This window comes from Gobio gobio, assembly GCF_949357685.1.
Source record: "Gobio gobio genome assembly, chromosome: 19".
In the NCBI taxonomy this organism is placed as follows: Eukaryota; Metazoa; Chordata; class Actinopteri; order Cypriniformes; family Gobionidae; genus Gobio; species Gobio gobio.
Window position 1 is genome coordinate 21,268,361 of NC_137112.1, and position 144,179 is coordinate 21,412,539.

Here is a 144,179-nt window from a genome sequence, read left to right on the forward strand (position 1 = left end):
GCACATATGTTTGTGCATTAAACTGATCCAAGGGTGGTCCGTTGCATTTCAGTAAGATCAGATTTGAAAGCCTTTTGATGTCGAGAGAGTTTCTTTTATCTGTCAAAGTATCATTCATTGAGCTGAAAGCTCGCTCGCATTCACTTGTTGATACTGCAATGGTGTGGACAGCTTTAAGAAGAGGCTTCAGGGCTGCTGGTGTCTTGGAAGCTTTAAGGTCTTTATACTCCCTAAATCCTAGGACACTTTCCCTCTCCCCAACTCTGAATCTCTGACATAAACGTCTGACCGCTGCATCCCCATATTGAATATCTAGAGATGCAGGCCAGGAGTCAGACTGGAGGACCTTGATGTCTGAGAGGAGGTCACTATCTGTCTTTTCAGATGAGGTTCTACTGACATGTGAGGAAGTTATTGGAGTCATCCTGCACTTAACATTTTCAGCCAGGCTACGGAAAAATTGCTCAGGGTTGATTTTTATAACCCTCTGATTTTCATGCAGGGATACATTTCTGAAGATTTTCTTCTTCTCAGCTTCAATGGCAGTTTGTGTGTAGGGACCAGGTGTGGATACCATTGACTCAAACACCCGGATTTGTTGGTCCAGCTGCCTGTCGGCTTGATCCAAAGTCATGTCCCGTCTCTGGAGCATTCTTGAGAGGTCACTGAGTTCTGTGAGAGCGTCATACATGATGCCAAGATTGACCACAAAAGAAACAGCAGTGAGAACATCATTGAGTCCTTTGTATTTTGCTCTCTCTCTTGAGTCCCTGCTGGTATCAGCAGCAGCACTTGTAAAGTGAACCTGCAGAGCTTGGTAGTTCTCCCACATTGCTTTCACTGTTCTCTCACTTGAAGCAACCCAACGCACTGACAAAACACGGCCTATCACAAGGAGACGCTGTCCAACATTGTGAGCACTCTCGGTTAACTCCCTTTGGTTTTTTGGGGATGCATGGTAGAGGGAGTAAAGCTGATCTAAAATATTTTGAAGTGGTTGATTCCTCCTACCTCCTTCAAAACATCACAAACTGCCAGTTCCAGTCTGTGATTGGAACAATGCCAGACAAACAGGTAAGGGAATTTGGAACAAAGCTGCGCAGCAACTCCTGCTTTCCTCCCAAGCATCACTGAGGCTCCATCACAAGGAAATGCCAACAAATGTTCCTGTAGGTAGTGAGGGTCAAAGCCATTATTATGAAGACATCCTAACAGTGCTTCAGTGATGTCCTTTGCTGTGGTCCCCTGCAGCTCAATCAGTTCAAAAAATATTGTGTCTGGCTTTTCACTGGAAATAGCTGACCGCAGGCACACGACAAGCACAGACTTTCCACTTATTGTAGTGGATTCATCAATGAGCACACACAATTTTCTTTCATTCATCACTATGCCATTGACTACCTTCTTTTTCATTTCAGCTGTAATGTGATCCAGTATATTTGCATATGAGTTATTAGAGTGCAAAACTCTGCCCATCTTGACACCATTTAAGACTTGCAACTGGACATCTATTGGCATGTCTGTAAAGGGACGCCCATGCTTGCCAATCTTATAAGCTGTTCTAAACACATTGCAAGTTGAAGCGTAGTCAGCCTCTCTCATATCTTCAATGTGTTTTTGCATTGTATTTTGTGTTGCCTTCTCTTTTATTTCAACTGCTTTCTTGTGATAAATTGAGTCTCTGTGCTCTTTTATTTTCTTTCGTAGTGAGTTTTGTTGTGCAGCCTTGTCCCTTCCAAAAGACAAAATTAAGCACCCACTCCACTCCTGCGACACTCTCTGCCCTTCCTGCATGTCCACGCGAGCACAAACTTGACTACACACACTACAACCCAACTTTTGATTTCTGCTTATCAGCCACTTGTAATTTGTGGAGAAACACCGGACTTGTGCTTGGGAACAACATTCTGGCCACTCATGCTCGCTAACGCGGCTGTTGTCATCAGGAGAAGTGGTGTCAATCTCTTCCTCGTCACCACTTGTGGCCGCGATCGCGACCGCGGCACAAGTGCTGCTTTCAGTAACTTGCGTCTGACCTGCAGCGATATCATTCTGGCTTGGTGGGGTGTCAGCCAGCGAGTCCTGTGATTCTGACCTTGATCTTTTACTACTCAGAGTCTGAAGCCAGGAGAGCATATTAAGTGTTCATTGTATTTTTATTTTAACAGAGCAGCTATTGTTGCGTTTCATACACCCTCTCCGGACCACGTTGAGTTGTTTACACTGACTGCGGCAAAAGCGACGCATGCGCTTTTCACTTGTAAAACTCAAGAGTTTATGGGTAATGTAGTCTATGCTCTCGAAGCGTGCATTGTGAAGGGCGCTCTGAAAAGCGGCAGCGCAGCCAAAGGATTAAAACAGATGTGCAAATGAGCGTACCGGTACGCTAAAAGCAAGTTCTGGGCGCACGGAGAGGTGGCGGTACGCTCAAGAGCTATATTTGGAAGTGGCGGTACTGAGTACCGGCGCGTACCGGCCCACTTAAAGCACTGAATAAAAACAAACCATTTCACCTTTTGTACGCATGACTGAACTATTTTCAGCGGGCGGGTTTAACACATTCTGGCGTGGAACCATCTTTTTATTTTTAACAGAGAGACTCATCTTAGACCTACTCAAATCACTCACGTGACCAACAGAAGTTTGATGAGTAAGAACAAATTCATCTGCCATAAGGGCAGCATCTGACATTTTAGTCACTTTATGTTCATTAAGATACATAGCGACAGCACTTGGAACACAGTTTTTAAATTCTTCCAGAAGAATAAGCTCTCTAAGCTGTTCCTTAGTTGTAACTTTTAAAGAGGAACACCAATGGTCAAACAGGTTCTCTTTCTCTCTAGCAAACTCAAGATACGTGCACTTCTCAGCCTTAAAATTACTCCTAAATTTCTGGCGATATGCCTCAGGTGCCAACTCATAAGCATGTAAAACAGCAGACTTAACAACATCATAGTCACCACTTTGTTCCATAGTCAATGCTGAATACACTTCTTGTGCTCTCCCTACTAATACACATTGCAAGAGTAATGTCCAAAACTCTTTTGGCCATCTCAAAGACTGCAACACGTTCAAAATGTTGGAAATACTTCTCTACTTCCTTCTCTAAAAACGGCGGCACTAATCTAATGTTTTTAAAAACATCAAAAACGGGTGCAGCAAACCGAGCCTCAACAGGTGACGCATGGATTGGAGTTTCAGGTTGATTTGCATTCAGCTCTAGCTCAAGTTTTTTTTAACTGAAATTCTCTTTCCTCCTTTTCTTTTTCAAACTCTAACTCCATTCTTCGCATCTCAAACTGCTGTTGTAACGTTAACTTCTTTAATTCTAAATCATTTTCTAACTCTAACTCTTTCTCTTTAAGTGCACACGAATCGCGCTCAGCACGAAATCTTTCTGCATCAACACACAACTGTTTCTCTTGAAACGACATCTCACTAAACTTCACGTTTCGATCGGGACCACAAAGAGGAGAGGTTAAAGATACATCAGGATCAATAACATGAGCTCTTAACTCTAAAACACCCCGCTCAAACAACGCAGTTTTCACAACTTTCATCAGCGTCTCTTTAAGTTTCTTATCATTAGATGTTACCTCCACATCAAAAGGTTCGGCAATCTGCAACAGCTCTTCCTTCGTACACCGCTCCAACAGTATTTCCGAAGGAAATGCAAAGAAATCCTCGACTACCGACGCCATTTCTGCAAAAAGAAGCAGGAGAGCAACAACAACAACAATACAAACACCTGCGAGATGCCGCTAAGCTAACACGTGAGATTCCACTAGAAAACACTAGAGCGTGAGAAAAACAAATCCCATCAGCCACTTCGTCAGGAATCGTCATAAATACACGCGTCTAAGTCTAAACCACTGTAGTTATAAGATAAATAAAGACTTACCACAAGTCGTTTCCCACATTATCTATAACATCCGTAGGCATCACAAACAGAAACAGAAAAAGACAACAACAGTGCCATCTTATATGAAAATGAGAGACTCCAGCTAACTATAAACCGAAAGCTAACTAACCTACCTGATCTTCAAAGGTGTACCGGACTCGAGGTAGCTTTAAACGCTGAACTCACGGACAATTGGTAATGAAACCAAAAGCCTGAAGCGTACCCCCGACAGAGATTTAAAACCTCCGCCCAGAATAACCTTCAAAAATATGAAAGGCAAAATAACAAACGAAAACAACAAATAGTGCCTTGATGGAAGGATTATAAAACCCAACTGAGAACACTAACTACCTGAAATATGCTCATTTACATAGATGACACACTAAAACATAATGCATTTACTTAAGCATGTAGCATCCCGGACGAGCCCCCAATTTTATGTTACGACCCGCTCGTTTCGAGTCACAACATAAAAGGGGGAATCGGACAACAAGGTCTAATCAAAGAAAAGTGTTTTATTAAACTGTGCATAAAGACACCACAAACAGAGAACAACAACAAACAAAAGTCTAGGGGTAAACAATGAATGAATGAACTTATACAAAATATACATATATGCTACATGACTTAAGAAATACAGTGCTTACATCCAGCATGGAGACGCCTCTGGGAATGTCTATCCCACAGAGAGCGTAACCTCTAATGATACACACACACACTTATATACACACACTCAAGTTAATTGTCAATTAGCAGGAGACCCAATCGGAAGCTCTCCCATTCTGCCCAATAGGAAGACTCAGGGTCGTCACACACACACACACATTTATATATATATATATATATATATATATATATATATATATATATATATATATATATATATATATATATATATATATATATATATATATATATATATATATATATATATATATATGTGTGTGTGTATATTAGGGATGCAACAATACAGTTAGTCCACGGTTCAATACATACCTCGGTTTTTAACCACGGTTTTCGGTTCGGTTCGGTTCTGATGGCTTGTCACATCAGTTTTTTGCTATTCTATTCTTAAGCGACAGGAACAGCAAGAGGTTAAGGAGAAAAAAGACTATTTTTTAATTGCAATACTCTTTCTTCATTTTACTTAAAAGAATTGAAAAACCTTACTTAAACTTAAAACTTTACTTAAAAAAAAACCTTGTACACATTCCTAGTGTATTGTATAATATAAAATATATATATATATAAAGATTTACACTGGCAGCTCTGTACAGCAGCATTTAAAGGTCCTGTTCTTCGTGATCCCATTTTTCAAACTTTAGTTAGTGTGTAATGTTGCTGTTAGAGCATAAATAATACCTGTAAAATTATAAAGCTCAAAGTTCAATGCCAAGCGAGATATTTTATTTGACAGAAGTTCCCTTTCAAAGCCTACAGCGAACGGCTGGTTTGGACTACATCCATGTACATCCTGCTTTAATTACGTCAGTAGAACAGTTTGTCGACTAACCTCCACCCACAAGAATACACGAAAAAGGGGGCGTGGTCTTGTTGCTCCCTCTTGGAGAAGAGGAAGTGTTGCGTTCGGTTCGGTTCGGTTGCGTTTGTCGCCATGTCGTTCAGACGCTGTTATTTTCATCCCGGAGTCAAATCACCTTTGTTTGGCCTTCAGGGGCTGTAGTTTGAGCGCGTTCATCTTCCCGTTATGGTGAGAGGCGTGACCTGTCCGGGCAACGTGTGTAAGCTGCTGTCGAATCACAACATGGGAACCGCTGGCACAATCAGAACTCCTTACGTATTTCTGAAGGAGGGACTTCATAGAACGAGGAAATTCTCGGGCCGTTTTGAGGACAGTGAAAACAGCGGTATACAGATAAGTAAATTGTGTGAAAAATACTGTGTTTTTTTACACATGAAACATGAACACATGTTATATTGCACACTGTAAACACAATCAAAGCTTCAAAAAAACACGAAAAACGGGACCTTTAAGTATGAAATTGAATGAATCAATGTAAAAATAAAACACTACATAGACTTCACTATAAAATATACACTGATTCTTATTAAAGCTACTGTATTAAAGTTCCTTCACTCAAGAGCGGTGAGTCTTTTGTTGTTGTATTAACATTAAATGGATAGTTCACTCAAAAATGAGAAATGAATACAGGTTTGGAACAATATTAGAGTGAGTAAATAATGACAATTTTAGAGGTGAACTGTCCCTTTAAGGACGGCGTGTTCAATAGGCTGCCTGCTGTCAATGTAAGACCTGCGTGCATATACAGACGCGTGCCGATTTTACTTTCACTTTAGACATAACCGACTGTGTTTATGTAAACCTTGTGCGTATTTGACAGTATTAGTGCGGTTATGCTGCGTTCACACCAAACGCGAATTGAGCGTCTGGCGCGAGTGATTTCAATGTTAAGTCAATGAAAAGGCGCGTTGACGCGCGTCTGGAGGTCCCGCGGCGCAGAAGGCGCGTTACGCGCGGCGCGAACGACGCGAATCCGCCTCATTCGCGCTTCCAGTTCGCGCGAATGCCGCGAATTGAGCGTCTTGCGCGGTACGCGCGTTACACGCGAATGGTGCTTTTGTGCATTCACGCGTTTGAAGCGTATTCGCGTCTGACGCCCGAGTTGAAAAATTTGAACTTTGGCGTCAATTCGCGCCGCGTTAACCAATCAGGAGCCTGCTTGCTGCTGTCACGTGGTAAAGTGACGTGTATGAGAAACCCTGCATAAATTAAAAATAGTACTATTGTGTCACAAAATGTAGTTTTAAGACTTTTTCAGGTGGGAATGTAGTTGTTTAAAGCTCAATCTGTGGTTTATTTATAAAGAGAGCGCCTATTGAAAAAAAAAATTCTTGTGTTTTTGGAGTTGTGAGATCCAGGCGATCACCGGGCAATCACTGCTCATAACCCCGGCGAAGGCAGCCTTTCCTCGGCCAGTCCTTCTGCCGTCTGCCACTGGCTCTGATGTCCTGTAGTGGTTCATTTTGTGTAGATCTAACGGCCGATCTTTGCTCTCATGAATCTATAATTTGTTGTCTGCCAAATCGTTTTGACTGAGGGCAAAGATAAGTTTCATAACTTTATATTTTAAGGATATTTAAACATACATGCAGTGAAGATGATGTAGGAGTTGCCTGGACCACATTTGTGTGGCTATTAATGCTTAATATATATATTTAATGAAAATGAAAAGAGGCAGAGTGGTGTTTTATGACATATTTCTCCTGGAGTGCCTTGAACGCGCGTCAATTTCGCTTCAAACGCTCGATTTCTACGCGCGTCCAATTCTCTGCAGACGCGCGAATGCATTCAAAATGTTCGCGCGTGAAACTAGATGCGGTAGACGCGATTTTGACGCTCAATTCGCGTTTGGTGTGAACGCAGCATAAGACGACATAGTCCAGTAATCACGTGTTTGTGCGCGCTCGGAAAAGCGCATGTTAAAACCGCGCACACGCCGGCAAGGCTTTAAAACGCATGCAAATAATGAACTTTCGTGATTGTGAATAACTATAGTGTTCCGTGAGTATAACTCCACCACTAACGTGTGATGTGAATGTATGTCGCGTTGTTCAGTATATTGGGATGGAGGCAAATGATAGAATTTGTAGAAAAATACTTAATTAAATGCAAAACCGAAAAACCGCAATTCACAGGCGCGTATTGAACCGTGAAGGCCGTACCAAACGGTTCAATATTATATTGAGAATTGTGGCATCCCTAGTGTATATATGTATGATTGTGTACACAGGGTTAGGAAAGTACTCTATAACCCTCATGCTATCCCAGATGTATATGACTTTTATTTCTTCAGATAAACAAATTTTTTAGGAAACTAATCTATCTCTGAGTCCATATAATGCAAGTTAATGAGGATTGAAAGTTGACAGTTAAAAAAAAAAAAAAAAAAATCACACAGTGAATATGACAGTAATCTATGCGACACAAATGGACGAATCAATGCCACCTGACACTAAACAATAGGTGTGTCCAAGTAAATGTTAATAACTTAAACAAAAAAAAATACTGTAATAATAACTAAATAATAACTATAAACCATCACTTCTGGCCAACTGTCATATGCACATTCATGAGATAGATGTTGTGAAGCGTGACGTAACCAATTCTGTGTGTGGTTCTTAAATCATAAACTATCTAATTGCCTTTCACTTGCATTACATGGACTCAGTTGGACTATTTCCCTAAAAATCTAGGATGACACGAGGGTGAGTAAAGAACTAGAGATTTTTTTTTATTATTTGGGGTGGACTATCCCTGTAATAACCAGGGTATAAATATTTTTGGACAGGTTATGTTGTGCATGTTTAGATTATTTTGTACAATATAACCATGCAATCCCTCTGAATTTTGTGTCAAAATTGTTAGCAAAGCAGATTTTACAAGGGATCTATATTATCAACTGTAGCAAGAATTTTTACTTATTGTTAGATATGTCACATATAATTTTATAGAAAGACTGTTTTTGCATGTGTGGTAATTGGAGCTTTTTCACTTGTTTAGATTTGAAACCGAGAAAAGTGAAGTACTGGAAAGCCTTCAAGAAGTGGAGTTGGAGGTCAAGAATGCTGCAGCACTCATAACTGAGAAGGTTGATGAACAATGCAGTGAACTGAACATTGTTGTTAACCAGATAAAGGCCAGTGTTGCACAAGTGTTTGAAAAACTTGATGTTCTAGATGCAGTCAGCCAGAAAGTCACTGATTTATCCAACTCATTTCAGATAATTTCCTCTCTGAGAGAAGCACTGGGCTGCAGAATGTGTACCAACATTCCTAGTACTATCATTGTAGTTGCTGCATGCTGTGGCCAAGTGGCTGGGTGTGGGGAGTGTGTTCAGACCTATCTCAATGGCAATGAAGCCTGCCTTTTGTGTAAGACTGCAGGGTTCTCCAGCAAACGTGTGTTTCTCAGGGGTCTGAGTGAGGTGCTGAAAAAATTGAGATAATCATCTTCAAAACTGAAGATCATCCAATGTAGTTCATGCAATTACAATGCCAGCACTTGATTTTGTTTTAGATAAAAGTTCAGGGAAGGTTCTGTCAGTTTAGGGTTTTCCTAATATACCAAACTTTTTGGGCATCATGCACCTTATTTTGTTTGTTTGTGGCATTATGTCAGTTTAGGGTTTTCCTAATACCAAACTTTTTGGGCATCATGCACCTTTCTTTTTTTTTGTGGCAGTTATATAAGTGAATTTGGTCATAGCATAAACATGTGATCATCACATGAGTTTTTTATTTGAATATTTTATTTTGAGAGAATGCTTTTACTTCCAACCTTTCTTGGGCATAGTTTACTGTAGGAAGTATTTCACATTACTTTAATTTTACTTTATTGATATTGTCATTGTCATTTCTGGATACTTGATTATGGTTTTCAGTATTTTTATTCATTAAAAATAAACAATTTGAGCGGGGCGCTCACGTCAGCTGAACACTGGGACAGACACAGCACAGTTTCGACGGTTCAACAATATGTGAAGCTTTTCAACTGATATACCTTCTCTCCTTTCAAACGGGGTCAAGACTTCCAATAGGGGCGTGTGGAGACCACCAGGCGGGGAGGACACTTTGGGCAGAACGCTCCACTTCAGCTGAGCACTGGAACAGTACAGCAAGGTCTCAACGGTTCAACAGTATGTGAAGCTTTTCAACTGATATACCTTCTCTCCTTTCGAACAGGGTCAAGGCTTCCAATAGGGCGTGTGGAGACCACCAGGCGGGGAGGACACTTAGAGCGGGGCGCTCGCGTCGGCTGAACACTGGGATAGACACAGCACAGTTTCAACGGTTCAACAGTACATGAAGCTTGCAACTGATATACCTTTTCTTCTTCTGAACAGGGTCAAGGCTTCCAATAGGGGCGTGTGGAGACCACCAGGCGGGGAGGGCACTTTGAGCGGGACGCTCACTTCGGCTGAGCACTAGAACAGACACAGCACAGTTTCAAAAGTATATGATATATGAAGCACTCAGCACTAGCGGGGCCGGGTCTTTTCAAGCCGGAAGTTGGGCAGTTGCTTTATCAAGACCCTTCGTTAGAGACAGCGGGTGGAAGACCACCGGTCTTTTCTCCCACCAGATCGGATCTCGTCCTCGAGCAGGGCTTGACTTTGCTCCGGGAAAGCAGAAGAATGATGCAGCGATCACCACATTCGGCAAGGAGAGGACAGAAGTTGGAGACAGATCATTAATTCACTCGGTGTAATGTTCACTCGTGCCAAACGTTTTCCAAACTCTCCACACCACTTCAGTGTTAGTGCATATAAACAACGGATCAAATACTCATCACTTGCGTCTTTCTCACTACGGACGATATTCCTCAAGTCTTCGCTGCCAAATACTTCACTCCTTCCTTCCTCTTCCACAACTCCAATCTTCCCCACTCCACAGCCCAGCCTCAATAAAAAGAGCAACCCGCTGACAAACACAGCATCATACGGGAGGAGAACCACACAACAGTCTGTTTTCTCTCTGTTTTTAAAGCCTCATCTCAATAGGTGTCCCTCTCACAGCGTTCTCTATAATTGCCCCACACCTGCTGTCACTCAGGCAATCAGCCCCGCTGCCATGGCAACAGATTCACAGGGCATAGACCGGAGGTTCACTGGAAAATCCTGCAACAGTATTCACCAGGATCTTAGTCCCGTTCGGTTTGTTTTGTCACCCCGTGACACACCCCCCTGCCAAACCGTTCTAGTCCCTAGAACGGGATCCGGACACCCAGTCTCCGTACCTGGCTGGGGGTTGCCCCCGGTTCTCCCGTTGGGATCGCCTTGGCGGGGAGTTAGGTTCCTCGGGCCTTGGTGGGGAGTAGGGTTCCTCTGGCCTTGGCGGGGAGTTAGGTTCCTCTGGCCTTGGCCCTATTTCCAGCCTCCGGGGGGCCACAGCCCATCCCACCACGGGAGGCATCCACGCTGGTTCAGTCGGAGGTCTCTCTACAGTTGGTTCGGGGTAATTCGGACAAGGGCGCATCAGGTTTCGGTGGAGCACCCGCTCTGGACCTTCTCTCCCTTCGGGACGGAGGGCATACACCGGTTGATCGAGACGCGGCTGTCGTTGGACCACGTACGGCTGGGGCTCCCACCGATCACTGAGTTTGCCCTTCCCTTGTCGCCGGCTATCTCGCACCAGAACTCTTTCACCAGGCAGTAGCGGCGCACTTCTAGCCGTACGGTCATACAACCTTTTGTTCTTGGCTGCGGCTTGCTTAATTCGGTCCGAGACCCGTTCGTAGGCCAGTTGAAGGCGTTGATGGTGTCTGGCCACCCACTCCGTTACACCGCCTCCCTCTTCAGCGGCCGCAGTTCCCAGCAGTAGGTCAACTGGTAGTCTCACATGCCTTCCGAACATCAGGTAGGTTGGTGCATACCCGGTCGTGCTGTGTATGCTGTTGTTATACGCCTGGACCATTGCCGGAAGGTTGTCAGCCCAATGCCCCTGTTGTTCGTTTTCCAAGGTCCCCAAGAGACCGAGCAGCGTCTGGTTAAACCTCTCGCACCCTCCGTTCCCCTGAGGATGATAGGGCGTTGTATGGGTCTTCTTACATCCGTACAGTTGGCACAGCTCGTGTACTACCCTGGATTCAAAATTTGGCCCTTGATCTGAATGGAACACTTCGGGACACCCGAAGGGCTGGATGACATGCCTCCACAGGGCATTAGCGGTGGTAATGGCGGTCTGGTCCAGAGTTGGGATGGCCCAGGCATATTTGGTGAACAGGTCAGTGACCACTAGGAGGTTTTGAATGCGATCGACCGGCCGACCCAGCGTCAGATAGTCCATAGCGAGGATATGCATCGGTGCTTTAGCTCGAATTGGGACCAATGGAGCTCGTGTCTCTTTCCTGGCTTTGAACAGGGTGCAGCGCGGGCAGCCCTGTAGGTAAGTCCTCACGGTCCCCTCCATCCCAGGCCAGTAAAAGTGGCGTCGCAAAAGGGCCGTCGTCCTCTCCCGCCCTTGATGACCAAGCTTGGTGTGATAAGCCTCCAGCAGAGCGTGACAGCTTCCCTCGGGGACCACCACTTGCCAGACCGGGTCACCCGAGCGTGAGTCCTGGAGGGACCGACAAATCACCCCTTCCTTCAGATGGAGCCTCTCCTTCTGGCCCATTAGGCCCCTCACGATTCGGGTTTGAGCCCGGCGTCCCGCACCCTCCGGCCACTTGTCCTGTTCCAGCCAGACCCGGACCAGTGACAGGTCCTCATCTTCACCCTGCAACATCCTCCAGCGCTGTGGGTCCCATCCCCAACTTGCGGGCGGTTCCTCCAACGGTGGTCCCGGTGCCTCCACAATGCCCACCATCATTCCCTCGTCGCGGTCCACCTCCCGCATGGGTCTCGGACCCTCCGGCCCTCCTTCTGGCCACCTAGATAGTACGTCAGCGTTGGTATGTTCCCTTCCTGGCCGGTATTGAAGCTGGTACTCAAAGTTGGCCAATTGTGCCACCCACCTCTGTTCCACCGCCCCCAACTTGGCGGTTTGTAGGTGTACCAGTGGGTTGTTATCGGTCACTACGGTCACCTTTGCTCCCCATAGGTAGTCCTTGAACTTCTCACTGAGCGCCCACTTCATGGCCAGTAACTCAAGCTTAAAGGAGCTGTAGTTGGCATCGTTCCTCTCCGCGGGGTGTAGACTCCGGCTCGCATAAGCAATGACTCTTTCTTCCTCCTGCTGTTTCTGCGCTAAGACAGCCCCCAAGCCCAAGTGGCTGGCGTCAGTGTAGAGGATAAAGGGCTGGGTGAAGTCTGCGTATGCCAGGATGGGTGCTTGTAACAGCTCCTGCTTGAGCCTCTGGAAGGCGGTCTCGCATGCCGGATCCCACTGAATCGCTGGGGACCCTCGGCCCTTGGTGTGTCCCGTTCCACCCAGCAACTGGTTCAGGGGTTTGGCGATCTTAGAGAAATCCTTAATAAATCGCCTGTAGTACCCGACAAAGCCGAGGAAGGATCGAACCTGACGCACGGTCTTCGGGGCAGTCCACCCCTGTACAGCCGACACCTTCTCTGGGTCCACAGCGATTCCTGCAGCGCTCACGATATGGCCCAGGAACTTCACCTCCTTCCGGAAAAGCTGACATTTATCCGGTTGGAGCTTCAGCCCGTACTTCTCCAGGGAGCGGAACACCTGCTCAAGATGCTGAAGGTGAGTCTCAAAGTCAGGGGAATAGATAATCACGTCATCCAGATACACAAGAGCGGTATCCACTAGCTGGCTCCCCAGGCAGCGCTGCATTAGCCGTTGGAACGTGGCGGGGGCGTTGCAGAGGCCGAACGGCATCCGGTCCCACTCATAACCCAAAAGGAGTCGTGAAGGCTGTCTTCTCCCGGTCCCGCTCGTCCACCTGTACTTGCCAGTATCCGCTCGCCAGGTCTAGTGTGGAATACCAGGCCGCCCGGGTGAGACTCGTGAGGGAATCCTCGACTCGAGGCAATGGGAAAGCATCCCGCTTCGTCACTTGGTTCAACCTCCGATAATCCACACAGAATCTCCATGCGCCTGTTTTCTTCCTCACCAGAACAATCGGGGCCGCCCAAGGGCTACTGCTCTCGCGGATGATCCCTTTATCCAGCATCCCCCGCAGAAGAGCCCGAATCTCAGAATATAATGTTGGAGGTACCGGCCGGTAGCGTTCCCTACTAGGCGGGGCTTCTCCAGTGGGAATCTGATGCTGAACGATGTTAGTACACCCATAGTCCTCGTCATGGGTGGAGAACAACTGTGGCCATTTTGATAGGAAAGCCTTGAGCCGTCTTGTTTGATCCTCCTCCAACCCTTCTCCCCGTAGGGACTCACCTCCGAGATGGGCCGGCAGTCCTCCTTCAGCCTCTCTTCTGTGCGTCCCCGTCTGTGCCAACGCAACCTCCACTACGGTCGGGCCGACTTGACTGAACTTGACTCCTCCTGGATCTTGCACTTGCTGGGGCAACACTGAGGTAACTCGGGCTAGACACTGATGACGATGCAGTTGGATCGGGAAAGGGTTCGTGTTCCGGACTCTCACCCGGACTCGGCTGCCTCGGGCGGATGCCGGTCCTCTGGCCACTTCCACCTTAGGACCGTCGTTGTGCGGTTCTACCAACACCCACTCCTCCGGGTGGTAAAGTCTAGGGGGCACCCGGACCCAAACCATCGCCTCGCTTCGAGCCGGGATGGACAACGCATAGCGGCAAGCCACTCTTCCAGTGCTCTCCCGGTCCCCCTGCTGTTCGGCCAGGCAAACTCGGCGACAGTCAGCTCTAATGCGATCCCATTCTCTGCCCTCAGGCGTCGCAGTTGCTCGGGCCGGCCCACTCTGGAACAGCCCCTCCCAGCATTCGGAGATGACATTCATGCCCAACAGGGCGCGATGAGACCCCAAGCAGGCGTCGCGAACCACCACCACCCCCTTCTGGGGTACGACCATGCCATGGATCTCTAGGTCTGTCACTACGTATCCCACGTATGGGATGTCGAGACCGTTGGCCCCTCGCAGAGTCAGCTAGGGGGCTTCGGTCGTCGGCCGGCCCTGGGTACCGAATAGTTCCTGGACTAGGCTCTCCGCGAACAGAGTGACTTGCGACCCCGTGTCCAGCAGACACTGCACCTTCTGGCCATTGACTTGAACCACGATGACCGGACAACGGCCCACCAGGCGTTCCTTCGACAGTTTGGAAGACGAGGGGTCTGAAAAGGGGGTCCCGACCACTTGACCCACAGTGGCCGGAGACTCTAAAAACCCCCCTGCGAAGCGCGTCTGGCGGAGCACTGACGAACGTAATGTCCGGCTTCCCCACAGCCGTTGCAGATAGGACGCCCCTGTTCGTCCCACTGGAATCGGGGACCCGTGGGTCGAGTGAAGTGACGCTCTGGAGGGTGATTCCCGTCGGAGTAGGCTCGCTCCCGCGGTGAGGGTAATGAATGGAGGCGTTCTCGGCGGAGTTCCTCGACGACAGACTTAGACAATTCAGACATTTGCTCACGGATATCCCTCTTTAGTTCCTCCCGGAGGGCATGCTTCCAATCGGAAGTAACAGGGGCCGAAGGCCCACTGACAGCGTTCGCAGCCAGACAGCTGGGGGGATCCATACCTTCGTTGTGGTCACGCTCGAGGGCTAGAGCCTCCTGCCGCAGCTCTTCGAACGTGAGGTCCGGCGTCCGTCTCAGTTGCACCCGCAGACTCTGACGCACGGGGCCCTCCCGTAATCCCAACAGAAACTGATCTCGCAATAGGGTCTCCTCGTCCCCCAGGCCGTGATCCTGTCTTCCCCTTAGCCTGGTAAACTGTTCCCTCAGTTGCAACGCGAATGGCCGAACAGTTTGTCGAGGCCCTTGCCTACAATTAAAGAATTAAATTCTGACCCTGGACCTCCGTACTTCTGGGCCCACGGGGCCCCCATAAAGAAAGGCATAACGGGCTGCCGGGCCACTGGCTCTTCTTCTTCTGCCATCTAGGTCCTTGATCGCTCCACTCGAGGTGGTAACCCTGCCGCACTACGCCAAGTTCTGTCACAGGTCGGGGCGGGCCAAACCAGACTGCACCCACCCCTGGAAACCCGGGAACCACCCCGAGGAACGTGTCAAGGACCAGACAGACAAGGGAATAAAATAATACAGTTTATTTATTATTGTTAAAAGGTCGATGAATTGGATAAGTCCTAATTAAAATCTTCTTCTTGCCACCAGGACAGTTCAAGAGTCTACCGACCTCCCGGGACGGGAGGGGAGGGACGTTCGTGGCGGACCGGAGGCTCGTCGGAGGGGAATCGGGGGGGAATCCCCGCGCCGTCCAGGTAGGTCACAGGGTAAGTATTCCTCCACGGGACTCAAGAGGGGAGGCCGTGGTCAGACGAACCCCATTCAGACTGGAACCAGGTAAGTATGCCGATGCGAGGGCGAAGCGAGTCACTGGGGTTACTCCGGAGGGAGGTACTCAGAGGTGGGGGCGGGCGAGCCACTCTCTTCTTCTTCTGAGCAGGGGAAAGGCTTCCAAATAGGGCGTGTGGGGACCACCAGGCGGGGGGGGGGGGACACTTTGAGCGGGGCGCTCACGTCAGCTGAACACTGGGACAGACACAGCACAGTTTCGACGGTTCAACAATATGTGAAGCTTTTCAACTGATATACCTTCTCTCCTTTCAAACGGGGTCAAGACTTCCAATAGGGGCGTGTGGAGACCACCAGGCGGGGAGGACACTTTGGGCAGAACGCTCCACTTCAGCTGAGCACTGGAACAGTACAGCAAGGTCTCAACGGTTCAACAGTATGTGAAGCTTTTCAACTGATATACCTTCTCTCCTTTCGAACAGGGTCAAGGCTTCCAATAGGGCGTGTGGAGACCACCAGGCGGGGAGGACACTTAGAGCGGGGCGCTCGCGTCGGCTGAACACTGGGATAGACACAGCACAGTTTCAACGGTTCAACAGTACATGAAGCTTGCAACTGATATACCTTTTCTTCTCCTGAACAGGGTCAAGGCTTCCAATAGGGGCGTGTGGAGACCACCAGGCGGGGAGGGCACTTTGAGCGGGACGCTCACTTCGGCTGAGCACTAGAACAGACACAGCACAGTTTCAACAGTACATGATATATGAAGCACTCAGCACTAGCGGGGCCGGGTCTTTTCAAGCCGGAAGTTGGGCAGTTGCTTTATCAAGACCCTTCGTTAGAGACAGCGGGTGGAAGACCACCGGTCTTTTCTCCCACCAGATCGGATCTCGTCCTCGAGCAGGGCTTGACTTTGCTCCGGGAAAGCAGAAGAATGATGCAGCGATCACCACATTCGGCAAGGAGAGGACAGAAGTTGGAGACAGATCATTAATTCACTCGGTGTAATGTTCACTCGTGCCAAACGTTTTCCAAACTCTCCACACCACTTCAGTGTTAGTGCATATAAACAACGGATCAAATACTCATCACTTGCGTCTTTCTCACTACGGACGATATTCCTCAAGTCTTCGCTGCCAAATACTTCACTCCTTCCTTCCTCTTCCACAACTCCAATCTTCCCCACTCCACAGCCCAGCCTCAATAAAAAGAGCAACCCGCTGACAAACACAGCATCATACGGGAGGAGAACCACACAACAGTCTGTTTTCTCTCTGTTTTTAAAGCCTCATCTCAATAGGTGTCCCTCTCACAGCGTTCTCTATAATTGCCCCACACCTGCTGTCACTCAGGCAATCAGCCCCGCTGCCATGGCAACAGATTCACAGGGCATAGACCGGAGGTTCACTGGAAAATCCTGCAACAGTATTCACCAGGATCTTAGTCCCGTTCGGTTTGTTTTGTCACCCCGTGACAAACACGTTTAATTAACATTAGCTACATGTTAAGCATTTTCCTCCCATAGAAAACCATTATAAGAACACTCTTACCGTGGCTTAATGTAGTAAGACAGTATTATTAACAGACCAAAATCAGTATAGTATAGTGAGTTTGGTCTGGTTATAACACTGTCTTTAAGCCATGTTAAGCGTTTTAGAATGTCCCATGGTGCGCTGATTTTCGCGTGCATATGATACGCACTTTATGGCGTTTAAATGACACGCTCTTGGGTAGGATGGGGGTGGGGGGTTCGTGCGTATAATAGCTACGCTATAAAGTGTGTATGCACGCAAAAAAACTGCATACCATAGCCTATACGGTTTATTACTGTCGGTTTCTGTAAAACAATTGTCTTTTTTTACATCTAGATGTAGCCTATCTTTCCACGAACTCTTGTTGCGTTGTGACCGTAAGACCCTTTGATTTGATTGCCAATCTCTGTAATTTGGCATTACTTTTAAAACAAACAGCTATAGCCTACTCATACTACACTAAAGACAAATAAAATTGAGAAAAAAATAATTATATACTATAATATTACTAACACCCCCTCCCCCCAACCACAAAATCGGCCATCCCTACTTGATGTAGCTTGTCCGCTAAAAATGTCTGCCTGGAGTTTACTGGATAGTTATGAAACTGTGATCCGTAGATTAGTAGAGGAGTTTGGATACACTTGTGCAGAGGTGCAAAATCACTTGAAGACACAATATGGAATAGAAAGAGGTGCAAGCATGTCGTCTATTTATCAGTTTTGCGCATCAAAAAACATTCATCGCTTTGATTATGCACGGCTTGGCAGAAGTGGCGTGGATGCGGTTGTTGGATCAGCGGTCACCGCATGCGGCCCGGTGTGTGGGAGAAAGGTAATGACAGGAATGTTAAGAGCCTCGGGATTCAGGTTGGGAGAAAGGAGCGTCAGGCGCGCATTGGCTCAAATTACTCCAGACTACACTCGGATGCGAAGAGAGGGCACCGCTCGTCAAACAAACCCTCATGTTTACTACGCCGAATACACCGGACACAAACTTCACATGGATCAAAATGAGAAGCTTGTTGATTTTGGTGTGACCGAAGTAGTTGCAAGTGATGGGTTTAGTGGTAAAATATTGGGATACTCTGTCATGCCAATTAAGAACAATCTGACAATATATGATGAGGTTTATAGAGAAATTAGCTTGAACCATGGACTGTTTGACCAGTTAAGAGTAGACCACGGTCGTGAATTTTATTTGTGTCTTTATCAGCAGGACAATCTCGAAGCCCTTCGAAACAATACCCACCGCCTTCCTTTCATTCAAAGTCAGTCCAGGCAAAACCATGCCGCCGAAAGAAAGTGGGTAGAAATAAATGCTCGCATTAACTATCCTATCAAGCATGCTTTGTGTAATCTTACGAACAATGGTTTCTTGGACATGGATGATCCATATGTCAAGCACTGTGTATCTTACATTGCTTCCAAATGCTGCTTGGTGGGATTACAGAACTTTGTTCCTGCGTGGAACGCACACACGATTCCACAAGGGCATTCCTGATGTTCTGTTCGCAGCCCATCTGAGGACCGCACGAATCCCGTCTCACCTTATACCACCCGCCAAGGTTGTGGCTGCGGACTATATTAGCAATGGAGGGAGTTTAACATATCCATCTCCCTATGGACAAGACCCCCTTGATGGCTACCCTGAGCGCCAACTGTAGAGGGAAAATTTGTGGTCGTCAACATACCAGTGTGACCATATTTTTTATGCCACTCTCATTGGTAACAGTGGTGTCTTTTGGGATGCTCTGGACATGTACATGAACATTACACACCGCTTGGAGCCATAAGTAGGCTATAACAATGATATAAGTGATATTTCAGTTAAAAAAATATTCCAAAAGGTATCATCATGTTTAGTCTTGTTATTTAGTGTGGTATTTTCTAAGGTTTCTATTTTTATCAATAAAGCAGTTTTTTGGGGCTAGTAGTCTTATTGAAGGTTCCAAGTCTACTAAAAAAAATAATGAAATGTAATAAAATTAAATAAAAAAAATTATAATAAATAGCAATTGTAATTAAATGAAAAAAAGTAACAAATAGCAGTCTATATTTACATAAGGCAAAATGTTTAAAATCTATCTGAATTGGTAGCCTATGTCTGTGACCTCTTTTCACTTTTTCTTTCTTTATAATTTTGTTAAAGTTATAAAGTTCAGCAAATTTTTTGTTAGCTTTTATTCACATCTTAGCCTACATGCAAACATACACAATATTTGGGCCTAAATAAACTCCTTTGCCGATGTATTCACTTAGTGATCATCATTCTTCGTTTCCACGGCAACATTGAACTTTTCATTGAATAGGCCTATACTGCTTCTCACATCTTCTCGTGCCCTTAAATTTAGCAGTCATTAACTCGGTTCATTACAAGCCGTTGGCCGAGAATGATAGGCTTTGATATGCCTATGTATATGTAGGCTATAATGATATGCTGCAAGTCAAGAGTAGAGGATTCATAATTTGTATCGGTTAATTATCAAATGGCGAGTTCTTAAACCATTCGGGTACATCGAGGCATGCATCAATATAATAAAGTAAGTGTGTGTGTGTGCGCACATGTGTATGTGTGTGTGTGTGTGTGTGTGTGTGTATGTGTGTGCGTGCACTAATAACAAATAAGTATAGATAAATACAAACCAGCGGGCGAAATAAGTAGCCAGGCCACCGTTTTGCCCGCTGCTCCCGATGGCCAGACCTGAATTCTACATTTAGCACAGTATTATTATTATATATTTATTAACAATAAAAACTATGGTGTCCTCTGTGTTAGCCTTTTAAACTATATAAGTTACTTCTCAGCGTGCACACAGGCTATACATAAACAAAGTAAAACAGTCCGGGACCCTCCCCCGCTATATGGCACAGTCCACGTAAATTGGGAAAAAAATAGAAGGAAAATAAAATCGGTTAGATTTCAATTTATTCAAAAGATAATTTCTTAAGTCATAATTTAGCAAAAGGAAATTTGAAAAAAGGAGAAAATGGCAAAAATCCACTGATGAAGTAACAGAGAAAAAGGAAAAATGGACGTTTGTTTCAATATTTTATTTTTTGCATTTGCACTATAAGGTCTGAAAATTGAATTGTGACGCGTTACACGGACCGTGATTGCTTCAGTCCATAGATGCTGCAATTTAGTTTGCAAACTAGATTTTCCTTTCCTTTTACAACAAAACCTTCAGGTTGTTGCATGTGTAACACGGTAACAGTTGTCAGTATAACACTAAGTGTGTTATATTACTCTGAAGATAGGGCTAGGTTCGACTCTTGGGAGGATAAAAATTAACCTTGGGCCAAATGGTATGAAACGGCTAACAGCCAGCACATTTATTGCACATATAACAAAAAAATAAAAGAAAGAAATACCAGAATCCAATGGGTTAATACTTTGAAGTATCGTCCCAACACAACACTTCCGAAATGGAAAAAAATCAATATTTAGTCCAGGTTGTGCACAACAGGTCCAAGAAAACAAAATAAAACAAAATAAAGTGTCCAAAAGTCCTCCTGGTTCCTTCACAAATTGGTGTGTAGTGTGAAATGTATGTATATGTAAAAGGCCTTTTTTTTTCTACTACCCGGGTAGTGTGTATATAAAGTGGCAGCTTAGCTGAAGTGCAATGAATCCCGCGATGCAAACATATGAAGGTATTTTTGGTGCAAAACAACTGAACACGCGTGCGAGTGGAATTTGTATCTGTAGAGCATATCCACATATGTGTATCAATAAATTTGAAGTCACAGAGAAAAATATTTTAGGAGTTGCAAACTTGTAGATTTTTTTTCTCACCTACAAACACAACACAACAGTTACACCTTCACACATTCTTCACTGCAGGTGCACAAATCCTATTCTACGAATCACACATGAAAAAACTCATACGCTCACATTTTTGCTACAGTTGCTGCAGTGAATATGGTGCAAAACGCATTCACACACCCGTATCAAAAATGTGAAGTCACAGACGAATTTTGCACATCCGCAAATTAATATGTGAATCCATGCAATGAGAGTTGCACACTTGTAGAACATTTGGTCACAAATGCATTTATTTTCTTGGATATTTTTCTAACACAATCACAAGTTCAATCACTACAACTGCTTGAATCTGCTGCTGCGAGTCTCAAATGCAGTTTTTTCGCCTTCAAATGACAAGTTCCGCGCGCTCACTTTTGCACCATATACTACGCGAAATGTGGAGCAAAAGTGATTTGTGCATCTGTGAGGCAGCGGTTCAGAGAGCAGAGAATTTCAGCCAATCAGAAGAGCTCTTTTAAACCGGTGGCGCGCGACCGTGAAAAATACATGAGCAATCTCTCCATAGCAGGCGAAGGCAAGTCACGTTACTAATAAAGGTATGTTTCTTTTCTCCCTCCCCATGCAATCACTTACCGTTATACATTTGTTTAAGTAGTTTTAATATGTGCACTGGTCGGCTAAATTGGTGATCATTGTTTCTTAGTTGAGCTAGCCTTTCTTGTTTCACGAAATGTAATCTATTGTTAAGTTTGCCATCCAATCGTCTCATAATTAAAGATACTCTCATATTAAACAATGTATTCCTTATATTCTCTTCAGCTTTACCTTCTAGAAAAATTACAGAACAGGGTGGGTCATCACAGGTCAAGTAACTCATGCACCTATTGTAACACTACCATGTTGTTCTTTTCTTTTCTTTTTTCGTTTTTGGTTTGGTTTTTTTTTGGTGGATGATAACATTTATAGAAATACCATATAGGCTTTATAAAATGTTAATAAACCTGCTCTGTGACTCACTGCAGCTTCCAAATAGGCCTACTGGGCAAAAAATATCCCTTTACTTTACTATGGTATTTCTATAAATGTTTAGCCTGGATGCCAGCCGAATTTAGCCCCGCCCACAAAAAAATTTGCTCGGGCAATTCGGTCTGGACTCGCTCCATAGAGGAGGAATTATGCCCGAACAGAAACTGTTCGGACCAATGAAATTGTCAGGGCGGGCTTTAGACGATGATGGACAGATGATCAACAGTAACGTAATCATCCACGTCATCGAAGGCTCTTGGGTTGAATTTGCTCTTATCCTAAACGGAGAACTTGTTCGTATATGCATTCACCTTCACTATTTCTCTCAGAAACGATGATCGTGTTGGTAAGTACTCTGTGTATCCTTAAATTATTTTATTACTGGCAAAGATCGTTTACACTCATCTTTTTCTTGTAACGTTACTTAATCCAGCGTGCGTGCAGACAGGGTTTCCAAGTGTTTTTGCAATGTTGCGCACAATTGCTACTCAAAACGATAGCCCAAAACAATAACTTTCCGGGGGGTTCTCCGGAAAAAAATGGCGTTTGGTTGGCAAAATATGTTATTTTGGCAAGGTTGCCTGCTAAAATTCGCATTCCTGGGTTTATATAATCACATAATTGGGGTCGCTTCAACCCGCGGACATGGAGAAAAACACAGACTTGGTAACACAGTGCAGTTGAGTTCTGTTGACATTTGACAACTAACGTTACGTGTCGCTCCGTTGCTCTGATTGGTTGTGGGTCTATCCAATTGAGGTCTTTCCTGGCTCGGTTGAAACACGCCCCATAATCAAAGCTCAATGGAGCGGTACCAGACTCATATTCTGACTAGAATTGAGTATGGCCACGCCAGGCTAATAAATTTTATCATCCACCAAAAAATACAAAAAAGAAAAGAAAAACATGGTTCACATGCTAGTCTTACAATGGGTGCATAAGTTAATTGATATGATGCTGACTTGTGAAGACCCACCCCATTCTGTCATTTCTCTAGAAGGTAAAGCTGAAGAGAAAATAAGGAATACACTACTTCTTATGAGAGAATATTTAATTATGAGACGATTGGATAGCAAACTTAACCTTACAGATAGGCTAGTGTTGGCGTAACTTACATTTTGTGAAACAGGAAAGGCTAACCCAACTAAGAAACAATGATTACCATCTTAGTCGACCAGTGCGCATATTAAAACTACTTAGATAAATGTATAAAGGTGTGTGATTGCAGGGGGAGAGAGAAAAAAAAAAACATACCTTTCCAGGACTCAATTTTTATCAAAAGTTTGGAGTGAGATTGTGTCTGTTAGGGGAGGAGCCACTCAGATGTTTATTAGCAGCGGCCCCTCTGCCCCAATTTTACTTATTGTTCATAAATGACCAGCACAAATAGAAGTTATGCCGCTCGTTGCCTGTTCTTTGGCCTGATGCCCTTTACTGTTTACTTGCCTGTTCATATCTGTCACACCTTGATGGGCACATGAGCTCTCCTGTCAGCAGTAGTAGGAGCTGGTGGTGCCTATGGTGATGAATGGCCATGTGGTTGACCACTCACTTTTAAAAGTACACCTATAGGTGGCTGCTCCACTTAATGCTTCTTCCCTGTTTTGTCATTACCTCTTCCACTGTCTCCTCCTCTGATCTGGCACTCTTTTTAAGGGACTGACCCTTTGGAGCCCAGGATTAAATAATACTCTTGCTTTTTCCCTGATATCTTTAATCAGACAAATGCAGTGATTAAATGTATGCATTACCAGGATATAAAACATTACTGAAACGTGGCAATCTGCTTTAAGTCTTAACACAGCTGAAAAGAGTATTAGTTCATGAGAATTTGAAATAAAAGAAAACATCTCCAGTTATTTCCTTATTTTCTGGTTGCCAAAGCTAAGCTCTAGCTTAAGCAGTTGGAGAGTTTTTGACTACATCAATAATAATTGTGTGAACCGTTTAGGGTTTATTTTTGCAAAATCCACATTCAAAGTAATTACAATTAATAAGTAACAAGTAATTAAAAACAATTACAGGTGAGACCACTGATGTCTCCTCATTAGCATAATGCCAACATTCACGTTTTTTTTATCTATAGCATTAGTTATGAAAAATAGCATCCTACACATAGAAACTATAGCCACCACAACATGCCACAGATGTATTATAAATCTTAGTGAAAAACCTATTCCCTTATCTTATATTCTATTATAAATGTATATATTATAAATCTATTATAAAGTTAATCAACATTTAACATAATAAACAGGCTACAGTAGAATGTGAGATCTACTAAAGGTGGTCATGAGTAGTTTATTAAAACGCTTATTTATGTTGGTGCAGGAGGTTTTCTCAGACTCAGTGCTGCAATAGGATCGGCTCACATCTTATCACACTTTTGGAGCTTTTATGGAGTTTATGGTTATTCGCGCGCCATGCATGCACAATTAAATGAACCGGGCTTCAGTCATGTTGCGCATGTTGGTCCGTTCCATTCGTACGGGAACTTGGTGCTAATAAAAGCTCACAATGCGCGATGTATATAATTCATATCCTGCTTCATGTTTCCATTAAACATGTTAATGTAGGTGTTTGTAGGCTACTTGCTTGAATTGTATATTTATTGGACAATTGTGCATTAATTATACTATATACATCCATTAATTATATTCTACCCTACTATGTTTTACTATAAGGAGGAACAAGTTGACTTCGCCTGCTATGGAGAGATTGTTCATGTATTTTTCCCGTTCACGGTCGCGCGCCGCCGGTTTAAAAGAGCTCTTCTGATTGGCTGAAATTCGCTGCTCTCTGAACTGCTGCCTCACAGATGCACAAATCACTTTTGCTCCACATTTCGCGTAGTATATGGTGCAAAAGTGAGAGTGCGCGGAACTTGTCATTTGAAGGCGAAAAAACTGCGTTTGAGACTCGCAGCAGCAGATTCAAGCAGTTGTAGTGATTGAACTTGTGATTGTGTTAGAAAAATATCCAAGAAAATAAATGCATTTGTGACCAAATGTTCTACAAGTGTGCAACTCTCATTGCATGGATTCACATATTAATTTGCGGATGTGCAAAATTCGTCTGTGACTTCACATTTTTGATACGGGTGTGTGAATGCGTTTTGCACCATATTCACTGCAGCAACTGTAGCAAAAATGTGAGCGTATGAGTTTTCATGTGTGATTCGTAGAATAGGATTTGTGCACCTGCAGTGAAGAATGTGTGAAGGTGTAACTGTTGTGTTGTGTTTGTAGGTGAGAAAAAAAATCTACAAGTTTGCAACTCCTAAAATATTTTTCTCTGTGACTTCAAATTTATTGATACACATGTGGATATGCTCTACAGATTCAAATTCCACTCGCACGCGTGTTCAGTTGTTTTGCACCAAAAATACCTTCATACAAACAGGTCCGTGTTGAACGTCAGCTGTGGGTCCTTCAACGATCACAGGGTCTGGCTCGCCATAGCTTGCATAAGCTCACAGTTGATCATGTCACAACGGTGGAATCAGGCAATAAAAAAAACAGTCTACACAAAACAACACAATTCACAGTTAACATCTCTCAAGGCTTCAAACATCAACAGGTCACACAATAAACTCCTTACGAGTAATTAAAATCACAGAAGCATCACCCACACATGCTTCACTCACACGTGTCAGCGTAGCAAGTTAACATCAATACACGTGAGCATACTACACGGACCAATACATCTGTTTAAAACACAGGTTAACCATCCGCATTTCAAAACACTCACTCAAATGTATAGATAGCTTTTTTTCCTCCAAATATATACAGAAAACATCATAAAATAAATGTAGCAATAATTAAATCTATCAATCTGTTTGTAAAACGTATTAAAAACTACAAAAATACTTCAAGGAACATCCTTTAACTCTGACAGTTTTTTCTTCTTTCATTTACTATGACATATGTATATTTTCTGATCATTAATCAGCACATCCACTAAACATTTCGTTTAACACAGAAACTCACCAGAGTTCGCAGAAACAAGGTCTCTCAATCAACATCAATTGGAATTCCTTTTGAAACCCATGAACATACTGCAACAGTTATATGAAAATTTCAAAATCTCATATTAGAAAGTACTAGGGATGGCAGACGCGAAACAGACGTTTCGGGGCTTTGCCGAGATCCCGAAGCGCAGATGTTTCGAAACACTAGGCTTGTTTGAGATGAGCGAAATCTGCGCAGAACCGATCACCGGTGATCAGCGCGAGATGCATTCCGGTTAGAAAAGTGTCCGAGGGCGGTCCGCCTTGCTCTGATGTCATGCCGACGTATGTCAAAAAACTCTCGCGAGCGAAAGGCGGATGTGTCGGATTTTGCAGTCGAGCGCAGCTGCTCTCCGTCTCCACCGACTGCGCGGAGCAAAAGCATGATGGGAAACGACTTGCTGACGACACAGCTTAATGCTTATTGGTTTAAACAACCGTGATGTATGGTTCTTTTTTTAAATGTTTGATTTTAAAACTCTGATATCATGTTTTTATGTGTGAATATTCCCAAACTCTCTAACAAAGGCGATCTCTCTGTGGGTTATGTGATTGTTGTCATATTTATAACAAAATATATATATATATAAAAACATGTATGTAGGCCTAATTAAAGTAAAAATTATTGATAAACACGTCTTTCGAATGGAAATAAATAACAAAAACTTTGGGTGTCTTGTTCATAATATTTATTTTCATATAAAAGTAACAGAACGTAAATTACATCCAGTTTATCAGCAACAAAGCGCACGAGTGTGAATCCCGCGATATCCGCCTTTGATCTCGCAGGTGTCTGATCCACTACGAGAAGAGAGAACTGTCCGGCTTGCCTGCACTTTTTTCACTCCTCCCCTCACTGCAGCCGCCTAGTCTCGGCTGAATTTCAGGCGAGCCGAGGCGCATCTCAAACAAGCCTACTGCTCCGAGCTGTGATTCGAGACACCCATGTCACGTGACTATGGCTAAATTAAAGGCTTGTTCGACTTCACCCAGCGATGCGCAGACCGATCGGCGGCTGACTTGAAGCAGTGCATGCCGGTTAGAAATTTTGTCCGACTTGAGGCAGCGCCGACGCCACGTGACAGTGACGTATGTCAACAAAGTGCCGCGAGAGCGATTCGAGAGCAGCCGGCGATTACAGCCGGTGCAGTTTCTCGAGAGCGACTGCATGAGGCTGCACGGGCTCTGATGACGACACAGCCGTTCCACGATTGGCCAGATTCACCGCATGACAGCGATCACGTGTGTTTCGTCTTTATTCTAAAACCTTCAGCTCCACTAATGCGCACAAATCTGTTTTTTATAACAGTAAAACCTCCTTTCATGTAGTCGCGATGTTATATTGTCATGTTTATCAAAATATAACTGATTAAAAACATAGACCCCACTTCATTGATAGTGTAGGCTTATATGTTGAACTTTATTCTTGTAAAAACACACGCTCTATTAAGCAGTGCATAAAGTATTACATGACAATAATGTCTCTGAAACATCTGTGTATTGCCAAATATTGCATTTATTTCACTTCAGCTGATAAAGTGTGCAAACACAGCGCGAGCGTCACCGCGGGAAGCAGAAAGTGTCCGACTTCACGTCTGTTTGCAGCTCCTCCCCGCCTGCACGCGGCTACTCTCGCCGATCAGTTGCATCCAGCCGCAGCCGATGTCGAACACACCTTAAGCTTCAAAGTGTTTCATCAGGTGGCGCCTTCCGAAACTGCGTTGATTAAAGGGGGCGGGAACAAGCCACACAGTCACACATCTATGGAAGGCCGTTTCAGCATAAAAACGTTCCAGCGTTACTCGTCGTAATTATATTTTTACTAGTAACAATTAAATTAAAGAGCTCTACAATTCAATTATTACTAGTAACAATTACAATTACAGAGCTCTATAATTCAATTATTACTAGTAACAATTATGATTAGATAGCTCTCTAATTCAGTTTTTACTAGTAACAATTCCAATACAGAGCTCTCTAATTCAATTCTTACTAGTAACAATTCCAATTACAGAGCTCTCTAATTCAATTCTTACTAGTAACAATTCTAATTAGAGAGCTCTACAAATGAATTTTTACTAGTAGTATGTCTCCATTGACTTCCATTCATTTTTAATTAGAGAGCTCTACAATTGAATTGTTACTAGTAAGAATTCCAATTAGAGAGCTCTACAATTCAATTCTTACTAGTAACTATTACAATTAGAGAGCTCTGCAATTGCATTGTTACTAGTAAGAATTGAATTAGAGAGCTCTCTAATTCAATTGTTACTAGTAAGAATTCCAATTAGAGAGCTCTCTAATCAAATTATTACTAGTAACTATTACAATTGTAGAGCTCTCTAATTCAATTCTTACTAGTAAAAATGCAATTACAGAGCTCTCTAATTGAATTTTTACTAGTAAAAAAACGAATTAAAGATATGTATAATTGCAGAGCTCTGTAATTGAATTAGAGAGCTCTGCAATTGAATTCTTACTAGTAACAATTGAATTAGAGAGCTCTCTAATTGTAATTGTTACTAGTAATAATTTGATTAGAGAGCTCTCTAATTGTAATTCTTACTAGTAACAATTCAATTAGAGAGCTCTGTAATTGATTTAGAGAGCTCTCTAATTCAATTATTACTAGTAAGAATTCAATTGCAGAGCTCTCTAATTGTAATTCTTACTAGTAAGAATAGAAATAGAGAGCTCTGTAATTTAATTGTTACTAGTAAGAATGTAATTGCAGAGCTCTCTAATTTAATTGTTACTAGTAAGAACTGAATTAGAGAGCTCTTTAATTGGAATTCTTAGTAACAATTCAATAACAGAGCTCTCTAATTCTATTCTTACTAGTAAATATGTAATTGTAGAGCTCTACAATGGCATTTCTTACTAGTAAGAATTGAATTGTAGAGCTCTCTATTTAGTACTACCTCATTATGATAATTAGGGTACGCCTCACGCATATTCACAAAATGGCCGACTGCACTGCAGGTTGTTCAGTCAAGGCATTTTTAATGATGAATAGAAATGCAGAGGTCTGCAACACAAAGTTGATTTGGCGCTAATTTGATGTAATATTTAACGTTATATTAAATAGGTGTTTTTTTAATGTTGTAGTTTATGTGGCAAATGAGAATTTATAAAATTATTGAATAAATTTAGATACAAAGGTCTTGTTAATGTTTTTCAGTTTTGTTCAAGGTAATGAAAAAGCACAAGTAATGGAAGAATGTGTAAAAGTAAGGTATTTTGGGTAAAATATAAGTAATCATATAGTTTCTGTATTTTTAAAATGAACATATTTATTGAACAAAAATGAATTATTTTATGTATCAAACATTTTACAAACTTTATTAAAGTGATTGTTTTGAACAAATTTAGACATTATTAAAAACATTATTTTCTTAAATCATACAGTGTAATATGGGAATAATGAAAAGCAAATTTTTCATTTGAATTAATGATTCAATGAATCAGTCATTAAGACAGACTTGGGCTGCCACCTAGTGGTGGTTTTAGACGAGCCTAAAACCAAAAAAAGCCCCAAAATTAGCAAGATATCTTCTTATCCTTGTCAAGAAAAATCCCTAAAAATATATGTAGCCTATATTTTTTTGTCAATATTGCATACCCCTAATTTGGCCTTCTATTTGTTTGTTTGGTCATGAAAATAAAAAATAAAAAAAACATTTTAGGCTACAAGAAATTTGTAACGATTTAAAGCCAGAATAGGTTTAGTCTATTTAAATATATCTCCTTCCAACCTACAGTAGGCTATTCCACAGTCAACACTTTTTGGGTGTATATAATATTTTTTTAAAAATGTCTTATTATATATAATATTAAAAAAATTGTAATCATTATTTTTCTCTCATACTTATATTCCATATATAGTAGTTATTGGGTAATTAAAACAAACATGATGACTAAAAAAAGAGAGAAATACATTTTAAATCTCATGTCGGAGTGACGGCTAGCCTAATACTTAGCCTATATGTAGCTCAATACAGTGCATAATAAACACAAAAATTAGATTATATTTTGTCTGGTAAACTATATCGTTACCAGGACCAGCAGCAAAGAGACACATGTTTTCTTTGAGCTTTAATAATTTTTAGAGTATAAAGCTATGAATTAATGTAGTTTAAGTTTCAATTGCAAAATCTAAGTTGTCTAATGGGACTTTTATTTTGAAGTGTAGCACCGCAGGCGGGATTTGCTGAGGGAAATGGGTGTAATCGCAAATATGTTTTGCATCTAATGAATACAAGTTCTTACTAGTAATAATACAATTGTAGAGCTCTATAACTGGAATTCTTACTAGTAAGAATTGAATTGTAGAGCTCTCTAATTCAGTTATTACTAGTAAGAATTGCATTAAAGAGCTCTCTAATTGTAATTTGTACTAGTAAGAACTGATTTAGAGAGCTCTCTAATTCAATTGCAGAGCTCTGTAATTGAATTAGAGAGCTCTGCAATTGAATTCTTACTAGTAATAATTGAATTGTAGAGCTCTCTAATTGGAATTGTTACTAGTAAAAACTGAATTATAGAGCTCTACAATTCATTTGTTACTAGTAAGAATACAATTGCAGAGCTCTATAATTCAATTAGAGAGCTCTACAATCATAATTGTTACTAGTAATAATTGAATTATAGAGCTCTCTAATTGTAATTGTTACTAGTAATAATTGAATTGTAGAGCTCTTTAATTTAATTGTTACTAGTAAAAATATAATTACGACGAGTAACGCTGGAACGTTTTTATGCTGAAACGGCCTTCCATACACATCTGTATAAAACTAATTCACCACAGTTTAAAAGTGAAGTAAATCCATCTTCACCTCGTGGGTTTTTGTGAGAGGAGAGTGATTTTGTGATAGCAGTGATTTTGTGATAGCAGTGAGATTTATAGTGCGCTTTGGTTAGTTATATTTAGGCTAGATTTAAATAAGATATATTGACTGATAGGTATAGACAGTGACATTTAGTTAGGATAGATATAGTGACACATTCATATAGGCTAAGTTAGATAGTGACAGATAGATAGGACAGCATAAGTTAGATATATAGAATTATATAGATATAGATTCATAGGTGATATATAGATAGATATATTAATAGAATATATAAAAATGGAGGCCGTACATCTGTGGTGTGGGAGCATTTCCATTTGGAAGCACCAAATAAAGTGAGATGTGTGTATTGTGATAGGCAGCTAGCCTTCTGCAACAATACATCATCCATGTATTTACATCATCCAAAAATATTTGTGCATGCCAGCAACAAGTGTCCCTTGCGATAGGATTTTTTCAAAGGCTGGAGAAATTATATGTAAAAAAAAAAGAAGTCAGCTGAGTCCTTCAACAGCTGAGCAATTCATATTTTTGAATAAAAATGTTTTGTGACAAATGTGACACATTGTGGCTTTATTTATTTTATTAATGTTCATTTTGTATAACAAACAAAATATATAAAGTTCTTTACAATGACGAGGCTACAGGTTACAAAACCAAGATTATGTAGTTGTCAGACAGATGTTAAAAACAATTTTTTTTACATGGATCATTGTCAAGGTATTTCAGATCAACACATGGAAATGACCACTAGATGGCGCCGTAGATTGAATCGAAGCTTCGAAACAATGACACATTTGCTTCAACTGCTTCAGTGCTTCACGAAGCCTCGGTCTGCCCATCACTAGAAAGTACTTTTATACAATTATGTAAAATTTACAAATATAATGAATTTTTTCTATAAAAATATGCTTACCTTTTTTGACTCTCCTTGCTATAGTTATGGACTTGTTTGTATGTCACCAAAAAAAAAACTACTTAAAAAAAATGAAAGAGTTAAAATGGCCAACTCCTTGATCAGTGCCCTGACTACTGAACTAGGAAGCTGATTGAGACAGTGCGTGTTAATAGGACTGATAAGTTGACCTTTGTGTGTCAGATTGTGGCTTTGTGACACTTAAAAAGGATCAGACTGGTTACATGGTGATCTCTAGTAAATAAGAGAATCAAAAAATAGTTCTGATTTAGAATAATTATTTTATTTAATCAAAAATTAAAAAGATAAAATTCTTTATGCATTTCAAAAAGGACTGCAAATATCACTGAACACTGAAATATCATAATTGATCCTTGTAAAAGAGCACAGAAAGGGAAATGCTACAGACTTAACTTTGTTTCTTTTCTTTTTTACTTAATGTTGTATCTCAGTTATGCAACAGATGTATATGTTGCTTGACTTGTGGAAACTGCTTTTGAACATTGAATAGCTATTTAGAATTCCTGATATGAAACAATCAAACAATATATCTGTAAAGATTCATATAGCTGTAAAAGGACATGTCTGAAAAGTAAAATAAAGATATACAGTACAAAAAAAAAACAAAAAAACATTGTTCAAACACAAAAAAGTTTGCGAGTTTTAAATGTTCTTAGGCTCACACTGGGCAATGTCAAAACCCAATGCACAACATAAGCTTATAAAAAGGAATTCAACAATTCTCTGCATTTACGTGTGAAGCTTAGCATGACTGTTAGGCAAAGAAATTCTGAGGATAGTTAAAATATAGCCTTAATGAAACAATGAACCAATGGAATTAATCCTATAACCATAAAATTAAAAGAGTACATTACACCAAATGGTGACCCACCAATCACAGGCCGCTCAAATACATTCACCTTAAAAGTTCCCTAAGAATCTACTTTAAAAAAAAACATCTGTCTACAGTCCCTGCAGTCAGCTCACAACTTAAGTCTCTGCTTTGATCATGAGTGTTTTTCCCCAGTAAAGCTGCTCTGTCAAGTAACTCAGACTTTTGGCAGTTTGACTGTATTATGTGCACTCAACTACACTGAATTTATAGTAAACAAATCTGACCAACTTCAACACAACGTTCTTACTAAAACATTGAACTCTCAGTTAAAAATAACTGGCTTCCAGTCTCTTCGCTGTCATTGTGAACATCCATTTACATTTGTATTCAGCTAAAAGTATCTGAAAGCAAATCATTCTACAAAACAAAACAGTAATATTCATCCATTCATTGTAATATTGGTAAATATTAAATGAACAAAACATACAATATGATATTTATTTAAAGGATGGGTAAAAACTAAATGAGTGGCACCACTGTGTATTGTCTCTTGACTCTTAAATATTTAAATATTAAAATGATTTACAGTAGTCATTCAGAATCAACATGCACAAATTCCATTAAATAATAGGATGTTCATCAAATGTGACCATGGATCACAAAACCAATCATATGGGTCGACTTTAAAAAAAAAAACTGAGATTTATACATCATCTCAAAACTGAATAAATAAGCTGTCTGTTGATGTATGGTTTGTTAGGATAGGACAATATTTGGTAGAGATACAAAATCTGGAATCTGATGGTGCAAAAAAGCCACCGTTAAAGCTGTCCTTAGCAATGCATATTACTAATAACAATAAATGTTTTATATATTTATGGTAGGACATTAAAATATCTTCATGGAACATGATCTTTACTCAATATCCTAATGATTTTTGGCATAAAAGAAAATCTAATAATTTTGACCCATGCAATGTATTGTTGGCTATTGCTACAAATATACCCGTGCAACTTATGACTGGTTTTGTGGTCCTGGGTCACAAATAGGTTTTAGTGGAAAAAAAAAGTAATAAAAAAAAAAGTTGACATGTTAATGTAAGCATATTTACCAATATTATGATTTACTTTTGCTATCAATGGAATTTATGAGCAGTGTTGGGGAAAGTTACTTTGAAAAGTAATGCATTACAATATTGCGTTACTCCCTTAAAAAGTAACTAAATTTTGTGTTACTTTTTCTCACCTGGGCTGGGCTTGTTTTTGTTTATAACAAAAAAAGTTATATTTTTGTGCAACGGTAAAGACCTCTTCATACCAAAATTGAAATAATAAATAATGCAGTAAAAATGCAAATTCACGCATGAACAGTAGAGGGCGCAGCTCTGCTGTGCTGCCATTCTGGATAATGATAGAATAGGATGCAGGAGAAAAAAGTTTTACCAATAAAAACAAAACATCTAGTAATTTTCATCATCAAAGGTCAGCAGCAAGACATTGGTAAATTAAATATAAAAGGTAGATTATGCATAAAAAGTAGTTGTTTTATTTAACATTTAATTATTGGAGGTTTGCATAGTACTCTGATTTTGCATTTGACTGATTTTATTCATTTTGAGGAATACAGAATCTTTATTGTGCAAGTGAGATAAATAAATGCTCACATTTAGTCTAGAACTACAATAACCATCATGTTTACACACAACCCCTCTGCACTTATTTTTCTCAACATGGGGGCAGGAGAGCTGTCAGTCAAATTAATGTGATAAAGTAACTTGCGTTACTTTTTTGAAAAAGTAACTCAGATATTTTGTTGTAAATTTGAAAAGTAATGCGTTACTTTACTATTTACTTGGAAAAATATTACGTTATTACGTAACTCAAGTTACTTGTAATAAGTTACCCCCAACACTGTTTATGAGATTAATCAATTATTCTTTTTCTATTGGCAGTTGTTTAAGAATTAAGAAATAAACAATAAATCTTGTTTTTATTTGAAAGGTTTATACGTCTAACAAAAGGCATGATGTCAACTTACAAATTAGATACAAAGTAAATATTCTCCAGATAATATTTCAATTTATTTTGGCCTTAGTGACAATATTAAAGCAAATTATTAAATTCTTGAAAATAACATATATACATATATGATACTTAATATTTTATTACAAATTAAATATAGCAGCTATTATAGGTACCTTTATATGTTAGAAAAGGGGTCCCTAACAATGGAATCATCCTATTTTGGTGTCGTTGGCATCAACAATTTTGAAAACTCTTGATCTATAGAATATACATTTTTTTTACAGTAGATTTCAAAAACTATTGTTTAACAGTGCTCAAGAAGAGCAGTTCACAACTTTTGAAAATTGTAAACTTTTTGAACTCCTTTACCATTTGATAAAGACAAGTCCTGCTAGTACACCATAGCCCAATGCAAGAAACAGAACTTTCAGTAGCCTGTCGTGTTTATCCGCCAGCTCTTGTGAGAGTATCTCAAAGAACGTAATGAAGAGGAATGTGCCGGCTGCTAGGCCCTGGAGCACTACAGATATAATACTTTCTGCTAAGTGCTGGACCGTCTCAATACCCATGCCAATCCCGATGCCCAGAGGAATCATTAGGCTTACTGTTATGGCCAGTTTACAGGCATCTCGTAAGGGGACTCCTGCCTTGGCAACATTAACCCCCAGTGCCACAGATGCTAGCGTCTCGTGGATGGCCACTCCAATGAAGAGGCTTCCAAGCTTAGCCCCATCTTCCTGAAGACCTAAAGCAAGACCCTCAAAGATAGAGTGAGCAGACAGTGCTAGCACCAGGCTAGCTAATCTCAATGGCCCAGCACGCTTCAGCTCAGAAGGGTTGAAGTGTCCGTGGTGATGGGAAGGGTGCAGCTGGGCTCTGGCCGCACCCCGAGCGGGAGCAATGAATGGAACATCATACTCTGAGTCGCTCCCCACTTCCGAGCCACCAGCATTAAATGTCTCCAGGTCGATAAACGAGGGCTTCTCCTTGTGGAAGGTAAGCACAGTCTGTTCCACAAATACTGTAAGGAGAAATCCAAGCATCATTATGGTCTCTGCCAGTGGGTACTGATTGGTGTACTTCAGCTCTTCCAAAATGTCCTTAACCTAAAAGAAAAAAGCCAAGGCAACATGAACAAACAGTTACTTGATTCCTTAAAGGTGCACTATGTAACTTTTCCGTCCACTAGAGGTCGCCTATTCAAAACAAAGGCGTAGTTTGATGACACCAAGTTTGAGTGCAGAATCTTGGGGCATGTGGTCTTCACCTCACAGCCGGTGGAAAAGACTCGGGATAGGAATCGGGCAGAAATCATGTTCATGGATGAGATTATTAACGTTACTGTAGTATGAAGCAGAGCAGGACCGAGTGTTGTGGGAGCTGAGTAAGGCCGCAGGAGCGATTTTGTTAATAAGAAGAGCGCAACACACGCCTCACGAGCATGGCATAATCGCCGGCTGGACTTTTATTATGCCACAGTCACCGGCGCCATTTACGCTTTCCCAGTCATGAGTATGAGGTAACGCAGCTCTGTTTATCATATTAGATACATCTGAGTGTGTTGAAAATTGTTATGTTACTCTGTGCGTTTGCTCTGACTGCTAACACTTGTTGCACACTGCAGTAAGAGTAAAGTGTTTCTGCAAAATAAAACCGGAAACTGAGGATAATACAGATATGACGCAATTGACAGGCGACTGTCCCAGTTCCTTGGTTAAATGCTATTTTCTCACAATTTACAAATAGTTGGAAACATTTGGGATATTCTAAGTACTCAACTGAACAAAATATGATAGTGCACCTTTAAATCCCAGTGAACTTCCTGATAATTCTGATTTTATAACGAACTTTGGTTACACAACAGAAAAATACAATACTTAAGGGTCTTGAAGAGTTAGTTTTCCCAAATAAAATTCACTCACCCTCATGTTGTTTCAAACACATATGATTTAATTTCTTCTGTTGAACATGAAAGGAAAATTGCTAAAGAATGTATCTGCTAATTTCCCCCCATTAAATGGGACTGAATCTTACAATCTTTAAAAAATATGCAAAGGTACCATAGAAGTGTTGTTTCTCACACGTTATATAAACCGGTTTTACGGCACTTCTGCATCCTTTTTGAAACTTCAAATTCAAACATTAATTGTAATTACATGGAAATGAGCGACCAGTACATTCTTTAAAATGTCTCCTTTAGTATTCCACTGGGGAAAAAAAAACGTCTTTGGAACAACCTGAGGGTGATCAATTGTATTGTTTGAGTTAACTGTTTAACTTAAATCATGATCGATTACATACCTTTTCTCTAACTGCTGGTAAAAGGGCATTGAAACAGGTGGCCAGAAATACACCTCCTCCAAAAGAATTGCTTAAAGCAACTACTCTTCTGTACCTTGTGATTTTATCATACTCCATCTGCATCACCCTCACAGGAATAAGGGTGCCCCCCAACATGAGGACAAACACCCCCAGCAGGCAGAGGATTTTAACTACAGCTATCTCCATGCTGAGGAGAAGGGCTGCGATCCCACTTCAGCAAACTTTGTGCACCTGAAATAAACAACGAATAACCCAAATCCACACTTCTTTCTAGGCAGCCTGGGGTCAGGTTATGGTCAACATCCCTAAAAGAAATTTTACAAACGTCAGTCCAGTTTCACAAACATCGTAATTAATATATGAGAAATAAAATAATTTAAGCAACTTCAAACCAGTATTTGTGCGACAACAGTTAACAGGAATAATTTACTCTGATAATGTATTAATTCACACCCGACGACCAATTTTCTGTTCATGTGACCGACGAGGTCAGCGTACAGCCGTACACATTAGCATGCTAACTCTGATGAGCTGCTAGCTATCGAAGTAGAAAAACAAGCCCTTGGTGCATGTATTGCGAAAACATGTAACTTAAACGACCAAATACATTATATTAAGATGTGCAAGTAAGTTGTTTTACGAATTTCTATTAATAACCTGGCGTCGTTTACAGCAGTTTCTTAGATCAAATGGTTAGTCCAAGTTAAACACTTCAAGCACATTAATCCAGTAATATAGAATAAATAAATGTAAAGGCGCCTTCACCGAACAGCAAGCAGATAATACTTAATATACGTATGCATGAAATAAAACGTTTTACCCGTATTTTCTCAGATACTTCCTGCGGCTGAAGCGACTGTTCCGACTCAGAGGCTGCGTCTCAAAACCGATTTTGAACTGCCTAGCTAGTACGCGTTGCAAGGCAACATAAGCGCGTTTAAAACGTCACCCATTTAAAAATAAAAATAAAGTGCAAATATTTTGCTTCCGCTAAGGGTGCAAAGAATGCTTGAATTAATATTCCAAACGTTTCCACAAAAGGCTGTCTATATAAGCAGCTAGGTTTTGAGAAAGTGATCTTACAAATGGCAAGTTCTTAAATACACCACCACACATAGCAGTTCTCCAAAATGGACAAAACATTTTTTTTTCTTTAATTCAAAAGAGACCAGGACACGTAATGTATGTTAAGTAACAATGGTAATTTTGACAAATCTCATTGGTTGCAAAAATGAAAAGCAGTTATGAAATCCAAAGTTTCAGCAGCAAAAACACAAGTCTTGTTTGAAATCTGACATTTAATTGTCCATGTTGAGATTGTCTAAACTGAAAGGAGTTGGCAAGGATCATGTGCAGAGACTTGTCATAGGACAGATGAATCACTGAGGTGTTAACACAACAAAACTGCATAATGTCCAAGTAGCAGCAATTCATTACAATCACAAAATTATTACTTGGGAATATAGTGTTAACCCAGTGTGATATTTAATTTGATCAGACATTTCTTTAGAGTTCAGTGCCCAAATACGATGTGCAGATTGTGCACTGATGACTGCTTCCAACAGGTAGGGCAATGGGGGGGGGATCAGTGGGAACACATGCAGTTTTTATAGATGAATAAACGTGGTCTTGTCCCTGGAGCTGTAGGTACAAGGTATATCTTAAAAAATAAAAAAGTAGCCCATCTTCCACAGGTCCACCAGGTCAAGAGTTAAATTCTGTGCAAAATAAGAGATGTGATGTTAAGTTCTGAACAGATATACTGTATATAATAAGCTGTTGTTTGAATATTTGTAAAGCTAAACCACAAAAACATTGTTGTGTGTGTGTGTGTGTGTGTGTGTATATATATATATATATATATATATACACACACACACAGTGAGGAAAATAAGTATTTGAACACACACACATACATATATACATACATATACATACACACACATATACATTTATATATATATATATATATATACATACATATATATATATATATATATATATATACATACATACATACATACATATACAGTGAGGAAAATAAGTATTTGAACACACACACACATACATACATATACATATATATATACATATACATACATATATATATATATATATATATACACACACACACATATACACAGTGAGTAAAATAAGTATTTGAACACACACACATACATACATACATACATATACAGTGAGGAAAATAAGTATTTGAACACACACACACATACATACATATACATATATATACATACATATATACATATACATACATATATATATATATATATACACACACACACATATACACAGTGAGTAAAATAAGTATTTGAACACCCTGCTATTTTGCAAGTTCTCCCACTCAGAAATCATGGAGGGGTCTGAAATTGTCATCGTAGGTGCATGTCCACTGTGAGACAATCTAAAAAAAAAAAATCCAGAAATCACAATGTATGATTTTTTCAACTATTTATTTGTATGATACAGCTGCAAATAAGTATTTGAACACCGGAGAAAATCAATGTTAATATTTGATACAGTAGCCTTTGTTTGCAATTACAGAGGTCAAACGTTTCCTGTAGTTTTTCACCAGGTTTGCACACACTGCAGGAGGGATTTTGGCCCACTCCTCCACACAGATCTTCTCTAGATCAGTCAGGTTTCTGGCCTGTCGCTGAGAAACACAGAGTTTGAGCTCCCTCCAAAGATTCTCTATTGGGTTTAGGCCTGGAAACTGTCTAGGCCACGCCAGAACCTTGATATGCTTCTTACAGAGCCACTCCTTGGTTATCCTGGCTGTGTGCTTCGGGTCATTGTTATGTTGGAAGACCCAGCCTCGACCCATTTTCAATGCTCTAACTGAGGGAAGGAGGTTGTTCCCCAAAATCTCGCAATACATGAGGTCATCCTCTCCTTAATACAGTGCAGTCGCCCTGTCCCATGTGCAGAAAAACACCCCCAAAGCATGATGCTACCACCCCCATGCTTCGCAGTAGGGATTGTGTTATTGGGATGGTACTCATCATTCTTCTTCCTCCAAACACGTTTAGTGGAATTATGAACAAAACGTTCTATTTTGGTCTCATCTGACCACATGACTTTCTCCCATGACTCCTCTGGATCATCCAAATGGTCATTGGCAAACTTAAAACGGGCCTGGATATGTGCTGGTTTCAGCAGGGGAACGTTCAGTGCCATGCATGATTTCAAACCATGACGTCTTAGTGCATTACCAACAGTAACCTTGGAAACGGTGGTCCCAGCTCTTTTCAGGTCATTGACCAGCTCCTCTCGTGTAGTTCTGGGCTGATTTCTCACCACGAGGTGAGATCATGCATGGAGGCCCAGTCCGAGGGAGATTGACAGTCATGTTTAGCTTCTTCCATTTTCTAATGATTGCTCCAACAGTGGACCTTTTTTCACCAAGCTGCTTGGCAATTTCCCTGTAGCCCTTTCCAGCCTTGTGGAGGTGTACAACTTTGTCTCTAGTGTCTTTGGACAGCTCTTTGGTCTTGGCCATGTTAGTAGTTGGATTCTTACTGATTGTATGGGGTGGACAGGTGTCTATGCAGCTAACGACCTCAAACAGGTGCATCTAATTAAGGATAATAAATGGAGTGGAGGTGGACATTTTAAAGACAGACTAACAGGTCTTTGAGGGTCAGAATTCTAGCTGATAGACAGGTGTTTAAATACTTATTTGCAGCTGTATCATGCAAATAAATAGTTTTAAAAAAATCCTACATTGTGATTTCTGGATTTTTTTTTTTGGATTATGTCTCTCACAGTGGACATGCACCTACGATGACAATTTCAGACCCCTCCATGATTTCTAAGTGGGAGAACTTGCAAAATAGCAGGGTGTTCAAATACTTATTTTCCTCACTGTGTAATATGTAATATATATATATATATAAAAACATCTTATTAAAGTCTAGAACATATTAAAGAGATGGTTCACCCTGAAATGAAAACAAAGCCATCTTTTACTCACCCTTCTGTTATTCTAATGCCCTATGTACCTTCTATCTTTTTTGGCCCTCAAATTTTTAAAATAGTCCTGCACGCGCTCCTTCCTAAAATGGCACTGAATAGCAACCAGGCTAAAACATTACAAAAAATATACAAAAGTATCAAGCAATGATACAGTGAGATGTGTGCCATATATGGAAAGTGTTCAGGAGGCATACTATAAGGTTTTACGAGAAAGAAACAGTATTATTTAGCCAAAACACTGAGCTCGGCCGTAACTCTGCGTACGTTCCTGTGAGTGCGTGCGAGCCGGTGCTCATGCTTACTACAACTCGCACTGTTGTCATGGTATCCAGGATAAGCACACACACCATTTTGAGAAATCAGGCTCAATAGAAACAAACGCGACTCTCGTCTTTTCTATAAGGTATATGATAAGAAATAATACAATAATACTAATAATAAATACTCCTGAAGTGAATATTGTGTACCGGTTGTGATGTCAACATTGGGTGAGGGGTTGCTGAGTCAGTGCTGACGGCTCTCTCGCTCTCACAGCGTGCGCAGAGTAACGGCCGAGCTCAGTATTTTGACTGAATAAAGTCACGGTTTCTTTCTCGCAAAACCTCATAGCATGCCTCCTGAACACTTTCCATATATGGTGCACGTCTCACTGTATCATTGCGTGACACTTTTGTATATTTTTTGTAATGTTTTAGCCAGGTCGCTTTTCACTGCCATTATAGGAAGGAGCGTGTGCAGGACTATTTTTTACATTTCTGCTTTTGAGGTCCGAAAAAGAAAGGGGGAACTATCCCTTTAAAGCTAGGTTCAAAACTTTTAAATGTCAATTTATTCACACTAATAATTGTACTGAGTGATGTGTGGTACCATGGAGAGTGTCAGGGTTCATCATTGCCAGCACTACTGGGAGGTCGACTGCGCATTTGACTCCTCAGCTGCTCGATAAGCTCAGGGTTCTGCTGCTGCATTTGCTGTGCAAATTGCTGACCCCTGTCAAGCAACAGGAAAACACTAGGTCAGCCCCACTGAATACAACCATGATATTTCAGTTAGAAAGTAGAATGGTAATCTATGAAATAGAGCTGTACAATTCTGGATAATTTTTATTTTTTTAATAGAGATCACTATTCTCTTATTGTAACAGAGAAACAATGATACTATGTGATTGAAAATACTTTTGTGAAGCCGTTTCATACCTTTACATGACAACTACTCTCTTTGGGTCTACAGCAGCCTCAAAGCAGATTTGAATGTTCCCTGTGATCATACTTGTCAAAGGTTTAATGGACATAGCCGAATCACTGTTATTTAGGAATACGATTGTGTTTGAATCGAGACGGTGATCTTTTAACGATTATCGTGCAGCTCTACTAGGGGTAGGGATGCACCGATCAGATACTCAGTATCGGTAGAACCATTATTTGCCGGATCGGGTATCTGTTTGACAGGACCGATCCAAATCTTCTACTGTGTGTATACTAGTGTTGTAGTACTCGAGACAAGTCTTGGGCTGCGTCCCAATTCGCCTACTTATACTACGTCCTAAAAGTATGTACTCTTTTTATGAAGAAAAAGTACATACTTTTGAGTGTGTAGCAGAAGAGTATGCAAGCTTTGGGACATACTACTTCGTCATCTTTAACGGACTCTGTTACGTGCGTCCCGTCACCGTTTAAAATGTCAATCATCGTCACAGTTCAAATCCCCCACTTTAAATTTAATTTCCTACCGTATCGGAGAGAAATGTAGTCGCTCGTTGATCTGCCTTTCGTGGGTCTTTAGACTCCTCTCATGTGTTTGCAAAGTTAATGGCCAAACGTATCATTACAAAAGTTCTCAATGCTGCTGCAGGTGAAATATAATGTGGATAATATTGAATAAATATCTTTTCGTCCGGTTAAATACTGATAATTGCTCACTCAAACCACTTTATCTAATCCTCTCCACTTAACCGTCAGACTCGCGTAACCGTCATGTTTGTAGTTTTTTTAAACACTTTTTATCCGCGTTTGTAGTTCTAATCGAATCCTCGTCCATCTCGCAATGGGTTGTGGGCAATATCAGCCGTTAGAGTGCGCATCGATCTGCACTTCGGATTCTGACCGGAAATAGTAAACCATCCGGGAATCTTTGGAATACTTTTTTCAACATACTAAGATTTGGGACATACTAATTCTTTTTTCGAATACTATTTAGCACGGATAGTATGCGAATTGGGACGCAGCATTGGTCTCGAGACAGGTCTTAAGACCATTTTATGAAGGTCTTGTTCTGGTCTCGGTCTCGACTGCATTTCTCCTGGGTCTTGTCTTGATCTCAGACTTGGAGGACTCGGGATTTTATCTCAAGACCACAACTGCAAGGATATCACTAAATTGCTGGTGCATTGTCTGATTTAACGTCATTAATGTGATTTGATGTAAAACTTACTGCTTAAAATGCAATCAATAACTTATTTGTAATGTGATTTTCTTTTTTTACTGTGCTGCCGGGTTCAAAATCCATGCAGCATAGTTTAAAAAAATGCTCAAAATGAATATAAATGCCCAAAAAATTCTGAGATTTCATTTTTATATTACATAATTAAGTAATGTCACAAGAGCAAGAGAACTGTTTTCATGAATATAACCGTGATGCGGTTGTTAAGTCTGACGTCACGCAGCAGCGCTTCCGGGTCTCATACCACAAGAAAAACAACAAACGGCTAATATACACACACAATGTGGTGTAATACTACAAAAAAAAATTATAATCATAACCTTTATCTCCATACCAAAATTCCAGATGGCCAGAAAGTGATTAATCTTTTATAAATTGTTAAAATATTAATGTCTGTGACGCTGTGAGCCCAGAGACTGTTGTGTAGACTTTAAATTAGGGATGCTCCGATCGATCGGCAACCGATCTCGATCGGTCGATAATCGCTTTGGGATGATTGATCGGCGGTCTCCAAAAAGGCCGATCTCATGAACCGATCGCATGCTGACGACACATAAAACCCGTGCCTGCCGTGAGAGCTAGGGCATGATATGCAGCAACACAGTCTTATTCTCTTTCCAGCGCTGGTAAAATAATTATAATGCTGAAGGTGAGGTACAATTCATATTTCTATATTAAATAACTTACGCAGTCATTTGAAAACGTTCTGTGGGACGTATGTTCACAAACAGCGCGCGTGAATCACCGCGTGTCCGCTCTCTCTCTCCCTTTCAAAATGCTCAAATGGCTTCACATCAGCGCATCGCATGTGCACTAAAATCGAGCTGCTCAGTTGACACAGGATTTGCCACTTTGCACAATCGAGGCAGTGTCGCATCGTCACTAAAGTTTATCATTTGCATTTATTTTTAAGTCTTGCCAGTGTTCACACACACACACACACACACACACACAAATGCATGTACTACATTACCGTCTTGAGGAGTATGCACAAACTCTGTCGTGATTCGCGAGTGAACATTTTGTGCAACTGCATGTAACTGTATCCGTGTTCGCTCTTAAAGTGACAGCTGTCAAATAAACTGCTGCTGTCTGAGTTTCTCTTTCTTGTGTTGTTTGATGAACCTTTATGACACTCACTGCTCTTGAATGACTACCTTTTGCAACCTTAAGTGTAAGGATTAATCTAATTTAATTTATTCAGGGAAGACCAATATTAATTTACATTTGATTTCTTATTAAATGTCTTTAGTATTTCTTACCTCAATACTAATGTTAGACATACCTGAAAAATTGTTTTTAAAAACAAAAATGCACTACATGATCAAATATTTAGGTGAGATAATTATATACATTTATTTGGGAAAGATGGCCTACAGTAGCCTTAAGTTATCTCATTTTCTAAAATAAACACTTGGTGGTTCTTCAAGATCTTGACTCAGTTCATTTAGAGTTAGTTTCATTTCTACAAATGGTGCAAACTCTGCAAGATTATAGATAAAAGATTGCCATTCCCCTGCCATTCTGTGATCGGCAATCGGCAGATCATGATCTTGGTGATCGGTAATCGGTGATCGGCCCCAAAAATGCTGATCGGAGCATCTCTACTTTAAATATTTAAAATGTTTAACTTTTTTAAATGTTTGATGTTTAATATGAATAAATAGCACTCATAAACGGCCGTCGATGGCATTCTCAAGTGAAACGAGTTGAGGCTTGGACCCAGAAACGGCATTCCTTACATCACGACTTAAAGGGTAACTAAACCCTAAACCAACTTTTTTTAGTTAATGATCTGTAATACTGGGGCTTTATTAATGCTGTTCATTGATTCGAGTAAATGTTTTGACATTTGAGCAAAAGTGTTTTAATTCTATAAAATATGGTGTAAAACCGCCAAAGTGCTGCCCTCTTAAGGTTGAACGGTGGCTACTGCAGTTGAATTTTCCTATTGGACGTTGTGGTACATCGTGACGTAGGATGGCACTTCCAACAGCTCACTATCCGCACCCCTGGCACAAGCTCCCCACGCCCTCAGAAATGTTTTCCCCAATCACATGATGAGAACGGCTTCACTCCAGTATGAACTGTCATGTTACATGAAGTAGAAACATTATGAATGAAACTGACTTGACACTTGCTTTAACATTGTAATGAAGAAAATACGGTTAAATAATGCAGTTGTCAGTACACGTCAGGCTTTTCTTGCGATATTATTGCCGCCCCTCAAGTGTACAGATAGTTTTCATACATGAGACGCGCTTTCAAACCCTGACACGCAAGTGGTTGCCACGGTAACAGACTAACAATACCGTAACGTGCTGGCGTATATAGTCTAACTTATTTGAGAAAATCCGTCTATAATAGGCTTTTAGGTCTGAACTTATTGGTCCTGCGCTGCTTATTGATTCAGTTAATTTGAATAAAAATACATTGTATGTATATCAGATATCTGATCTATTTTTAGTGCCATTCAGTGTAAGGATTTGACTGTTCATAGATTAGGTCAGTTCTCTAGCGCTACTGCTTCGCTAGCATCGTTGGCATCGGGAGTTAACGCAGTTTGAGCCAGCGGCTCGCATTGATAAGGCTCTGGGTCTGTGTCTACAGACAATTCACCCTCGTCCACTTCATGTGAAGGTAGGAGAATGATTGCTCTGTTGCAAAGCTGGCGTCACTCCAGTGATATAAATTTTTCTTCATACCGCCCAGCACTATCCACACGTCACCACTGCAAATTGAGTTTCTAAAAAGGAGTTTTCAAAAAAGTGTGGTTTCAGTGACCGGATACTGCGTTTGCGTGTGGAAGAACGGCCAAACCGCATACAAAAAGATGTGGTTTCAAAAATACCCGTGTTCATGTGGACAGGGCCAAAATTGTGTTACTTTCTACTAGGGCTGCAGCTATCGATTCTGTTTGTAATCGATTAATCTAGCACTTAAAATGTAGGGTAGGTAGGATTTGGTTAAAAAACTTTTTCCAAATTTGTTTAAACTTTCTTTATATATCAATACATAATTAAAATGTAAGTACTCAGAAAAAGAAAGTATAAAAATTGAGTGTCTGTAGACCTCTCACGACTGTTTTAAAGACAGCTAATTAATTCCATTCACTCCACCTTATCCCTTCTGGGCTCTTTCCAAAGCCACGCCCCCAAAACACATGAACAAAACACGCCGACCGCGATCAGCTCAGCTGAAAGACGCATTATTTACCTGAGGCGAGCGGAGAAGTGCATGTAGTGACATGTCAGAATCACATGTAATAAAAAATCTAACTTTATCATTATGAATATAAACAAATAAGATGTCTTTTAGTACTCACTATCAAGCTAGAATAACGATACTGGTAAAGTTTAAAATACACACACAACACAGTGTCTACGACACACACAGATACAAGATAAAAACATCAACATAAACATTGGTAGAGTATATAAAAACAAACCAAGGGCCGAAATAAACGTGCAGGTAAAGTTACCGGTGAACATGGTAAAAGAGTTTAGACAGAGGGTAGTAGCTAGGGGTGGGACAAAAAAATCGATATGCCGATTTATCGCGATATTTCCGGCCGCGAGACGTTATCGATAATCTGGCTCCAAGTATCGATATTTTTAAAAACTGAATATTTAAATTAATGTCTACATTGTGGCTGGTTACCGCTTTGGCTTACCGGAGTGGCAGTACCCCCAGACTTCCTGTGGTGGTGGCGTGGCGCTTCCCAGATTGCAGATGATCAGATGAACGGAACAGTGAAGAAGAAATACGAGCGCAATGGCTGGCCGACAAAAAAAATAAATCACAAATGCACCCGCATCAAAAGTTTGGGTCCATTTTGGATTTTGTAGTGACGATACAAAAAAAGCTCACTAAAGACTATGTAATCGGCAAGAACTGTCTCGGAAAAATAAAGTACAATGGCAACACAACCAACATGCATTCCCACCTCGTGCGCCATCAGTGAATCAGCCTACGCTGGATGACATTTGTATGGCAAAGCTACCTTTTTTGATAGAACTGCTCGTGCTTGGTTTGTTACCACAGTTATCTGTGTACTATGGTGTGCTTCCTCAGCGATGAAGTTTAACATTCGCGGCTATCTTTTCTTCAACTCCTCGGGATCCATCTCGACGACTGCAGTGCAGGCAGATCGCTCGCGCGGTTGTCATTCTCCTGGGAGAGCGCGCGTCGCGCGGCCACAAATAAACTGATATGGATTTGAAATTATTTTATCAACTTGAAATACAGGCATATTTTTGTAGATCTGTTCATAAAAATATGCATATATGTTTTAGGAACACATCTACAATATACATGCGCATATGCATATATATGCATATATATATATATATATATATATATATATATATATATATATATATGTATATGTTTGCACGTGACTGTTTAAAACCCGTGTTTAGACCCGTGTTTCTCCCTTGTCCTACCCGACCTGCACCCGTATCTGACACAGTAGGATGTTTTTCACCCGTGCAGGACTCTGACAGTGTACATGTTTAAAAGACAAGTTTATTATTGTACCACTTGGTACTCAAATGTGACCATATTTTATTATATAAGGTTTTATACTGGGTGTGTTTTTGTAAATTTTTAGTAATGTGTGCATTTTGCAATTTCTAAATATGAAATGTTGCTGCTATAAATAAGTTAGTGATGTGACCTTTCTTTATTATAAATCATTTAGTCACAGAAACTGTTCTTTCATGGCTGTTTGATAGCTTTATATGCACTTACTGTACTTTAAAGAGCACCTATCATGGCATTTAAAATGTTCCAAATATTGTTTTAGAAGTCCCCAACAACAGTTTTGCATGCATGCAATGACAAAAAAGACTTTAGTTTTCTTATAATATGCATTTATTTTTACCTGTTTTGACAGCGATTCTCAAATGATTCCTTTAGTGATTCACTTTTCAAAACCCCGCCTTTACGTGACGCTAATCTGCGGTGATTGGTCCGATGACCCAGTCAGTTGTGATTGGTTTAGTCTGTGCAGATATTTTCGGAAACGGAACGCCCATCAAAGTCTTATAGTGACAGTAATTTGTTAATATGTGTCAGGAGTTATGAATATGAAAACCGCGTCGATACTGTTTGATTGTAATATGAGCCTCAGCTGATCTCATTCATAAAAAAACTCCTCTATTCTCCTCACGAAGACTCGCGACAAATCAACATCCCTCAGGGCTTTTAGTTCAAAAGTGTGCAGATGAGGAGACATATTGATAGATTCTCATATGTCTGTGTCAAATTTCTAAACAGAGGAGTATTTTTTATTCAATACTTCCTCAAAATGGGCAGTTATAGCCTAATCATGAGCGACTGAGTCTCTTATGTGTTGTTTTCAATTCATACTGGCAGCCGGAGGGCGCTCTGTGCACATGTAGTCCATGTATGGTACAGACAGACGAAGAAGAACCATGTGCCATAATAGAAGTCCATAATAAAAGCTTCCTGAGATCGCGAAACATACATTTGACGACTAATAAACACACAATCGCAACGATGTATGGTTTGTCTTCAAGCCACTTAGTCTTCAAATGCTCATCCTTGGGCAGATGAAAGAAGTTTGCTTTTGAGTGCCACTTCAGAACACAGCGTCTCGTCGCCATGATGTTTTCTAGTTTTCACTGGCGTCTTGGAGCGCAATAAGTGGGCGTATCGTATTCAAATAACTTGACAAGTTGACGTCATCTAGTCAGAGAAAAAGCTTCGGTCTTCTAACGATTCTTAAAAATGACTCCGAGTCGACTCTTACTTTTGAAAGAAAATAACTATATATACGGTGCACTGTCATATTTCAAGCTATCACAGGATGTTTTTGTTCACTTAGATCTATGTTACACACTACATGAAAGGTAAATTTCAAAATTCCATGATAGGTGCTCTTTAATGCTATTTCAAAAAAGATGAAGTTTTAATAAATTAAATACATGATCATATGACTTTTTTGATGCTTTTTTTTTCCATTTACAAAATGATATCGTGATATATCGTGGGTGATTTTCTTGCAATATATTGTCTGTCACAGAATCGCTGGTATCGTGATATATCGTTATCGTGGGCAAAATATTGTGATATTATCGTATCGTGTGTTGACCTGTGATTCCCACCCCTAGTAGTAGCTAAAGCTAACTTAGTTCTAAAAAAAGTTCCTGGATGCGGTGTACTAGCTTTTACACATGCATTTTGTTATCTAAAGTTACATTTTGCGAAATTCGACACGACAGCGATCAACTTGAGCTAAGCATATTGAGTATTTATCATCTCTACTAAAGGCCAATTTATACTTCTGCGTCGAGTGCACGCAGAGGGTACGGCGTACCCTACGCATAGACGCGTTGGATACGCCGTACCCTACGCCGTAGCCTGACGCGCACCTCTCCAAAAATGTAACAACGCGTCAATTCTACGCGGACCGCAAGCGCTGTGATTGGTCTGCCAGAACCCTTCCCTCAGGTTAATAAATAAATAAAAAATCTGCGATAGGAGTGTGTGTGCGCGTGTGTGTCAAGAAATGGGATGATAGTTCCTTACGACTGCTATAACACAATATTTTGCAGTCCAGCGATTCTTTATGGTAGTAAATAAATACATAGATCCGCTGAGTATAGTTTATTTATTTTCTCATTAAAACCAAAGATGTTAATCAGTAATTGTATACCATGAACAGGGACACATTAGGGTATATTTCGTGAATGAAGTCTCCGCAACAGCAATCGATTGCTCGAGCCACCGCTGCTGAAAACAGCGGCCACGAGCTCTGCATGATTTCACAAACACATTCCAGCGCCAGATCGCCTTATTTATCTTTACTAATCAACTAGAGATGCTTAATTTGTATTAGATACAACAACTCGAGCTGCAAGAAAAATATGTGTCTTTTTGGTAGGGCTGCCTGCTAAAATTCGCAAATCTCGGGGCAAAATATCACATAATTGGGGTCGCTTCAACCCGCGGACATGAAAAACCGCCCGCGGCAAGAGTGTTTGAAGTAGCCCGACTTGGCAACACTGGGACGCGCGCATGTGGGCAGATCCTGGAGCAAAAGTGGCGGTAGCCATGATAGCGAGAGAGAGTGACAATCACTTGTTTCGGCCCGAAAGAAAATAATGAGCGGTGTTTATTGCAGATTAAAAAGTCTAGAGTCACTTGATTTTTATACTCTCTTTTTCAGAGTACTTAAATTTTAATTATGTATTGACATATAAAGTTTAAACAAATTTGGACAAAAGTGTTTTAGATCATTCTTACCTACCTACCCTACCTTTAATCGATCGATTAGTCGATGAAAAAATTTTTGCGCGTTTTTAAACAACCAAAACAAATAATGCATAACGAAAATGAAGAGGAAAAGCAATTAAATTTATTAATATGCACAACAGGTTTCATGCTGTAATCTAGCCCTAACTAGGGATGGGTCGCGATTTTCGAATATTCGATTAGTTATTTAATTATAGAATATCGAATAGTATGTGCGATTATCGTCCAAAAAAAATCCCCATGTTGTCGGTGCTGATGTGGTGCTGACGCGTTCATGTAACCAGAGGCGCTGCCAATAACACACCTAAAGCTGCCAGTCCGCTCTCAGAGTGTTTTATACTGGACACGTTTGCTGCGGTCCGAGTCTGATTGTTCCCTCCGCCTCCGCAGTGTTGGTCTGGTTTCACACTCAACTTGAACCCTGGTGCGTTTGCGTTCATCTTACGTCATCACAAACGTGCACGGGCGTGATAGAAAACAGAACGCGGGTCAATATGGGCTTTTTTCAATTAATTTGGTGCTATTATGTGCAGCTGAGTAAACGACACTTGGGTTTACCGTATGTGTGTCGCTTGAATGCGGCTTTGCTGCTTGCAAACAGACTCTTTTGAGGAGACGGTGAATTGCCATTAATTTGCTGACCTGATTGCACTCTATGCGCGAATACACTGCAGGCTCGCTCTCGCGATCGTATCCAGGGTAAATCATCAACACTATCATCTCTTACGTGTATGTTATTGAACTAATGACATTGTAATCGGCTAAAACGCATGCGCTGGTTACTTTCTTCCAGAACAAGTGCGCACCCGTTTGCACATTCACGTGAATCGTGGCACAGCTCCGAGAGCAACCGAACTCCGGTTGTGTGTTCTCGGGTTCGGTACCTCAGTGCACACCAAGCTCTGTAGGTAAGCTTTCACATTAGCAATTTTTCATGCTAACCGTGCCCCATTCCGAACAAAAATGCCAGAGTTAAAACGCCCTGAGACAACAGAAGAATAACACATCGTCTCACGCGCACGCTGTAGACTTGTGGTATTTATCAGGTAACTTGGGGCGATGTCACATTACAGTCATATGTTTCAGCATGTTACAATAAATATATGGCTTGAGTTGATATAGCCTATTCCCTAATGAATTAAACAGTTTGTTATCCTACAGATTGAGAGCGTGAATGGTCTCTCTCCCTCTCTCTCTGTTTATACGCGTGTAGCCTTTACATGCGTGCATGCGGGGGAGGAGTTGCGATTTTCGAATAAAAATCGAATAATTCCCAGCGATCGTCGAATATAATTTTTGCTTGAAATGCCCATCCCTAGCCCTGACATCAAAGTAAATATCTTTTATGTAGATTTCTACACCTGCAGCATTTACCATTAGGCCACTAACAAATAATATATTTCTGGGGTGAGCCTATTTGCTATGGTAATCTAGCAACCTGTGTGTGTGTGTGTGTGTGTGTGTGTGTGTGTGTGTGTGTGTGTGTGTGTGTGCGTGCACTGCGTGACGCCGGTTTCACACTGCACGCGTTAGCAGGGCGTAAGCAGCGCAGGAGCGGAGCGTATGGAATGCGGGAGCCGCGCGCACCCTTTGTGCTTTCACACTGGCAGCGTTTGTCGCAGCTGAACTGCAGCTTGTATATTGCAAATACAGACGAATATCGTCCATTGTCACCTTTCCCGGTGTTCTCCCCCGACCCCTGTCTAACTCGTGCTTTGATTTATGATAGGCAGCATGCTTCCTCCACGTCTAAAATAAATAAATAAATAAATAAATAAATAAATAAATAAATAAATAAATAAATAAATAAATAAATATATATAAGCATGCTTCCTCCACGTCTAAAATAAATAAATAAATAAATAAATATATCAGGGACGTCGTTAGGCCTATTTTAGGGGGGCTGAAGCTACCCCAAAATGTTCCTAAGCCCCCCTAAATGATAATAAGAACAACAATAACAATTAGATTTATCAATAACCGCATCCTCATTCATATTTAGATGCAACAATTATATATATCCAGCTACAAAAAATAGCCGAAAAGTCGGAAGTTGGACAGTAGTACAAAGAGTGTTGTGCTATGAAGATGATGCACCGCGTCTCGTTGCATATTGGTGTGAACTGTGGCAGCTTTCAGAGTGTTGCAGACCGGAGCGCTACTGCAATTAACTGTAAAATAAAAAGGCATTACAAAAAAAAAAACGATAACTAACCAAATCTGTAATGTGTTTGGCAAAACTAACTAAAATAAAATGATAGATTAAATGTCCTTAGTTTTCGTCTTTATCAATGTCTTTCATAGAGCAAATAACACACACACACACACACACACACACACATATATATATATACATATACATACATATATATGTAGTTTACATGATAAAAGTAACCTTTAAAATTAAGATAAGCCTCTAGTTTTAATCATTTAAATGGACCTTTCAAGTTTGGGCATAAACTTCTGGCAGTGTTGTGTTTTCGTGTATTTTATAAATTTTTTCACAGCGCTGGATGTCATATGGTGATCGTGAAACACACGGGACACTTCACTACATGATTTCATGGTGAAATGTGTTATTTTCCATGTTAATCAGGTCAGTTTTGATCAAGAACAATCCACTGTGGCTTTAATTCAGCGTGAGCAGCGCGGCAAAAATAGACTTGGCGCCGAAACGATCGCGGCACTGCTGCTTATGCTCCTGCTACGCGCTGCCGCGCCGCCTCTGCGTGCGGTGTGAATGCTCTAATCTGTTAACATGGGCGCCGAAAAAAACACACGCTGCTTACGCCCTGCTAACGCGTGCAGTGTGAAACCGGCGTGAGGCTTCATTGTAGTTTGGTATGGCAGAAATACATACATTCATTTTCAATAGAAAGCTGCATTTGGCTTGCATCACGATGCATTTTAGGTGAAGCATTCGTTCGAAAAATCACGTCACAACATCACGTCCTGGTGTATACAGTGAACGCATGCTGAAATTATTGTTGCGTGGCTACATAAAAGTTTAAGCATATGTGATGCATTGCCGTGATTGGTCTGACTGGCGCGTGAGAGACGAGGGTGCATACGTGTGTGTGTGTGTGTGTGTGTGTGTGTGTGTGTGTGTGTGTGTGTGTGTGTGTGTGTGTGTGTGTGAGAGAAGGGGTTCTTTTTTTTTAGGCTATACTCTCTTGCAATTGAACGTGAATACGTTTACTACTTAAAAACATCAAAGCTAAACATCATATCTAGTCAAACCGCATCAGACATCGCTACAAATACAGTATGGATTAAAATCAGCGAATATCAATGTATAGGCTTAGGTAGGGCTGTAACGATTTGACCAAAAATAAAAACCTTGATTAATGGAACATTTTACCTCTATTACGATTAATGAACGATTATTTTGCTCTTTTTTTTTTTGCTTTCCATTTTTTGCCCTCATAAGGTTTTAGAGTAAGTTCCTGATAAGGTTTTTACTGTAAATATTTTCTACTATTAAAGTTGGAATTTTTCCAACAAATGCAAAAAGTACATTTTAAAATACTTGAAGGAAACGGTTCACTTTCAGCAGTTATTGTCTATGGGGCAGATTTATGTTTGTTTTACGTCAGATAGGCTACAGATAAATTAACACAGTAGGCCTACATTACATTTGAATGCATTAATGAGAGAGAGAGATTGTGTGTGTGAATTACTCATACAGTCTCTATTCATTATGAAGCTGTGGTTTGTACTTACTTCAAAAGGTATTCAAATTATGCCTATAACGGTTGAGTTGAGTTAAGCTACTTTAGTGACTTAACTTTACTCACAGGACAGCGTTGACACTGCGTTTCTGTGCTGCTCTCTGCGCGTGATCTTCACGTGAAAAGAGGTCTGCCTTCAGGGCGTGCGCGCGTTGTCACAGACGCGACACGGCGCGGCTCTCTGTGTCACAGAAAAAAGCTGAGCACTGAACGGATAAGTTTTCGCATTGTTGTTTTTGAATAGTGCACAATCGCTTCAATGTTCAAACTGGCAAGGCTTTGAACGCATTTACTTGACAAACTTTATGAGGACGAAAGTGAAAGCGATCTGGCTTCGGGGCTTGTGCGCGCCGTGTGTGTGTGTGTGTGTGTGGGGCAGCTATAAGAACGGCAATCAACTTACCTGTATAAACTGTGAAAAACATGCAGTTACTATAGTGATTCTGGGCATCTAGAATCTAAACTAAATTCAAAATGTATCACGCGCTATGGTGTGCTTCCTGAACATTGAACAGGTCCGTGTGAATCAGATCCCTGCACGTATAGTGCGCGTCATAAGAATTTAACGAGGCTTTGAGGCAGAATTTTTCCTCAAGGAATTTTTGTAACCGAGTAACTCGATGAATCGTTTCAGCCCTACTTTCTACCGGTGTCTGTTAGGTCACAACACTGGACTAGAGATTGTATTGTTCTTCACACGCACGGTAACTGAAATGGCTCAATAAAATAATAGAACGATAAACTATGCATCGATATATCTTCCCTTTGTATTTTGAACTTTTCAATGTAGACAGAGCGATGCACGCTGTGACTCCATGTTGCTTCAAGCGCATCATCCTTGGCACGGGATGCGCATATGCACTGGAGCCTTTCGTATTATAATACTTTTGTACAATGAAAGATTATTAATAGCCTATCTATAATATGTTGCTGCCTCATAAATGTATAGTACAGCTTTTTAATGTCTTTTAATTTCTTAGTATATAGGCCCTATTTTCATAAATATATTTACTTGTTTTTCAAAGAATGTACTTTACTACAATGTGTAAAATTTTACCAGATTTAGTGCTACACTTATTCACTTTTATTTGTTCCCCACTAAATATTTAATTTTTTTACAAAATGTTTAGATTTCATACAATTATTGTGCACTCGTGATTTTTCTAGAGTAACTTTTGCTGCTGAATTATCCACTAATCTAGTTTATCCGCTAGTGATCGACTGATATATCGGGCCGATATTTGCGTTTTTTACGTGTATCGGCCGATACAAGGCTGCTGCGTTCGCCGATAGTTTTTTCCCTTCATTATTTACAGACAGGCATCCACAGGCAGCTCTGTGCTGCTGGAGACGCTGCAGTTCATGTGCAGACCATGCACTGCCCCTCCTCCACGGGCAGAGTGCTGGAATCTTCTCTTCAAGACAACGATACGTTTTAAACTTTCAAAGCATCTTTTAACTGTTTGACTTTATTGCCATACACTTTGAAAGTGGAAACACGCTGCTCTATATGTGCTTGCAACTATAGCAAAGCAAGTTTGTTTTGGAAAAGGCAAATGCTGAATGCCTCGTCTATAAAACTGCTTGCCATTGTATTTAGGGAGCTGCAAATTGCGGCGGTACGACACAGAATCAACACCGGCCGCCACATATTGCGTTTTTTTGGCAGCTGCCAAAGCTTTTTTTTTTATCCCGCTAAAGCCTTATTTGATCGGTGAGTGATGTAGAGACTGATTGCTGCGCTTGTGACAGTTACTGAAGAACGAGCAGAGAGAGCCCCTCTTCCGGCAGCACGTGCGCACTCTCACCGTCTTCAAACGGTCTTGCTCTCGCTCACATTAATCAAAATCAATTGAGAATTGACACGATGGTAAAAGGTCAGAAGACAGAAGTTTCACGTGGAGCATTGGGAGACTGTTTTCCTGAATTACCGCTGGTGTTGCTCTACAAGAGATTAAGTAAAGTGCACCTAAGCATTAAATGACTAGGTTGTAAATAGTTGGTTACTTTTAAAATTAAATATAGTACAGTCAGTGTGCACTTTATTATGCTGCTTGCTTGTTGCTACTGTGTGCAATAGTGTCATTATTTTATTTATGATTATATATATTTATTTTCAGAATTTGAATTATGCTTAAATATTTATTTTCAGAATTTAAGTGATTATCAGTTCAACACACTAAGGTATAGAAATTCTAATTAGATTTTTTTATTTAATACATTTAATTTTTAATCTAAACTGCGCTGGTATCGGTAGATACTCTGAATTTTTGGTATTGGATCGGTTCTGAAAAAATGGTATCGGTGCATCCCTAACTAGGGGTGGGCAATATGACCAAAATCTTATTTCATGATATGAGTAATTGTATTTCACAATAACTATATAAATCACACAATATTGATATGTTTTTTTAAATAGATTATGATATCAAAATTATTGATGCCTTTGAAATTTCATCATTCGTATCACCATTTTCAATATTATTAAAAAAAAACTAATACAAGCCTAAAAAAACTTATTGCACTTAAGAAATAAATTACTGTTTACTAGCAAATAAATGGTCACTTTGACACATAGGTATGTGTAATTAACAGTTCAAGCTGAATTAGGTGGCAAAAAGCACTCAAAAAGTTAATTTCTCACACTATCTATGAGCAGCGGCTTGTCTCTTTAGAGAGCGCGTGCGCATATATTGAAATGAGCTGTCTTTCGCTTCTTATTGCCTTCAATGGTTTAAAATAATCTGTTTTTAAAACTGCAATACATAAAAACGCATACAAACAATAAGCTTTCGTGACTGCATAGTACAGCAACGTCACATGAGTGCAACCGTGATAGAGACGATAGTCCAAATTCGGTAATGGTCTTGAAACTTACGCCTGTATGAGGCTGGAGAGGTCACCACCACCACCACCACCACCACCCCCTCCTGCTCCAGCTGTTGCTGTTGCTGCTGTTGCTGCTGCCGTTGCTGCTGCTGCTCCTGGCAAAGTGGCACTCCCCATAGGACTGTAAGCCCCAGACATCATCCCTGACATCCTACATGGGCAAAGAAACAGTTGATAAATTGCTGTCAATGTTAGGTTGATATAACAGTCCAGATATCATGAATAAAAAGGCATTCTTAAAAAGAAAAGCTTGTTAAATTGTTTGACATAAACGCTCAAAGTCATTAAAAAGCTGAAAAAAATATCAATATGCAGGAAATAAAAATATATTATTTAAAAAACACAAAATAATGATTAAGATACACAATCACATTTATTCAAAGGGTAAAGAGCCATTCACACCAAGGACAATAACTATAACTATCAAGTTTTAATAATCATTCTAATTAGGGCTGGATGATATGGCCAAAGAAAAAATCTTTAAAAAATATAAATAATTATCACAATAAAATGTCAAACGCTTATTTCTATCAAGTTTAAAGGCAGATTTTTTGTTCCTAAGTGAAAGATGTAGAAACCAAACCCGCTTTTAAATTCTTTATACTCTGTCATTTTTCCTTAAAAATAAATATCTTAATAGAAAAATTTACTTCTTAGTTTCTGCATGTTCTACCGGGTGATATTGTTTCAAATCATGAAACAATTTTGCTTTGCACAGTTCTTCAGCACAGTTAGCAGTACAGGCTGCAATATTAAATATAGCTGCAAGCAGCAATACTGGGGCCAAGCGCAAAGAAGACAAGACATGCCAAAATATGTTGGCAATGTCAGATCAACTGCAGCAATGAGCAATTAAAGACCTATTAAGGTGATTTTAGGCAAAATAGCTGTAAAATGATAAATACAGTCAAAAATAATGATTTAATGATTTATCACTTTCAACCAAAAACTTTCGACTGTTACGAAATTGATGTGGTGTGGTCAGAATAAGGGAACAATGACACATGCAAAGATTGGTGTCGATATATCAAAGCAGGGTGTCAATATGTCATTGCAGATAATGAAAAGGCCTCTTGAGGCTATATCTAAGTATGGACCACGTGGCGGTGCTGTTTTGAAACCTTTTAAGTAGCTTAAAGGCATGGTGCTGATGGCACATACCAAGTTACGTAATGATACACCAATTCATTTGTAAAGCATAGCATTTTATATCATAATACTGCATTGTAGTCAATGGGAATTTCATGTTTTGTTCTATTATTGCCGAAATCTGGCAAATCTGGTATTGTTGGACTCGGCAAGGATTCAGGACACAAAAAGTGACTCCCATGAAAAGTTATAAGCATTTTTTTTAAAAAATGTATCCACTAGGTGGCGCTGTTTCGAAACTTCTCAGGCTCCTTCAGGGCATCGTGCTGAGGACCCATACCGAGTTTTGTAACAATCCGTTCATGCGTTGATAAAATACAGCATTTTAGCACATAATTCAAAATGGCCGACAGCCAAAATGGCCGATATGGTAAAATTGGATATCAGACGACCCGACATGACGTCCTGAATCTAACGAGACCGCTTTTATGAATTTTGGACAAACGGTTCAAAAGTTATAAGCAAAAATAGGCATTTTTTGTATCTCCGGACCAGTAGGTGATGCTGCGCCGAAACGCTGCATGTTGCCTCATGTCATTAGGGTGACCACCATCAAACAAACCAAATGTGGGACGATTACTAAGTTTGTGTGGGACAATGTGGGACATGTTACCAACACTAAAACATAACCTAAAACTGTTGTATAATCTTAAATTCAACATCACTGAGCCCAAAGGCAGCAGGCATCATGCAGATAACTACTTTTGAAACAGTTCTGACCAAGTGCAACTAAAATCCAACTAAATAAATAATGAAACAAATAAAACAACATTAAATTAGTTAATCATATATATATATATATATATATTGGAGGGGGGTTGTAGTTTTTATATATATATATATATATATATATATATATATATATATATATATATATATATATATATATATATATATATATATATATATATATATATATATATATATATATATATATATATATATATATATATATATATATATATATATATATATATATATATTCATTCATTTATATAGGCTACAGAGCTATCTATTCGTTTTCTGACAGGGAACACATGGAACGAATCACCGCTCCACATTTTGATTGACAGCCGTCACAACCTACTAGTGACCGTGTTTACTCCTTTCTTTTCAACCATTGGATATGGTTTAAAAGACGGCTTTTGTATTTGTGTAAGGCGGGATGTTATTTCTGACGAAGCGCTGTTAAATATAGGTGAAAAACGATGCCGCAAAAATAATAAATAAAATGCTTTCTTAAAAAGGCAAAAGAACGCATGCATGATTTCTCAATATGATCATTAAAAATCAACAGACTAGTGAAAATGCGGGACATTTTCTCAATATGCGACATGCGTGACAAGGGGTGAAAATGCTGTGCGGTACAACGCAAAGCGGGACAGGTGGTCACCCTACATGTCATGGTTGTGATGACATGTACCTAGTTTGGTTTGAATACGATAAAGCGTTGCGGAGATATTGCCTTACATTTTTTTTACACTTTCCCATCCATTTTCAATGTGGGGTCAATCTGACCCCGAGGGACTTAAACGGTAATTTATTTTTTACACACCTTTAGAACAACCATATCAAGCCCAGATTTTTTGTGCATGTTTATATAGATTGTTTAGGAAAAGTCACAGAGTCTCATGGCCCTGAGATGAAGGGAACACTTTTTAAAAATGGAGGAAAAGTCCAGTGGGGTCAGCTGGACCCCAAGGGCCGATTAAGGATTAAACATATATATAGCCTACTGATACAGCAAAGACCACGGGTGCGTCTCAATCAGCTCCTGGTTCAATAGTCAGGGCACTGATCAGGACATAAGTCAATGGGCTGACTCCCTGATCAGTGCCCTGACTACTGAACTAGGGAGCTGATTGAGACGCACCCGTTGTCGGCAGTATTGACGGCAAAATAGGCTATAGAATATTTAGTTCTGTATTGACAAGGGCGATATTTGAAAAAAGATTTTTTTCTTCTTAATTACAATTATATCTGTTTTTTTGCATTTATGTCAAATTATTGACATAATACATAAAAATTATTTATTAAAGGGTAAACCCCTGCTCAGAGCTTAACTCCACCCACTGGCAAATTTTGAAAAATGCTGGAAAAGTGGGAAGAGCCCAGCGGAGACAGAGGGGCTGAGCGGAGGGCGGGGCTAAGCGGAGGGCGTGCACCTGAGACCCGCAGTGACGGATTGATTGACAGCTGTCTGACTCGCAAGTCGCAGAGATGGAGAATGACTGGAGTGACGCCAGCTTTGCAACAGAGCGGTCATTTCTCCTACCTTCACCTGAATTGGAGGAGGGTGACACAGACCCAGAGCCTTATCAATGCGAGCCGCTGGCTCAAACTGCATTAACTCCCGATGCCGATGATGCTAGTGAAGCAGCAGCGCAAGAGAACTGACCTAATCTATGAACAGTCAAATCCTTACACTGAATGCCACTAAAAATAGATCCGATATCTGATATACATACGATGTATTTTCATTCAAATTAACTGAATCAGTGCAGCAGCGCAGGACCAATAAGTTCAGACCTAAAAGCCTATTATAAACAGATTTCCTCAAATAAGTAAGACTATATACGCCAGCACGTTACAGTATTGTTGTTCGTTACCGCGTCCGCGGCAACCACTTTAAAACCAGTCAGGGTTTTCAGGGTTTTAAAGTGCGTCTCATGTATGAAAATTATCTGTACACATGACGGGCGGCAATAATATTGCAAGAAAAGCCTGACGTGTACTGGCACGCAACATGACAGTTCATACTGGAGTGAAGCCGTTCTCATCATGTGATTGGAGGAAACATTTCTGAGGGCGTGGTGAGCTCGTGCCAGGGGCGCGGATAGTGAGCCGTTGGAAGTACCATCCTACGTCATGATGTACCACAACGTCCAATAGGAAAATTCAACTGCAGTAGCCACTGTTCAACCTTAAGAGGGCAGCACTTTGGCGGTTTTACACCATATTTTATAGAATTAAAACACTTTATACTCAAATGTCAAAACATTTACTCGAATCAATGAACAGCATTAATAAAGCCCCAGTATTACAGATCATTAAACCCTAAACCAACTTTTTTTAGTTAGTTACCCTTTAATATGTATTCGTGTCAAAATGACAAACAGCTTTTCCTATTCCATTTTGCCTGGAAATGCTTCCAACACACTTGCGTGTCGCGTCGGTTCTATTTCTAGCATGCGCTTTCGGCGCTGCTCGAGCCGCGCGTGTCACGCAGCGTGTAGCTTGCCTTAAGGATGATATAAAATGAATAAACATCCACACGTGATGCTTCTTTGCCGTCGTGTTTACATTGATGAATACAAAGTATGAACATTAACACAAATGAATACAGTCTCACACTTTTTCGAAAAAAAAGTTTGGAATTATGTGCTGGTAATGTAAATATTTTAATTATGAACTTCTGTGCAAGCATAGCAAATCTGGTGGAGAACTGTAATGAGAGCATTGTTCATTTAGATTATTTCCCTGACTGAACCTGAAGCTCACTAATGGATCATTAACCGTTAAGATTAGAATATCAAATTAAAATTAAAGCTGCGAGCAGCGATGACGGGCCCAAGCCGGTGGCACCGCCACGCCGGTGGCATCAGCTTAACTGTGCACGGCAGGCAATATGCATTTAAACAGGAGAATATTTTAGAATCGCTCGAATATGCCACATTTACCGCAGCAACTGGTGCCACTATCACCACAAGCCACACCCATGATGTAATTTAAATCTAGATTCATTTTAATGTCATAGGATAAAATAAATAAAAGTTATATTTTCCTGCTCAAAATTTTGTAAGTCCAGAAGGCCAGTATTTAATTCAAGGTGTTTGTAGTTCTTTTTTACCACTAAAGTGATAGTTTTTTGTAATAGTCTATGATACGAAAGGGGTAAATTATCATTCCGAGAGAGAAAGGCACACACACAAACTCACAGGGTGAGAGAGACACCCCCCCCCCCACACACACACACACACACCACACGTGCGCGCACACACTCAAACACACACACACACATCCAGGGTGAGCCTGAGAGTGAGGGGGGAGGGGAAGGACTGAGAGAGATGCACTCTGCACATTGAACAATGTTCACAAGATTTTAACAACAAAAATAAATAAGATCTAAATGGTGGGAGAAAGTTTTTTTTATTTCACTCTCTGAAAAAAATATGTTGAATATATTTGAAATCAATATGTGTGGTCCAATATAAAAAATAAATAGAAAGTCACACACACACACACACACACACACACACACACACACACACACACACACACACACACACACACACACACACACACACACACACACACACACACACACACACACACACACACACACACACACACACACACACACACACACATACACACACATACACACACACACACAATGATAGAGGGAGAGTGAGGGGGGAGGGGAAGGACTGAGAGAAAGGCACACACACATACTCACAGGGTGAGAGAGAGACCCCCCCCCTCCACACACACACACACACACACACACACACACACACACACACACACACACACACACACACACACACACACACACACACACACACAGAGAGAGTGATAGAGAGGGGGAAGGGGAAAGACAGGCAGAGGGCATTCCATAGACTTAATGGTTTTTATACTGTACAAACTGTAAATTCTATCCCCCTACACTACCCCTAAGCCTACATATCGCACACACACACACACACACACACAACCCCTAAACCTACCATCACAGAAAACATTCTGCATTTTTACATTTTTATTAAAACATTGTTTAGTATGCTTTTAAAGCTATTTTGATTTACGGGGACACATGAAATGTCTTCATAAACCATGATTATGTTGTAATAAACACCCCTCCAACACACCCATTTCTGAGGCTTTGCCCATTTCCACTGACTGACATCTCTGATGTGTGTGTTGAGTTTCAAGCAATTTCAAGCATGCTAAGAGCCTCAAAAACAGCCAACAGATGATTAGACTTTGACACACTGCCATGGCAACAGTATGTAAAATTTCAGGAACCCTTTCGTATGTCTACATCTGCCATGTTTTGTCATTTATACTGACGAAGTTTGAAGTAAATCGGGTGAAAACAAGACAGTGATTTAGCATTTTTGAAAGTGACACACTTCCTGCTGCCAGCTGGTGGACACACAAACACACACACACACACACGTTTGTTTTTGTGAAATGTGAGGACATTCCATAGGCGTAATGGTTTTTATACCGTACAAACCGTATTTTCTATCCCCTTACACTGCCCCTGCCCCTAAACCTACCCATCACACACACACACACACACACACACACACACACACACACTGCCCCTGCCCCTAAACCTAGCCCTCACAGGAGACTGTGCAGTTCACTTTCTGTGAAAAAAAAACTTGTTCTGTATGATTTATAAGCATTTTGAAAAGTGAGGACATGGGGAACGTCCTCATATTTCACCCTCTTTTTGTAATACCTATGTCATACCCATGTCATTATACACATTTGTGTCCTGATATTTAACAAAAACATGCCCACACACACACACACACACACACACACACACACACACACACACACACACGGAGAGAGAGAGTTTCAAAAATAACAACACTGCTACCTTTTAGTGAGGGGAGGGCAGACAGAGAATAAATATTCAGAAGAAATATATTAAATAAAATAAATATATTGATCTGAAAAATAGTATGATTATTTTAAAGCTATTTGATTACATTTGAATAAAACATTGTTTTAGTATGTTTTTAAACACACACACATACACGTTGTAATACCAGTTTAATACCCATGTCATTATACAAATTTGTGTCCTCATAAATCACAAACAAGAGAGAGAGAGAGAGAGAGAAACAAGTTTTTTTTTATCCTGCTTCAAAACTAATACAATGCTGCCATCTTGTGTTCATTGAGGGGAGAGCAGCAGACACAGAGAATTTCTGTTCCCCTTTTTTGTCCTTATTTAATTCCTTGCCATGGAAACACCGTTTGAGATATCCAATATCCGTTCACATTTTAGCATCTTCAGTATCTTTGTTTCATGTTGACCGAGTTTGGTGGAGATTGAATAAATCGCCTACGAGGAGAACGTAAAAACTCAGACCCCGATTTAATCAAAAATTCACCTTCAAACCAAAATATCTGACTTCCTGTTGGTCGGAGCTAATGACTGTAAATTAGAAAGTTGTCCGGCTCGATGAGGTCAATATATATTCTGAGTTTGGTGATTGTAGATGAAACGAAGCCCTTCACTTTTGTCAAAAGGTGGCGCTAGAGAGCCCCTCATCCCCACCCGTTTCTGAGGCTTTGCCATTGTGTACTGACTGATATCTCTGATGTGTGTGTTGAGTTTCAAGCAGTTTCAAGCAATTTCAAGCATGCTAAGAGCCTCAGAACAGCCAAAAGATTATTAAACTTTGACACGTTGCCATGGCAACAGTATTTGAAATTTCAGGAATCCATTTCATAAGTCTCTATCTGTCATGTTTTCACATTATACTGATGAAGTTTAAAAATAAATCGGGTCAAAATAAGATGGTGATTCAAAGCATTTTTGAAAGTGACACACTTCCTGCTGCCAGTTGGTGGCGCTATAACTTTGACTCACAAAAGTCATATCCATGTGATCGGCTTCTTACAACGAACACACAGCTGAAGTTTCATCCAAATCAGTCAATGTTTGCACAAGTTATAACACACTTCCTGTTTCCCTTTTCTCGCCATAAATTCGTTGCTTCGCCACGGCCAAACCATTTGAGATATCAAAAATCCGCTCGCAATTTAGAATCCTGAATATGTTCACTTGATGCTGACCGAGTTTGGCAATGATCGAAACAATGGCCTCGGAGGAGTATATTAAATTCCAGAGCATGCGTTTTCCGAACAACCCATAATAGCTCACTTCCTGTAGGGCTGACGCATAACTTAGAGCACGAAAGTTGTTTGGCCCAATGAGGTCTATATGTGTACCGAGTTTCATACATGTACGTGCAAGTGTGTTTGATAGATGGACCAAGTTTTCAGACCCCACTTTAGGGGGCGCTGTCGAGCCCCCCTGCCACGCCCGGGTACCAGCTTCAGCCCGGCTCTGATGGCCGCGCATTCCGACGCCTGTGCGAAGTTTCAAGAGTTTTCGAGCATGTTAAGTGCCCCAAAAGTACCCGAGAAGTCGAAAAAAAAAATAAAAAAAAAAACAAAGAATAATCTGAGGAAGAACAATAGGGCTCTGCGCCCTTTGGGCTTGGGCCCTAATTAAATTAGAATAAATGGGTGCCTGTGACCCATAAAAATACAACAATTGTTTTTTTTCAGTGCTTTAGTATTATATGCACAAATAGCAGCACAAACAACAGAACATGAGGAATCAAACATCGTCACATAACGCACCTGTGAGCCGAGAAAAACAGAAATTAAGTATATAATAGGAATAAAATAAATAGGACTATACAAAATATATTTCACTTAAATTAACAGATTAACAAAAGAAAAATGCGACAAGTAACCTAGTATAAGCTACGCTCGTTTTTGTGACACTAAAACATTGTATTGGTTTTCTTTATATCCTTATTTGGTAACACAATACAATAAAGGTCTTATTTGTTAACATTAGTTAACTTATTAGCTAACATGAACTAACAATGAGCAATACATTTGTTACAATATTTATTAATCGTTGTTAATGTTAGTTTATAAAAATCCAGCTGTTCATTGTTTACGTTAGTTCGCAGTGGCATTAACTAATGTTAACTAATACAACTTTTGACTTTAATAATGTATTAGTAAATGTTTAAATTTACATTAAATAAGGTTAATAAAAGCTGTAGAAATATTGTTAATTCTTAGTTAATGTTTACTAAAGTAATGAAACCTTATTGTAAAGTGTAAACCTTTTATTTTATAAAATCCAAATGATTGCGCAGGCAACTCACATGCGCGCACACAACATATCAGTTCTAGTGTTGCTAACTTGACATATCAGCCATTCATCAAACTAAAATGCAGTCAACCAAACATAAAAATGTACACTGCTCAAATTAAATGGTCGCTGTAAAATCAGCGTGCCCAGCATCCAACCAAACACATTTTTGTGCTTGTGAAGGATGCCGTTTTACATGGAACACGAGAAGTACAAAGCTTTGTTTACATAATGAATAATAGTTTAGCAACCAAATGTTACATGGCAAATATGGAAAAATATAGATTCTTGACGAATGAGAGAGGTGAGTCCATTGCCGTTTCAGTTTCACTTTAAATAAATTCAATTTGGATTGACGTTTGTATGTTGTTTATAATAAATGCCACTATAGTCTAATTTGTGCATTATTTTATAGTTTAATATATCATTTTATAGTTACTTATTTTTTATTCTTGTTCTGTACCGTAAAAAATAGCCTAGACTATAGCATTTATAATGTTTGTAAATGTTTAATTTTATTTACCGGTATTTAATATACATATGAATGAATGTAATTAATTGCAATTACAAGGTTAACGGTTGTTTTTGGAGTAAGATCAATTTCTCTTTTATGAGATTACTTCCTCTTCTTGGCATGTCGTAAATCCCAAGGCTTCTAAACGTTGAATTTTTAGGGGCATGATATTTAAAATGACGATTGTTTTCACCCGCCACATTTATCAACGTACGATCATTCATATGATGGGATTGGAGGCATGCAAATGTTTCATGAATCACACGTGAACCCTGTCGTAAGATGATTTCTATGCTCGGATCTGCGCTCGTTTCTGTTAGATTGATAAATGATAGGGATGCAGGATATATCGGCATTCCCATCTGTATGTAGTCTTTGACAAAATCTGTGATTTCTTCAGCTTTTTTCTCAAAATGTTGCTTTTTTGATGAAACTGACCTCACATTCAAAAAAATAAATGAAGCACGTTGACTTAAGACATAACCGACTATATTTACAATGATGCTTGACAAGACATAATGGTGTGTGAATATTTGTACGCTGTGAGATGCGCATTCATATCAGTTGTATATCTGTGGCATATATGCCAATGCCGATTTATCTGCGACAGGCTTATATCGGCCAATAAAATTGGCAGACCGAAAAATCGGTTGTCCTCTAGTGCAGATATAAGTCGTAATATTAAGTTTATGTGGTATAAATATCAGATTAATCTCATTTAGGATGAGTGCAAAACATTGCACCCGTGATCATCTTTAGCTTCAGCGTGCACGCTCAAACAACAATGCAAAACATTAATTACACTGATTGGTATGATACACTATTGTAATGAGTTGTAAATTCTTTGAGTTTAGTTGCCGTGTTTCACGGGAAGAGCGCATCCACAACAGGAGTTATACATTCTAACTATGTAACTTAGTTCAAGTTTATCTGTGCAAATATAAATTGTAATATGTTTTTTTTGTATACATATCTGATTTCATCTCATATAGGATGCGATCCATTGAGAATTAACCTTCTAGCAAAGCACTTCAGTTCATTCTCTTCAGCGTTCGCTCAAACAGCAATGTTGTTATTTAAAACAGTTATTTAAAACAGTCATATTAAAGAGGTTTACTATTACTGTAGTATTAAAAATGTTTAGGCCTGACGCGATTGGTCAATATAATCGCCTGTGTCGACGCTGATAATTAGTTGACATCAATATTTTTAATTGACTGGGTAAGTTGGGTGACGATATGAAATTTTATTAGTACTGGTACTTTAAAAATGACAGCACTCTTAGAGCAATATTTCTTAACGTGCGTAGATGTGTGACAGCAGGAGTGAGGACGCGTATGTGAGCTCTGCTTCCACCGTTCACTAAACATTGGAAATACCTGTAGCTCAGGAAAAAGAAAGCATCAGAAACACATAGTGCGGCGCGGCCAGTTTTGCAGATTATTGGGTTTGAATGGTCAAAATGCACATCCTGGCGAGTATTCAGGTAAACACAGTTGGATATGTCTTTAGTGAACGTATACAGAGTTGAATGAGAAATAGGATGTGTTACAATGAATTTGGTTCGTGCAGTTCTTAAAGGGCATATTGCAGGTTAGAGACTCCAGTGAGTCAATGTTTAGAAAAATAATGTAGGAACTAGATTTTCTTTAAAATATACTTTAAAATACGCTATTAAGGCTTTTGGAGTCGTTTTTGTGAGAAAATGTTACTTCCGCATCTAAAAATGCCAAAACCGGACGTGACATAACGAGAGGGAGTGCGGTGAATTTCAACGATAGGAAAACAATGGATCGCAATGACAGCTCGGACGCTGATTATAAATGTTTATTAATACTCATATGGCAGACCACAGCCATACAATTATGACACGTCACATGACACATTCTTTTAATGAGAACTCTGTGCTGCAGGTCGTCCGAAAACAGTCTAACTTAACTGTACAAAACAATGCAATTTATCTACATTTCAGGGGGAGGGATTATACAGCAGGGGAGGAGACATAGGAAAATAGGGACACACCCCAAACATTCCTGTCTCATCAGCCGTAATTCAATCAGCATAACAGTGTCATTCAAATGCATAGATGCTAATACAATCCCTCAAGCAGTATTGCGCTAAGCTTGTCATGGTACATAGTCAGGAAGTACATAAAGACAAAATACTTAATGTCTCAAACTAGGGCTGAAACGATACATCGAGTTACTCGATTAACTCGATTACAAAAATTCCGAGGCAAAAATTCTGCCTCGAAGCCTCGTTAAATACCTATGATGCGCACTATACACGCAGGGATCTGATTCACACGGACCGCTGTTCAATGTTCAGGAAGCACACCATAGCGCGTGATACATTTTGAATTTAGTTGGCGCGATGGCGGAGAGTAAAGATGTCAATAAACGGAAGAGAATGTCTAAAGTTTGGGATCATTACATTCTTAAAAAAGAAGAGAACAAGGTGCAATGTGTCTGTTGCAAAGTATACCTGGCATTTCACAGCGGTAGGACTTCAATGGTAACGTAGCCTAAGCCTATACATTGATGTTCGCTGATTTTAATCCCATACTATATTTGTAGCGATGTCGTGATGCGGTTTGACTAGATATGGTGTTTAGCTTTGATGATTTTAAGTAGTAAACGTATTCACGTTCAATTGCAAGAGAGTATTGCCTAAAAAAAGAACCCCTTCACACACACATATGCACGCTTGTCTCTCTCTCACGCGCCAGTCAGACCAATCGCGGCAATGAATCACATATGCTTAAACTTTTATGTAGCCACGCAACAATAATTTCAGCATGCATTCATTGTATACACCGGGACGTGATGTTGTGACGCGATTTTTCGAACGGATGCTTCACCTAAAATGCAGCGCAATGCAAGTGATGCAAGCCAAATGCAGCTTTCTACTGAAAATTAATGTATGTATTTCTGCCGTACCAAACTGCAATGAAGCAACTGGTCTGACTGGGGCGTCACTCTTCCACACATCTACATAAAACAGATAGTTACTTTGATGTCAGGGCTAGATTACAGCATGAAACCTGTTGTGCATATGAATAAATTAAATAGCTTTTCCTCTTAATTTTCGTTCTATTTTTAAAACATTTTAAATCCTGCATTACCTTTTCATATGGTATTTTCATACAAGGTTATATATTAATCTCGAAAAAAATTTAACCTGCAATATCCCCTTTAAAGGGCCGGACCTAATATTCTGTGTGATTATTGTTAATCAAACTATAAGCATATTTGTTTTTGATGATTTAATTTCTTTATTGAATGTTACTGTTAATCAGAGGTGTCAAAAGTATTCACATTCATTACTCAAGTAGAAGTATAGATACTAGGGTTTAAAAAGACTTCTGTAGAAGTTGAAGTATCAACTCAAGCTTTTTACTCAAGTAAAAGTGTAAAAGTACTGGTTTCAAAACTACTTAAAGTATAAAAGTAAAAGTAATGTAAGGGGAAACAATGCCATTAAAGGGGTAGTTCACCCAAAAATGAAAATTCTGTCATCATTTACTCACCCTCAAGTTGTTCCAAACCTGTATGAGTTTCTTTGTTCTGAAGATATTTTGAAGAATGTTTGTAACCAAGCAGATTATATGCAACCATTGACTGCCATAGTAGGGGCAAAATGCTATGCCAGTCAATGGTTGCATATAATCTGCTTGGTTACAAACATTCTTCAAAATATCTTCAGAACAAAGAAACTCATACAGGTTTGGAACAACTTGAGGGTGTGTAAATGATGACAGAATTTTCATTTTGGATGAAGTATCCCTTTAAGGACAAAAGATTAGGCCGCGCCACAGTGCATACCCCACCTCCTCAAAAAAAAAAATTTCTAAAGGCCATAATGACTATAATGTTATATTAAAAAGTTAATGTTTAAATGTTTTAGATGCATAGGCTACCCGTTTCAGCTGCATATATTCCCATTGAAAATCAACGCACTTTAGGACAATGCAAATACATTAAAGAACCACATGTGTACTGAGCAAACAGTCAAAATTCAGAGGCATGTTATCAATAACCATTTTTTGAATGTGTGATCAGTGTGGCCAGATTGGGTTGACGATTTCCAGCCCAAAAACTCACCAAATGTACATTTATATTCAAAAAATGGTTATTGATAACATGCCACTGAATTTTGACTTTTTGCATCTTTACAATACTTATAGGCAACTAGTCACTCCAAGAAAAATCCCAAAACTTTAACTGCCAAAATAATGTGATATTATTTTATTGCCATACCAATCAATGTTGATAAGTAAGTTATCATTTTATCTCCTTAAAACATAACATTGATGATTAAAGGGTAACTAAACCCTAAACCAACTTTTTTTAGTTAATGATCTGTAATACTGGGGCTTTATTAATGCTGTTCATTGATTTGAGTAAATGTTTTGACATTTGAGTATAAAGTGTTTTAATTCTATAAAATATGGTGTAAAACCGCCAAAGTGCTGCCCTCTTAAGGTTGAACGGTGGCTACTGCAGTTGAATTTTCCTATTGGACGTTGTGGTACATCGTGACGTAGGATGGTACCTCCAACGGCTCACTATCCGCGCCCCTGGCACGAGCTCACCACGCCCTCAGAAATGTTTCCCCCAATCACACGATGAGAACGGCTTCACTCCAGTATGAACTGTCATGTTACATGAAGTAAACATTATGAATGAAACTCACTTGACACTTGCTTTAACATTGTATTGAAGAAAATACGGTTAAATAATGCAGTTGTCAGTACACGTCAGGCTTTTCTTGCGATATTATTGCCGCCCGTCATGTGTACAGATCATTTTCATACATGAGACGCGCTTTCAAACCCTGACACGTAAGTGGTTGCCGCGGACGCAGATAGATTAGGTCAGTTCTCTTGCGCGGCTGCTTCACTAGCATCGTCGGCATCGGGATTTAACGCAGTTTGAGCAGCGGCTCGCATTGATAAGGCTCCGGGTTTGTGTCTGTTACAGACAATCCACCCTCCTCCACTTCAGGTGAAGGTAAGAGAAATGACCGCTCTGTTGCAAAGCTGGCGTCACTCCAGTCATTCTCCATCTTTGCGACTCGCGATCTGACAGCTGTCAGTCAATCTGTCACTGCGGGTCTCAGGTGCACGCCCTCCGCTCAGCCCCGCCCTCGGTTCGTCCCCTCTGTGTCCGCCGGGCTCTGCCCACTTTTCCAGCATTTTTTGAAAATTGCCAGTGGGTGGAGTTAAGCTCTGAGCAGGGGTTTAGTTACCCTTTAAAAAAAAATCTATTTCCCAGTAAAACGGATCAAATATGACTATATTATGTCCAGGTAGAAACTGTCTAAACGGCAATCCCTCAGAAAAACACAATGTCAACAATAAGCCAGAAGAAGAAGCCAATTTACGTGCAAAAAGTGCCCAATATAGAGATTGGAAAAAGCAATGTAATTAACAGGCATTTCACACGTTAATGCACACACCACTGTCAAAATGCGTAATTCATTGAACATAAATCCGCCAACAAAAAATAACAACAAAGCGTTTACCATTGTGTTGCACTGCTTTGACAAAACTACAGTACGTCTTTCGTGAAGTACATGGCACATGCACTTAGCACAGTCCAAACGGATTAATCGTTGATTTAAACCTTTCAGCATCTGTCAGGGTTGCAAGTTGCAGATGTCCAGAGTGTGTATATGACGATGGACAGGAGTCATGGTTATATTTATAAAGAGTCTTCGAGTCCAGTGTTGTGCGTGAACGAGTTCAAAAGAACGCGTTCATTGAACACGCTCATTTTTTCGTGAACGTTGAACTGAACGCAACACATTTTTTTAATAAAGAACTTGAACGTGAATTAGTTCACATTATGTGTCATGAACGGCAGACATCACTGTAAATGAACGTTGGAATTTGTTTTCCATTGAAAACTGAGTGACATCTGTTTTCTCTTTTGAAACGCAACGAGAGAAAGTTCCTCCCTCCTGTATTCTCGCTGGTGCCGCTTAAATCATGTATCACCAGACAGAAATAGTTTTGACATTGTGTGCGCAATGCATTGCGGGCAACGTAGTGTCCGGCTGGGAATAGTTGAAAAGCATACTGGCTTCCGCACAACGTTACCCGTGATGAATTGCAGCAGAGCGGGGTAGGCATAGCAACGCCGCGTAGCAGGCAACGACGAGAGCGCGGAGGGCTAGAGGAGCGAGAGAGAGAGAGAGACAGACCAAAGACGAGAGTGAGAGAAAGCGCTGCAATTTAAAAAAAATGGCTAGTGGAAGTGATGGCACGGAGACGGACACCGATTCTCCTTATGAACATTTAAAACAATTTTACACTCTTGCAAACCAAGACAAAATAAAGTTTTTTGTGCCTTTGAGTTTTGCCTTCATTACCTTCATTCAAGAGTTTTGCTAATTTCATACACACACATATGTATATATAATATCATATATATCAAATAATATATAGGCTACATATTTCATATTATATATTCTTTTTTTAATTAAATGCTGGTAGATTTCATTGCACTAAGTATAGAACTGGTCTACCTTGTCTGTACTGCTGCAAGTTTCATCACCTGGTAAGAAACCCACAATTGCAGTGTCATGAGCAAATGTCTACAATGAGCAGCTTCAAAGAACGTATAGTGATTTCTAGCTCGTAGTGTGAAAAAAAGTATTTATTTGAATATCTCACGAAAAAAGTAAAATGAACTGAACTTTGAACTAGTTCAGAATTAAAATTGTGAACTTTGAACGTGAACTGTTCACTTTGAGCATGTATGAACTGAACTTGAACTAGTTCAGAAAAGCTGTGAACTGGCACAACACTGTTCGAGTCACAGGTGTAATTCACGTTTGAGAGTTGAGTCACTTTCCCACTCTTTACTGTAGATACAACTTACTGTATATTTATGCCCCTGTCATAGCGATCACTGGAATATACAGCTACGAGTTATTGCGCTAAAAACCCGGCTAAAGTCATGAATGAGGCTGAGCACGTCTGCCTGCTGATCGCTGATTGGCTGAAAGTGCGTGCTCCTCGGCGAGAACCCGCCCTATCTGGCAGCATGGTGTGTGATTTGTGCAGGTGCAGGCGTGATTGATCGCCTACAACCCAATAGGGTGTCGGAATGGTTTGTGTTTATCCTTCTCATCCAACCACAATCAAATTCACTCTATCCGGATGGCGCGATTTTATCTGGATAGTTTTTTTTTTTTTTGACGACAAGCCGGAATGAAAACATGCCGAAATAACGAGGCTATTATTAAAATAGGAGTAGAAAGTACAGATAATTGCTTGAAAATGTAAGGAGTAGAAGTAAAAAGTAGGCTGAAAAATAATTACTCCAGTAAAGTATAGATACCCAAAATTTCTACTTAAGTAAGGTAACGAAGTATTTGTACTTAGTTACTTGACACCTCTGCTGTTAATTAGAGCTACTGTAGCTGAAAATAAAGCACTGTTTTTGTCATGTTATTTGTAATTTACATTTTGGCTTATTTAAAAAAAAATATATACAATTAAATGAAATATCTATATTGTTATTATGAAATTACATTTTATAAAATATTAAATTACTCGTATCATGAAATAAGATTTCGGTCATCCCAACCTGTTCAGAATAGTGGTTAGTGTTAACATGATTGATAATAAGGTGATAGTTGCCAACATCTCTGTAAGGATGTTCACACTGGCATGTATAGTTATTATTATATTATTATTTTTAAATAAAGATGGGGGAATGGTCAAAAAGCAGGGCAGGAACCTGCTGGGCAAGTGAGTTTTAGGGGTTTTAAAAAATTGCTCAAACAATGAATAGTAAGTTCGATCATATTATGATTAAATTACTTTTACTGTTTTTTGCCATGGTATTGATTCAGTATCGGTATCAAGGTATTTTAGTCTGGTATCGTATCGAAGTCATAATTTTGATATTGTGACAACACTTCTATATAATAAGTATTTGCTGATGTTCTCTTTTTTTTTGTTATGCTGCTTTACAAATTTGTACCTTTTTACATTTTTTGTTTTAAATTTTGTCAAGGGCTTGTTTACATTTATACTTTTTTATAGTACACCACTAAATGTTAACAAAGTTTTTAAGTAAAATTGTGATAAATTAGTCTATAGATTAATCGATAAATTAGTCGATAGATTAATCAATATAAAAATAGTCGTTAGCCCTTTTTTTCAAAAACATTTGATGCATTATAAATAACGAGCACTTTTATTGTTCCCGTATTATTTTCTTTAACAATATATTTTGATTAAGATAATTTCCTTATTGTCTGTGCAGAGGCTATTTTATTTAACCATGGCACATGCATTTTGTTTCTTTATATGATTAAGTATATGTTGTCCAACAACCTGTTTGCATTACCTTATAAGTATTTTATTTTTTGTTAGGCGATAACAAATTAGCAATTAGGGATGGAACTATTACCGGTTTCACAATAAACCACGATAAAATGTACTGACGGTTAGTAATATCGTTTAAAAATTAATTATCATTAAAACCGCGCATGATTATCACGATTTTGAAAACTCGCGGTAACGTGCAACGTTGTTTTTTGAATGAGAAGAAATGTCAGACAGCAGTGACAGCACTGAGGGGATTGTTCAGCCTTCTAAAAGGACCAAATCCGAGGTGTGGTCATATTTTGGCTTTTACAAAAGTCCTAAGGAAAATTTATCGAAGATGGTCACCCTGTCTGCAGAACATGCTGTAAGTCGCTGTAATAGGGGGAAACGTGTCAAATCTGCGAACGCAAGGCAAACTTGGACTTTGACCTCAATACCAAAACTACCACTCACACTAGCCACTTTGGCGGTTGAACTTATTCTTCTCAAAAGCCATCTGTTATAATCACATTGCGCATTATAACCAAACACACGTGTATAGGGATGAAACGGTATGGAAATTTCACATTACGATTATAGTGACCCAAATTATCACGGTTAACAATATTATCACGGTTTTGTTCAAATTAGATGAAAGTGTTCAAAAAGAACAGATGCACACACTTAAAACATTTCAACAAATTTTATATTTGAAAATCAACAAACAACAAATAACTAAAGCAGCTCTATGCACTTTAAGCTAGATTCTATTCTGTGGGATTTCCTTCCTTTTAATGGCCTTCGTCAATAGCAACGCATAAATTTGTCGTAAATATAATCTCTAATATTATCTCTGTAAATATATTCTCATCAGTGTTCAGTAGGGATGCACCGAATATTCGGCCACCGAAAATTTTCGGCCAAAAATGGCCCAAAAGTGCATTTTCGGTTTTCGGCCGAAAGACTTTTATCACCGAAACAATATGGCCGAAATGTTGTGATGACGCAAACAGAAACCGCGACCTGCACGTGCTTGTCTGAAGCAACATGTCAGCGGTGTGGACGTGTTTCAGTATATCTGAGAAACACCCACGTCTGCTCCATGCACAATCACTGACAGCGAAAGTAACTGAGAGTGAGAGCTAGTGAAAGAGCTACTCTTTAGTGAGAGCTGTTCAGTGCAACAGCTCATGTTCTCGATGAGAAGAGGACCAGACTTCACTGTGAATGCAATCTTTAACAGTGGGCATGTTTTAAGCGCGGAACACACTTCAATCCGAGTTCCCACACCAACATCGATCAACATGGATCACGAAATTCAAACGATAAAAGCCGTTTTGGCGCTCTTTAATGTGGCATCACTGATCACATCACAGTTCAAGCGGCGGCGCGCGCGCGCGTGTGAACGTGATCATCTGTGAACGCGATCGATCATCTCTTCCTTAAGAATAATGAATGAACATTGAGGACACAACTTACTGTCATGTATCATATGTGGTGTAATCGCTCAGTCAGTGTTTCAACGGCGGAAAGACCTCACTATAACTGCGGCTAAACTAAACACACAGTCATGTAAGAGCATCACATTTACCTCAGGCAGTCATTTAGTGTCCACAGCTGTTAGTTCACTTGAGAAATCAACTCTTTCACTAAATATATTACCTATATTAGCCGTTATATTCATTATATTCTACTTAACCTGTTAATGATATCTTGATTATTTCATGTATGTTTAAATAAACCTGTCATGAAAATGACAGACACAAATTATTATATTTCAACAACGAATTGGATAAAAAAATATTTTATAATTAAATTTAGAAGTTAAACATTTTAGTTTGAATTTTATTTTATACTGTGCATTGTTGCAATGTGCTAAATAAATATTGGCATACTTTGTAATTGATTTATTCTTTGAAACTTTAATATTAATTTAGGCATTTGCAATGCCTTGATTTTAGTAAAGTTAGTACACAGTCATAGCCATAAATGCAATGGTACTAATAATTGGCATAATTTATTTCGGTGTTTCGGTTTTCGGCCTTGGTTTCCTCTTTTTCTGTTTTCGGTTTCGGCCAAGAATTTTAATTTCGGTGCATCCCTAGTGTTCAGCAATGATGCATTTAAATCTAGCATTTTGTGTAAGAGCCCAAACAGTATCCTAGTGAAATAATGCATATCCATATTTCCATATGATTTGACAGTTTATTTCATTAAATATCAAAATTAGGGATGCACCGAATCCAGATTTTTGGGGTTCGGCCGAATACCGAATCCACTGGTCAAGATTCGGCCGAATCCGAATCCGAATACCGAATCCTACTCCCATCCGCAGTCCATTATCAAAGTAAACACATTAATGAAGTTAACAACGTCCACAGCAGTAGGGATGCCATTAACTGTTTTGGTCAAGTTTACTAAAGTAAACATTGTCGTGTATGTTCTTCTCGACGCTATTTCATGATGGTTTATAGAAAAATTACCCCGAGTCGTCCTCTGTTGTTTCAAAGAACAACCCAACGGAGAGCGCAGGAGGCGCGCGCTAGGGTTGTGCCGACATCAAGATGGAGCGCCACCATCGTGATGATGCCACGCCCCCGTTGCGAGTCTGACAGCGTGTTAGTTAAACTAAAAACTTAGCAGGGATTGCTCTGTAAATTAAATTGAGAATGTAACTAATGCATATATGCTATTTTAAATACTGTAGTCTATGCCAGATATATAGCCTACATTTTGAAATCATTTGAGGCTGAAACATCCATAAGCATGCGTGTTTATTTTAGCACTTCCGTCAGTGAAACAACACACTACAGCCTATAAAACATCTAAACGATTATCAGTAAATAATGGTAACCTCAAGAATATATGAAAATTAAATATTAGTTAGAAAAATATTTGATTCATACTATTTCCCCGCAAAGATGTGTCATATACCGCTCTGCGCTTTGAGAGGAATGGGACACTGAATAGACACCTTCTCGAATATCTTTGTCATCATATGTTCTACTGATGTTGCAAAGCAACACTTGTTGTAAAAGGTCTGAAGAGTGGATTTTATTTTCCACAGGGTCAAGACATTTAGACAATGTTTGATTATTCACTGCCAGAGAAAACGAAACTAAAATCACCGGCGTGTGTGTGTGTGAAAAGCGCTATTCAAATAAACCAAACTTGACGCGCCTTACCAAGTTTAATAACAAGAACAAACTGTGTTAAATAAAATTTGAAGTAAAAGGCTATTCGTCTTACAGTGTTTTTTATACTTTCCCACAGTAAAGGATGTGAAGTTATAATAGACTTAATTATAAGCAAACGAAAGGAAGAAACGTTTATAATCCCCTGCGAACATGGGTGCGACGCAAGTGAAGATTTGGGAAAAGAAACGAGATGTCCATGTCCATTGGGATAAAATGGACTAGGCCTATTGTTCAAATTCACGGAAAATTGAGTGACCAGATACAGATCGCAAAACAGAATTAAAAAGAGCTCTCTGATCATTATTTCCTTTCTAGGCTAAACAAAGCTTTGTGTTTCACCCCTGTGGTATTATTCACGTGAAACAGCATTCACATACAAAACACTGGGTTAGTAAAATAACGAAGTTATTTTTTTAAAGTAGAAAATAGTATTTATGTAAAGAGATATATTAAAATAAAAAGAGCTCAACTCTTAAGTGGAAGGAACCTATTTTTTCCCCCTCCCGTGCAACCTAGCGGATGAATCATTATTTGGGTTAATAAAAATAACAAAATGATGGTTTTAAGAGAATAGTATATGTAAAGATATATAGCCTAGTATATCTACCTATTTACCTAATTCCGGTTCTTCAAAGCTTACGGATTCAGTGTATTTTCGTTTTGTCATCTTAATTTGGTAATTATTTAAGTGAAAAATATTTAGTGTAGGCCTATTTTATTAATTTTATTTATATTTTATCTGATCTATAGATCTATATAGGCTTTTTGCAAGGTAAAATAAAATACATTTTGGCTGCTGTCTGTAGATTCCTTCATGCACAACTCGTATTCTCTCGGATGTTTCATATGCAAATGTTATAACAGCGGCTGTTGTTTAGGGTCCTTGTCATCACGAGACAAATCGGCATTGCAAATTGAACGCGTAGCTCAACTTGAATCGCCTTCTTTTGACTTAAAGTATACTGCCACGTTTTCTGTTCATGAGTTCCATTTTCACTTTCAACAGCGGCGTCATTACGTTCGACCAGCGGGGCGCGCATAGTGCAAGCCTAGGGTTCGGGTTCGGTGGAAAAAAATTCTGAGGTTCGGCAGAAACCGAACCCAGTCAAAAAGCCCAATATTCGGCCGAATCCGAACCCGAACCCTGGATTCGGTGCATCCCTAATCAAAATGTGTGCATCCTACCTGACACCTAGATGATCACTTTACAGTCAGTTTTATGACTGTCATTCTCTTCAAATGCTATTGAAGTTTGAAACGTGTATAACGTTACCAATGTTGTATGTAACTTTAGAGACGGTCCCTAAATTCGCCAGTGTTATGCCAGTCATATCAGATGCGCTGTGGCTCTGCTGTGTTTGTTTGAAACTATTTTTGCTGCTGAATTAGAACAAAATCTCCTGCATACATCCCACGTTTATCTCTGCTTTGAGTGTAGATTTCAGTGAGTGAGAGCGGTGCGCGCCCTGAAAAAAACTCTGGCTAATCTGAACGCCTCTGATTATGAGACATTGCATTCATAAACTCAATAGAAACACGTGTGAGTGGTTATAATGCGCAATGCAATTATAACAGATGGCTTTTGAGAAGACTATAATAAGTAGCCAAAATGGCTATAGTGTGCAGCCGAAATAACGTTACACACGCAAATGGCGGTTGTTAATGTCAAGCCCTGATTATTATCCCTTAAATGTCACCCTAGTCATGTCTGAATTTGTTTGTTCGCTTTACGTTATTATTTCCCAGACGTAGTTTTAGTATTGAGGTCAAAGTCCACTTGCCTTGAGTTCGTAGTTTTGAAGTGTTTTCCCTATTACATCGGCTTTCTTCTGGCATGTTCTGCAGACAGGGTGACCATCTTCGATTAAGTTTCCCTCAGGACTTTTGTAAAAGCCAAAATTTGACCACACCTCAGATTTGGTCCTTTTAGAAGTCTGAAAAATCTCCCGGCGCTGTCACTGCCTTCTGCCATTTCTTCTCATTCAAAAAAACAGCACTGCGCCTGCGTCAGACTGACACTGACTGGACAAGATTTACCGCAAGTTTTCACAATCGTGATAATCACACGCGGTTTTAATGATTATTTAATTTTATACGATATTACTAACCGTCACTAAATTTATCGTGGTTTATCGTGAAACCGGTAATCGTTTCATCCCTAGTTTCTAATAATCAGAGGCGTTCAGATTAGCCAGAGTTTTGTTCAGAGCGGCTCTCACTGAAATCTGCACTCAAAGCGGAGATGAACGGGCGATGTCCGCAGGAGATTCATTTGTCATACAGCGGTTGACTGTTTTTGTTCTATTTCAGCAGCGTTTCAAACAAACACAGCTGAACCACAGCACATCTGATATGACTGGCATAAAGTTGGCTTTACGTTCGAGATCCATTCAATTTAGAATGGACCGTCTCTAAAGTTACATACAAGATTGGTATACATGTTTCTAACTTCAATAGCATTTGAAGAGAATGACTTGCAGTCATAAAACCAGCTGTAAAGTGTTCATCAACTGTAGGTGTCAGGTATGATGCACACCTTTTGGATTTTTGATATTTAATAAAATAAACTGTCAAATCAAATGAAAATGTGGATATGCATTATTTCACTAGGATACTGTTTGGGCTCTTACACAAAATATGTTAGATTTAAATGTGTCAACACTGATGAGAATATTGATTGAGAATATATTTACAGAGATAATATTAGAGATTATATTTAATTAGATATATTATTTATGCGTTATGCGTTGCTATTGATGACGGCCATTATATGGAAGAAAATCCCACAATAGAATCTAGCTTAAAAAAAAAAGTGCATAGAGCTGCTTGATTTATTTGTTGTTTGTTGATTTTCAAATATAAAACTTGTTGAAATGTTTTAAGTGTGCATTTGTTCTTTTTGAACACTTTCATCTCATTTGAAGAAAACCGTGATAATATTGATAACCGTGATAATTTGGGTCCCTATAATCATGATGTGAAATTTCCATACCGTTTCATCCCTATTACCAATAAGGTTACATAGCTTTTAATAGTGAGTCTTTTGTTCTTGTAATCAGGCTCTCAAAGTCTATCAAAATTTGGATTTAGATTTATAGGCCAATATATCGTCTATCAGCTTTCAATGATCCGAGTGGATAAATGGTCTGTGTGGTGTGGTTTCATTCCGATTTTGCCACATAAACATTATATGAAACATTTATCAAACTCTAGTTTATAGAGGAAAATTACATCAACTTTCAGAACATTTCTTTCAGCTGATGAACGATAAAATCATTGACAGCCAAATAAGAATCCACCCGACTTTAAGAGAGACCAGCATTTAAAGCTGCAGATGACATAACATGCAGTCATGCTGTGCTTTAAGTTGTCTACTCACAGTTGTTGCACTTGTGGGTTGTTCATTAAATTAGATGCCTAAAGAGAATGACAATGAGTTAGTGAGGAGCATAAGTGAGCATTAATGATGAGCATTTAAGATATATTTCTACTCACCATGTTCATAAAGCCAGGGTTACTCAGCAAACCAGCCAGGTCGACTCCACCCAAACCCCCTGCCTATCAAAGATAAACACATGACCTTAAGCTTCTTTATTTTACACAAAGTGACAAAAACTGCCTGTTATCAGAGAGGTTCTGTGGACTCACTGGATTGGACTCCGTTTCCTTCATCTTCTGTTCTGCTATTTGCAGGTTGACTTTGTAGGTGTCATTGTCAGGGTCCAGCTCCAGTGCTTTCTTGTAGTAGCTCACAGCCTCTGAGTATTTGTTCAAACTTGCAAGAGCAAGCCTTGTTTTTAGGCAAAACATAAAAAGTAAATGCCACATCAACATCCCTCAATATCAGAATATCTGCAGGTTTTTTTTTTATTGAAGGCTTAAGATCTGTTTTATAACCTGCACAAATAAAATGAATACCATTTAGAACAAACCAATTCAGTCAACTGAAATTTGTTTATGTACCAATATATTACTGACACAATAATAATGCATTTATAGAAAGACAGATGACATACTATTGTGCCAAGAGTATTAAAAATGAATTGCTTAATAATGTTCTTAGGCTTTCCTTCCTGTGACGGGGTGGCCCAGAGAGAAGCCACATTGAAATAAATGCTAGATACAGTTTTTTTTTTTTTTTAAATACCAATTATAACTAGAAAAATATATTTTATGCATAATGGAGGATTCTCCATTATGAATCCTCCATTACTCACTCACTGAAATCTACACTCAAAGCAGAGATAAACGTGGGATGTAAGCAGGAGATTTTGTTCTAATTCAGCAGCGAAAATAGTTTCAAACAAACACAGCAGAGCCACAGCGCATGTGATATGACTGGCATAACACTGGCAAATTTAGGGACCGTCTCTAAAGTTACATACAACATTGGTAACGTTATACACGTTTCAAACTTCAATAGCATTTGAAGAGAATGACAGTCATAAAACTGACTATAAATCCTGAAATATTTTGATTTAGTATTACATGGGCACATGAATTAAAAAATAATAATAATGATGTACATGGATAAATCATTTATAATAAATACTGCAGTAATAAGAACTTTCAAATTTGATTTCATGGTGACTTTAAAATGTGCAGTGGTCATATTTAATAAATCATAACCTTCTGAAGTTTAATCAATCACATTACACTGTATCATAATTGTTTTTCTTCTACGATTTAAAATGTTATGACCTTACATTTTTTGGAAAAAGAGGTGCGAAGAAATTAATTTCCATCGATGTGACATTAACATAAAACTAAATGCATCAATTGACCTTAAATAATTTCTCTAAAAAAGGTGCAAAAATGCACTGTACATTTTAACAGGAAAAAATTAAATTACCCCATCCGTCCATATGCTTTACTGTAGTTCGGATCGATTCCAATGGCACGTTCACAGTCTTGAACAGCTCCAGCGTAGTTCCCCAGTTTGCTGTAAGCTGCAGCTCTAAAAGTAATAAAATATAATAAAAAAAAAGTATAAATACTATCAAATATTAATTTAGCATCAAATACGGTAAACCCAGCTCACACATTTGAACACTTCAGCGTTTCTAAATGATTAGGGCTGGGACGCCTACCACGGGTCTGAGATCGTCACCGCCATCACCGCAAAAAAAAAAACTTTGCCCTGCACATGTGTGCACGTTGTGTCTAATTCCATGGATTCATTGATTCTAATTACATGGATTGTGTCTAATGACGTGTGTCTTATATGGATTCAAGGTTTTCTAAACAAAACTTCATCAAACGATGGAGCAAATCCGACCTTTTGCGAGTTGGGGAGCGCAATGTTCCATTATAACATTCCATTTGTATTGACAATTAGGCCTATATGCGAGAGTACCTGTGTAATGTCTTGTAGCCTATCATTTGAATTTAATTTTACTAAAGCATAAAATACAGGCGCATAAGCAGGACCTCAGATTTTAATTGCACGTGCTTAACACAATTCTCTCACGTGGTTGCGCAGCCCACAATAGCAGGTAGGTAGATAGTAGGGGTGGTGAAAAAAAAAATCGATTATCGATTAATCGCGAGTATTTTATGGACGAGTATGAATCGATAATTAAATTTTCAAAAATCGATTTTTTTATTTATCTAAACCTGACACTACCACCGTGTGTGTGTGTGTTCATTAGATGAATGTAAATCTGTCGTTAATGCTGAGATGATTCTAAGGGAACACTCTAGAAATCCTCCCGCCTCGCCTCCTCTGGAGCTCAGGCACATTAGCATTAGCGCGTTAGCACGGCTCAGATTCGCGCACAAACACCGAATAAACGCCTTCAATCCACAGATTTATGAGCGCTTCAGATGAGCGAGCGCGACACACATCGACGCGCACATTTGCGGGAATAAAGGCGATCCTGAGGACGCGATGAGCGGATCACACACACACACACAGCCGGACTGATGCTGGAAACACACCGCCGCTCCGCTGCACCGACCCGCGGCTCCCGCTCACGGAACCGAACCGGCCTCGACACTCCTCCGACACGAACCCGTTTTTCTTCTGTCGTTTTTTTTCCCCTTTTGTCTTTCTCACGTCAGGAAACGAACGTGAGGAGCTCGAGCGGTCCACGCGCTCCCGCCCCCTCACGCGCGCACCGCATCCATCACTCTTGACATTTTGTCACTGTGTTCTACAGTACAGTATATAAGCTGAAGCTACAGTAAGTTGTTCAAAAATGTTCATTTTGTCTTCTTAATGATTAAATTGGACAATTTTCTTCTAGAAAGACAAGGTGTTTAGGTGGAGAAAACTTCTTTACCTTGACATGTTTCGACTGCAACCTGCAGTCTTCCTCCACCTGAACACGTTGTTTTCCTAGAAGAAAATTGTCCAATTTCTACAGTATGTTGGTTCTGATCTACTTCCTAAAGGAAATAAGGCTTTCATTTATTTGTTATTGTTTAGTTCAACTTGATGAGTCACAACACAATGTGATGTATTCATTTCTGTGTAACTACACGACACTACACGACAAGTGCTTTGAGTTGTTGTTACTCAATAAAAGAGTTAAGTAATTCAGTAGCTGACTTTTTTTTTATACTGCAATCACTTTGTAGTGTATTTTCGTTTACTGTTGTGAAATGGAAAATCAATAATCGCTAATCGAGAATCGTTAATAATCGAAAATCGACTGTAATCGAATCGGGACTTCAATAATCGTAATCGAATCGGGAAATCAGACAGATTAACCACCCCTAGTAGATAGAAGTACTGAAAGCATAAAAAGAACGCACCGCCCAGGCCATGGGTTTGTGTCGAACGCTGGTGACCGCTTTCTCCCATAGCTGGCAAAAAAAAACAACAGCTTTAGAAAGAACAAAGTGAGCTGGACCTGCCTCAGCACTCCTTAGTACTGGTAAGTTTTAACTCTCTTCCAACACTGTTTAGGAAAGATTGACTACAAATAAGCTGGGCCTGCGAAATTTCATTCAATATTTTCAATAAATAATCTATTGCATGTGATTCTGAAATTCCAATTTCATTAAAAGGCTATCGAAAAAGATATCTGTCTGGCAGGCTTATGCTGGGTACACACCAAAAGATAATCGGGCTGATTTTGGGCCGATTTCCCCCCTTCCGACAATCCTAGCTATGTCCCGATTATCTTGATGGTTCTAAAGATTATCTTATCAGATTTTCCTGTGGTGTGAAGGGTGTTAAGAGTGTCCGAACCTGCTCGGAAGAACTTCGGAGCCGTCTCGATCGTGAATCGTAAATATTCAACATGTTGAATATTTACGATCAGAAATCCTGATGTGTGGGGGGAACCCCGAGGACAAAAGCGCGCACACTCACGTGAAACGAAATAATATTCAATCCGAAAGCACACTGAGAGATGAAATAGTCATGAACTGTAAGAAACTCTGACTATAAAAACAACTATTTAAAGTTTATTTAATAAGGCAATTTCAAAGAGAATAATATATATTTTCCAGTTGACACCTGAAAACAACAATTATAAAAAGCAGTGTGATTTTTTTACCATTACTCACCTCTAGCTCACTCTGTGACATCAGTGTTTCCCACACATAGACTAATTAGTGGCGGTGCGCCACAGAATCAACCGGCCGCCACACATTGCGCGGTGTTATTCATTAACTTTTTAAAGCTATTTAAAACACACAGCGTATTCGTTCATTTCCTTTCCCTGCTCTCTCTCCATCTCTCTGTCACTCATGCGTCTCTCTCTCTCTTTCTCTCAACCCTGCTTTTGATATGAAACTTGAAAGTCTAAGCTTTTAAAATTGAATACGAAAATCAAACAATAAATATAGCGTTTTGGCGCTAATGTGGCATAAAAGTTAAAGCCAGAGGCGTGGAAAAACAGAGTTGCAACATGCTCTCATCTCCCGGCGGCGCGTGAGCTTATTTTTAGGCTTTGCATTTAAATACATATTTATGATCAAACACTAGCTTTCTTTAAATGTGAAATTTTAAAACGTTAATAACTTTCATCCTAATATTTTTAATGATACTTATACAAGCACACACAAGTGAATATTAATGAATGCGAGCACATAATTTAACCCAAGAAAAGTTTAAAATAGTGCTAAAAAGGCAAACTTTCTTTATATGTACAGTAGGCTATATGAATTTATACTGAATCAAGATCGAAATCAATATTTGTGCCAATCACCGCCATGCTTATTCTGAAGTCTCGCGAGATTTTGCGAGATTTCCTGTGTTTACAGTCGGGACTCTTGTTGAAAATCTGTTTGTGTGTGGTGTGCTGTCTTTGTCACATCATGGCACACCACACACTATAGGAGCAAAACGGTTAAATCTAGGATTATCTGCCCTCATGTTTGTGGTCTATCACATTTTGAAAATCTTATAAGATGTAAAAAATCTTTTGGTGTGTACCCAGCATTACAATCACAGTAGTGTGCGACACTTTGTTCAATTAAATAGCCTTCGTTAAATATTTGAACCACTGAGACAAAAGCGCACACGAGATATATAAATTAATATAAATATGTAAAAATATGCAATATAAATAATATACAATCACGGTAGTGTGAGCAGCGACACTTTGTTCAATTAAATAGCCTTCGTTAAATAGCTCCACTGAGACAAAAGCGCACACCACACGAGATATGTAAATTTGATTGTTTGATGACGACGACTGTAATCTGAAAGTAAAAATATGGGAAATAAATAAACATGAACAAACAAATAAATATATATTACTGATCAATAAAGATAAATAAAAATGTGTTTGTTTGTCTTTGTTTATGCTGTTCCATCTTCAGATATCTCAGTCATGATCTGATCTGCTCTCTCAGCAAAAAATATGAAGGCTGGAATGTAAACCATAGCCTAGTCTAGATTTCGTTTTGCCTGCACTTTTTTTTCAGATTCTAAACGTTCAGTTCTAAACGTGAAAAAATAAATGTACAATAAACATGTTCCTTATTATGTTCAATTGCCTGCGCTGGTGTGTGCGTGTGCGGCTGTGCGAGAAAGACGAGCGGGAGCCGTTTAAAGCGGTTTACCGCTGAACCGCGGGATTTTTTTGCTTTTCAACCGCGGTAAGAAAAAATCCATACCGTCCCAGCCCAATAAATGATTACTAATAAATTAAAATTACTTGAATAAAAATTATGTAGTCAATTTATGTAGTCATATACTTCTAACATAATTCTATGTTTCTTGTTAAACCATTTATCATGATTTAGAATTTTTGGCTTTAAAGTATTGCACGATCAGTATTGTGTATCAAACAAATCATGATGTGTATCGTTACACACCTATAAAATAATGAAAATGCTAAAGCATTAAAAGCATGACTTAATGAATTTGTGCAAGTACCTGTTGCAATAGTAGACAGCATTTTGAGGATTAAGCTGGATGGCTTTAGAATAGAACTCAACAGCTGCACTAAAGTTCTCTACCTTCATCTGATTGTTGCCTGAAGGAAACATACATGCACACTTTGAGTGAGACAACCATATGAAACACTGTGTTAAGTTCTTGTTATGGTTTTTACCATCTGTTTTAAGATGCTCTGCCTCTGCTAACTGCTCCTCTGAAGGTGAATCACTGGATGAACTGGTCTTACCTTGTGTTGCACCAGTCTGCTATATATAACAGTTAATGAGAGAGCATCAGCACTATACATAAACATTTTTAAAACAACATGGTTTAGATGACATCCAAGATCAGCTTTTACCTGTTTAGTTGCGGAGGCAAATACCTCTGGCAGAGACTGACTGACTGCTAAGCTTTGGTCCTCTACAGAGATGCCAAATGCTGTCTCCAGGCACTGGATGGCAACTAGATAAATGGGCAAATTAGGACCTGGTAATTACAAACCAACAACATAACAGTGTCCACTGTCCAGCACTGATTATAGCACTAAGGTTTTACCTTCTAAGCTTTCTTGAGCATCTGATGACAGACCCCCAGAGGACAGATGATCATGGAGAAACTGGATAATGGAGAATGCAAGACGCTTTGTGTCAGCCATTCTGTCTTGAGGCTTGAACCTCACCAAATAAATTTGTGAAGCAAACCTAAGAGACCACCAATATAAGTGTTATAATTAACAAATACAACATTATTAACTAAACATATAAATGTTTGCAAATCAGTTTGACAAGAATGATAGAGCTTTAGTTGATTATGAGCTAACAAGTAAACGGTTTAAAATGACATTTTCTAGGTTTAATCCTTTTACTAAACGTGCTCAATTATCAACTCTAAACACTTGATTTAAATGATAAATAGTAGCCAAACTTCAGATCTTCGCGTCAGATATGTAACCATTGCGGTGAACGTGCTAAACCTTGAATATGCTCAATCATTTGCTGAATCAAAACGAAGTTATTATACCACGGAATATTCTAGCACACACTAGCTATTAGCTCATGCGAACAGTTTCTATTGGTTGGCTATACAACGTGTGCTAATTCTGTTAGCATTAGCTTCAGTTCGCTCATGTGATTTAACATCAAAACAAAAGAGGATTTAATGAGGATTGAAAGCGAGCTAGCAGCCTGTGACTTTTACTCTAGTGTCATTCAAGATGTTATTTGTTTATACATAATCTTAAATGTGTCTCTAATTCACACTTACCAGTTGTCTCTTCTCAAGGATCTCTAGCCAGACCCAGAAGTGTGACGATTCATTTGTGTGAGGCGCGCGCAAGGCTTCCGTAACGCGCGTGACGTCGCATGTTGAGTTATCGCTCAACCCTTGCAAACTTTATGATAAAACATTGATAGCCAATAACTTATAATAACTTTGTAATGCACGAGTCTGAGCAATTAAAGCGGCAGAAGAAATAGTATAGCATGCTTGTAAAATTTTTTTTTTTTTTTTAAAATCGTGTCGTAAAATCGTAGGCGTAGACGGATGGAGAGTCAGTGGCGCAAAAATGTAGTATGCAGTATGGCCCTGGCCCAAATGGCACCCTGAACACTCAAGGGCTGCGTTCGAAACCGCATACTACCCTACTATGTAGTATGTAAAAAGCAGTAGGCGAGCGAATAGTATGTACGAATCCTCAGTATTCATATAAGAGTAGGCGAGAATTACCGGGCGGATGAACTAATTCTCGCGAGTTTCGGACGTGCGTGTACTTAAATTGCGTCCGAATATGCCTACATACCTACTATATAGTAGGAGAAAACAGTACGTGAATGGAGTAGTATGTCCGAAACCTCAGTATTTATAAAACACAGTATAGGCGAGAAATCCCCGGATGGCCTACTGCGTCCGCCCAGATTCTGAAGTGTGCATCCGATGGACACTTTAATATCCCACGAGGCCATGGGGAATCATCATTTTCGAACGTGTCAGAGGACGGAGACGCAGCTGTTTTCAAGTGTAAGTACAACAAACTGAACCGCTGTTAATTGTATTTAAATTTCACATATTTAACAACCGACGAGGAAACTGTTGGTTTTAAGACATTAATATATATTAAATAGCCCATTGATATATTAAAGATATAAAATTTCATTTTCATTAAGCACACATACTTCTGAAGATGTATTAATCATCGTTTTCTTGAAAGCATTGCTTTAACTGTGTACAAGAACCTGATAAACGTTTGTTTAAAGAAAAGGTGTGAATGCACTCTTAAAGGCCTGTTCACACCGGGACGATTTTCGCACGCGTTTATCGCCGACGTTTAACGCCTCGGGACTAAACAATGGGCGCCAATGTGAGTGTTCACACCGACGCGCAAAACGCCAGGCGTAAAAGTATGGAGTCAGAATAGACTCATTAATAATTCACGCAAAAAACAAGATGCACACATGTGTAACCAATTTCACATGCATGAAACCAAATTCACGTGCACAAAAAACAATTCACGTGCGCAAAATAAAATATATTCATAAAATACATTTCACAAATGCAAAACACAATTCGTAGATTTACAACTGTGCACAAAAACTTTTGAATGTTTAAAATGTACACATTCATCCTGTAATGCGAATGTGCAAATCGTCATTCACGTGTGTGAATTGCCTTGGATGTGTGTGTGTGTGTGTTTTTGAGACTTTCCTGGCAGCGCAATCCTCCCTACACAGAGGAGTCGTACTCTTTAGCCAATCAGATTTAAGCTCATCAATCGGCCAATCATAACCGCGTGAGGGCGGGCCCACCTGAATGTTACGTCATCAGCGTTCGACCGCAGTTAGAGATCATGGCTAAGCAGCAGAGGTATGTATGTGAAGTTTGATCGGTTCATTTCTGTTTACTGAAACTAAGAACTTAGCAGTTAAGAAACTATCACTTCAACTGATCTCTGTGTGAAAATAAACATTTAGTAGTATTGATGGATTCTTATGTTTACTTCATAAAGAATTCTGCATATGCACGCCATACAAATGTAGGATTTTAGATTCATAAACTCCATAGAAAGCATAACAATGGTTTGAATGATGAGAGAAAGTGTATATAAATAGACGAATTAGATAAATAGATATTTTTCACGTGGTCTTTTATTTAACTATTATTTAATTAGGAAAGAGCAGTCACAACAGTGTGTTTGTACCTGCATGTCATGTCCACCACACATTCAACTGATAATAATTTATGTAATGAAGTGCATACATTGGAGACCATTTATATTTAATATATGCTTTGTTTTAACTTTAATCTGCACATATATGCAGTTTTATTGTTTCAGATTTCCCAGACAGATGATGTATGAAGTTGCAGAGACCAGTACCGTTACCTTACCATTCCTACTGTAATTCTTTCAAAACACTCATGTTGCATCCCTTCATTTTGACTGTTGTTTCAACAAGAGGCTGAAAGTCATGCATTGTTACTGTATTAATGTACACACTCAAGGAATAAAGCCCTGCTATGCATTATTAAATGTTCTTGTTTTATGTCAGAATTAAAAGATTCAAAGAGATTTGCTACAGTTGATGTATACGGTTTATTAATTTGAAAGTTTCTGAATCCTTTGGGAATAAAACCTATATGAAATGACTTGGCCATGATTAAAGAGAGTTCACCCAAAACATTTTTTTTTAATTCATTTACTCACCCTCAAGTTGTTCCAAACCTATATGAATTTCTGTTCTGCTGAACACAAAGGAAGATATTTGTAAGAATGTTTGTAACAAAGCACATCTCTGCAGCCATTGACTAACATAGCAGGGAGAAAAATACTATGTTAGTCAATGGCTGCAGAGATTTGCTTTGTTACATTCTTCTAAATAACTTCCTTTGTGTTCAGCAGAACAAACAAAACTCAGTACAGGTTGAGGGTGAGTAAATGATGAAGAAGCACAACATGTAGTACAGAGCAATATAATATATATATATAAAAAACATTGTATATAAATATATTCTGTAGCTGTGAGATTGGCTGATTAACAGTTTGAAGCTGGGTTAGTTCTTCAGTCACGGGGCACTGGAAACACAATGTCATTGCATGGCTGGTCAGGGATGTTGGTAGTGTTCCAGTAAGTGTCTTCTTTTCTTTTAAAGTAGATAAATGTTTATCGCCAAATGATACATTTAAGTGCAACACATCAGGTGAAAGTCAACAAATGAAATGTGTTCAATCTAGCCGCCACTAGCCCTTTCTCTGTCAGAACACATCAGATTTTGGTTTGATATTTAAAGCAGTCAGCACGCAGTACAAGAGCTGCAGACAGAGGAAGAGCAGGAAGCAGGACATGAAGTGATGGTAATATAATTGAATATAGTGTACGGAGTAATCTTAGTAGTATGATGTTAATTGCATCTTTGTCTGATCAGCATAAAAACGCTTTTTTGCCAGGCAAAGTAAAATGATTCACAACATTGTCCTGTGACATTAAAAATCTTGAGATGACAATACAGCACAGAACATGTAAGTACATGTGTACTGAATAGATTAAGACATTAATACAAATTATAAAAGAGAATAAGGAAACATGAATTTAGATGTTTGTGACTGCTATCCAGATGTCACACCAAAGGTGTACAGGAACAATACGTGTAATAACAATTTAACACTGTATACTGTTGCACAAATGGCAAAATATCTTCATCACTAAACAATGAGTGCTCATTAAAAAAATTGTACATAGTGAAAAAATATCTTGATGAGGCCAGTGCTAAATGGGAGCTATTGTCCACCCAGATTATTGTTTTACAATAATTTGTGTGATTGTAACTGAGAGAGATGTCTGTCTCTGTACCTGCAGCTAAAATACAAAACAAGCATAATTTCCTCTTCATATGGGACATCTGATTACCACAGCAGTTGCTTACATCTGTTAATATTGAATAAACTCACTTCAACTGATCTCTAAGTTCTTAGTTTCAGTAAACACAGAAATGAACCGATCAAACTTCACATACATACCTCTGCTGCTTAGCCATGATCTCTAACTGCGGTCGAACGCTGATGACGTAACATTCAGGTGGGCCCGCCCTCACGCGGTTATGATTGGCCGATTGATGAGCTTAAATCTGATTGGCTAAAGAGTACGACTCCTCTGTGTAGGGAGGATTGCGCTGCCAGGAAAGTCTCAAAAAAACACACACACATCCAAGGCAATTCACACACGTGAATGACGATTTGCACATTCGCATTACAGGATGAATGTGTACATTTTAAACATTCAAAAGTTTTTGTGCACAGTTGTAAATCTACGAATTGTGTTTTGCATTTGTGAAATGTATTTTTATGAATATATAATTTTATTTTGCGCACGTGAATTGTTTTTTGTGCACGTGAATTTGGTTTCATGCATGTGAAATTGGTTACACATGTGTGCATCTTGTTTTTTGCGTGAATTATTAATGAGTCTATTCTGACTCCATATAAAAGCGTCATTTTTAAAAAAACGCCTCGGGTTCGTTTTTTTATTTTGACGCGGCGCGTAAAAAACTGTCCGACCAATGAGATCGGCGCTTTTGTTCACGTGCCTGGAGCTGCTGAAGTGACAGTAAAACACGACTTGGTGGCGCTCGAGCACAAAAGGGTCTTGTCGAGCACACATTGATACGACGAAGAAGTAGTAAGTAGACAAAGAAGAAGATGAACTGCTAATGCTGCTTGCCAGTTAGCAAAAAGTGTGTGAATGGTTTTGTCCATATACATAATATGTCTATGGTTTTGGCAAGCACGTAAATACTGTCTCTCCTCTTCTTCTGTGTGACAAGCGAGTGTCAGAAGCGTAAGTGCCGCAGCACCACCTTGTGTACCAGGAGCGCATCGACTGAATGTGCACGTTCACTCGGCGCAGCGCCAGTGAAAATCGCTTGGGTGTGAACACTCAAGACGCGCCGAAAAACGGCACGAAAAACGCTGGCGATAAGCGCGCGCGATATTCGTCCCGGTGTGTACAGGCCTTTAGGCCTGTTCACACCGGGACGATTTTCGCACGCGTTTATCGCCGACGTTTAACGCCTCAGGACTAAACAATGGGCGCCAATGTGAGTGTTCACACCGACGCGCAAAACGCCAGGCGTAAAAGCGTCATTTTTAAAAAAAAAACCTCGGGTTCGTTTTTTTATTTTGACGCGGCGCGTATTCGCCCCGGTGTGTACAGGCCTTTAACCATATGCAATATAGACGTTTTTTAAATGTGCGTTTAACATCTGACAGGAACATTTTCGATAAGTATTGCAGATGACATCACAGCATGAAATAGACATCTGATCAGAGTGATGTGTGTGTGTGCTATAATGTAGAGTTCACTGTTGTCAACACAAGGGATGTGACGGTGAGGAAATTTTCCCACCGGTTAATTGATGTGTGACAACCAGTGTTGGGCACGTTACTTTAAAAAAGTAATTAGTTATAGTTACTAGTTACTTCTTACAAATAGTAACTGAGTTAGTAACTGAGTTACATCATTATAAAAGTAACTAATTACCAGGGAAAGTAATTACTGCGTTACTTTTTTTTTTTTTTTCAAATGTTCAAATATGTCAAATAACTTGGATGCCCCCAATATTAGATATGTTAAATGAATGAATTGGACACTAAATAGAATAAATTATTATTATAAAACATTGTACATTAATGTGCATTATTGTAATGTTGCTGTGGGACAATGTGAGAGACACCTATCAAATTCAATGCATTATTGTAAATATTATCAGTAGGCCTACTATAGTGTAAATATTGTGTAAATATTATCAGTACTATACTTTCCTTTGGTAGTGGAGCTCACGTTATAACCTGGGTTTTTAGCCACTAATTTTGTGGCATATGATGATGTGAGGCGCTTCAGAATCACTTGCCACCGGCGTGGAGAGACTCTTTCTTCCTGGGCATAAGTTGCACGTTACTTAAATATTCTTACCTTTCACCTCAACGAGGGAAAAGTAGCGCTTATACTTCCAATTTGCGAAAGCTACCTTTGAAGTCGTTGGACCATCGCTGAATGTGCATATGCGTGTGCGTCATAGGTGTGTGTGTGTGTGTGTGTGTGTGTGTGTGTGTGTGTGTCTGTGAACCATAGACGTGAAAAAAAATAGGTGTGAACTCAACCTATCAACTTCAACCTTGTCTCCCACCCACCAATCATCATCAGTGATGTGCCACCGCACCCACCCCCAACACGCATGGCTGGTGCGCGCGCACACGCACACACACACACGTTGCAGGTCTGACTGACAGAGAGCCTCGGATGAAAAGCGCTTCAGTGAGCTCAATTAAAGTAACGCGACTAACGCCGCATTTTTTTTCTCAGTAACGCTAACGGCGTTGTAACGGGAGAAACAGTAATTCGTTTGATTACTCGTTACTGAAAAAAATAATTCCGTTAGTAACGCCGTTTATCTGTAACGCCGTTATTCCCATCACTGGTGACAACACCGGTAATACCGGTATCACCGGCGGAGACTTTTAAATCACTAATTCTATCTAACCGAAAGTAACATGCACACGACCGCTCTGAACTGAAAACGCGACAGTGCGCACACACCGTGACTGACCGCTCGTCTGTAAATGCGCGCTCTGTGAGGCCATGGGTGCGTCTCAATCAGTTCAGTAGTCAGGGCACTGATCAAGCATTGATCAGTCTATGATTGAGATGCACGCCATGAATGCACACTGTTAGTTCGTCCGTAAAGCCTCGTTTATACTCGACGCGCCCGCACGAGCGCGAGGGTGCGCGCGGCAAAAATAAATCCGCGCAGCAGCGTAGCGCGGAGGCTCGCACTGCGGAGCCAGGCGAAAGTAAACAATGCGCGCTTTGTGCGGCCGTGCACATTTTACTTTCGGTTTTTAATCAGCGCCAATTCGGCTGCGGGTTGCTTGAATTGTGGGTTCATTAGCCTATTATTTTTAACGAAAAACACAACAACAAAACAAATGACAAACTCCCTTAAATAGGCGCTTTTACGTTTCGCTTTGAAACCAAATCTTCCGCGATCATCTCAGTCAGCTCCTCACTCTTAAATCTGATGAATGACTCCTGCCGAGACTCACGGTCGGATCCTGCTTTATTAAGCAGACACGTTCAGTTTTTATTTGTATTGTCTGTTCTCTAACTGAACTAAATTATTTTATTACTATAAAAAAAAAAAAAAAAAAAGACGGTGGGCGGTGCCACGGTGGGCAAGTGATGTAACCGGTGTGGAGTCTGGACACCGGTAACACCGGCAACACCGACTATCGTAGCAAGCCTAGTCAACACTGTTTATCAGGGCCGTGCAGAGAGTTCTTCAGGGGCAGGGGCTCAAATGTAAAAAAGGGGCAATATATATATCCTTATGCTCATCGAGCCTGCATTTATTTAATCAAAAATAAAACAGTAGCCTAATATTGTGAAATATTATTACAATGTTCTTTTTAACTTTTTATTAATCAAAGAATGTTGAAAATAGTATCACAGTTTCCATCATTGACATTAAATCCTCATATTAGAATGATTTCTGAATGATCATGTGACACTGAAGAGTGGAGTAATGATGCTAAAAATACAGCTGTGATCACAGGAACAAAATATATTTAAAATTATTTAAAAATAGAAAACCATTATTTTAATAATATTTCACAATATTGCTGTTTTTTATCAAATAAATGCAGGCTTGATGAACATAAGAGACTTCATTCATAAATCATGCTGCATAATATTAAAAACTGGTAACGTTAATATAATAAAGTCCTTTCACGTAACCATTTCGCCAGCCTACACTTCGCATAATAGGTCTGTAGATGCCGGTGGCACTTGGGTTTTGTTAACTTTGATAGTTTCATGAAATAGTAAACAGTGTATCAATATACATAAATACAAGTGAATTTAACACTACTTACCATTAATGCGACTTTTGCTGCTGCATGGTTTTGTGCAGTGATTTATTTGTTGTCAGTTAAAATCCATTTTGTCAGTGATGCAATTTATAAAATGAGACAAACCGCAGGAAATCGTTCCACAAACGTTAGTTCGTCTGTCCATGTCATTTTCAACCGATTTATGAATAAGAACAGAAAATTACCACTTCACATCGCCTAATGGAATTTTAACTTGCTTTGCCAGATCACGATTGGTTGGTGTATATCAGTGATGCGCGGGTCAATGTATAAACAACCCGCACCCGACCGACGTTTTCAACTAACCCGCCCGCAACTCGGACCGCAAAAAAAAAAGAAGAAAATATTGTACCCGACCCGCTTCCTGACCCGCATTTTTTAAAAGTAGTAAATGCTCATCGTAGCTCATTGGGCCATTGAGAAAATGTTTCAGGCCCTGGCGTGGTGTGCTCAGAGGTGCAGCAGCGAGAGCAGGAAGTTCTTGCGGCGGCCCATCATTTTCCATTTCAGCTCCAGATGCATATTATTGATGAACGCGATGTTTATGTTTCGACCCGGCTTGAAGAATTCATCAGCCCACATTTGGAAAAGTGTGAAAGCCCTTAGGAGCGCAAACTGTTATTTTTCTGAATGCTGTAGCCTATGATATAGCCTAGTGTTATGTAATACAGGCTTGATTTATTCATTTATTTCGTTTAATTTTCTTAACAATTAAGATGCTGCATGTGTTTATCCAGTCTAATCGAAGTGTGCGTCTCTCCCCCGACTTTCCCAACAAAAATCCCGCCCCCTCTCAGAAAATACATAAAACTGACTTTAAATGCGTTTAAAAGTAGCCTATTAAAATGGTACAATGGCATTGCTCAGTTCAACGTTTTGGGAAATCGGGCATTTTGTCCCGCGTCAGCATTTATTCAAAAGTTAATAACGCTCAACATTCAAAAGGTAAATAAGGATTTATTGACGATCCGACCGACCGTGACCCGAATATCATTAAAAATATTTTTGGATGACTCGTAACCGCGGGTGGCCGCGGGCACCCGCTCATTTTGGATCAACCCGCGCATCACTGGTGTATATACATGACAAACGGGCATTGGTGAATTGTGTAATACTTTAAAATATATAATATATAGATTTGTAATTAAATCAACACATTAGCTCTGATTATGGAGGGGGGAAAAAATTGGTTTATTTTTTCCCTGAGGCCACACACTCTCTGAAAGGACCATATTTGGCTCGAGAGCCGTTTCCGAACAGAGGAAAATCAGCAGTCAATCAAAACGCGCGCAACCCATAGCAACGCGTTACGGCAACGCCTCAACAGAAATTGTCCGACTTTTGAGCCCGTTACTATTGTTTACATTGTCATGTTATAATAATCACATTTATTTAGTTTTATTGACCACGATATTATCATTGATATTTGTCTGAGAGGGGCACTTTTGATTCATTTTGAAAAAGGGCAGGGGCTCGAGCACCCAAAGCCCCCCCCCTCTGCACGTGCCTGCTGTTTATTTTACATGTACGTCAGTAATGTTAATAGATCTACATAAAGTAACTAAGTTATATTTTTTATTTGTCCATTAGTACTGTTGATGAATTGAGGAACATTAAGACACCAGCAACTACCTCAACATTTAAATGTAGTAGGCTATTGAGCACACAAACGTGTATGCTTTTATCAAGGTGTTGTTTAAGATCCAGGTAACTGAATGGTGAATGTTGTCTGATGTTACAGGGGCAGAAGAGCTCGTGTGTGTTTATCTGGTGGAGAGAGGGTGATGAAGGAAGCCTGTCATCAAAGGCTTTGAGTATACTACAGAAATGAATAAAACATCAATTTAAATCTTAAGTTGTATTTTATTTTAATTTCAAACAGAGTTATTTCAGCACTTTTCTGATTGTTGATGTCTGTGCATTTGCTGCAGAGCTCCTGTGGTTTAGCCTTGCTCAAGGAAACCTTCTGCTTATCAGTTCAGTGTTTAGCCCACTACACCACAAAAGTCATAAAGCTACAATACAAATAGCATGTAATTGTACAAATATTAAATTAAATATGGCAAGAAATGGGATGCTGACAACATGAATAAAACGTTTTAAGTAGTCATGCTGATGGAGAGCTGGCACACGGATGTTTGGAGCAGACATCAGCAGTCAGAGATTGTCCCACACATGTTCTCCACTCTTGCTTCAGGGTTGTGGGGTTCAGGAGGGACATGATGGACGGCTAGGACAGGCGAAGGTGTTCACGGTGGTCAACTGCTTCATCAATATAAAGCCACAGAATTGGTACAGCTGTGTTGAGATGGCAGCAGATGTGGGGTTCACCGCCTGTAAATGTGTGATGGTTTGTTAGAACAATACGTTTGAATAAAGCTTTGTTTCATGTGTTGGTGACTTATTCATTTGTGATGTTTACTTTTATTCATTCTTTTACTCATAAATTCATGTTTCCTATTGTTGTCAGTAAATAAAATATTTTATTACCTCATGCATTTATTCATTGCTTGACTGAAAATTGGTATTCACATCGGCTGCATTTGTTCTAGTGTATATTCATGCATCGCTGTCATATGACAACAAGTTGCATTTTGCTTGTTTTACTAAAACAATATAATTTTCAGTAAAAAAAAAGTTATATAATTAAGTATTGGTCAGCATTTGTCATTATTATTGTAAGTGTTTTAGTGGGCTAGCAATGCAATTAATTCTCAGGTAATCTTAATATTGAATAGAAAAATGATACTTACATTTTTCGAGTATAAAATCATTAGTTTTCTCCAAAGGTGAGATCTTCGAGCAGCTGAAAGACGTCTCTGTGCAGACACTGAGGGAAACCCCACAGGTCGGGCTGTGGAGTTACTTATGCTTTGAGCTTTGATGCTTTTATTTTATAATTACATGGTTGTATCTTTAACAATCATAATGATAAAACAAATATCATGGGTTTGCATACATTATATACAAAGACAAAACAATAACAAGGTTAGATATCTTTGAATAATTCATCATAATGCAATAAGAATGTTATTTCATAAGCTTGAGGGATGAAACAGGAGTTAAATTTAACAAGAAAAAAGGAAAATATAAAGGACATTTAGGCCAATTTTGCTTGTGGATGAAATTTTTTGCATATAAAATAAAGAAATTAACAACATATTCAAGAGATCACGATTTTGGGTTTTGGTAAGGATAAAACTGGGTCAGATTAGTAGGGTTAATATCACAAAATAAATGGGCAGCTGTTTCTTCAACAAAACCACAAAATTAGCAAGTTTAATTAATATTAAGATATTTATAGATCGATGAATTAAACCTGTAATGAAGACTATCTTATGTTCTGGTGGAAAATGAGCAGTCACAAGACGTCCGGTCAGAGACGTATATTTCTTTAATGGGTGGTAATTTGCAGCCACATTTAAACAGTAGTGGTTCTAAAAGGAAATATAAATAACAATATTTAAATTATAACATATTCAAGATAACATTGGGCATATGGTTATACAGAGAAGAACATAAGCATTGTAGTACTATGATATCCATCATTGTATCATCTAGAGTGCTCAAGTTTGGCTGATAGTACTCACTATACTACTATTAGTGATATTATGCATGCAATGACTCAATGTTTCACAGATAAACAAATATAATAATGTCACATAAGGACCGAGTCGAATAACACTGATAAAATAGTGTCACGTCCTCTGACACGTGATCTCAATCGAAGCGATCGTACAGAGCAGGGCCGGATTTACCACCGGGCCGATTGGGCCGGTGCCCGGGGGCCTCCGACCTCTAGGGGGCCTCCAAGACCCCACTAACTGTGTGGCTTCATCCCTTTTTTTTAAATTTAAAATTAAAATAAAATGAATGAATGAGTGTGTGTTTGTGTGTATGTGTGTTAACAATAATTTATTTGCACACAAAAAAAAGTATCATGACCAGTGTCGGCTGTGTCTGATGAGCTTACTGCGGAAACTGTTGATAGCTGCAAGACAGGCGGTAGAAGTGTGAAAAAAAGAGAGTTGAGGTCCGGACATCGAAAAAACAAACGACATGGATAAAAAAACGGTGAAGCCACAAAACGGAAAGTATAAAGGGAGAAGAATACCAGAGAGGATTTAATTAGCATTATTCCAACCATCTCCACTTTTTTCAAAAGTCGGCTCGACGCAGATAAAGAGCCTGCACGGCGCGCCGGCGGTGACTGGTAGGTTAACGTAGACTACATTACCGTAGGCATCTATTACTTTTCCCCCTTATTAAAAACCCTGATTAAATGCCCGGATCGGTGCAGAAGCCTTCCGAATCTGCGTCCACCGACCCACCTCCTAAATAATTTTTTTTTTTCTGATTTAGCTAGAGCGAGCTAGAGGCAAGCCCAGCACCTTTCATAAACTAAACTTTTCAAAAGATTTAACCACCCATCTGTCCCCGTATGATAGGTTGCTTTTTAAATCATGTAACGTTGTTGTATTAATGTTGACTGTTCGTTTGTATGACCAGATACGCGTTCGAGGCTTATCAATGCAAAGCCTAATATGTGGGACTCATTCTCAAGTTGAGGGTACATTCACGTAATATTTCACTTTCTTTTTCTTTCTATAATTATATAATTATATCTTTCGTCTTTCCTGTCAGATCACTGCAGAAGTATCGCTTTGTTGTTTTTAATCTTTAAGCTAATATTTAATCGTTAGGCTGATTAAATCACTATTTTATGTGATTAAAAAGCGCTTATTTATGCATTTTACATAAACTATTTGCTCAAGTAGCTACTAATAATCATATAATCTAACTTGCAGGGCTATTATTGGGGTTATAACTTAAAGGTGAACTGTAGGATTTTTGCAGTAAAATATCCAGAAACCACTAGGCCAGTGTTATATATTTTGTTCAGTTGAGTACTTAGAATATCCCAAATGTTTTCAACTATTTGTAAATCGTGAGAAATTTGCTATTTTAACCAAGGAACCGGGACGTGTGAGCTGTGCGTGTGAGGGAGTCGCCTGTCGATTGCGTCATATCTGCGTTACCCTCGGTCTCCGTTTTTATTCAGTGAAACGCTTTACTCTCACTGCAGTGTGAACAAGTGTCACAGCAGCCGCCGAGCGAACGTCATAACTTCCTTTTCAACACACTCAGATATATCTAATACGATAAACAGAGTTGCGTTACCTCATACTCATGAATGGAAAAGAGGAAGTGGCTCCGGCAACCGTGTCATAATAAAAGTCCCGCCAGCGACTATGCCATAATAACAGTCCCGCTCTTCAATCGCTCCAGCTGTTCCTTAGCACCACAACACTCGGTCCTGCTCTGCTTCAGACTACAGTAATGTTAATAATCGCATCCATGAACATGATTTCTGCCCGAGTCCTATCCTGACTGTTTTCCATCGGCTGTGAGGTGAAAACCACATGTCCCGAGATTCTGCGCTCAAACGTGCCGTCATCAAACTACGCCTTTGTTTTGAACAAGCGACCTCTAGTGGACGGAAAAGTTACATAGTGTAGCTTTAAGTTACTTAAAGCTACACTATGTAACTTTTCCGTCCACTAGAGGATAGGACTCGGGCAGAAATCATGTTCATGGATGCGATTATTAACATTACTGTAGTCTGAAGTAGAGCAGGAGCGAGTGTTGTGGAGCTGAGCAAGGCCGCAGGAGCGATTGAAGAGCGGGACTGTTATTATGGCATAGTCGCTGGCGGGACTTTTATTATGACACGGTTGCCGGCGCTACTTCCTCTTTTCCAGTCATGAGTCTGAGGTAACCCAACTGTTTATCGTATTAGATATATCTGAGTGTGTTGAAAAGGAAGTTATGACGTTCGCTCGGCGGCTGCTATGACACTTGTTCACAATGCAGTGAGAGTAAAGTGTTTCACTGAATAAAACCGGAGACCGAGGGTGACGCAGATATGACGCAATCGACAGGCGACTCCCTCACACGCATAGCTCACACGTCCCGGTTCCTTGGTTAAAATAGCAAATTTCTCACGATTTACAAATAGTTTAAAACATTTGGGATATTCTAAGTACTCAACTGAACAAAATATATAACACTGGCCTAGTGGTTTCTGGATATTTTACTGCAAAAATCCTACATAGTTCACCTTTAAGGCCAATTTATACTTCTGCGTCGAGTGCACGCAGAGGGTACGGCGTACCCTACGCATAGACGCGTTGGATACGCCGTACCCTACGCCGTAGCCTGACGCGCACCTCTCCAAAAATGTAACAACGCGTCAATTCTACGCGGACCGCAAGCGCTGTGATTGGTCTGCCAGAACCCTTCCCTCAGGTCATTAAATAAATAAAAAATCTGCGATAGGAGTGTGTGTGTGTGTCAAGAAATTGGATGATAGTTCCTTACGACTGCTATAACACAATATTTTGCAGTCCAGCGATTCTTTACGGTAGTAAATAAATACATAGATCCGCTGAGTATAGTTTATTTATTTTCTCATTAAAACCAAAGATGTTAATCAGTGATTGTATATCAAGAACAGGGACACATTAGGGTATATTTCGTGAATGAAGTCTCCGCAACAACAATCGATTGCTCGAGCCACCGCTGCTGAAAACAGCGGCCACGAGCTCTGCATGATTTCACAAACACATTCCAGCGCCAGATCGCCTTATTTAACTTTACTAATCAACTAGAGATGCTTAATTTGTATTAGATACAACAACTCAAGCTGCAAGAAAAGCCGCTCTCTCACTGCTGCTGATACTCCGACATGAAGGCACACATTCTACACAACAAACTGCAGTCTGCTTCTTCTTCGGCTGTTGTCTTGATTACACCAACATGCCCGAGGACACTGCCCACTAGCGTCTGCATGTGGAATTGCATATTGACGCAGACAACAGCGCAGAAGTATAAATGCTCACGACGGCGTCGGCTACGCGCGTAGCCTACGGCGTACACTACGGCGTACTCTCGACGCAGAAGTATAAATGGGCCTTATAAGTTAACTCAAACTAAAACTAAGAACATGAAAACATGTTAACTCAAGTAAAATAAAATATATTTTTATTTCAGCTAGTCATTTGTCATTTCCATTTAGTTTAACTTGATTTAACAAAATAAATAAAACGGAAATAAAAATATTTTAAAAATAAAATCTGTATTTATTTGTAAAAAACAATTATTATTTCACATGACCATGCCCAATGATATCCTAAACAATGTTGATATTGAAGGATATGGAAACAAATATAGTGAATGTAGGCTATGCAATATGTGCAAAAAGGTGGTTAATGCTTTTGTTTTTAGATTCACTAAATACGGTGGCCCAGTAGTGCACAACACAACGAAATTTAAAAAGCATACATAAGTTCACAACACAACGAAATAAATCCACAACACAACGAAATCAAGCCACAACACAACGAAATCAAGCCACAACACAACGAAATCAAGCCACAACACAAAGAAAAATCCACAACACAACGAAATAGCCACAACACAACGGAAATGCTCCCGACCACTCGGGGGCACTCGGAGCGCTGTAAAGTTTGCACTGTTCTATAGAGTCTGCAATCTTACAAAGAAATCAATACCACAATTAGTTTTAACAGTATGTAGGCTAACCATTGTTTATCTATATGAAATATTAATTTAAAATCACCTACATGCATTATAGCTGCATATTTATGCTCGAGAATGCTTTGACCCGATACCACGGCGCTAAGGGAACGTCTGCCAATTCCACCAATTGGTTGAAACGTATAATTTGTATGAATTAAAATTACTTTTAACATTTAAAAACAGACATTTTAAAATTCCACAGCTTGATTGTATTGGTCAAATTAACTTAATAATGCACAACACAACATTGGAATTTGAAAATTAAAAAAAAAAGTTAATTTAATTCATACAAATTATTTTTCAACTTGGTGGAATTGGCAGACGCTCCCTTAGCGCCGAGGCAGCGGGTCAAAGCGTTCTCGAGTATAAATATGCAGCTATTATGCAGGTAAGTGATTTTTAATTGATATTTCATGTCGACATGATCGTAGTGTTTAAATATTTGTGAGATTGGCGAATCTATATAGAACAAGGCAAGGAAAACTAACTTTACCGCACTCCGAGAGTCCCCTAGTGGTCGGGAGCATTTCCGTTGTGTTGTGGCTATTTCGTTGTGTTGTGGACTTTTCGTTGTGTTGTGGATTTTTCGTTGTGTTGTGGCTTGATTTCGTTGTGTTGTGGATTTTTCTTTGTGTTGTGGCTTGATTTCGTTGTGTTGTGGATTTTTCGTTGTGTTGTGGCTTGATTTCGTTGTGTTGTGGATTTTTCTTTGTGTTGTGGCTTGATTTCGTTGTGTTGTGGATTTATTTCGTTGTGTTGTGGACTTTTCGTTGTGTTGTGGATTTTTCTTTGTGTTGTGGCTTGATTTCATTGTGTTGTGGATTTTGCTTTGTGTTGTGACTTGATTTCGTTGTGTTGTGACTTGATTTCGTTGTGTTGTGTCTTGATTTCGTTGTGTTATGGTTTCATTCCGTTGTGTTGTGGATTTATTTCGTTGTGTTGTGAATGTATGCTTTTTAAATTTTGTTGTGTTGTGCACTACTGGGCCACCGTAACTAAAGGCTAAACTTTAGTAAAAATTAGGGATGGGCATTTTTGTCAATTTCTCATTTCGATCATCGATAGGTCTCAAAAACGAGTACTCGAGTACTCGGGGGCGGGGCTTGTGCAGGGGGCGGGGCATGTCCTTCATTGAGATAATGAAAACTGTTATGAAAATGGTTGTTGACAAATACAAACGTGACATGAAAACAGGTACATGAAAACATGAACATATAAAACAAAAAAAAACTGCTAGATTATGATGCATAAATGTCTTTGAAAAAGAAACATCTTTATAAAATGACCGTCTCAAATAACCAAGTCGGTAATATCGAGCATTGCCTTTGAGCTGAAACTGTGAAATAACACCACCCTGCAGAGCTTGCTAGCGGGTTAATAAACTCAACCAAACGCACCCTATATCAATATTAATATGAAGATTATTATGAACCTATTACGACATAAATCAACACAAAAGGACGTGAATGCGCACGTGAACTTCAGCGTGCTAGATTTTACAGGCGAAGGGTTTGAAACGGAACATTTTGAATGCGCTCTTCCCAACAACGCTGATACACGGACAACGAAAGCACACAGAAACAACATTTTATTAAAATAGTGTTCTCATTATAATGCTTTGACAGATTGACTCTGCACATCATGCACTTAATTTTATTATTCATGATCGAAGCGTTTACAGACATCACTGCGCGTTTTCAAACTCATAACGAAAAACAACTTTAAATAAACTAGGTCTACTGTTAAAAAATATGAGAACAGTATAGCACTGCTGCATTACTAATGTCAATGATTCTGAGAAAGAAATAGCCTATCTAAAAAGAATATCTGTCTCTAAACCATGTCGAGCTCGAGCATTGCATTTGAGCTGAAACTGAAGAGAATGAACAACAGCCGGTATAACGGCAGCGCTTTGCTAGCTTTATTAAGCTCAACCAAACGCGTTTTATATTAGATTAATCAGATAGACAACATAAAAGTAATCTTACAACGTGCATCTGCAGAAAAGGACGCGAATGAGCACGTGAACTTCACGCGCTAGTCTGAGTGTTCTCGCTAGTTTCTCTGTGGATCAGCTGATACACGGGGAACTAAACACAGATCATTTACAGCATTTTCCACGGTGTTCTCAATATAATGCTATGTAGGCTATGACAGATTGGCGCTGCACATCTTGCACTAACCATTTAATGATCACAGTGATTCCAGACATCACTGCAGTGCACGCCTCAGTTTCACTTTACTTCGCCGCGGTCAGGAGGCGTGCTGTATACCGCTAACCAATCAGACCTCCGGTACGGCGCAAAACGACACAATAACCAATAAAAAAAGAGACAAATATTTTTTTTTTCAGGGCGATCATCGTACTCATGATCGATGATCGCTGTCACGTTCGAGTACTCGATTACTCGACCACTGTTGCCCATCCCTAAAATTAAAATAAAAACACAAAATATTAGCCTTCATTTGAATACCCCATTATAATGGTCACTTTTATAAAAATATACATACAATTCTCCAACAAATAATTTAGTAATATGTAGTCTATATTTTAGTCCATGGGCATAGGCCCTTTTTAGGGGGGCTTCATCCCCCCCAAATTTCTGCCCAGCCCCCCTAAACAAATGTGTGATTAATCTTTCAAACATATGAAACTGACGGAGGCTTCGTCCCATCTTTAATCAGCGTGTTCTTCAATCCGCAACGGCCCCGAACAGAGTGCACGTCAGAAGCAGAGGTGTGTGTGTGTGTGTGTGTTGATCTGAGCCTCATTGGTCTGTCACCGCTCGTCAATGTCAAAATATTTGAGAAAACCAATCAAATCAGAGTAGGCGGGCTTTATGTTCACACAGAAGCTGCTGAGGCTGAGAGCAAATTTTGGCAGCACAACTCAACATCAAGTGCGAGATATGAAGCTAAACTAAACATTTCATATTTGTCAGCTGCTTCTGTAAGTCAGAAATGTTCACTCAAATGAATAAACTTTTGTCTAATTTCGACATTTTCAATTGAATTGGCCAATGTCATTTAAAATATAGCTAATTAACAAATAAGAAATATTGACAAAGCCGTTTTCATCCAATTAGGCATAAGATTAATAGTAATGAATGTGTGCATATTGTAAATTAATAATTCCATTTGTAGCATTCAGTAAATAAAAAAGTTCAGCTTTTTTCACAGCCTGTATTGGGCAGATTAATAATGAATGTGTGCATATTGTGAATTAATTTAATAAATTTAGTTACCTAGCTTTCCTAGTAGCGTAAATTAACATGTCTATAAAAATGATTCATAAAACATATAAATATCAGTAAAACATATGTTTTACTGTCTTCACTGACGAAAATGGAAAAACTTTATCATTCATATCTACCCACTGACATGGTTTTCAAGGTATTGCTATATCTAATTTTTTGGCGTTCAGAACAACTTAAAATGCACATTAGGTAGATCATAGAAATCAAAATTCTCTCGGGGGAGCAAGCCCCCGAACCCCCCTAACTACCTCACATTTGGGATCTCAGTGATTATAAACCTGCCTACATTGTATGATTAAGGGATGTACAATATGGTCATGCAGAATATGGCATTAATATTATCTTTATAAGTATTAATAAACTGCCAATATCATAATATGCAGTTAATAGTAAGAATTGCCCGTTTTAGTCAGAATGATTGCACTAGTATTTTATTGTGCTTCGTTTGATTCTATTCAATTGGGCGCGCTCATTCACGGAAGCTTGAATTTTAGCGGCGATTCACTTGCAGAAAGCTCGTCCTCTCCTGACAGGGCTGCACAATTGATCGAATTTGTAATCGTGATTACAATTACGGAGGCCACAATTATGTAATCGTTCAATAAAATGTAATCACAATTACAAAAAAAAAAGTAACTTAGGCTATAGGCCTATTATTCTGTGTAGCTACTTTTCTTCCTACGGTTATATTAATTTTCTTATATATAAAATTATATATAGCCTACATTTTTTATTTTATTTTATTTTTTTACTTTTTTTATTTAATGAAATCAAACAAATGTAGCCTATATTTGAATGTACTTTTGAGGCTTTATGCTACAGAAAATCAAAAAAAAATTCTCAAACGCATTAAACAGCACAAATCTTTTACACAGGGCAAACTGCTTAAAACTTGTTAACTGTGTTACCAGTTATTTTGAAGCCCTTAATATAAGCGTGTCATGTTTAGGACAAATTGTTTTTTAAGCTGTGTGAGTTTGGGCCTTGAGTTCTGGGGAGCCTCCGATTTTGTGCCCAGGGGCCTCTGCTTTCTAAATCCGTGCCTGGTACAGAGATGATATAATGCTCATATATCCTTCTTCTATCATCAATAATCCTATATACATATTCAACGTTACTTAGAAACTGAGATTATATGCTCACAGCTAGATATTGAACTCTCTTTTACATGTATTTACCTCAGATAATCTCAACGATGCAATGGACTATGAATGCATCCTATCATCAAAATATATTAAATTACAGATTCAAAATCACCATAATACTACTTGAAATACAACTCGTAAAAGGTAAAAACATAACTGAACAAAGATTACTCACTGGTATATGAACGCACTCTGTCAAATCGATCAAATCAGGCGGCATAACTCCATCAAACTTTCTCTGTGTATGCTCTATAGACCACGCCCCAATAACTAGACTGTTCTGTTAATATATGAAAAATAATGCAATTTTTTTTTAAACGAAGCATGAACACATGTTACAGTGCACCCCACAAACACAATCAAGCCTTCAAAAGAATGTGTTTTACCACCCATTTAAAGTTTAAAGATCTGTCACAAGAACTCAAACCAAAGTTCATATAAACCTAATACAAAGTCCTAAAAATTAGGTATTGAGTATAAAAGTGGCTGTTAAAAGTTGAAAGAAAAAAAATAATAAATCCCCCAAAGTTCATATTATGAACTGCAAACACCAAGAACTAAACAAGATGGGTAGGAAATCCATGGAACTCAAGCCACTTCACACATGCCATTTAATTCCCATGAGGCATCTGCAAACAAAGACCAAGAAGAAAGCTGTTAGTTTTGTTGAATTCCACTGAAGCAGCGTTCAGAGCCAGACTATTGATTGACTGTAAATGGACCCATTTAGCCGAAGTTGAGTTTTATTGTCTGTATTTGAGCTATTTTACAAAATCTAGCACAAAAAATAATACTATGACAACGCTGTTTTTTTCTGTAAATCAGCCTTTATTTGAGTCGAGCGTGCTAGTGTGTGCCAGGGTCAGTCGAGATCCCACTGTCACTAACAGTTGGCATTTAAATTTGTCAATTAACGTTACATATAATTTCAAGTCCTCTGGGCCGTCTTCACGTTAGCATGCACTTCTGATAACAGGAGTTAACGCTAACAATATTCAATACCGATCTGAGGAGCAAAAAAACCTTCCTTTTAAAAGTTAACGATTTCATTTCTAGTTCTTACTTTTTTAATAGCTTGTATTTTCTTTAGGGCTGTCAAAAGATGAATCGCGATTAATCGCATCCAAAATAAAAGTTTGTGTTTACATAATATATGTGTGTGTACTCTGTTAATTATTATTTATATATAAATACACACACAAGCATGTATATATTTAAGAAAAAAATATTATTTTTATATATAAAACATTTATATTTATATATATTATAGATTATATAAATGTATATACAGTATATACATGCAAATATTTCTTAAATATATACATTAATATGTGTGTATTTATATATAAATAATAATTAACAGAGTACACACACATATATTATGTAAACACAAACTTTTATTTTGGATGCGATTAATCGCGATTAATCTTTTGACAGCCCTAATTTTCTTTCTTATTTTATGTCAAGCACTTAATTACCATATTTTTTAGTTTTCAACTAAACATCGAAATAAATCTAATTAATAAACTAAATTAACCATTTAAACTAAATTACTGATCTAATCATTGATCCAAAGCCCACACTGTCACTGTATGATAATTGAAATGAACTGATGACATCAGCGTTTTTTCCAGAATGGCTATACAGCTGAATAAAATTATGCTGCATTATTTTCCTGTTTAACACTGTAAAGCTGCTTTGAAACAATCTACATTGTTAAAAGCGCTATATAAATAAAGTTGACTTGACTTGACCATATATGAAATTTGGTATATAAATAAACTTGCCTTGCAATGAAGCTAAAGATATAAATAAACACATCATGTTGATTTTATATATATATATATATATATATATATATATATATATATATATATATATATATATATATATATATATATATATATATATATATATATATATATATATATATATTAGTGCTGTCAGTTAAACGCGTTATTAACGACGTTAACTCAAACCTATTTTAACGGCGTCAATTTTTTTATCGCGAGATTAACGTTCTTTTTGGTCTAACAAACTTTGTAGTTTTTTCACATGCTGTTGCAGCAACTAGTAACGTTAGAAAAACTACAACACCACTCCGGATGTAGCTAGACCGGAAACAAAACATCAGGCACGCTGCGGCTGCCCACACTTGTTTGGGCCATTAAAAGAGTAGACGTGGATGGCAAGCGTGAGACGCCGAAATGAGAAACGTATTATGCCATGGTTTAACTCAGGGGTCTTCAACTAAAAGTGCTTGTCTTGAGCGCTGCTTTCTGCTCTGATGGTGCATTCACACCGGACGCGAATGAAGCGTTTTGCGCGAGTGATTTAAGTCAATGCAAAGACGCAAATAGACATTCTGCGGCGCGAATTAAGCGGCGTGCATGTCGCGTCATTCGCGTCCGGTGTACCTTCATGCTTGACCGCGCGTCTGGGTCTGAACGCAACAGTGAGCATTGCAACGTTAACTGTTTCATTAGCCTACGTCAAAAGGCTTCGCGGTCCGGATTCGGACCGGAGTCCGCTAGTTGGCGACCCCTGGTTTAACTGCACTATAGGCGGAGTCCTAGTTTACCTTGCATGTGCACTTTGTAATTTTATTTTGTATCACCCTGTTTTTGATCCCTTAGAAAGGGCTGTTGAAGGGGCTGTTTGTGCAACAAAGTATTTTTTTTCACCCTTTTATTGATGGACAGTGTTACATTGTGTGAGCGATTATTTGCTCCAAGTGTGAATGACTGCTTCAAGTGAGAATGTTGGTGTGAAATCGAACACTACAGTATGCCAATGTTGTTTTCAATAAAACAAACATTTGAACAAAGCAAGCCGATCCACTTTTCTATGTTGATAAGAGCATTAAAATAAGAAAAAATAATGGGACAAAAAGAAATCAAGGGACATTTAGAATAAATAAAAATGTGCGATTAATTGTGATTAATTGTGAGTTAACTATGGCATTAATGCGATTAATCGCGATTAAATATTTTAATCGTTTGACAGCACTAATATATATATATATATATATATATATATATATATATATATATATATATATATATATATATATATATATATATATATATATATATATTATATATATATATAACTATAAAACTCTTACGACAATCATGTCTTCTAGTACCTTCAATTGTTGCATATACTGAGCTGCAGCGGACACATTTGTAAACAACTTTACTTGGACCCATTGTATGAGCTGTCTCTTTAATACCGCGTGGTTTATATACATGTTGAATACAAGAAGAGACCGAGGAGGAGGAGGAAGAACAAGAGCCATCATTTCCAATGAAATTAGAGCAACAATCATACACCATGTTCTGGTTCATGGAATGTGTATGAGGGAAGCAGGACTGCGTGTTCAACCAAATATAAGCAGGTTCTCTGTGGCCTCCATTGTCAGGACATTCAGAGAAAAGAACAGGTAAGTGTACTATCATTTGTGGTCCCTCAAACTTACAGTATAGTATGTACAGTTGTGGAATGTCTCAGTAAATTACTGTAACATATCTCTAAAAATAGGTCCTTTTCTTGCAGTGATATACTTATGTAGTAGTATTTTATGTATTGTACATATTTGGTGACATTTCAATGCATTAGGCCTGTCTTTACAATTCTAACAAGAGGTTTATTTGATAGAACTGAAAGACTGCCATATGATATGCCGGTGGAAGGAGAGGTATGTTCTCACAACAGCAAGAGACCATTATTGTCAATATGGTCCTTCAAAATAATCTCATTCGTCTGCATGAAATACAACAGCGAGTTGAGGAAGACAACGTGAATTTTGAAGGAATCAACAGTGTGAGTCGCTCCACAATTGACTGTGTCCTGAAACGCAACCTGATAAGTCTCAAACAAGCCTACAGAGTACGATTTGAGAGAAATTCTGAAAGGGTAAAAGAGCTACGATATCAATATGTACAAGTAAGTAATCATGTCCAGCGATTATACAGCACTATTGAGTTACTGTACATCTTTACTGTGTTGAATGTAATGTAGCACATGTATACAGAGGCATGAAGCCTGGAATGATGTAATTTACGTTACTTAAAAAATTAATTTTCGTTAATTTCTATTGAGAATGTTTCAACTGGATTCCATGGAGAGGCCTCATGAGTGCATCTTCTTGGATGAAGCTGGCTTCAATCTCACCAAGAGGAGAAGGAGAGGCTGCAACATTATTGGTCAACGTGCCAGGGCAGCGTGGTGGCAACGTGACCATATGTGCTGCCATCAGCAGCTACGGGGTTATTCACCGCCATGTGACTTTAGGGCCTTACAACACTGCCCATCTTCTAACATTTTTGGATGCTCTACAGGAAGCACTACGGAGACGTGAACAGAGAGGTGATGAGCAGGCAGAGCATCCCATGTATGTGGTAATCTGGGACAATGTGAACTTTCACCGTGGTCCTAGAATTCATGAGTGGTTTGAAAATAACCCACGTTTTATAAATGTGTGCCTCCCACCATACTCGCCCTTCCTTAATCCCATTGAATAATTTTTTTCTGCATGGAGGTGGAAGGTATATGACAGAAGTCCTTATGCACAGGAAAATCTCCTTCAGTCAATGGATGCAGCATGTGACAACATTGGAGTCGAAGCAATTCAAGGTTGGATTCGGCATGCTAAAGGATTCTTTCCCCGTTGTTTAGCAAGGGACAGGATTGCCTGTGATGTTGATGAGGTCCTGTGGCCTGACCATGCCCAGAGGCATGATGCTGAGGCAGAATGATTTCAAGACATTGCTTACTATCGATCTGTTGCATATTTAGTTTGTGACTACATTTTATGTGTGCAAGTACTTGATAATAAAAAAAAAATTGCAGTGTGAGTGCAGTGTTTTGCATTTATCTATGTAGTGTGTAATGACTGCTGTGTAGTGTTTATGCATTAGCTGGATGTGTGTTATTTGAAAACAGTGTTTGGTTTTGGGTAAAGATAACATAGTTCTGAAGCAATTGTTTGATATAGTAAAACAAGTCAAAGATTTTGACAGTGTAGCTTAAGTTTGGTGATTTGTGTTTAAGGTTTTGAGAAAGCGAGAGAAACATTCAAAAAAAGTGTTTTAGCAATTCAGAAATACTGTAATGCAAATTGTCATTCCCTTTCGAAAGGGAACTCTCGCTGCGTCAGCTGACGCTACGGGGAACGCCCTCGGCGTGACTGGTGTCTGAAGCTACTATCGAATCACGGCAAAGTCTTTGACCGACGTCAGCCCATGACGTCATCATCGTGCGACCCGGAAGTATATAAGGGCGCCGTGCCAACACATACACATCTTTCTCGTCTTCAGGGACTGTCTGTTTGAAGTGCTATACGAGTTAAGGTAAAACAAATTAATTTATTAATACACACAAGTGTGTATTTACTGCCTGGGATCAAGAGCATGCACAGTCAGTTCATTTGAAGTTGTTTGTGTGTGAGTGTGAGCGGTTTTCAATCTGAGATCGCTCCACTCTAGTCTGGCTTTTTTCTTGAGGGAAGAGAGTTTGGCATCTGGGACTGGATGATGCTGTCCCGCTCATGCTGAGGCTGAGAGCTGGCATACATCATGGGTTCTCAGATGTAGCTCACCGATCGTCGCGAGAGGTTATATTCCTCTCGGACGATCTGGCGGCTAACGAGACTAATCAGCAAGTGCTCTTAGGGATGGCTGGTGAGAGTGGTATGAATCCTCTCAGCCACCCTGACCGTGTATGCTGAGCTGATGAATGTTATAGAACATGCTGCAGGCAGGCTGCGGCTGCCATGTTGGCGCTTTAGAGGAGAGATCGCTCGTGATAGATTGCACGATCGATTTCTCCTTGGCCGTAAACCATCAGCTCAGATGAGCCTTCCATTCCTTCCTGATCTTCTTACAGAGATCGAGAGGACATGGTAGAATCCATATTCGACCCAATATTCATCGACATCAGCGTTTTAACTTCGCTGATGTCGAGGGAATAGGGGAATATGGATATGTGTTGATGCTACCGACTGGCAAGGAAAGTTTGCGAACTTTTCTCGCATTTCGTGGGCATCAACACTGAGAGCTCAAACTCTGCCGTCTACCTCTCTAAATCACGTTGTGCTTTAATGGCAAGGGCATACACGGCAGCAGGTCAGGCTGGTGCTGCTTTTCACACCATGGCGGTGTTTCAGGCATACCAGGCAGATCTGCTGGGCGATCTCGATCAGGGGTAGGTTTTTTAACCCCTGATGCGGTAGTCGAACTGCGCAGCACCACAGGTCTAGCTCTCCGTGCCACCAAGCAAAACAGCTGCCACGATCGGCTGATCGTGGGCGGCGATGGTGGCCTCGGAGAGACATCTGTGGTCGAACTCGGCGGATATCGTGGAGAAAGGAAAGAGCTTTCTCCACGATGCGCCGGGTTTTTGCCTTGCAAACTTTTCAATAAAAGTGTGGAGAGGCGAAGGCGCGTTCGGCAGTGTTTAACCTGCGCACCGCTGAGATCCGGATCCGGGAGGGCCTGGCCCGTCATGGCCCGAGGGCTGGAGACAGGGCCAGAGTACCAGTATGGCCTTTCGTGCGTCCCCTCATAGGAGGAGGTTGCAAATGGGGCGGGTCTCCCGTAGGAAGAAGGATCCCTCATAGTTTTTCGTCATAGAGCGTTTCTCCAGGCGCTTCTTACATCAGGCCTGGGGCGGCCCGCCTTGGCTTGATCAATGAGAGCGCCCTTTCAGGCATGCAAGGGCGGTAGAACACCGCGGCCATATGAGAACTGTGTGGTGAGTCTTCGCTCTACACGCCGCAGGTGGGATTGGTCTATTTTGTGTGATAACACTAAAATATGTATTTCTTACAGACCGTTGTTCCCTGTATAGAGTGTGGGTTTACGCAACCATTAGGAAGGAGGAGTAACTGAAGTTTCCCCCTGTAGGTGGCTTACTGCAGCACCAGGAGCTGGGCTGTGTAGGTGAGCGTGTGTTGGCTTTCCCTTGGCGGTCAAGATGGCGCGAGGCAGGCCACCGCGCAGGGTTATCACATGTATGTAATGAGGGCCTCCTCTCATATTGAGAGTGGTGTATAGGCCGCCGCTCTTTTCTTTGAAATGTTTGCGGAGTACTAAGTGGTAGCACACCCTTCTGGGAGAATGGAGTGTTTTGTCTACCGCTTAGGGTTACTATGTGTGCAAAAAATTCTGGCAGTTGCTTTTCGCCTATTGTAAGACTCGTACAGCTTGTAGGCTTACAAGCCTCCCTGAGAACGGGTCCCCATAGCAGTGCAATGGGTAGCTATTAGTCAGCCAGTGGTCTTACTGTCAAGGTTTTCGTAGCAGTCAGGGTGAGCTTGCTACCAGGTGGTAGCTCACCAGGCCTCCCTGGAAACGCGTTCCTGAGTCAGGTACTCGGGGAGCTAGCGGGGCTTGCTATCAGGTAGTAGGCCTCATCAGGCCTTCTTGAAGGCCAGGGCCGATGGTTGGCATCGGTATGGCTAGCCTGACGGGCTATCAAGTGGTAGGCCTCATCAGGCCTCCGTGGAGACGAGCCCCTATGGGTCTTCTTTGTTACTCTCACATTGTGAAAGCAAAATGTTTGTTATCAGTTGGCAGGCCTCTAAAGCTAGGCCTCGCTGGAGGAGTGCTCTGAGTCTCAGTCACTTGACGGTTAGCACGGTTGAGTTAGTGCTAGCAGGTGGTAGGCCTCACTAGGCCTCCCTAGTAGGCTTGCGATCAGATAGAAGGCCTCATCAGGCTTCTTTTTGAGGGTGAGCTTCCGGAGTAGGTTTCCCGGGCACCTAGCATGACTTGCTATCGGGGTAGGCCTCATCAGGCCCCCTGGGAGGGCAAGTATCGATGCGGGGCATCGGGAAGAAATAGCCCGGCTGGTTATCAGGGTATAGGCCACGAACTAAGCCTCCTTAATGGTCGGCTGTTAGGTGGAAGGCCTCAGTCAGGCCTCCCTGGAGGCAAGTACCGATGTGTGGGCATCGGGAGTATTCCAGCTTGGCAGGCTATCAGGTGGTAGGCCTTATCAGGCCTCCCTGGAGGTACCAATGTTTTGGCATCAAGGTAGAGCTAGCCTAGCTGGCTATCAGGTTATAAAAGAGCCATTACGCTCCCCTGAGGGTCGGCTGTCAATTGGAAGGCCTCAATAGGCCTCTTGAACAAGACACATTATCAGTTGGAAGGCCTCGACCAGGCCTCACTGGAGGAAGTACCGATGGTCACATCGGGATAACTAGCCTGCCGGCTAGCAGGTTGCAGGCCTCATCAGGCCTCCCTGAAGGCCTGTTGTAGTTGGAAGGCCTTAACCAGGTCTCTCCAAAGGCGAGCACTGGCGCACGGCGTCCGGGTCTGCGGCCTAGCAGGTTGTCAGGTGGAAGGCTTTACTAAAGCCTCCCTGAAGGTGAGTTCCCAGGTTGTGGTCACTAGAACAGTAGCATAAATTGCTATCTGACAGTAGGCCCGCACCGGGGTGACCCAGAGGCAGGTAGTAGGCCTCATCAGGGCTCCCTAAGGCGTTCCTGGGGCCCAGTCACTTGAGAAACAGTTAGCACGAGGCGCAAACAGGTAGCAGGCCTCTCCAGGCCTCCCTAAAGGCTGGCTATCAGGTAGTAGGCCTCAATAGGCCTCCCTTGAGGGCGAGTTCCTGAATTAGGAATGCTCGGCTAGCCTGCGTAGCTTGACTGTCAGGTAGTAGGCCTCCAATAGGCCTCCTTGAGAAAACAAGTTAAGAAAAAACAGTTTTCCAGTTACCTTGACAGACAGCTTCAACTGTTATCAGGTGGCCCACGGGACCTCCCTAGACGTAACCTCAGCAGTTAGCATGCTTCGCTGGCAGGTAGTAGGCCTCTCTAGGCCTCCCTGAAGGTGAGCTTGAACGCTCTTAAAGTTGGCATATATTGCTGTCAGGTAGTAGGCCTCACTAGGCCTCCCTGAGGGTGGATTCCCGATGCTCGGGTAGCCAGCATGGCGTGCTGTTAGGCAGTAGGCCTCTATAGGCTTCCCTGGGGGAAGAACTTGCTATCAGGTAGTAGGCCCGCGGGGCCTCCTTGAAGGCGAAGTTCCCAAAGTAGGCACTTCTTGGTTAATAGTTCTCCGTGTTAGAACTTGTGTTAGTTGGGCCTACAGCTGGGGATTACCCGCCAGGCAGGTTCAGCTGCTCCCCTCACTGAGGGTTGTCTATGAGCATACAGCCGCCTGAGCCTGAGCCTCGTGAGGCCTCCCTGTTAGATCAGTCCGTAGGCCTCTCTGGCCTCCTTACTGCTTTGAAACACAAGCACCTGATAGATCCTTGATTTGAGCAGGCAGACTCCCCTCGCTAGCAAGGGTTGTAAAGCGCTACGCTGAGTATTGCTCTCTTGGATAACTCGTCTCTGAGTTCCGGGCTAAGTAGGACTGCCAGTTTTTCAGTCCCTTAGTTTGGATGCCTCCTGGGCACCATCCAGAGGCTCTGTTTCTGAACAGACAGGGTTGGCTAAACAGAAGTGTCCATAACACTTAGGGCACCAGGTCAGGCCTCCCTGGTGGCACTCGGAAGAACTTGTTTTCCGAGCAGTGACTGGCTGGGGCGCCTTCGGGTCCCCTAGCCACATTCCCTTAAAGGGACCCCTTCTGTCGAAGTAATGGTCCCGGGCCTTTGAGCTGTCTGGATAGAACCTCACGCAGTGGCGTTAGGGTTCCATTTAGTCACATAGCTTGGGCTATGACCGTAGGGAGTGCTGTCGCTGACAGCCCAGTGTGACCTGAGGGGGAGTCGCTCAGGTTTTTCAGTTGAATTTGCTTGTGTTGACAGTTGTCACTGCCAATAGGCAGACACTCCCCTCAGCATGGCGGCATTGGTATATCGTTCCCCGTAGCGTCAGCTGACGCAGCGAGAGTTCCCTTTCGAAAGGGAACGTCTCAGGTTACGTATGTAACCTCTGTTCCCTGAGAACAGGGAACGAAACGCTGCGTCTCGTTGCCATGCTTCAGGGCCTATCTGCCATACAGTCCCTTCCGACGAGAAGATGTGTATGTGTTGGCACGGTGCCCTTATATACTTCCGGGTCACACGATGATGATGTCATGGGCTGACGTCGGTCAAAGACTTTGCCGTGATTCGATAGTAGCTTCAGACACCAGTCACGCCGAGGGTGTTCCCTGTAGCGTCAGCTGACGCAGCGTTTCGTTCCCTGTTCTCAGGGAACAGAGGTTACATACGTAACCTGAGATGTTCTGACTACTTTGAGTAATAATGAAGGTTTGAGCAAGGTTTGTTTTACAAACTTTTAATGTTACATCAGTCATTCAGGTTAGTGCTCGGGTTATTGACACAGTTCCCACATGTGCAATGCAAGATATGTACACATCGGTTTGTTGATGGACATACACTTGTTGCTGATGCTAGTCAAGTTAACTTTATTTATATAGCGCTTTTAAGAATGCAGATTGTTTCAAAGCAGCTTTACAGTGTTAAACAGGAAAATAATGCAGCATAATTTTATTCAGCTGTCTAGCCATTCTGGAGAAAACGGTTATGTCATCAGTTCATTTCAATTATCATACAGTGACAGTGTGGGCTTTAGATCAGTAATTAGATCAGTAATTTAGTTTATATGGTTAATTTAGTTTAATAATTAGATTTATTTGGATATTTAGTTGAAAAATTTAGAAAAAATGTGTGTCCCCAACTGAGCACGCCAAGCCAGAGCAAGTGGCAAGGAAACCAAAACCCCATCAGGTGACCTAATAGAGAAAAATAAACCTTGGGAGAAACCAGGCTCAGTCGGGGTGCCAGTTCTCCTCTGGCCAATTAACAAGCAGTGTACGATTATTATTCTGGAAACTTTACAGGTCAGAGGTCATAATAGATCGGAATATTCGAAGGATCGGAGGCAACACGCCAGAGACGGGTTTATTGAGGATGATGTGTTGATTATATAATTATTAAAGTGCAATATTCGAAAGATCGGAGGCAACACGTTGGAGACGGGTTTATTGAGGATGACATATCGATTTAAGAATTATTAAATTGTAATATTCGAACAATCGGAGTCATCACGCCGGAGACAGGTTTATTGAGGATGCCGTGTCGATGATGCAATTTCAGGGGAGTCTAATTGACACGGCCTCTGCAGACACTTCAGGGTCACGCGTTGGTCATGTCTGGGCGCAGGTCCACCATCTGATCTGGATACGGCCTGGATACGGCTGACTACAGTAAACCTCGGGATAAAACAGAGAGACTATCATTAGCGTAGATGCCATTCTTGTGATGATGTAACGAGTACATCAGGTGTTATGGGAAGTGTTCCCAGTTCCGGCTGACCTAGTTAATACACCCTAACAATCATTATATTGAAAAAGTGTTTTATGTGTATGCCACAGTAAAGAGATGTGTTTTAGTCTAGATTTAAACTGACAGAGTGTGTCTGCTTCCCGTACAATGTTAGGAAGACTGTTCCAGAGTTTATGTGCTAAATAGGAAAAGGATCGACCGCCTGCAGTTGATTTGGATATTCTCTGTATTATCAACTGGCCAGAATTTTGAGACCACAGTAGACGTGATGGAGTATAATATGTTAAGAGCTCACTCAAGTATTGGGGAGTTAAACCATTTAGTGCTTTGTAAGTAATAAGCAAGATTTTAAAATGTATGCAATGTTTAATAGGCAGCCAGTGCAGTGTTGACAGAACTGGGCTAATATGGTCATACTTCCTGGTTCTAGTAAGAACTCGAGATGCTGCGTTTTGGACCAGCTGGAGTTTGTTTATTAAGCGAGCAGGGCAACCACCCAGTAGAGCATTACAATAATCTAACCTTGAGGTCATGAACGCATGAACTAACTGTTCAGCATTTTTTTGCATTGAGAGCATGTGCCGTAATTTAGATATATTTTTAAGATGGTAGAATGCAGTTTTACAGATGCTAAAAATGTGTCTTTCAAACGAAAGATTGGTATCAAAGAGCACACCCAGGTTCCTCACTGACGACGAGGACTTGACAGAGCAGCCATCAAGTGTTAGACAGTATTCTAGGTTACTACTTGTGGAGCTTTTTTGTCCAATAATTAAAAATTCAGTTTTTTCTGAATTGAGTTGCAGGAAATTATTGGTCATCCAATGTTTTATATCAGCTATGCATTCAGTTAATCTTGTGAATTGGTAAGTTTCTTCAGGGCGTGGAGAAATATAGAGCTGAGTATCGTCAGCATTAAAATGAAAACTAACGCCATGCTTCCTAATGATATCTCCCAGTGGTAGCATGTACAGGGTGAACAGCAGCGGTCCTAGCACTGAGCCTTGCGGTACTCCATACTGAACTTGTGATCGGTGTGACATCTCTTCATTTACTGCTACAAACTGATAACGGTCACATAGGTATGATTTAAACCATGACAAAGCAATTCCACTAATGCCTACATAATTTTCGAGTCTATTCAAAAGAATGTTGTGGTCGATAGTATCAAATGCAGCACTAAGATCGAGTAACACTAATAGAGAGATACAGCCACGATCGGATGATAAGAGTAAATCATTTGTAACTCTGATGAGAGCAGTCTCAGTACTATGATACGGTCTAAATCCTGACTGGAAATCCTCACAGATACCATTTCTTTCTAAAAAAGGAGCATAATCGTGAGGACACTGCCTTTTCAAGTATTTTTGACAGAAAGGGTAGATTTGAGATTGGTCTACAATGGACTAATTCTGTAGGATCAAGTTGCGTTTTTTTGATAAGTGGTTTAATAATAGCCAACTTAAAAGTTTTCGGTACATATCCTAATGACAAAGATGAATTAATGATATTAAGAAGAGGATCAATGACCTCTGGTAGCATCACTTTTAATAGCCTAGTCGGTACAGGGTCAAGCATACATGTTGTTGATTTTGATCATTTAACGAGCTTAGCCAATTCTTCTTCTCCTATAGCAGTGAATGAGTGTAATTTTTCCTCAGTGACACTACAATGCTCTGTCTGATGTGATACTGTAGTAGACGGCTGCATGGTTAAAATTTTCTTCCTAATATTATCCATCTTACATGTAAAGAAGTTATATGTAAATAAAGTCATCACTGCTGTGCTGTTTACAAACATCAGAAGTTGAAGCTTTATTTTTGGTTAATTTAGCTACTGTATCGAATAAATACCTAGGGTTGTGTTTGTTTTCTTCCAAGAGAATCGAGAAATAAGCCGTTCTAGCAGTTTTTACGGCCTTTCTGTATGCGATCATGTGCTTTTTCCACGAATTACGAAAGACCTCTAATTTTGTTTTCTTCCAGCTGCGCTCCATTTTTCTGGCTGCTGTTTTAAGGGCCCGAGTGTGCTCGTTGTACCACGGCGTTGGACTATTTTCTTTAATCTTCTTTAAGCGCAGGGGAGCAACTGTGTCTAAAGTCCTGGAAAAGCGGGAGTCAGTAGTTTCTGTTGCAACATCGAGTTCTTCTAAGCTATCTGGGATGCTGAGGAGATGATACTGATGAGGAAGATTATTTTAAAAAGTAATCTTTAGTGGCGGCAGTGATTTTCCTGCCATTTTTGAAGCGAGGGGGTGGCTTTGCAACCTTAGCTAAATTAAGTATACATGATACTAGGTAATGATCTGAGATGTCATCGCTCTGCTGCAGAATTTCAACGGTATCAACATTTATTCCATGTGACAATATTAGGTCTAAAGTATGATTATGGCGATGAGTGGGTCCTGACACGTGTTGCCGAACTCCAATAGAGTTTAGAATGTCTTTAAATGCTAATCCCAATGCGTCTTTTTCGTTGTCTACATGGATATTAAAATCACCAACAATTAGTACTTCTACGGCCAGTACTAACTCTGATAGAAAATCAGCAAATTCTTTGATAAAGTCTGTATCATGCCCTGGTGGCCTGTATACAGTAGCTAACACAAAATTTTTAAATGGGTTTTATCATGTACACTACATAACGTTACATAAAGCACCAAAACTTCGAAGGAATTATATTTGAAACTAGACTTCTGAGTAATACTGAAGATATTATTATAAATTACAGAAACCCCTCCCCCTTTACCTTTCAGACGCGGCTCATGTTTATAACAATAATCTTGGGGGGTGGACTCATTTAAAGTAATGTAGTCGTCAGGTTTTAGCCAGGTTTCTGTCAAACACAGCACATCTAGATTATTATCTGTAATGATATCATTAACAATAGGGCTGGGTATTGTTCAAAATCTTTCGATCCGGTGCTAATTTCGATATCTCAGTTTCGATACCGGTTCCTAACGATACTTTTTTCGATACCATATGTTTTAAAATCCATTTCAACATCAACAAAAATACATTAAACACAAAACTTTTATTTTTCACCTTAATTAAAACAAATTCTGGAAACACTTCTGGAAGATTCCAATTAATTTGTCCCGTTTTCGTGCCCTTCTCAGCATTTATCGGTGATTCAAAGACAATGACTTCTCAGATCTGAGGGAAGCAAATCTTCAAACTTTAATGGATTTTTCAGATAGATATAACAGAAAGAAAGAGGTGGAGAACAGACTTATCCAATGGAAAAGAATTACATTATATATATCTCATGTTATAGGAACGTGAGCCACGTGATAATGTATACAACACATCTGGTAATCATTATTTCCACCAGCGAGACACTGGGGTCCAAATAGTCCTCTCAATGCAAGGAATAGGGAAACTGTGGGACCTTTCTCCATTTGAGCAGAGAGAGCCTTCGTATATGAAAAACATATGTCTAGGGTATGTTTCACTTAAAGAGAGAGAGAGAGAGAAGACAAAGGAAAAAGGCCACACTTATATTCATACGAAGTGGATTAAAATAATGAGGATAATGTGGTTGATTAACTAAAGGATTAATTCTGAGATGTATATAAAAACCTATCAATCCCTCCTCTGGCAATAAAATTGCCACACCCAAATCTCAGCATTATCTGTCTTATACACAAATACAAACATTTCCTTTACCTTATTTTGAAATTAAGGACACTTAACAGTTCTATTCATCAAAGCATATTGAGAGGATACAAAGTTATTCATAGCACGATTAATCAAGGCTCTGATAAATGGAATAATACAACAGATAATAAATGCAAGGATTAATAGGATTACACCTATAGGAATTAAGGCAGATACAAGCATTTGTTGCCATCCTGTAAGCCATGCTAAGAAACCATCTTGCTTGTCATCAACCTCTCGTCTTTCCAATTCTTGAACAATTCTAGTCATATTTTTTAAACCTTCTGCGATTAAATGACCATCTGCATCATTTTCAGGAATGTACGTACAACATAAAGTTCCTACTATAACACACACTCCTCCTCTCGCCGCAGTTAATTGATCTAAGACCAGCCTGTTTTGCAGGGCAGTTAAACGAAGCCCTCGCAGTTCCTGTTGGACACCGGCCAAGGTGTCTCTTGTGGTATTAATAAATGAGATTAACTCATATCTTGTTACTTCTACTTCAATCTGAAGACTAGTAGTACCAACCCAGGGGAACAGTGCTTCAAACAGTTTTTCAGTACCCGTCCAAAGTCTATGTTGCTTTGGAACTGGGTTATCTCTATCCATACTACTAGATGAACTGCGGCCAGAGAGGGAGCGTTTATCTTTATGTTTTTGTTTTATCATAACATCAGATTTAGGTGCTCTAATAACCATGGAATACTCTTCCAGAGTTACCAGAGCACATCTTCCACTCCAATCTTTTGGAAGACTAGTATAGATTTTATGTCCACACAACCAAAACCAATCTTGGAGAGCTCTAGTCCCTCTTGCTGAAGGAGCATATATGTGACAATTTTGACCTGGTGCAAGTTCACAATAACTTTGACATCTGTTTTGTACAAAAGGACTAGCCCATCCATGGGCAATTAAAGTAGATATTGGCTGTGGTTTTTTTGTCAAACAATCATCTATACTAGTCTGTCCATTCAAAAGACATTCCATGCAACATGGCATATTTTGTATCTCACAATGCTGGAATGTTCGATTACATTTACTTTCAGGAATTTCTCCCATCCTCACTGTTCCAAATTGTCCTTCCATACACAACAGTGAGTCTGGAATAGTGGCAATGGTTGCCACTTTTGCTTGTACCTGAGGTGCGAGCATCAATCTAGCTGTTGCGCAACCCCATGCTATAGTTTTATTTGGAGCCATCATTCCAGTAACGCTAACAAAAAGACACTCCAATTCTTCCTCTGTCATTGGTGAGTTAACTTCTACACGTGGTCCAGAGGCACTATGTGGCATTTTTGTGCAAACATAACAGTCGTCAGTTTTTCCTGCATGTCTAGCTGTGTATTTCGCGAGACGCCACCACATGTTTTCGGCAAAAGCGTGGTGGGCGTTGTCATCATGATATACCCAAGTCTCATTGCCCGTGTGGACTGTAGCTTGTACACTAACAAATATATTTATTAGCACCACTAGATAAAATATAACTTTCATCATCATGGCTCAAGAGCTTTCACTGAGATGCTTCTAGCTCTTTTGCGATTTCTTTCATCGTCTCCTCTTAGAAGCTCTTGCGTCCCCTTCCGTCGGCTCTTTCCTTGGCTCAGTGGCTCCCACCTCCTCGACATCGACCAGGACGCTTCCTTGGGCTGGAGCTGCTTTCAGTCGACTTGCATGGATCCACTGCGGCTGGAAGTCAGTCAGAACACCTGTCCTCGTCACAGCTATCACCACGGCAGGCCCTAGATACCTTGGCTCTCCCAGTTTAGTGGGCTTCAGGCTCCTTGTCAACACCTGTTGTCCTGGGACGAAAGGATGAGTGGGGTTTTCTGAAGGAAGAGGGAGAGAGAGAGAGACATCACCATTGATGCTATTCAAAGTTTTGATTAGGGAATCCACGTAATCCGTGACGATCACCTCTGTGTCACCTGTGGAGAGATTGCCAGCGTGACCTTTGACCCATGGGGTCGGGAAAGGTCTACCCATAAGAATTTCAAAGGGGGACATCTTTGTTGTTGCTGATGGTGACATTCTAATTTCGGTCAGTATGGCAGGCAGCAGGTCAACCCAATTTCTGCCTGTATCAATACACGCCTTATTAATTCGATCTTTGATAATCTTGTTCATGCATTCTACTTGTCCGCTTGAAGTTGGTGCATAGGGTATATGTAGCTTCCAGGTAATATTAAGTTCTTTGGCTAATAATTGCGTAACTTTGGAAACAAACGGTGTCCCATTGTCACTGTCTATGACCGACGGTATCCCAAAACGCGGTATAATTTCTTTAGCCAAAGCTTTCACTACCGTCTGTGCATTTTCTCTTCCACACGGAAAGGCTTCTGGCCACTTGGAGAACCTGTCAACAATCACAAGCAAATATTTATTATTTCCACAAGGAGGCATATGTGTAAAATCAATTTGCAAATGTTGGAATGGTAACTCAGGGTGTGGTAAAGCGTCATATTTAGTTGGCTTGTGTCTGTTGGTTTGAGCACACACCAAACAAGCATCTAATATCAACAGAGTATTTCTTCGAGCATTTGCTATGCAGTAAGATCGATTCAACATTTGTATCACTTTCTTTTTTGATACATGTGATACTCCATGATAATGTCGACATAGCATCACGATTGCAGATGCAGGGAGTGCAAGTCTACCCGGCTTGTTTGCGTGCGGTGATATTCATACGAAGTGGATTAAAATAATGAGGATAATGTGGTTGATTAACTAAAGGATTAATTCTGAGATGTATATAAAAACCTATCAACTTCTCACTCAGGGTAACATTAATAAAACTGGTTGTGCTTTTTGGATAGGGGTGCACCAGCAGACACTCAGGATTGGCATCAATCCTAACTTGGCCAAAATTAACAAAAAAAGATAAACCTTTTTGCCACAACATGAACATATTATAAATAATAAATAAACAAACAAATTACATTGTGTACAGGCAGGGTTTTTCCTGGCTCAAAATGAAGTGGAGGTGGTAAAATCCTGCTTGGCCTGGCCGACCCGCGGCTCGTGATTTTGCCAATTAATTGTCAGTTTTACCCGCGGCTCGCGATTTTGCCAATTAATTGTCAGTTTTATGGCCTTGTCATACATTTTTTGTGTGCTTCGATCATTAAATAATTATTAATTTAATCGCTTTGCCGTATAAGATTACAGCTAACACCTTTACATATTTAAATATATATTAAATTCATTCAATAACTGAAACAAGCACAACAAACTGGCAAAATAAAAGGGTTATAAATGTATCATTCATATTTTTCTACATCACTATAGTATATGTATACGTCTGTGTTTGTGGAACTAATGTCACTCTTTTATTTATTTGTGAAATAAAATAACTTTTTGTAATTGCAATTTTTATCCACTAACCTAATTTAATATATATTTTTGTCATAGCTTATGTTATGATTATATATTTTTATTAATTTATTGTTTTCTTTATAATGAAGTAGTGTGTACTTAGTGGATTCTGGATTCTGTTTCACAAATAAATAACAACGTCTTTAGTACCTTTTAAGGGTCTTGAGAGTGTAAAGTGCCATTGTGCCAATGGAGGCCTTTCAGAGCCATCAGATTTCAACTAAAATATCTTCATTTCTGTTCCGAAGATGAACGGAGGTCTTACGGGTGTCGAACGACATGAGGGTAAGTAATTAATGACAGAATTTTCATTTTTGGGTGAACTAACCCTTTAATATCTTGGATGACATGGGTCAGTAAACTTGAATTCTGAAGTGAAGTAATCCTTTAAAGGGATAGTTCACCTAAAAATTAGATTTCTATAATTTATTACTCACCCTCACAATTATCCGTAAAAAATAATCACAATTGCTTTATCACAGACTGAAAACATTCACATGAAAAGAGAGTGTGTCCTGAAGGCCCTCATCGTTTTCCTTGGGGAAAATCCACAAGACCTTATCAAGGCGTACCTTGTGAGTTGAAAGTCTGCACAGGGCCGGCCCTGACCAATTTGCTGCCCTAGGCAAGATTTTACTTGTATCAAGGTTTAGCACTACACGTTATCAGTCTGAGTTGTGGAAACACTCGTACTGTTTTATTTTTGTAATGCATTGATGTTTTATTTTTATTGTTGTTGTTGTTTTAAATGATGTCCAGTCCATTCTACCCCGTCATTATGTTCATGATATTATTATTATTTTTTATTTTTTAAAGGCTGATGATAGTAAAACTGTACAAAAATTGCACCTATGCCACATTACAGCCTAAACACAAAGAGCAAGAGTGCATCTAACATTCATTGCCAAACTATTCATTGAGAACTAGCAAAAGTGTTTGTTTTCCAGTAGATGGCAGTCTTCCACTAAACTATGAGCATTTTCATGTTTTCACTAGGAATTCAACTGAAAAATTTTGATATTTAATGTGAATTTTACATAAAATGTTGATATTTTAAATAAACCTGTATATAAATATCATTACTAATTTACTTCTGTCTTTACACTGCAAAAATGCTCTTCTTATTTAGAATCTTTTTCTTGTTTCCAGTCCAAATATCTAAAAATTCTTAAATCAAGGTGCATTTACTAGATAAGTAAAATGACATAAGACATTTTTCTTGTTTACTTGAAAATAAAAAGTGAGTTTTTGCTTAAAACAAGCAAAATTATCTGCCAATGGGGTGAGAAAAATAATCTAATTTCTGTTTGGGACAGAAACAAGATTTCAATCAGAAACAAGATTATTTTTCTCACTCCATTGGCAGATAATTTTGCTTGTTTTAAGCAAAAACTCTCATCATTTTGATTTTATTTTCAAGAAAATTATCCTCTGTCATTTTACTTATCTAGTAAATGCACCTTGATTTAAGAATTTTTAGATATTTAGACTAGAAACAAGACACAAATACTATGTAAGAAGAGCAGTGTATCCCTTATCTTCAATTCGGCCATCCGTCATAAATAATCAGGCAACTTACACCATGTCAACACCTGGTGCGAACGGCCAAGCACCCTAAAAAATTAAAGCAATCCTGTCTGCTTTGGAAGCGGCGAGAGGCGACGCAACACAACAAATTCCCCTAACGATAAACTGATCTTGCGTTGTATTTCCGACTCACTTCAAGTAGATCAGCGGGGGGAGATTGATGAGGGAAGAAGCAGGGGAATTAGTTACGTTTTTTTTGCGCTTTATTTGGTAATATTTCAAATTAATATTAATAAAATAGTATCATTAATATATTTTGGCGCCCCTATGGATGAGTGGCGTCCCTAGCATTTGCCTATTCCGCCTATATGCCACGGGCCGGCAAAATAGTCTGCATATTCTATTTTGATTTTATTTTTCAGAAAAAGTTTAAAGTTGTGTTTTGTAGTTATGAATGCAAAATGTTTTTATTTTGAAAACATTTATTATGTACATTACTTTAGGTGAACCAGCGAGGTGATTGCGAGGGTGAGCTGGAGCAGCTCACCATGGCGGTGTAGGCCTATGTTATTCGTAAGGAGGGGGGAGAACATCACAAACCACCGGCTGACATAGGTGTCGTCATCGAGGGTGTTACAGTTTTGAATGAACTACCTTCGTTCACATCAGCTTGTGCCTTGCTTCTCAGGATGATATACATCATGAATCTGACCTATCCAAAACCACTTCCACATTCGAGGTATTCCAGAAAGTTCTTTTGCAGCTCGATCAGCACAAGATGTCACCAAAAGTTCAAAGTCTGTTCATTAGACTACAGTGAACTTAAGGTAATGTTTGAATGTCTGTGTTTAAAAGAGTGTCTCAGTTTTAGTTGGATGTTTCATTTGTTTTCTTATGTTTGTAGGACTATCCATTTGTTCATTCATATGTCTAGTATGAATGTGTAGTTCGAATCTGTAGTTGATTGGTTCACTTTAAATTGGTGAAAGTGTAATTACCTATAACTCTAAGGTGTTATAAACATTTTCCATGATCTGTTTGATGTTGGGGTTATTTTTTTTTAATCATTGTTTTTTTATAAAAACATGGCTCAGTTTAGGGCATTACCTGTAAGTGGTTCTAAAGCACTTCTCATAATACACTTATATGGTTAGGGATAGTTCACCCAAAAATGGTTCAAGTTGTTCCAAACCTGTATAAGTTTCTTTCTTCTACTGAACACAAGATGATGTGTTGAAGAATGTTGGTAACCAGACAGTTGTCGGTAGCCATTGACTTCCAGAGTATTTATTTTTTCCTGCTATGGAAGTCGATGGGTACCGTCAACTGCCTGGTTACCAACATTCTTCAACCCATCTTCTTTTGTATTCAGCAGAAAAAAAGAAACTCATACAGGTTTGGAACAACTTGAACAATTTTTGGGTGAACTATCCCTTTAATTGTTTTTAGGTGGCTCTTTTATGGGCATATGCACTGTTTTTATATTTCTTTTAATAAATATATTAGTGGCTCAGTTTTGAGCATAATGCAGTGCAAAGACAACTTTCAAAAAGACTGTTTGGATGTTAAGTGTGTCAGTAAATGACTGGAATGGATGTTAAGTGTCAGTAAATGTAAATTTCATTGGCACAACAAATGTTTGTAATGATTTCAAACTAAGTTTGTAATATGGAAAATGAATAAATGTTAATACATATTTCTAAAGCAATTTGTGTCTTGTATGATTGACCTAGTGAAATTAAGTTGATAAAACGTGATATTTTAAGTTGTGTTACAAATGTAAGTAATTTTTTTAAGTTGATCCAACTGTTCACTTTTTACAGTGTAGAGAGCTCTCTAAATCAATTACAGAGCTCTCTAATTGAATTGTTACAAGTAAGAATTCAATTGCAGAGCTCTCTAATTCAATTACAGAGCTCTGCAATTATACATATCTTTAATTTGTTTTTTTTACTAGTAAAAATTAAATTAGAGAGCTCTGCAATTGCATTTTTACTAGTAAGAATTTAATTAGAGAGCTCTACAATTGTAATTGTTCCTAGTAATAATTTTATTAGAGAGCTCTCTAATTGGAATTCTTACTAGTAACAATTGAATTGGAGAGCTCTCTAATTCAATTCTTACTAGTTAAAGGGTTAGTTCACCCACAAATGAAAATTCTGTCATTAATTACTCACCCTTATGTCGTTCGACACCCGTAAGACCTCCGTTCATACACTCTAAAAAAAAAGGCTCGTAATCATAGGGGAACCTTTTTTAGTGCTATATAGCACCAATTTTGGTGCTTCAGTGGTTCTTCAGCGGTTCTTCAGAGGTACTATATAGCACCTTAGTCAAAGAACCGGTGAAGAACCTCTGAAGAACCGCTGAAGAACCTCTGAACTTAGGGGCGCCAAAATGTATTACTGATACTATTTTATTAATATTAATTCGAAATATTAACTTAACTAAGTGCCCCGCCTCTTCCCGGTCCGCCTCATCAATCTCCCCCCGCCGAGCTACTTGTGCGTCAGAGAAATATAACGCGCGATCAGTTTAACGTTGGGAATTTGTTGTGTCGCGTCGCCTCTCGCCGCATCTAATGTAGAGAGGATTGCTTTCATTTTTTACGGTGCTTGGCCGCTCGCGCCAAGTGTAGACACGGTGAAAGTTGCCTGATATGACGGATGGCCGAATTGTAGTGTCAAAAAAGACAGAAGCCCTCTGATGCAGGGAAGATAAGGGACACACTGCAAAAATGCTCTTCTTACTTAGTATTTTTGTCTTGTTTCTAGTCTAAATATCTAAAACTTCTTAAATTAAGATGCATTTACTAGATAAGTAAAATGACATAAGATATATTTTCTTGAAAATAAAATTAAAATTAAGTGAGTTTATGCTTAAAACAAGCTAAATTATCTGGGGTGAGAAAAATAATCTAGTTTCTGATTAAATCTTGTTTCTTGTTTCCGTCCCAAACAGAAATAAGATAATTTTTCTCACCCCATTTGGCAGATCATTTTGCTTGTTTTAAGCAAAAACTCACTTCATTTGAGTGTTTTTCCCCCCCAGAAAACAAGAAAAAATATCTAATGTAATTTTACTAGTAAATACATCTTGATTTAAGATTTTTTAGATATTTGATTAGATTAGATTAGATTAGATTCAACTTTATTGTCATTACACAAGTACAAGTACAAGGCAACGAAATGCAGTTTAGGTCTAACCAGAAGTGCAATAGCAGCAAGTGCAGGATATACAACGTTTGCATAAGTGCAGGACATGGATATGTACTGAGTATATATAAATATATCTATAAATAGAGAGATGGTTATTACTATAAACAGAATTTACAGGTGAATAATATACAGATGGTTAATACTATAAACAGAATTTACAGGTGGATATGTACTATGAATATAATATAATATACATTTTACAGATAGAGGTATACAATGATATGTTAGGCTAAAATGAGGAATATGGCAGTGGATTAAGGTAGTGCAATAAATTATGGACAGAAGCTATCCGAAAAAAGTGTAAAAGTGCAGTGGAAAGTGGTTGCATATTACGGTTAGAAGTACAGTGCAAAATACAAATGTAAACAGTAGGTACTGTAAACAGTCGGCAGTGCAAATGAGCATAATCCAGTTACGGTGTGGTAGTGCAAAATGAATAAGTAAACAGTTGTTACTGTGATAAACAGTCGGTAGTGCAAATAACAAAGTGAAGGTGGATGTGAGGTAGGAGAGTTATCAGTATAAGAGGGGAGTGGATCAACGGGGGTTAGAGTTCAGTAAGGAGACAGCTCTGGGGAAAAAACTGTTCTTTAGTCTGCTGGTCCTGGTCCGGTGGATCCTGAAACTGGATTTGGACTGGAAACAAGAAAAAAAATACTAAATAAGAAGAGCATTTTTTGCAGTGTAAAGACAGAGGTAACGTGATGTAGGCTTATTGATGAATGAATGTACAGTTTATTTAATTCCATAGTAGTAAAATACTTATGTTCGCTAATTCATTCCAGTTTTACCTTAAACTTTATGCAAACAGCTGTTCTGGGTTCTCGAGAGGCCACACCCAGTGTAATTTTGTAAATAAAAACGCATGCAATATCACTTTTTTAATAGCCTAATGTTTTTACAGTTGTGCAGTTTTAAGGGGACATATGGCAATTTTAAAATGTATTTGCCAAAATTAGGAATGATATTCATATACAGGTTTATTTAAAATAGCAACATTTTATTTAAAATTCACATTAAATATCTACATTTCTCAGTTTAATTCATGGTGAAAACATGAATGTGCATAGTTTAGTGGAAGATTGCTGCCATCTACTGGAAAACAAACACTTTTGCTAGTTCTCAATTAATAGTTTGTGCATGAATGCTGGATGCTATTACTCTTGCTATTTGTGTTTAAGCTGTAATGTGGCATAGGTGCTATTTTTGTATAGTTTAACTATCATCAGCCTTTTAAAAAATAAAATAATAATAATAATATCATGAACATAATGACGGGGTAGAATGGACTGGACATCATATAAAACAACAACAATGAAAATAAAAATAAAAACATCAATGCATTACAAAAATAAAACAGTAGAAATTCCACAACTTAGACTGATAACATGTAGTGCTAAACCTTACAAGGGGCACCAAGTAAAATCTTGCCTAGGGCAGCAAATTGGTCAGGGCCGGCCCTGGACTCACTTATGGCACTGTTAGCCTTTTGAACAGTCTCTGCTGCTTTTATCTAAAACAAACAGTCACTAAAAACAGCTGCATAAAAAATAAAAATAGCCCTGAAAAGGCAATCTGTTTTTGCAGTCTGTGCTATTACAACCTTAAAGTGATAGTTCACCCAAAAATGAAAATTCTGTCATCATTTACTCACTCTCACGTTGTTACCAACCCGCATAAATTTCTTTCTTCTGATGAACACAAAGGAAGATTTTTTTGAGAAATGTTTGTATCCAAACCGTTTCTGGACCCCATTCACTTCCATAGTAGGAAAAAAGGAATACTCTGGAAGTAAATGAGGTCCATGAACGGTTTGGTTACAAACATTTCTCAAAATATCTCCCTTTGTGTTCATCAGAAGAAAGAAATGTATGCGGGTTGGTAACTACGTGAGAGTGAGTAAATGATGACATAATTTTCATTTTTGGGTGAACTATCCCTACAACAGATTACCTTGAGTAATTTCTCTTTCAAAGAGTAGTCTCCAATGTCTTCGAAGACTGCAGGTTGAGTGTTCTTCCCACACAGCTGCGTGAAAAGTAGTTTGGAAAAGAAATGTGGGCCAACACCTCCATGAACAATGCAGACTGATATCATCATGCCAATCAATGAATATAACCCAGTGTCTAGTGCTGAAACAGAAAATACAGATGTTTATTTTTATTTTTTTTAAATAATTAATTGAACAAACAGTTAAAAGTTTGAAATGCTTACCATGTGTATCAAGGGTCAAATGTTTTTTTTGTTCAGGTCCTTCAAAGATTTTTGACTGCTGTATGGCTCTAGAAGGTCCTCCTTCATCTACAGCCCCCTCCGAGACACCCTCATTGTCAACAAAAACAATGTCTAATTTTGCAGCAGGGTCAAATTGGCGGCGTTTGAATGCTTGAACACTCCCATGAAAAATTCTGTCTCTGGACACATTAATTTGATTGGTGGTAGGACAGCTAGTAAAATCAACTCAGCTGACTAGCTTTATCAAAATACTTTTCAGTTGAGTTCTGTAAAGGGAGAATTTTTCTTTTTTTTCTGCAATAAGTTATTTGTAACGGCAAGAAATACAAAACAAACATTTTAAAAAACATACTCAGTGCAATCATTTTCCAGTGTTGTAGTTGGAACAGATATTGGAGACCAGCTGGGAAGTGTAGGAGAAGGAGACCAATGAGAACCACAAATGTCCAGGAGGTGAAGGTGCAGGAGACCACTGATCATGTTGGTAAGTAAAGTAAGGTGAGACAGCAGATGTGCCTGGAGGTAAGGTACCATAAGAAAGTGTGGGTAAAGGAGCAGATGTGCGTGGAGGTGAGGGAGTATCCGGGAGTGTGGATGGAGCAGATGAGCGTGGAGGTGAGGGAGTATCCGAGAGTGCGGATGGAGCAGATGTGCGTGGAAGTGAGGAAGCAGACATGCATGGAGGTAAAGGAGCATCAGAATTTGTGGACAAAGCAGCAGATGTGTGTGGAGGCGAGGAAGCATTAGGGTTTGTGATTGAAGTAGCAGATGTCTGTGGAGGTGAAGTGAAGGAGGTCATCTGCATGTGAGGTGGTACCTGGTGATGCGTGATGGAAAGTAAAAGCTGGGTTAATTTACCATGATTTAAAGGTTGCTTTAAAATGCAACTAAAATGGCATTGTTAGTCAGGACTTTTTTAAAAGAGAAGAAAAAAGTATATGCATTTATGTATTAAAGACGACCATTATAAATTGAAAAGCACTTGCCATTTTTCCATTATATTTACAAACTAACAAACTTACAAACTATTTCATTTAATTTCCTCTTTTTTACTATTTTTAAATATTTAGTTTATTAGTTATATATTAATTTCATTTCATCTATGTATTCTATTCACGGACGTAGTGTCCGTGACGTCACCCATATGTTTTTAAAGATAGTTTCTGAAACCAAAAGTAGGCAGTGCCTGCTGTCACCTTCTTGACCGCACATCATCGCCCATCACTCACGTATATCCAAAAATGGGTAAAGAAACATGACGCGGGTAAAGCTGAAGTGGCTGGTTGCTGAAAGCACGCTTCCACCTAGCTCGAATCAAGTGACAGCCGTGGCAATTCGCCCATCACTCAAGTGGCCACGCCTTTAATTATGCAGAACTTTAAAGCTTAATATGATTTAAACGGATGAGTTACAAAAAAATTCACCCCCCTCACAGTATTAAATTAGCTATACAGACCAATAACAATTTTTGTACCAGGTTGTAGGCATATTTTTTTCTGCTCTAAAGATGGCCATTTTAACATGGAGGTCTATGGGGATTGAATCCCTTTTGGAGCCAGCCTCTAGCGACCAGTTAATGAATTGCAGTTTAAGTCACTTCCGTATTGGCTTCATCAGAGAGAGCGGAAGGTTGCCCCTAGAATATAACATGTTCATGTTTCATGTGAAAAAATCTTTCACACAATTGACTTATGTATATACCACTGTTTGTCTCAGAAATATGCAACGAGTTCTGATTGTGTAGCTTGTTTAATGTGTTGTGATTGGACAGCAGTTTAGCTTAGCCAGAGCCGTTTGAGCTTAACTCTCCAACGTATTCCTGTGTGCGGAGTGTATTTAATATTGAAGCTAATATTGACGTCATTCAACAAGGAAGTAAAGGGCTGTAGTCCAAACCGGCCGTTCACTGTAGGCTTTGAAAGGGGAATTATGTTAAAGAAAATATATCGCTTGGAATTTAACTTTAAGCTTTATCATTTTGCAGGTATTGTTTATGCTCTAACAGCAACATAACACACCAACTAAAGTTTGAAAAATGGGAGCAGGAAAAACTGGACCTTTAATATTGTTTAAATCTGTAGGCACTGTATAGGTTACACAAGTAGATATGGGTTTCCACTGTTAAGGTTTCCAAATATGGAAGCCTAAATCATGTGCAAGACTTAGACAAGGCACCATTCATACAGGTTGCATGATATACATTTTCTTATTCATTAATGCATATTTCATATTGCCGTCACATTTTGCCTAATCAGTGACACAGACACTGCAAATATGATAAACAAATGTTTTACCTCTTCTTCAGGTGAAGCAGTCCACAGAATGTAAAGAGTTGAGAAACCCATTATGTTATGGTCTTCAATTGATCCTGACAGGGTATTGCTGTCTATCTGAACACCTGATGTTGCTTGTCTTTTGGAAAAGATTTCAGTGGATGAGTTGTCTTGCCCAACAAAATCAAACAACCTCTGGAAGAAAATACATTCAAACAGTATACATTTAAAGTTACCATAAAATCAAAATGGACAATAGTTTTATTCCCTCCCCTCCTGTAACCTGTCACTTATATAAAACATAAGTGGGTTCACATGGTTTATTTAGTTTGCAATGCCCACTATCTGCATTCAAAACTACTCTCTGTGGACAAAATCAAATCCCGCCCTGCAGTATTTCCTCTTTAAATAAGTTGTTTCACGCTGATTTACTCAATAAATAAGAGAAGTTGGTTATAATTTTAGTTAGGAACTGTAAATAGCATGTAATGTAGCAACAGAAAAATCACCTGAACTGATTCTGACAGAAGAAATCTTCTGGTTTTTAACTGTCCGTTTGGAAATTTAAACCTAAGAGGAACACCATCAAAAGGCTCTGGGAAGGAGATCCTTTGTCGTCTTTCTTGAATTACCTTTTGCAAATCATAATTATTAGATTTTTTTTGACATTTCAATAAATACGATAACTCTTTACCCACCAGCGTTAAAAAGCTACACATAGCTACACTATGTAACTTTTCCGTCCACTAGAGGTCGCCTGTTCAAAACAAAGGCGTAGTTTGATGACGCCACGTTTGAGCGCAGAATCTTGGGACATGTGGTCTTCACCTCACAGCCTGTGGAAAAGAGTCAGGATAGGACTCGAGCAGAAATCATGTTCATGGATGCGATTATTAACATTACTGTAGTCTGAAGCAGAGCAGGACGAGTGTTGTGGAGCTGAGCAAGGCCGCAGGAGCGATTGAAGAGCGGGACTGTTATTATGGCTTAGTCGCTGGCGGGACTTTTATTATGACATGGTTGCCGGCGCCACTTCCTCTTTTCCAGTCATGAATATGAGGTAACGCAACTCTGTTTATCGTATTAGATATATCTGAGTGTTTTGAAAAGGAAGTTATGACGTTCGCTCGGCGGCTGCTATGACACTTGTTCACACTGCAGTGAGAGTAAAGTGTTTCACTGAATAAAACCAGAAACCGAGGGTGACGCAGATATGACGCAATCGACAGGCGACTCCCTCACACGCATAGCTCACACGTCGCGGTTCCTTGGTTAAAATAGTAATTTCTCACGATTTACAAATAGTTGGAAACATTTGGGATATTCTAAGTACTCAACTGAACAAAATATATAACACTGTCCTAGTGGTTTCTGGATATTTTACTGCAAAAATCCTTCATAGTTCACCTATAAAGGGGTCATATAATGGTACATGCACTTTTACAAGTTGATTATACGGAAATGTGTGTTGGCAGTGCCTGTACACAACCATCCTATAATGATAAAAATACATCCAGTGTTTTTTTTTAATCTCCTTATATGTTTTCCCGTCTCAAATCGAGCCGTCTGACCGTGTGACGTTACACGGTGTACGCCCCTCCTACGATTGTTGATTGACAGCAGCGTTTCAACACAGACCCACCCTGAGCGAGCTGTCATCAGTCCGCCATTGTTGATACTCTGGAGCAGAATGGCGTCTAAGCGATTGTGGTGTTGTGTTGTTGGGTGTAATAACGAACACAGCAGTCATTTTGATGTTCCTAAATCCGAACAGCTGAAGACCCAGTGGCTGCTGAGTTTTGTTTTAGAAGGGAATATTCCCCACGATCAACGTCAATGTTTGCGCGAATCATTTCTCAGCAGACTGCTTTATAAACGAGGGTCAGTATAAAGCAGGTTTTGCTAATAAGTTGCTCTTGAAAAAAGGATCGTGTTCCTGCTTCATCTCAGGAAGAAGTGAGTGTAACGTTTTATTAACCTTTATATTAATCTTTGCAAATCGCTTGCACGCTTCACGATGAATGAGGATAAAGTTTACAGGGTAAGTTACATTACGGCATGCTTTCTGTGTATGTGTGGTAGACTGAATAATCTGTGATCTGATATAAGTGCATAAGTATTATCACTATCAGTTTTCATGTATTTTAAGTGCTTTTGCTTTAAATGTATTTTACGTGCTTTTGCTTTAAGGGATCATTCACAGATTTGTATTAGATTTATATTATATTATATTTATCATTTTGTTTTCATTTAAATACTTGTTGCAAATATTGTGAGTTCTATAAAAAGCACTATCAGTTTGAATTAATTAAATATATTATTATAGTTAAATGCCGCGTTCCAGGCAACCCGTAACCCGTGTTTTTCCAACCTTCTACCCGTGAAAGTGGACTGGAACGGCAGCGAAACCCGTGACTTCCCACCCGTGAACTCGTACTAGATCGATGTACTCCCAGTTACGAGGTTTATGAAACAAATATACAAATAACATAAAATAAAAGGTATAACAGCTTTTCTTGCCGTCTGTGCTGTTTTTCTCCTCCGTTTCCCTCAAATAAGCAAGGAGTAAGCACCTTTGGCGATAGAAATGATTGTAAATGAGCATACACCCTGTACGGTCCGACATGCTTTGTTTACATCAAACTACCACACCATTCCTTGCGCTCAGGCAGTTTGGCGTGACTTTGCCTGGAACACTACAAAGTCGTGAGTCGTGGTTTGAAGTTGTAATTTACGGGCTCAAAAACCTGCCTGGAACGCAGCAAAAGATGGATGTGTGTGATTGCTTGTGCGGGCGTGTGCGCGTCATTGCGCGCCTTTGTAGAAAGAGTTCTCGCGATACGCGTCATTCAAGATAAACAAATGCTGATGATCGCATCGCTTGAACTCGTGTTCATTAATATATCATCCTTTTACAGGTAACTAATGTATGAAATGCACACCATCATTGTTTTATAGGAAGGACTGTTAACTGCATTGTTTTCCTAATGTATATGAGAGAGTTATGTCTGTTTAGAGTTAACGATCAGTGCTGCGCACATGGTTGGCAAACGTGTTGCGACCCAGATAGCAAAAAATATCGGCACGGCTTCTTTTTGACGCCGGCCCTAAGCTGTGATGAAACGTTTGCCGCCGAATACGTCACTCCCATTTCTTGCGAGATGCCGCGGCCGACTAGCCGGCGGGCCGCCGGCTTCATTTTCTCTGGCGGTTGCCTCCGCCTTAATGGACCGCGGCCGGCTGGCGGCAAGCCACGTTGGCTATGTTTGGCTTGTTGGGAAATAGAGTGGAACTTATGGAGTCAAAATAGGGCCACATATATCTGCAAAATAACACAATGTTTTGCAAACAAAAAATATGTTTTGCAAAAAAAAATAAAAAATTTGCAAAAAAAATAGAATATTGAGAAAAAAATGCTTTTTTGCAAGTAAAAAAATAGTAATTGCAAAAGAAAAGTTACCACTGAGAGAAAAAATAAAGTTTAGCAAAGTAAAACTTGCAGCATTGACTTTGCAACACCTTTGTGCCGCTCCTTTAAATCCGCGTTTCCGTCATCCGTGCCTCTGCGGCGCAAGCTTCCCTTTGCGCTTCATTTTTCTTTGCGCCTCGCTTTGTGTCCCTGATTTGACGTGGGGGAGGGGTCAAGAGGTTGGGGTGTGTACATGGGTGTGTACAAGGGACGAAGGCGCGTCCCCAGACCGTATGGATCTCGAGACCTCTGTGCGTCATTCTGCTGCATATCATCTAGCTGTCTTTGAACACAAGAAAATATTGGGCATGATTAATTGCATACATTTTTTTAATCATGTGTTTTTTTTAAATTAATGAGTTAAATTGACAGCTCTACTTGTAACACTTTACCCCAACACTGATGATGTGTCAGACAGATTCAAGAAATGATTCCTGATGTAGTTTGGTTAGTTAACATAGCTGAGAGCTGCATGCATGCAACATGGGTATTTATAACCCTTACACCAGAATGCTAGACATCGATGGATCATCCTCTGCATAGAAAGTGAATGAGATTGGGCAAATTAATTGAGACAGCGAGAGATCAGCACATTTGCTCAGCCTCAAGGGCGAGTCGCCTAATTTAAGTCAGATTGTATTGATTGACGTAACGAGAAGGACGCGCCTTCGTCCCTTGTACACACCCATGTACACACCCCAACCTCTTGACCCCTCCCCCACGTCAAATCAGGGACACAAAGCGAGGCGCAAAGAAAAATGAAGCGCAAAGGAAAGCTTGCGCCGCAGAGGCACGGATGACGGAAACGCGGATTTAAAGGAGCGGCGCAAAGGTGTTGCAAAGTCAATGCTGCAAGTTTTACTTTGCTAAACTTTATTTTTTCTCTCAGTGGTAACTTTTCTTTTGCAATTACTATTTTTTTACTTGCAAAAAAGCTTTTTGTTCTCAATATTCTATTTTTTTTTGTGCAAAATTATTATTATTTTTTGCAAAACTTTTTTTTTTTGCAAAACATATTTTTTGTTTGCAAAACATATTTTTTGTTTGCAAAACATATTTTTTGTTTGCAAAACATTGTGTTATTTTGCAGATATATGTGGCCCTATTTTGACTCCATAGGAACTGACAGCATTTTAACTAGTTCTCACATTTGAAGCGATTATAAAATCATAATAGCTGTGAATTATATCAAATATTCGTTTTTTTTTGCTCCAAAGCCATTAGGGTTTATAACAGATTTTTGACTCTTGATTCCATGATAAGGTTAGGTTTAGGAAATTACATTTAAATTTTCACTTGATTATTTGCATGTCGAGTGTGTTTAAACAGTGTTGGTCAATTTGACCCATAATGTAATACTTTTTTTGTTTTTTTTTAGCATAATAGGAGGGTTAAGAAAGTTTGAAAGTTCATTTTAGGATATTGAACACTTTTATTTTTGTATTGCCCTTTTTCTATTTCTTTTTGGACTGACTTTAAAATAGACATGACAAAAAATTAGAACTTAGAACTTCATGACATTTTACTTTGTTTTTCATGTATTTTTCTGAAAAACTAAAATATATTATTAATTATTTAGGAAAAATTCTACATTCATAAGACAAGAATAACTCAAAAGAAGCCCTCTAATATTACCTTTTATAAAGCTGATTTTTACAATATACTTTGAAACCCTTTCAAACATGAGGTTGCAAAACAAAAAGCTTACAAAAACAAAAACCTGAAAGCTTTTCAATTTCATGTGACTGCCTTAATATTACAAAGTATTTTCTATCTCAGAATTCTTATTTTTATTATTTATTTTATATACTGTGTTACATTTGTTGTTATTCTTTGTTCTACATATTCGGAACTGTACCACAATGCTTTATTATTTTTATTTTTCTCTCATTGTACTTTTTGTATTGTACTTGTCTATAAATGTACTAATTTAAATAAAAATAAAATAAAACCAAACAGAGAAGTACCTCCACCGGCCGAGAGGGGCAGTATACGTAAAAAAGACGGAAAACAAACCGGAAAAACATATGAAACAGATTTACCAACAGCGGCCGGCAACTCATCACACGGTTTTAGTATTTGAAGAGAGGAGATCAGAAAATATCCTCGACTACGAGCGTTTAAGTAAGTACATGTTTCCTTTTTGTGTAACACAATATTATGTTCATTTTTGATGTATATACCGGTAGGTTGTTTTAATTTGTTTGTGCCGACACGCACGCTGCTAGTCTAGTGCACAATGCACAGTGTTAGCTAACACGTGCTGTTTCGACTTTTTTACACACTGAGTTCAAGCATGTTCTACATGTTAAAATGTATCTAGCTACTGTAGGTAAGTTAGCCAAAGCTTTACATCTAGAAAGACTTAAGTTTAACTTTTGGTGTTTTCTAACAAAACAGAATGATGTATATAGGTTATTTAAATTATTTTGTTAGTCCGAACAAGCATGCTGCTAGGTCAGTTCTAGCAAGTGTTAGCTAACATGTGCTGTGTTGCTACTGTTCTTCTAGCATTTAAGGTGATTTATGAGTTATTTCTCTGAACTGCTGTAACGTTACTTTTTATGTTTGAGGACAATGCAGTTTACTTGAATCACTACATTGAATTAATACATTTTACTGTTCCACATTTGGCTGACCAGTTTTTCCCCCCACAGCATAGCTACTGTATATTCTGTATATAACGTTAACAATGCGGTTTTGTTCAACATTTTCTTGCAGATACCTTGACCAGAGCACAATCGGTTATCTTCATCCAAGAGACCTACTGTTGGACAATCGTTTCGGCTTTCAAGGTAAATAAATTGTTAGTCACAATGTCTAGTTACTGGGCTATAAGGAGAAGAATATTGAAAGGAGTTGAGATGGACAAACAGGAAATTGCAGCTGTTGGAAACCTTAACAGTATGGAAAATTGTGCCTTTAGTTGTTGTGTTTTTATATATATATATATATATATATATATATATATATATATATATATATATATATATATATATATATATATAAAACAATATATATATATTTTTTATATATATATATATATATATATATATATATATATATATATATATATATATATATATATATATATATATATATATATATATATATATAAAACAATATATATATTTTTTTATGTAGATTTCCAGAATGAAAACCAAGCCCTGAGGGAAAGCAATGCACGAGCAGGTGAGATCATGCACTCTTTCTTAAATTTTACTTTTTTGACTGTGATGTAGGTCCAAAATTACCAAATGCCTTTCATTTTGTAGCTTCGGATGGCAGCGGCTCACTTCAAGAGCAGGTGAAGCAAGTGAAACAATGTTGATGACGTTTGCTCGTACTGGGCAATCAGGTACAACTTGCAAACAACACCTGTGGTTGTTGGTTTAATTCCCACTGGGGCCACCTGTACATGTAGTAGACCTAGTTGTAAATGTCATAGTTTAGTAGTTGAGGGACCAGGACTGACTGCTTTCTTTTATTCTGTGAACCCCTGTAGGTGCAGATCAGACCCTAATGCTGCGACGTCTTGGAGAGTTTGCCGATGTTTTGCGTAGCATGGACAACAAAATGGACACTATGCTGCAACATTTCAGTGCCAATGTGTCTTTTGGAGAGTTATCCCTGCCAGGGGGTCTGTTACTCCCCCTAGACAACCCATTTGGCGTTGCTTGACAACAGTTTGAGGCAGGATAAAGAGCTCCAGGAACGATTTGTAAGTGTGCTGATTTTGTTTATAATGCTGTAGGGTAATCTAAAAAGTAAAATTTAAGATTGTACACTGCATATTCTACAGTCTGAATCCACAGCCTGTCACATTTTTATATTTATGTATGAGAAGCTTCAGAGAAATGTAATTTGTAACACTTTTTTTGTATTTTCAGCTCCGATTTTTGGCAATCAAATGTGGGAGGGACCTAAAAACAACCGTGTGGCGAATACTTCAGAGTATCTTCTCTAATCACCTTTCCATTAATACAACCTGGACGGGTGTAGGGGATAAAGCATGTTTTAGAGACATGTTCCTGAAGACCATTGTTCAAAGTAATATATATAGAAATATATAAATTTGTTATATATTTAAGTAGATGTGTGTGGCCTTATGCCATTCAAATGGAATGACAGATCTGTATTTTCTACAGGAGCCATCCAGAAGAACCCGGCAACCCAGGATGCCACTGATGAGGCGGTCCAGGTTAACGTTATGCGTTACCTGAAAGGAACATCTGATCGTGAAGGCGGAAAAAGACGCCGCACAGCTGAGAGGGACCCACAGCTGACCTCTTACACCTAGGCTGACTACTGACACCTGGAAGCCTTTCTTTATCCTGCAGTCAGTAACATCAAGACCCCTAAAGAAGCCAGAAGTTTCAGGCTACACTCACCCAATCCACACTGTTCACTGTGGAAATTACTTTTTTTTTTATTCC

General features: G+C 39.4%; 2 protein-coding genes across 4 annotated transcripts; both read right to left on the minus strand.

The window, feature by feature from the left end:
• Positions 1 to 33,166: 33,166 nt before the first annotated feature.
• Positions 33,167 to 38,134, minus strand: LOC307143571 (zinc transporter ZIP3-like). Of its 2 annotated transcripts, none has more exons than XM_079845279.1 (3): positions 37,848 to 38,134; positions 37,007 to 37,332; positions 33,167 to 35,811 (listed from the first exon to the last, which is right to left on the minus strand). In XM_079845279.1, exons 2-3 carry the CDS (start codon positions 37,211 to 37,213, stop codon positions 35,071 to 35,073), a joined length of 948 nt encoding a protein of 315 aa, XP_079701405.1. In that variant the 5' UTR covers positions 37,214 to 37,332; positions 37,848 to 38,134; the 3' UTR covers positions 33,167 to 35,070. The 2 variants fall into 2 exon arrangements, with proteins under 2 accessions (XP_079701405.1, XP_079701406.1); XM_079845280.1 differs by having other exon boundaries at positions 33,174 to 35,811; positions 37,007 to 37,258; positions 37,848 to 37,930.
• A 10-nt stretch (positions 38,135 to 38,144) lies between these two features.
• sgta (small glutamine rich tetratricopeptide repeat co-chaperone alpha) lies at positions 38,145 to 89,650 on the minus strand. Of its 2 annotated transcripts, none has more exons than XM_079845271.1 (12): positions 89,083 to 89,650; positions 88,375 to 88,520; positions 88,178 to 88,281; positions 87,995 to 88,085; positions 87,817 to 87,916; positions 83,332 to 83,436; positions 82,128 to 82,269; positions 81,975 to 82,037; positions 81,859 to 81,896; positions 57,356 to 57,517; positions 41,894 to 42,016; positions 38,145 to 38,745 (listed from the first exon to the last, which is right to left on the minus strand). In XM_079845271.1, exons 2-11 carry the CDS (start codon positions 88,472 to 88,474, stop codon positions 41,905 to 41,907), a joined length of 1,017 nt encoding a protein of 338 aa, XP_079701397.1. In that variant the 5' UTR covers positions 88,475 to 88,520; positions 89,083 to 89,650; the 3' UTR covers positions 38,145 to 38,745; positions 41,894 to 41,904. The 2 variants fall into 2 exon arrangements, with proteins under 2 accessions (XP_079701397.1, XP_079701398.1); XM_079845272.1 differs by lacking the exon at positions 38,145 to 38,745 and adding an exon at positions 39,329 to 39,452 and having other exon boundaries at positions 89,083 to 89,347.
• Positions 89,651 to 144,179: the final 54,529 nt, after the last annotated feature.

Coding starts and splice junctions, on each gene's coding strand:
- LOC307143571 (XM_079845279.1), bottom strand. CDS start 37,213: ATGGAGATAGCTGTAGTTAAAATCCTCTGCCTGCTGGGGGTGTTTGTC. Junction 35,812..37,006: donor TACCAGCAGTTAGAGAAAAG/GTATGTAATCGA, acceptor TTTTTCTTTTAG/GTTAAGGACATTTTGGAAGA.
- sgta (XM_079845271.1), bottom strand. CDS start 88,474: ATGGCTGACACAAAGCGTCTTGCATTCTCCATTATCCAGTTTCTCCAT. Junction 87,917..87,994: donor AGAGCATCTTAAAACAGATG/GTAAAAACCATA, acceptor TGTTTCCTTCAG/GCAACAATCAGATGAAGGTA. Junction 82,270..83,331: donor AAAGCATATGGACGGATGGG/GTAATTTAATTT, acceptor CCTAAAAACAAG/GCTTGCTCTTGCAAGTTTGA.